The following is a 142731-nucleotide window of genomic DNA, read 5'->3' on the forward strand; positions in this document are numbered from 1 at the left end:
GTCACTAAATGAATAATCAAGAAAACAACAACAAACAAACCGTGGAGAGGGGGCGGGAAAATCAGTATCCACAGTTGCTACAATATATTACTTAAAAAGTCCAGTTCTCAACAAAAAATTATGAGACATACAAAGAAATAGAAAAAGAATGACCCATAAGCAGGGGTAAAAAAAGAAGCATACAACAGAAATTGTCTCTGAAAGGGCACAGATATCAGACTTAACAAACCAAGATTTCAAAACAGTTATAAGTATTTTCAAAGAACTAAAGGAAACCATACTAAAAAGAAAAGAAAGTATGACAGTGTCTCATCAAATAAGGAATATCAATAAAGAGAAATTATGTTTTTAAAAAAAGAGCCAAATGAAAATTCTGAAATTGAAAAATACAATAGCTGAAATGAAAAGTTTACTAGGAATTCTCAAGAGTAGATTTGAACTTGCAGAAAAAAGAATCAGCAAACTTGAAGATAAGTGGATAGAGATTATGCAATTCAAAGAACAGAGATAAAAAGAGTGAAGAAAAATGAACAGATCCTCAAAAAAAAAAAGAAAAATACATATGGGACATCATTAGGCACACCAACATACACATAATGGGAGTACCAGGATGAGAAGTGAGAGAAAGGAGCAGAAAAAATACTTGAAGAAGTAATGGTTGAAAAAGATTAATCTACACATTTAAGAAGCTCAACAAACTTAAAGTACAAAAACACGAAGCGATTCACACCTGGGCAATCATACTAAAAATGCTGAAGGCAAGGAGAAAATTTTGAAAACAACAAGAGAAAAGTGATTCACCACATACAAGGGGATCCAAAAAAGATAAGCAATTGACTTCCCATCAGAAATAATGTCATAAGGCAGTGAGATGACATATGCAAATGCTGAAAGAGAAAAACTGTCAACCAAGAATCTTATATCCAGCAAAACTATCTTTAAAAAAATGAGGATGAAATAAAAACTTTGCCTACACCCCCCAAAAACAGAAAACAAAAACTGAAAATATTTTGCTAGCAGTCCCGCCTCACAAGAATTACTAATTGAGATTCCTCAGGCTACTAGCAAGTGACCCCATGCCATAATTTGCATCCTTGTAAAACAAAAACAAAACAAACAAAAAACCCAAAGAGCACTGGTAAAGGTAGTTATGTACTTATAAAAAACAATATAAATATGTATTTCTTCTTTTTCTCTTAACTGATTTTAAAAGAAATTGTATAAAACAATATACATATAATTGTATTGTTGGGCCTATAACATATAGAAACATATTTCACAATAACAACTACATCTACAAAGGAGGTAGATGGGAGCAAAGCTGTATGGAGTAAGAAAATAAGTAAGTAAGATTTTAAATATTTATTTTTGGCTGCGCCAGGTCTTTGTTGCGGCATGTGGGATCTTTTTTAGTTGTGGCATGCAGACTTCTTAGTTGCGGCATGCAAACTCTTAGTTGCGCATGCATGCGGGATCTAGTTCCCCGACAAGGGATCAAACATGGGCCTGCTGCATTGGGAGTGCGAAGTCTTACCCACTGGACCACCAGGGAAGTCCCAGAAAGTACAATTTTAACTTGAATCCACAGGAACAAATGAAGAGAACCAGAAATTGTAAATTAGAAAATCAGTATAACAAAATCTATAAATATATACTGTTCTCAGCTTCTTTAAAGGCTGTAAAATTACATAAAGCAATGGTAACAATGCATATGTAATATATACAGGTTGTAATATGTATAATAATATTACAAAAAAGTGGAAGAGAAAATAGAGATATACAGGACATATAGGATATTCAGTATCTCCTTGGAATTAAGTTAATGTAAGTCTAAAATATATTCTGCTAAGGTGAGATTGTATATGGTAAGCCCTAGAGGAAACACTAAGAAAATAAATAAAAAACAAGAGTTTAACTCATCATTAACAGAATTAAAATGTTAAACTACAAAAGATTCACTTAATGTAAAAGAAAGCATTAAAGGAAGAATAGGGGAACCATAACAACAAAAAAGACACATATAGAAAATGAAAAGTAAAATGGCAGATGTACATCCTACCATATCAGAAATAATAGTCAATATGAATGGATTTAACAATCCAATCAAAAGACAGAAGTGGGCAACCTGAATAAAAATCAAGATCCGACTATATGCCTTCTACAGGAAATATACTTTGGGTTCAAAGACACAAATAGGTTGAAAGTAAAAGGATAAAAGGAAAGAAAAAGTTATATTTTGCAAACAGCAACCATAAGAAAGCTGGAGCAGTTATACTAGTATCAGACAAAAAAGACCTTAACACAAAAAACTGTTACTAGAGCTAAAGAGGGACAATTCATAATGATAACAGGGTTAATCCATCAGAAAGATATAGCAATTATACAGATACGCAGTTAACAACACAGCCCCCAAAATATGAAGCAACTGACAGAATTGAAAGAAGAAATATACAACTTAACAATAATAGTTGGAAACTTCAACACCCCACTTTCAACAATGGATAGAACAAGGAGACAGAGTACAACAAGGAAATAGAAGACTTGACAAAACTATAAATAAATGACTTAACAGACATCTATAGCACTCTTCACCCAAAAATAGCAGTATACGCATTCTTCTCAAGTGTACATGGAACATTCTGCAAAATAGACAACATATTAGACAATTAAAAAGCCTCAATAAACTTAAATAAATGTAAATCGTACAATTGTGTGTTCTCTGACCACACTGGAATGAAATTAGAACTCAATAACAGAAAGAAACTTGGGAAATTCACAAATCTATGAAAATTAAGAAACACACTTCCAAATAACAAATGAGTCAAAGAAAAAATCAAAAGGGAAATTACTTTGAGATGAATAAAAACAAAAGCACAGCATACCAAAACTTATTGGGTGCAGCTAAAGCAGTGCTAAGCAGACTTTATAGCTGTCAATGCCTATGTTAAAAAAGAAGAAAGATCGCAAATGAATAATCTAAAATTCCACCTCAACAATGTAAAAAGAAGAGCAAAGTAAAGCAAAGCAAGTAGAAGGAAAGAAAGATTAGAGTAGAAATTAATGAAATACAGAATAGAAAACAGTAGATAAAATCAACAAAACTAAAAGATGATTCTTTGAAACAATCAAGAAGACTGGCAAATCTTTAGCTAGACTGACTAAGAGAAAAAGAAGAATTAAATTACTAAAACAGGAATTAAAGAGGGGACATTACTACAGACCTAACAGAAACAAAAAGGACTACAAGGGAATACTATGATCAATCATTTCCCAACAATTTATATAGCTTAGATGAAATGGACAAATTCTTCTTTAACAAAAAAAATTTTTTTAATTAAAAAAAATATTTTTGGCCGCACTGTGCAGCTTGTGGGATCTTAGTTCCCCGACCAGGGATTGAATCCAGGCCTTGGCAGTGAGAACATGGAGTCCTCACCACTGGACCCCCAGGGAATTCCCTGAAGTGGACAAATTCTTAGGACAAAAAGTATCAAAATGGACTCAGGACGAAATACAAAATATGAATAGAACTATAACAAGTAAAGAGGTTGTTAGTAATAATAAACTTTAAAAAAGCCTACCCACAAAGAACATCCCAGGTTTAGACATTTGATGAATCTACCAAATATTTAAAGAAGAATTATTACCAATTACTTACAAACTCTTCCAAAAGTAAAAACTAAAAGATCAAACAATTTCAACTCATTCTGTAAGGCTAGTATTATCCTTATACCAAAATCAGACCAAACGTCACAAGAAAAAAACAAAATATCCTACAGGCCAATAGCTCTTGTGAATAAAAATGCAAAAATTCTCAACAAAACACTACCAAACAGAATCTAGTAACATATAAAAAAGATTGTACACCATGACAAAGTGGAATTTATCCCAGGAATTTATCCCAGCCAATACAATATTGGCTTAACATCTGAAAATCAATTAATGTAATATTACATTATTATTACATTATTACAATTAATGTAATATTCAATAGAATAAAAGACAAAACCCATGATCATCTCAACAGACACAGAAAGAGTGTTTAACAAAATTCCACACCTATTCTAGATAAAGCACTCAACAAACTTGGAACAGAAAGAAATTCCTCAACTTGATAAAGAGTATCTGTGTAAAATCCACAGCTAACATCATAATAGTGAAAGATTGATTTCTCTTTAAGATCAGGAACAAGACAATAATGTCCACTCTTGCCACTTCTATTCAACATTGTATTGAAGGTTATAGCCAGGGAAATAGGGCAAGGAAATGAAATAAAAGGCATCCACATTCAAAAGAAAGAAGTGAGAAGTAAAACTATCTCTACAGATGATATGATCTTGTATATTGAAAATCTTAAGGAACCTGGTATGGGCAAAAGGATAGACATACAGATCCATGGGATAGATCTGGAATCCAGGGGAAAAAAACCCTCACATTAATGGTCAATCAAGTTTTGGTCTTTGTTGCTGCGCGCGGGCTTTTCTCTGCGAAAGGGGGCTACTCTTCGTTGCCATGTGCGGGCTTCTCATTGAGGTGGCTTCTCTTGTTGCAGAGCATGGGCTCTAGGCGCGTGGGCTTCAGTAGTTGTGGCACGCGGGCTTAGTAGTTGTGGCTTGCGTGCTCTAGAGCGCAGGCTCAGTAGTTGTGGCGCACGGGCTTAGTTGCTCTGGGGCATGTGGCATCTTCCCGGACCAGGGATCAAACCCATGTCCCCTGCCACCAGGGAAGCCCCTGGTCAATTGAGATTTTATGAAAGTGCCAAGATAATTCAGTGGGGGCAAGAATAGTCTTTTCAACAAATGGTGCTGGGACAACTGAATATCCACACGCAAAAGAGTGAAGCTGGACCTCACTTCGTATCATAACAAAAATTAACTCAAAATGAAGGAAGATCTAAATTTAAGAGCTAAAATCATAGAACTCTTAGAAAAAAAATCGTAAGTGTAAAGCTTTGTGACCTTGGATTAGGCAATGTGTTCTTAGATATGACATCGAAAGAAACAAACAAACTAGACATTATTGAAATTAAAATCCTTTGTGCTTCAAAAGATACCATCAAAAAAGTGAAAGGACAACCTACAGAATGAGAGAAAATATTTACAAATTACTGATTAAGGACTTGTGTCTAGAAAATATAAAAAACTCTTACATTCAACAATAAAAAAGACAATCTAATTTTAAAATGGGCAAGGGATCTGAACAGACATTTCTCCAAAGAAAATATACAAATGGCCAATAAGCACATGAAAAGATAATATGCTCAATATCATTTGTCATCAGGGAAATGCAAATCAAAACCAAAAATGAGATATCATTTCACACCCCCTAGATAGCTATTAATCAAAAAGACACAATAGGGCTTCCCTGGTGGCGCAGTGGTTGAGAGTCCGCCTGCCGATGCAGGGGACACGGGTTCGTGCCCCGGTCCAGGAAGCTCCCACATGCCGCGGAGCGGCTAGGCCCGTGAGCCATGGCCGCTGAGCCTGCGCGTCCGGAGCCTGTGCTCCGCGATGGGAGAGGCCACAACAGTGAGAGGCCCGTGTACCGCAAAAAAAAAAAAAAAAAAGACACAATAACTGTACAGCTACATGCAAGAGAATCAAACTGGACTCACACCATATAAAAAAATAAACTCAAAATGGGTTAAAGCCTTAAATGTAAGACCTGAAACCATGAAACTCCTAGAGAAAACAGGCAGTATGCTCTCTGCTGTCGGCTTTAGCAATATTCTACTCAGGCAAGGGACACAAAAGCAAAAATAAACAAATTGGGTCTACATCAAACTAAAAAGACTAACACAATGAAGGAAACTATTAACAAAATGAAAAGACTGCCTTGAATGGAAGAAGATATTTGCAAATGATAAATCTGATAAGGAGTTAATATCCAAAATACACAAAGAGGGACTTCCCTGGTGGTCCAGTGGTTAAGAATCCGCCTTCCAATGCAGGAGACGCGGGTTCGATCCCTGGTTGGAGAACTAAGATCCCACATGCCACAACTAGAGGGCCTGCGCGGCGCAGTGAAGACCCAGTGCAGCCAAAAAAAACCCCCGAAAACCAAAACCAAAAATAAAATACACAAAGAACTCATTCAACTCAACATCAGAAAAACAAACAACCCAATTGAAAAATGGGCTGAATAGCTGAATAGACATTTTCCCCTGATTAAAAAATGGTAGAGGACCTGAACAGATATTTTTCCAAAGAGTACAGATGGCCAAGAGACACATCACTAATTATCAGGGAAATGGAAATCAAAACCACAATGAGATATCACCTCACACCTGTCAGAATGGCTAATTTCAAAAAGACAACAAATAACAAGTATTGGCAAGGAGATGGAGAAAAAGGAACCCTCGTGTGCTGTCGGTGGCAATGTAAATTGGTGCAGTCATTATGGAAAACAGTACAGAGATTCCTCAGGACATTAAAAATAGAACTACCAGGGCTTCCCTGGTGGCACAGTGGTTGAGAATCTGCCTGCTAATGCAGGGGACACGGGTTCGAGCTCTGGTCTGGGAGGATCCCACATGCCACGGAGCAACTAGGCCCGTGAGCCACAACTACTGAGCCTGTGCGTCTGGAGCCTGTGCTCCGCAACAAGAGAGGCCGCGATAGTGAGAGGCCCGCGCACCGCGATGAAGAGTGGCCCCCGCTTGCCACAACTAGAGAAAGCCCTCGCACAGAAACGAAGAACCAACACAGCAAAAATAAATAAATTAATTAATAAACTCCTACCCCCAACATCTTCTTTAAAAAAAAAAAATAGAACTACCATACGATCCAACAATTCTGCATCTGGGTATTTCTCTGAAGAAAACAATAACCCTAATTCAAAAAGATACATGCACCCTTATGTCCACTGCAGCATTATTTACAGTTGCCAAGACATGGAAGCAAACTAAGTGTCCATTGATGGATGAATGGATCAAGATGATGTGGTATATACATATATACACACAATGGAATATTACTCAGCTATAAAAAGAAAGAAACCTTGCCATTTGCAACAACATGGATGGATCTAGAAGGTATTATGCTAAGTGAAATGTCAGACAGAGAAAGACAAACACTGTATGATTTCACTTACATATGAAATCTAAAACAACCCCCACAAGAAAACAGAAACAGACTCATAGATACAGAAAACAAACTGGTGGTTGCTGGAGGGGAGTAGGGGAAGATGAGTGAAATAGGTGAGGGAGATTAAAAGGTACAAACTTCCAGATAAAATAAATAAGTCACGGGAATGTAATGTACAGCATAGGAAATTAGTCAATAATATTGTAACAACTTTGCATGGTGACAGACAGTAATCAGACTTTTGTGATGATCATTTTGTAATGTATAAAAATATCGAGTCACTGGGTTGTACGCTTGAAACTAATATTGGAAGTTAATCATACTTCAATTTAAAAAAGGGGGAAAAAGATAAGTGTGCTTGAGGATGTAGAGAAATTGGAACCCTCTTGCATTGTTGGGGAAGGTAACATGGTGCAGCCACTTTGGGAAGTAGCTTTGCAGTCTGGCAGTTCCACAAATGGTTAAACAGGGAGTCACCATCTGACACCCAGTTATTTCACTCCTAGGTATGTACGCAATAGAAATAAAAACATACATCCACACAAAAACTTGTACATGATTGTTCATAGCAGCATTATTTATGACAGTGAAAAGTTGCTTCAACCACATGTCCATATACTGATGAAGAGATAAAAGGTGTATCCATACTGTGTAATATTATTTAGCAATAAAAAGGAAAGAAGTACTGACACAGGCTACAACATGGATGAACCTTTAAAATATTACACTAAGTGAAAGAAGCCAGACACAAAAGACCACATGTTGTATGATTCCATTTATATGAGTTGACCAGCGTAGGCAAAGCTACAGAGATAGAAAGATTAACGATTGTCTCGGGCTGGGGAGGGGGCAGAAGTGTGGTTTGAGAAGTGATAACTTGGGGTACAGGGTTTCTTTTTAAGGTAATGAAAATGTTCTAAAATTGATTGTGGTGATGATTGCACAACTCTGTGAATATACTAAAAGTTGTTGAATTGTACAATTATAAATAGGTGAACTGTATGGTACGTGAATCACATCTCAATAAAGCTGTTATTAAGTCAAAACAACCCTATGTCCTGTGGACACCCAAAAGCTTTCCCTAAAATGGCTGTAAATTGTCTTGGGGATGGGAATTTTATTCTCAAGTCCTCCTTTGGTGTCAGCTCTTGATCCAAGAATTCTGGCCTGGTTCCATAACACATTGACCCAGAAACGGAACTCAGCCTTTTGCTGAAGTTCTATCTTCCCAACCTGCCCTACCTCTTAGGAAGCATCCATGACTTCATCGTAGGTGGGGCAGAGGAGACAGGAAGGGATGGCATTACAGAAGAGCAGGCAGCTTTCAAAGGAACATCAGGTATCTTGGTTTTTAGGAAGCTCTTCGCCCATTTCTTAACTGGGGGGCCTTTCCTCAGCCTTTGCACACTGCCCCCACTGTTCCTCAGGCCATCTTCCCAGCAACTCCCCTCCCTATCTGGAGCAAACCAAATTCCTTCCTAGCATCTCTTAGGCAGAGCTGTTTAGAACCAGACACATCTTTTGTGGCCTTGAGATTGTCCTTTCTATGGCCCGTGAGCTCACATTGCACCCAAGAAATTTATCAAGATATTTTTTAACAAAGATAAATATCTCCCTAAGAAGAATTCTGTTGTCACCTGTTAAGACACTAATGTAGCCTTTTTTTTTTTTAAGGTGGAGAGAATAGTTTAGTGAACTTCATGTACCCCCGCAGCTCCAACAATTATCAGTGTTTTGCCAATCTTGTATTTACATGAGATAAACTCTTGGAAGAGGGCAGTGGTACTTTTAAAATACAAATGCTCCTATCAGAACAAGACAGAGAATATAGGCTTAACCACCTTCTGTTTCCCATGTCGGGGAATCCAGGGAGAGGACTGGAGCGTAGGAGCCCCCCATAACCTGTAGGGGACTGAGGGTGGGCATGGAACGATGGGTTAAGGTGTGCGGACCAAGACGATAGGGCGGGGTGTGTAGATCGGGCGGCGAGAGCGGTGCCAGGACCTGGCTCCGGGGCCAGGCTTCCCGCGCGGCTAAAGCGCCGTGTCGGGCTCGGGGTCCGGCGGCGCCCCCTCGCGGGAGTAGAATTCATCGATAATGTTCTGCGGGATGCGCTTCAGCATCTCCTTGGGGAAGATGCGCAACAGCTTCCACCCCAGGTCCAAAGACTCGAACACCGAGCGTTTCTCGTAGGGACCTAGGGACAGAGCAGGAGTGTTAAGGGTGTGTGCGCGTGTGGGTGTCGGACCAAGGGGGTTGCTGCCTGAACGCCCCCAACGCGCCTCACCCTGGTTGATGAAGTTCTTCTCAAATTTCTGCAGGAATTCCAGGTAGAGCAGGTCCTCGGAAAGGAGCGCCTCCTCCCCCACCACTGCCTTCATGGCCTGCACGTCCTTCCCGACGGCGTAGCAGGCATACTGGTGAAGCGGGGAGGGGGTCAGCGGTCACGGCAGGCTTACCGCAGGAGCCCCGTGCGTGTTCCCCCATGTGACTGTGCGGGGACCCCCAAAAGGGGAGGAATTTTTTTCTTCCAGGAGAAAAGTTCGTGGTCCAGCTAGGGCTCCAATCTCCAGCTTCTGAAACTTCCCCACCGGCCCTTGGGCTCTCTCCTTACCAGCTGGTTGGAGACATCTCCATGGTCCTTTCTCGTCATGCCCTCCCCAATGGCGGACTTCATCAGCCGCGAGAGGGAAGGGAGGACGTTGATGGGGGGGTAGATCTGGGCGGGGGATGGGGGGGCGGGGCGAAGAAGGCGTGTCAGAAGGCAGGGTCCAAACTTTCCCTTCTTTCCCACCTCTACTTGTCTTCCCTCCCCTTGTGGTTCCCAGCAGACTGGTCGTTATTCATCCCACAGAGAAGTCAGCTGGTCACACCCCGCCCTCTATCGCCCACAAATTCTAGGGCTTGGGTATAAAGGTGTCTACATGTGCGCACCTAGACAGGAGAGTGGAGGGGGAAGATGCCATGGCATTAATTCATGAAAGTCTCGCTATTTCAAAACTTCTGATTATTTGGACAAAAGCCAGGTAGAACCTTAATAGTTCATAGTTGCAAAGAAAAACCGCCAAACAAAGAGGAAAGAGTAAGGGGGTGGCCTAAGATGGGACAGACACATTTTCTAACCCTTTGGTACATTATTCACCACCTACTTGTGTCAGTTACCTATTGTTTTTGCTCACCAAAGCAAATTACTAGAAAGGAAAGAGAAGTGATATTTATTTTGTATCTACGATCTGCTAGATGCTTTCTGTGGGCCAACTTATTTTATTTTATTCTCCACAATGCAACTGTGTGACATATATTATCATTCCCATTTTATAGATGAGGAAACCTAGGATCAGAGAGATGAAATGATTTTCTCAAGGTCCCACATCCAGGTAGGCTGGATTCCACCCAGACTTGTCTTCTGTCTGGGAACCAAACAGTCTTCATGGGGATTATCTCCTGTTAGGGGTTAGCCTTGTCTGGCCCCTCCTCATTCACAGGGAGATGAAGTACAGGGGGTGGTGGGACATTGGTTATTAGTCAGCGTACTTGGAGATGGTGGAGAGAGCAGGAAGTGGGTAAGGAGGGGACAGTACCTGTCTGTTATGAAGCTGTCTGTCCACGTAGATCTGTCCCTCTGTGATGAAGCCCGTCAGGTCTGGAATCGGGTGGGTGATGTCTGCAAGGAAAGGCACTGGTGTCAGTGTAGATCCAGGTCTCCACCCACTCAGGGCCATGTAGGTTCTATTCCCTCATGGGAGTGGGTGATCGGGGGACGCAAGGAAGGGACAGTGTCTACCCTGATGGAGGAACAGGGCTACTGCACACCTATATAACGAAGCATGGGTCCTTTAGGTGTCTGGGTAGGATGGGAGGGCAGGAGGGTTGCAGAGGGTAGTAGGCAGGGAGGCGGCTCACCGTCATTGGGCATGGTGAGGATGGGGACCTGAGTGATGGACCCGCCCCGGCCCTCCACACGGCCTGCCCGCTCGTAGATGGTGGCCAGGTCTGTGTACATGTACCCGGGGAAGCCTCGGCGCCCGGGCACCTCCTCTCTGGCAGCTGAGACCTGCAATGTTCGTGGGCCTTGGGGTAAGAAAGGGAGCAAGAGGCTGACACAAAGGAAGGGGAGTGGGGTCTCAGTGACCATGAGGAAAGGGGTGGGGACAGGCCTGCGTGGGCCAGCTCTGGGCACAGTGACTACAGCCACCTCACCTCCCGCAAGGCCTCTGCGTAGGAACTCATGTCCGTCAGTATGACCAGCACGTGCTTCTCACACTGGTAGGCAAGGAATTCAGCCGTGGTCAGTGCCAGGCGCGGGGTGATGATCCGCTCGATCCTGCAGGTACGGCCAATGTTTAGAGAGCCACGAGGCCCAGGCCTGTGCTCCATTTAGCCCCAGTGCTGAGTGGGTGGTGAACTGGGAAGCTGGTACAGTGCACAGCAGCAGAGGACTGGGTAAGATGAGCCCCAGGCCCCAGCCCCCAGATCCAGGCCATGGTTCCTGGGAGTGGGCCCTCAATCACGTCCTGCTATTCAAGGTAGGAATGAGGACAGAGGCGGGGACAGGCAGGGAGCTGGGTGAGAGAGGGACAGGCAGGGCCAGGAGTGACTGATGACGATGACAGTGTCCCTCGTCCCCCAGGGCACCCGAGCTTGGGTCATCTGGAGCACTCACACACTCTGTGTCCTCGGGGTCCTTTCCTTACTGTTCCTCTCACTATTCCTTGCTGGGCGTGGGTCAGAGGCTGGCCTGCCCTGGCAGCCCCTTCCACTGGGGGCAGTCCAGGCACTCTCAGTCCCCGGGCTCTGTGCCTGTGGTGCTTTTCTCTGGTGACGTCATCTGGGCCTCCTGAACTCTGCTACCTGGTTTGAGTTCCTTCTGAGTACCTTCAGTTCCCAGGACAGTTTATTAGATTTTTTTTTCATCACCTAACCTACAAATTTAAACTCACATTTTCTCAACTTTTAAAATAGCAGTTTTTCTAAGCGAATGGTTTAGGAAAATATCTCTTTAGTGGTGACTTTGTGGAAGTGAGTCTCGGATGAGGGGTCCTGACTTGGGATGGTGGCTGGATGCAGGTTGTGGGCAGGGCGGAGGGGCGACAGGTGGCAGGCGGGCTGTGGCCCAGCTCCCTGTCTCTCCGTGTGCTGCCCCTACCTCTTCCCCAGCCTTGGTGTCCCCATCTCCACAATGAGGGGTTGTTCTCCCAGCTCTGGCCCATGGCTGTAGTTCTGGGATGCCTGAGACTTGGTACTCTGGGTCTTGGAAGGGGACAGGGCCTGCTGCCTAAGGGCGGTATGGGTGCCAGGGGACGGCTCACGTGGGGTCGTTGGCCAAGTTCAGGAAGAGGCAGACATTGCCCATGGTACCGTTCTGCTCGAAGTCGGACTTGAAGAACCTGGCTGTCTCCATGTTCACCTGGACACACAGCAGGGAGGGCTGGAGGCGGGGACCAGGCCTCTTCCCTCTCTTCTCAGTAATGCCTATTGACTGACCTGCTAACGGTCACTGGGGTGAACCTGGGGCTTGAGAGGGCAGGGGCTGGGTTTGCTGCCCAGTCCGGGATAGGGTCTCATCAGAGCCCCAGAGAGAGGTTCAGACTTCAGGCTCAGCTCTGCTCAGTGCCACCCCTGCCCCTTACCCTACCCGCTGCTTCCCTGCCAAACTCCCTGTCCCTGCCTTGGGCCCTCTAAGGGCCCCCGGGATCCCAGCTGTCCTGGGCTCATCTTATAGCTGCTGTGGCCTCTGGGCTTCTGTGGGGCACACACTGCCCGCTCCTCCAGTCATGCTCTTGCCTCTCTCACCAGACAGACTCCGACTTTGACGGCTTCTCAAGAAGAAGGATAATGCTTCCCCCATAAGACTGGGTGTGCCAGGGGCCAAGCCTACCTGCCCATAGCTTCCAGAACTTGCCATTCGGCCCAGCCCCTCTTACCCCCATGGCTGCAAAGACGATGGCAAAGTTGTCATCATGGTAGTCCAGCACGGCCTTGGATTTCTTCACCAGCCCAGCCTGGCGGCAGATCTGGGCAGCGATCTAGGGATGGGAGGAAGGACAGCAGAACCAGAGCTCGAGTCAGCCCTCTGAGCACCACTGAGGAGCACGGACAGGGTAACTCCCAGCCCATCCTGCCGCCAAGGCCTTCGGCGGGAGGGACCCAAGGTCAGCAAGGAAGAAGGGCTGCCCTGGATCCTACAGCCGCTCTCAGGGGAGGGCTGCCTTATTCTGTGGCACCTGAGGACCCAGGGTGCCTGTCATGAGGAGCAGCATGGAAAAACAGTTCCAGAGAGCAGCTGCCTACCACGGGTTAGGGGCAACTTGGTCCTTCAGAGTCCCCTCTGCCCCGTAGCCTGCTAGGGGTATCTCTGGGGTTTGCCCCAGGCCTGCAGCGTGTGGAGTTTCCAGTCGTCATGTCCAGATCCAGGATGAGCGTGTGTGTAGGGGGAAGGCAGGGACACTTCTGCCGTCTAATCCCTCTGAGCATTTTGAGGGTGAGCTGGGGCGCATCCAGGAGTAGAGGAGTGGGGGTGGTCGGGGGGGGATCATCTAGAAACCTTGTCACACCAGCTGCTCTGGGAAGAAATGGGCTGTCCACTCTGGGTAGAGGGGGTAGGGCAGGAAACCTGCACAGGGAGGCTTCAGACGGCCGTGGGGCTGGCCTGAGGTGGGGTTCGCTCAGTGCAGGCAAGTAAAGACCGTTGCAAGGACCAGTGGTAGAGCCGTGGGCTCAGCTGTGCAGGACAGTCAACACTGAGGCTACCCGTGGGCTCTCTCATGAGGCAGTGCGAGCCCCACTCACTCAGGATGCAGGCTTGGAGATCTGTCTGGGGGCCCTGAGTCCCTGAGCTGCCAGGACACAGCTGCCGGAGACCCCAGCCTGCTCGGCACAGGAGGCCCCCCTCGCTGGCCCACCAGCCCCGGCCTCTGCTCCATCCCTTCCCCTTGGTCGTGCCCACAGGCCCCTCGAAGTCCTCACCTCATTGTGGGGGAGCCCAGCTGCTGAGAAGATGGGGATCTTCTGGCCACGGGCAATGCTGTTCATGACGTCAATGGGCGAGATGCCCGTCTGAATCATCTCCTCCGGGTAGATGCGGTTGTGGGGGTTGATGGGCTGGCCTGGGAGACGGTGACCATGGACCCTGCTCAAGCGTTCAGGCCTTGCCCGCCCTCCCCCACCCCTGTCCCAGACTCCGGGGCAGCACTGTTTAAAAGAATTTTCTTCCATGATGGAAATGTGCTGTAACTGCGCTGCCCAAAACATAGCCCTGGCCACGTGTGGCTATTGAGCATGCAAAATGAGGGGTTTTTTAAAAAATTAATTTATTTTATTTTTGGCTGTGTTGGGTCTTCCTTGCTGTGAGCGGGCTTCTCCTTGCGGTGGCTTCTCTTGTCGCGGAGCACGGGCTCTAGGCACGCGGGCTTCAGTAGTTGTGGCTCATGGGCTCTAGAGCGCAGGCTCAGCAGTTGTGGCACATGGGCTTAGTTGCTCCGCGGCACGTGGGATCTTTCCGGACCAGGGCTCGAACCCGTGTCCCCTGCATTGGCAGGCGGGTTCTTAACTACTGTGCCACCAGGGAAGCCCCGCCATGTGGCTTTGAAATGAACTTTTATTTCATTTGAATTAGTCTGTATTTCAATAGCCACAGTCCAGTGTTCCCTTGGACGGTGCCACCCAGGCACATTAGGAGTGGCAGGCAGGTGGATGCCAGAAGGCAGGAGAGTGAGGGTCTTGGGCACCTGGGGAACTTTGCACAACGATGATAGCATTTTATAGGAACGGGACATGAAATGCAGCTGGCCCCAGACAGGGTGGCCTTTGCTGCTCTCGTATCTCACCTGACCTGCCTGTTAGTATGACCAGTCCTGGGGGTGAGCCCTGGGCAATGGCCCTGGCCTTTATCTGGGGCAGAATTTCCAAGGGCGAGGTGACAGAGGCAGTGACTGGGGTGGGGAAGGTAGTTGGGGGCTGGGTCCCGAGCCTCCGGCCACTTACCATTGATATCCAGGAAGTCCTCTGCCATGACCACTGGCCCCTTGTCAATGGGTTTGCCAGAGCCATTGAAAACCCGACCTGGGAGTGGGTGAGAGGGGTTGAGTGGTGCTCAGGAACAGCCCTGGGTCTCTCACTACCACTCACCCTCCACACCACCAGCTCTCACCCAGCCCTCGCGTCCCAATTGCCCCATGTCCCCCTCCCCTCAGCCCTTGGTTACCCCCAGGGAGCTGGCTACAGTGACTGCCTCCTTGGGGGTCTTTCCTCCTCTCCTGGAAACCTTTACAGGCAAGGCCTTGGTCCAGAACAATGACTCTAATGGGGAGTTTTAGGGCTGGAAAGAGGAGAGGGCCAGGTATGGCAGATCTTGGGAGAAAATTAGGGGATGTGCAGTTCGTTCCAGCTTGACCCCAAATAGACAGCTACCTCCTCTGCCTCTAATTTACTGAAGCTGCCTTCCTCATGTATTGAGCACCTGCTGTATGTCAGGCCCTGAGCTGGGGTTGGGGGTCAAAGACAAGGCACAACCTCTGACCTTAAAGGGCTCCCAGGGGTGGCAGACTAGGTAAAGAGGCAACGACAGTGCGGTCTGCTAGGTAAGCACTTGGTCAGGGAAGCTGGACTGGTGGGACAGAGGGACGCCCTCACCCTGCCCATCCCTACCCCTCACCCAGCATGTCCTCCGACACTGGAGTCCGTAGGATGTCCCCTGTGAATTCGCAGGTGGTCTTCTGGGCATCGATCCCAGAGGTCCCTTCAAACACCTACAGGGTAAGAGGTTAGTTAGTCTAATAAGTGGTTTGCTGGGGAGAAGGGGGCCTCCCATTCTAGGCTCCCTTTGTGTCCAGCTCCGGGCAAAGCTCTCTCAGGGGAAATAGAACATTTTCTGCCTTTGGAGTTTATAAGATAGTGTGGAAACTTTGTGGATTCATTCATTTATTCAACCACCAACATCTTATTGACACCACTTACCTGAACAATTGCCTTGGTCCCAGCCACCTCAAGCACTTGCCCGTTCCTCTGAGTCCCATTGGGGAGGGTGAAGTTGACGATCTCAGCATACTGGGCAAACTGGCAGGAGGGGAGAGCACCCCAGAGTGTCAGTGAGACCAGAGGTGAAGTCCCTGTCTCCTCCCCAGACTTCCTTGACCCATTCTCAAGCTCCTTTCTCCCATCTTGTGCCCAGATACTCCTGGAAATGAACTTCAGAGACTGGTAAGTGGAAAGCTTAAATTCTGTTTGGGAGGCAGTATACCTGGGTGGGTAGGAGTACCGTCTTCAGAGTTGGAAGACCAGGGTTAGAATTGAAGCTCTGACACTTAGAAGCTGTGTGACCTTGTGGAAGTTACTTAATGTCTCTGAGCCTTACTTTCCTCATCTTTAAAATGGGAATAATACTAACACCTATTTCGTAAGGCTGCTGTGGGGAGGAAATATACGGAAAGTCATTAGCTGGTGCCGGGACCTTATAACAGCTCAATAAAATGTAGTAGCTGTTATGGCTGTTTAGGTCTCCTGACAGCACCATTGTTTCTGCCCCTGTGGACTAATGGTGAACACACTGGCAAAGTTCTCTCCTCAGCTCCCAGATGTCCCCATCTACCAGTGGCAATCTTTCCCTAGCCATGGGGCTGGGATCAATTCACATGTAGTCCTCACAGGCTTCAGGAAAAAAACGAATCAGGCAATCACTTTGCTTTTGGCTAAGATCAAGTGAAGTATTCATTCTTATCAATGTAGAAAGCATCTGGCCAACATCTGGAATATATAAAGAAATTTTACAACTCAACAATAAAAAGACAAACACCTTATTTTAAAAATGGCAAAGGATCTAAATAAACATTTCTCCAAAGAAGATATACATGCGCCCAATAAGCACATAAATGATCAACTAATTAGTCACTAAAGAAATGCAAAACCACACAATGAGACAGCACTTCACACTCATTAATATGGTCGTACTGAAAAAGATAATAACACGTGTTAAGGTTGTGGAGAAACTGGAATGTTCAGACACTGATGGTGTGAATGTAAAATTGTGTGGTCACTTTGGAAAATAGTCTGGTGGTTTCTCAAAAGGTTAAATATAGAGTTACAATATGACCCAGCAATTCCACTCCCAGGTGTACACCCAAGAGAAAGAGAAACACATGTCCACATAAAAACTTGCATATGAAGGCTCATAGCAGCATTATTCATAATAGGCAAAAAGTGAAAATAACCCAAATGTCCACAAACTGACAAATGGATAGACAAAAGGTGGGATATCCAGGCAGTGGAATACGTCAGCTTTAAAAAGGGATGAAGGGGACTTCCCTGGTGGCGCAGTGGTTAAGAATTCGCCTGCCAATGCAGGGGACACAGCTTTGAGCCCTGGTCCGGGAAGATTCCAGATGCCATGGAGCAACTAAACCCGTGCGCCACAACTACTGAGCCCGCGTGCCACAACTACTGAGCCCGCTTACCACAACTACTGAAGCCTGTGCGCCTAGAGCCCATGCTCCGCAACAAGAGAAGCCACCGCAGTGAGAAATGAGAAGCCCCCGCACCGCAAGGAAGAGTAGCCCCCACTTGCCGTGACTAGAGAAAGCCCGCGTGCAACACAGCCAAAAATAAATAAATTTAAAAAAAAAAGGGATGAAGTACTGATCCATACTACAACATGGATGAACCTTGAAAACATCATGCTAAGTGAGAGAAGCCAGAAACAACAGGCCACACAGTATATAATTCCATTGATATGAAATGTCCAGACTGGTCAAATCCATAAAACAAAAAGGTTAGTGGTTGCTGGGGACTGGAGGAGGGAGGATTGGTGGTGACAACGAACAGGTTCAGGGTTTCTTTCTGAGGTGATGAAAATGTTCTGGAATCAAGCAGTGGTGATGGTTCCACAACTCTGTGTATAGACTAAAACCCACTGAACTATACACTTGAAAAGAGTGAAGTTTATAGTATACACATTATAACTCAATTTTAAAAACCAATCAGGCTGTCCCTCCAGGACCCCAGGCAGCAAGTGGGTAGGTGGGTGTCTGCCCCAAGGGAATCCCCGAGCTCCGCTGTCAGTGTGTGCTTCAGGAACCAAGTTCTAGATGAGGCTATGAGCCAAGCCAAAGAAGCTGGGCTGGGAGAGCAGACGTTCCCAGCTGACACTGGTCCTCAGCTCTGGTCAGCACCAGGAGAGCTAGGCCTTCCACCTGCACCTTCTTCCCAGGGGAGGTCCTGGAGAGAATGCATGGCATCGCCCAGGCTCCCTCACCTTGCTGCCCATCCACCTGGCTTCCTTGATTCACTTCAGGGGTAAGTCATAATCTTAATCCAATAAGAATAAATGTAAAAAAGACTGCATCTCTCCCTGCAATGTTTCTAATATTCTGGGAAATTAAAGTACTCCTCTAAGTTACTCCTTGGACATTAGAAGAAATCAAAACTAAAGTCACAGAAGAAACAGAAAATAATGAAAAGGATATCACTTCGAACACATCAGTGTTTTCTGATCATAATCAAAGTAAGTTAGAAATCAATAACAAAAGGATAGTTAGAAAAACTTCATACATTTGGAAATTTTGAAATGTTCTAAATATAGAAAAAGTGGGACTTCCCTAGTGGTGCAGTGGTTAAGAATCTGCCTGCCAATGCAGGGGATATGGGTTCGAGCCCTGGTCCGGGAAGATCCCACATGCCGTGGAGCAACTAAGACCATGTGCCACAACTACTGAGCCCGCATGCCACAACTACTGAAGCCCGCGTGCCTAGAGCTTGTGCTCCGCAACAAGAGAAGCCACTGCAGTGAGAAGCCCACGTGCCACAAAGAAGAGTAGCTCCCGCTTGCCGCGACTAGAGAAAGCCCGCGCACAGCAACGAAGACCCAATGAAGCCAAAAATAAATATAGAAAAACTTATAATCAGATTAGAAAACATTTAGCACTAAACAATAATGAGAAACTATTTTTCAACACACATGTGATGCATTTAAAGCTTTAAATGCTTATATTAGAAAAGAAAAAATGTAGAGGTAGTTTAAATGTATGCAACATGTAAAGTTAGAAAATAGAACAGCATTAAGATTCCAAATAAAATAAAAGAAATAATAAAAGGGCAGAGATCGTTAAAATAGAAACAAATATATAATAGAGATGATCAACAAAGCCAAACTGGTTCTTTGAAAAGACTAATAAAATAGACAAATCTCTGGCATCACTGACTAAAAGACATGAGTCAATAATTGTTGGAATAAAAAAAGTCAAAGCTAGCTATACTAATAATATTTAAAATAATTTTAAAATTATGAATAACTTTATGCAATATATTTCAGAACTTAGATGAATAAATTTCTTGAAAAATACAAATCAAACCAAATCCAATTAAAAACAAAATAGAAAGCCAGGATAGTCCTATAATCTTCAAGATATTGGATAAATAACTTAAAATCTTTCCAGGAAGAAAACACCAGTCCCAGATAATTAGTGAGTTCTAACAATCAAGGAACAAATAATTTGAAACCTACTTAAGCTCTTCAAAAGACTGGAAGAAAAACTCCAGTCTTAATTAATGTTATGAGGCGAGGATAATCTTGATACAAAATAAGATAATAATGGGAAATTTATAGGCAATCTCAATCATGAACATAGATGCAAAAACACTAAGCAAATATTAGCAAACTAAATCCAGCAATGTACCGAAAAAGACCACAAGTTACAAACCAAGTAATAAAAGAAAAAATTTAAAAAACAAAAAATGAAGATAAACACATACACACAAAAGACCAAGTTGGGATTATTCCAGGGATTCAAGGTTAGTCTAACATTAGAAAATCTACTAATAAATTTATCTTATTAATGAATTAAAGGATTAAAAAACATGTTATCTCAACAAGTTTTACAAAAAGTTAAAAAAAAAACTATGATTGAAAACAAAGAACAAAACTATTCTTTGAAAACAGAATAAAAGGGAAATTCTTTAACCCCAAAAAGTAGCCTCAGAAAACCTACAGAAAATATACTCAATGGTATAAAGTATAAAACAGTCTCTTTAAATTTAGGAGCAAAACAACACTGCCTGCTATCAGCATTCCATTCAGCATTGTACTGGAGGAACTAACCAAAGTAATAAGATGAAGAGAAAACAGAGATTAGAAGAAAACAAAACTATAAAATGGAAAACTCCCAAACCCCAAATCTAATATAGTACCCCCAAAAAACTATAGACTAATTTCTCTTATAAATATAGATGCAGAAATTATAAATAAACTACTGGCCAGTCAAATCAAACAATGTATTAAATAAATAAACATGTATGACCGAATAGGGTTTATTCCAAGCATACAAGCTTAGATCAATCAACCTCTGGGAAATTCTGAAACGGAGTCAACATTTCACAACATCATTTATAATAATAGGGAGTTTGTGAACCTAAAAGAAAAACCCCACAGGATTATGCAAATAGAAATCAAAAGGCTTTTGATATAATTCGGCAGCTGTTTGTAATGCAATTCTATGTGAAACAGGAATGGAAGGTAACTCCTTGAATACTAGACTATTTACCAAAACCAACATCAACATCCTTCTAAATGGTAAAATGCTAAGCCTATTTTCATTTCCAATAAAATCAGTAATGCACAGAGAGAGATGCCTGTATCACCGTTGTTACATAATGTTGTTTTGGAATTTTTGGTTTATACAATAAGACCAAAAAAAGAAATTGAGAAGTATACCAATAAACATAAATAGAGAATGTTCTATTTTTAAAAAAGATAGTGAGGGAAGACCGTATTCTTCAGAAATGTTAAAGAAAGGCTGTAGAGGGCTTCCCCGGTGGTGCAGTGGTTGAGAATCCGCCTGCCAATGCAGGGGACTCGGGTTCGAGCCCTGGTCCGGGAAGATCCCACTTGCTGAGGAGAAACTAAGCCCGTGCTCCACAACTACTGAGCCTGTGCTCTAGAGCCGATGCGCCACAACTACTGAGCCTGCGCTCTAGAGCCCGTGAACCACAGCTACTGAGGCTGTGCACCTAGAGCCTGTGCTCCACAACCAGAGGAGCCACCGCAATGAGAAGCCCGTGCACTGCAACAAAGAGTAGCCCCCACTCACCACAACGAAGACCCAATGAAGACCCATTTTATAAAATAAATAAAGTTATCAAAAAAAAAAAAAAAGAAAGGCTGTGGAAATATTCCAGGTTATAGGAGGCTAAACAGACATGATGATTAAATGTGATACCAGGCCCTAGACTGGATCCTATACTGGAGGGAGAAAAATGCTATAAAAGACTTTATTAGGTCAGCTTATAAATTGGAATATAGATTGTAGATTAAAGTATCAATGTGAATTTCTAAAGTTGATAACTACTGTGGTTGTGTAAGAGAATATCCTTATTCTTCGGAAATACACACTAGAGTTTTGGGCATAACTTACTCTCAAAATATCTAAAAAAAAAAAAAAATTAAGCACACACACACACACACACACGCACACGCATATACACTCAGAGCAGTGATAGAACAAATGGGTAGATGGATATTCCTTGTACTATTTTTTTTTTTTTTGCGGTACGCGGGCCTCTCACTGTTGTGGCCTCTCCCGTTGCGGAGCACAGGCTCCGGACGCACAGGCTCAGTGTCCATGGCTCACGGGCCCAGCCACTCCGCGGCATGTGGGATCTTCCCGGACCGGGGCACGAACCCGAGTCCCCCGCATCGGCGGGCGGACTCTCAACCGCTGTGCCACCAGGGAAGCCCCCTTGTACTATTTTTATTTTTGCAACTTTTTATAAATTTGAAATTGTTTCAGTAAAAAGTCAAATTAAAGTATAAATGCCAGCGGGAAAAAGACACGACTCCCTATATCTGCAGATGATATTGTATATCTAAAACCCCTAAGAGGATCTAGTTAAAAACAAAAACAAACGAAAACAACCCCATCCAGGACTAATAAGAGAATTTGGCTGTATACAAGATAAATATATAAAAATCAATCTCAGATTATTTTCCATTGTGTTATTATAAGATAACGAGTATAGTTCCCTGTGTTATAGAGTACATCTTTGTTGCTTATCTATTTTATTTAAGTCGTTTGTACCTGTGAATCCCACACTCCTAATTGATCTCATAATCTGAAAAAATATATATATAGAGCTTCCCTGGTGGCGCAGCGGTTAAGAATCCACCTGCCAGTGCAGGGGACACTGATTCGAGCCTTGGTCCAGGAAGATCCCACATGCCGCGGAGCAACTAAGCCTGTGCGCCACAACTACTGAGCCTGCGCTCTAGAGCCCATGAGCCACAACTACTGAGCCCACGTGCCACAGCTACTGAGGCCCGTGCGCCTAGAGCCTGTGCTCCGCAACAAGAGAAGCCACCGCAATGAGAAGACCGCGCACCACAACAAAGAGTAGCCCCCGCTTACCGCAACTAGAGAAAGCCTGCGTGCAGCAACGAAGACCCAATGCAGCCAAAAATAAATTTATTAAAAGAAAAAAAAGCTTCTCAGTTAAAAAATATATATATATAAAACTGATTCACTTCGCTGTACACCTGAAACTAACATATTGTAAATCAACTATACTTCAATTAAGAAAAGTGTTCCCCCCAAAAGAATCACAGAATATTAAAACGTATCATTAAACAAAGTTTATGCAAAAAGTGAAAGAAAAACAATCGCTATTTTTTTCTATTCCAGCAATCAACGGAAGAGGAAATGGAGAAAAATATTTCATCCACAAGAGGGCCAAAACCCATAAAATATCTGGAAATAAATTTAACAAGAAAGGTACAAGAAAATAATAAACTCTTACTGAAGGACAGAAAACAAGCCCTGAACAAATGGAGAGCACTAGTGCTTTCCAAGACAGAATGACTTACTATCACAAAGATATAAATCCTTTTCAAAAATATATAAATTCAATGCTTTCCCAATGGATTGCTTCTCCTGAAACTTGATAAAATGATCTTAAAATTCATGTAAATGTCTGAGAATATCCAAAAACAGTTATGGAAAAGATCAGGGGTGGAGGACTTGCCTTGTCAGATATTGAAACATGCTCTAAAGCTACTGAGGTCAAGTGGTCAGTGTTGGCATGAGGCAGATGAACGGAGATGTTGGAAGGCTAGAGTCCAGAAACAGATCCCAGATGTTAGGAGACTATTAGAGAACAAATGTGGCATATAAGTTCATAGGGAAAAAGAATTTATTGTACAAATGGTGCTAATACACTGGGTATCTATCCCTATCATAAACACAAATGCATTCCAGGCATATAAAAATTTAAATATAAAACTAAAACAAAATACCAGAAGCTTTTCTTCTTTCCTTTTTTTATGGAATAATCCAGTTAAAAGCTGGATAAGAGAGACATCTTTAAGCAAGATAAGAAATCCAGAAGCCATTAAAAAAAAATAGAAATCTTTGATAATATAAATATTTGAAATTTCTGTATGGCAAAGATACCATAAACAAAGGTGAACAATAAACAAAGCAAAACGTACAACTCAATGTGTAGGAAACGGTCACAGAGGAGGAAGTGCGATCTCAAATGATAAAAAGATACTCAGCTCCGCTAGTCATCAGGGAAATGCAAATAAAAGCAAGATAGGACTAGTCTTAACCATTAGGCAAAATTACTGGAGAGCACATATTCAGTGCTGGCAAGGATGCTGGGAAGTGGGTCCTCTCATGCATGGCTGGTTGGAATATGAATTACCACAACCTTGCTGGGCAAGCAATTTTGCTCCAAATTGTCAATATCTATTTAAAAATAAATATAAACTTTGAACCAGCAATTCCATTTTGGGGGAATCTATCCTGTAGCAATAAGGGCACCAGTATAAAAAGGATATATATTGCTATACTATTTGTAATAGCAAAACCTGGAAACATGCTGATTGTCTATCAAAAATGGAATACATCATGGTACATCCATACCACAGTATGTCCAAACCATAGTCGCTATCAAAAAGAATGAGTAAAATGTGTATCTACTGACATGGAGGAAATACTCGATACATTTTAAGAGACTAACACCAACGTAAACATCTAACTTGCTTATTTGCCCGTATACAGCAGGATCTTTACATTGGTTATCACACGAGGGTGGGAATAAAGAGGTTAGGGGCAAATAGTTAACTTTGTGTATTTTATTTCACTAGTTACAAAAAGCATGTTTTGTGTGTGCGTGGAATTAAAATGTAAAAAAAAAAAATGGGGGGGGAATTCCCTGGCGGTCCAGGGGTTAAGACCCCGCGCTCTCTCTGCAGGGGGCCGGGGTTCCATGCCTGGCGGGGAACTAAGATCCGGCAAGCAGCGCAGTGCGGCCAAAAAAAAAAAAGGGCGGGGGGGAGTAGGGGAACATGTTCAAGTACAGTGACGTCGTTGTCACCATCACGACTATCATTATATCCCCTGCTGTCCACACACCAGTGACCTTCAGGGCCAGGGAAGAGGGGTGGATGGCTCAATTCCCCTAAGCGGTGTGAGTAGGGTGAGGTCCTCCCCCCAGGGCTCCCTGCGACCGGAAGTTGAACCTGAGACAGGAGGATTCCCAGCTCTGACAGTCACTGAGAGAAGCTCTGGCTTGGGGATGCCAGGAAGGCGATCTTCTTTCCTCCCAAACCACCGTCAGGCCCCGCGGAATGGGGTCACTGGGGAAGGGGGCTCGCCCCAAGAGGAGCGCTGAGGTCCGCGGAGGGGCTGATGCCGGACAGCTTTTGGCTTCATAACCACAAGAGGGAGCCCAAGAGCAAGGACTGCGAGGCCCCGGGAAACAAGTTAAATACAAGTCCTGGCTCCAACCTCTCTTCCGGTCTCTGTGGGCCTGTGCCTCTCTCTTTAATGGCCACTGGCCTCATTGTCTGGGGCGCAGATGGTGGGCTGCTAACCTCAGGAGGAAAAATGCTCGACAGAACACCAGCCTGAGCGGGCCGCAAAGCAATTAGGCAGTGGGCCCAATGAAAAACAGGCAGCAGGCTGATAAAAATCGATCCTTTGGGAACTTCCCTGGTGGTCCAGTGGGTAAGACTCCACGCTCTGGGAACTAGATCCCACATGCGTGCCGCAACTAAAGATCCCGCATGCCGCAACTAAGATCCGGCACATTCAAAATAAATATTTTTTTTAAAATTCTCTATTACCTTAAAAAAAAAAAAAGCGATCGTTGGTATGTGGGTTTGTGCGGGTGATGGAGAGGGGAGAAGAGGTGGCACACTGTGTGTCCCTGAAAGATGAAACATCACAGAAAGTGAACTTTAAGCAGCAGAGAGGTTACAGCCAGATAGGAGGAAGAACCCTCAGAACCATGGAGCCCAAGCATGGAGGGTGTTATCTGGAATCCTTAGGAAGAGAATGCCAGTTATTTGTTTGGGGGGAAGGGCGGGTGTGCAGCGGGAGAATTCCAATGTGCAGCAGTGAGCTTTTATTTATGCCCCGTTTCCCAGCCGCAGACCTGATTCTCTCAGCTCTCATTGTTGGTTACTAAGAGAATTGCAGGGAGTGTGGATGATTCAGTGCAGCCCACCTCCTCTGCTGGAGATTCAACCGAGTTCCCAACCAGCCAGGGGTCAGGCACAGGGGTGCTGTCGCATCCACTCAGGAGCCTGGGAAGTTCTTAGCAAGCCTGGCAGGACTTGGACAGGGCGTGCTGCCTCCAAGGCTTCTCCCCATGACAGCGCCCAGGGCAGTTTGGGAACTCCTCTTTGGAAATTGTTTTTGGAGCTGATGCACACACTTTTTTTTTTTTTGGTTCGCGGGCCTCTCACTGTTGTGGCCTCTCCCGTTGCGGAGCACAGGCTCTGGACGCGCAGGCTCAGCGGCCATGGCTCACGGGCCTAGCCGCTCCGTGGCATGTGGGATCTTCCCGGACCGGGGCACGAACCCGCGTCCCCTGCATCGGCAGGCGGACTCTCAACCACTGCGCCACCAGGGAAGCCCTGCACACACTTTTGAAAGCTTTTTCCCTGATGAGTTTGGGAGCAGCCACAGACATTTGGAACCTAGTCTGGTGGGTAATGTGAATCTCAAACAAGGGCCAGTTTGAATCACAGAATATAGCAGGCAGAGATCGTCTAGAACAGCGGTTCCGAGGGTGACCCGGCCCTCCGGCAGCATTAGCCACCGGGAGCTTGTCAGGAATGCACATTATTGGGCCTCAACCCAGGCTGCTACCTTAAGAGGTTTTCATACAATTTCAAGGCCCTGATTACCTGTCTAAGAACTTTGGATCTACGCAAAATTCTTCCCCCCAATATTTTTCCATTTGAGAAGGATGGAAGCAGAAAGCGTTATTGCCTGTGATTCAATTCACACAGAAGGTGGCGCTACAGAGACAGAATTGTGGCATTTTTGCCCAAGCAACTCTAGAACAAGGCGTGTGGGACAGTGGAGAGGGGTGCATAAAGGTGCCTTCTCCATCTCCTGCACTTATGAGACTGTCAACTTCTGATTCCTTTCCTTCCCTCTGCAAGCCCAGGATTTTCTGGGTGTCTCCCTCACCCAGTTACTCTGTTCTACACGAGTTACCGATGTGTCCAGTAATCACAGAACCATAGCCTGGGAATCTATCTCCAGTTTCCTAGTCCAGCCCCACCTTACAGCTGGAAAATGGATGTCTGCATAGGTACTGACTCTCCATACAGAGTCCTATATAGACTGACAGGGAGTGTGGCAGAGGTGGGCAAAGTGGCAGGAGATTCACCAACTGTTTATTTAATCAAGCATATTAGCATTTCCGCATTCCAGGCAGGGATCTCGCTAGCTGTTCTCAAGGAGGAATAATAACAATACATTTATCTGATTTGATCCTCACAACAATCCTATTGTCTTTTTTTTTTTTTTTTTTTTGCCTTGCTGCAGGGCATACGGGATCTTAGTTCCCCAACCAGGGATCAAACCCATGCCCCCTGCAGTGGAAATGCAGAGTCTTAACCACTGGATGACCAAGGAAGTCCCCTATTGTCTTTTAATGGCTGAGGAAACCAGGATTTACAATCCTAGATGGATGGTTCTCAGATTTCAGGCAGCATCAGATCACCTGGAGGGCTGTGAAAACAAACTTGTGGGCCCTCAGAGTTTTTGATTCTGTCAGCCTGGGGTACAGCCCGAGAATCCGTAGTTCTAACAAGTTCCCAGGTGGTGCTGATGCTGCTGATCTAGAATTGACGGGTAGTTAATAGAAAGGGTGGGATGCATCTGGGATTAAAGTTCAAGAAGTCTGAATCACACGGTCTGGTTCCAGTGCGCACGTGCAGACCAACTCCGCCACACTTCTTCCCAGGGCGTCCCTGACACTAATGGGCCCAACTGTGATGTCTCCATGAGCTTGGAATCTGTTTTCCAGAAATGAGTGAGTCTGATCTCTTTAATATAGTTGGCTCAGATTTTGACAGGCCCATACTTATTCATGCTCTTATTCATTCATTCATTCACTCACCCTTCCTTTGAACAAACTGAGCCCCCATGATGGGCTAGGTGTTCAGTAAAAGTACACCGTGGGGCTCTGGGAGCTTGGGATTTACAAACACCATCCAAGTCCAATAGGAGGGCACATTGTGGTGGGCGGAGAGGGGCAGGGAGAAGACATGTGGCCAGGTGGTGACCAAATGCCTCGATGGATGCTGCCAGCAAGACAATACACAAAGCTGAGAGCAGGGACAGGCTCACTGCTTCCAGGAGAAGGTGAGTCAGAAGAAGGGACCAGGGGGACAGGCAGTGGAGAAGGCAGAGTATGCACAAAGGCCCAGAGACATCAAATGGCAGCTTCACAGAGACAGTGTGGGTTTCTAAGTGGGGAAGGGAGAGTGATGAGATGTGGAGAGGTATGCAGGACCCTTAAAGGACAGAGGGCCTGTAAGGTGAAGCCATGGGGAGACCTAGTGAGGTTGGAGCAGCAGAGGGAAGGGGTCAGGGCTCCTATGGCTGCAGGGTAGAGGATGGGAGGGCGCTAGGCTGGGGCCCCTGAGGCCATGGCCATGATAAGGGTGTGGTGGGTGGGAGATTGCCGACGGAACATGGGTCAGGAAGGGAGGAATCAATGTGGCACCCAGATTTCCAGTTTGGGGTTGGGTGGCGTGGGGTGGGAGACAGGGGCGGAACTGGTTGGGGGGGAAGCAGAGTGATTGGGTAGCTTTGCAGAGCTCTTTACGCCTCGAGAATCCCCAACCCCGGGACTCAGAATACTGCCAGTGTCTGCCATGGTCCTACAGTTCCCTGAGGACACCAAGTCGCCCGCACCCCACCTCCTCCGTGAGGCCCGCCTCACTTCCCTCAAACTCAAGCTGCTGGCTCCCAGGCTGAGACAGTCCAAAGACCTTTGAAAGCCTCAAGCTCTGGAGAGTCAGCTGGTATCCATCTGCCTGCCGCCTCCTCCTCTTCCTTTTAAAAGAAGACCCGTGAGGGCTTCCCTGGTGGCGCAGTGGTTGAGAGTCCGCCTGCCGATGCAGGGGACACGGGTTCGTGACCCGGTCCAGGAAGATCCCTCATGCCGTGGAGCAGCTGGGCCCGTGAGCCATGGCCGCTGAGCCTGCGCTCCGCAACGGGAGAGGCCACAACAGTGAGAGGCCCGCGTACCGCAAAAAAAAAAAAAAAAAAAAAAGAAGGCCCATGAAAGACAGCCATTCTACTGATGAAGAAAGAGGCACGATAGCTGCAATGCCCCTGTTCATTGCTGGTAGGAGCAGGTCTCTTAAGGCCCACAGCGGAGCCCACAGAAAAGGCAGGAAGAGAAAACCTCGGGTGGCCAGGGAGGGAGAATGTGGAGGTGGGTGTCTGGGGATCTGGAGCATGGGGGCCACCAAGGGGCAGGGCAATTTAGAAGAGATCAGTACAGGGGCCGGGAGTACTGGGATTTGGCCGTGGTGCCTGGGAAGAGACAGAAGTCTTACCTTGACCTGGTCCAGCACCACCAGGGGCCCGTTGACGCTGCACACGGTCCTGTAGGCTGGGGGAGGGGTGGGGGGGGTGAGGGTCTCACACCGACACCCGACACCCGGAGAGACAGACACACACACATAAGCATCCTCCACCTTCCCTTCCTCTAAGCACCACCCCCTCCCCTCTCTGGAGCCTGGGCCGTCAAGGTCATTAGCTGTGACAGGGCCAGCCACCATTGCTGTAAGGGTCATGCCCCTGCCCGCAGGGCCCCCGCTGCCTCGGACACCTGCAGGAGGCTGGGGGAGGGCCAGGGCAAGGGCAGAGGCCCCTCGAGTCCTTCCCTCCCACACCCCCAGCCATCAGAGGCCTTTCTCATCTCTGAGGCTACTTCCCGTCTGGCCTCGGCCCCCACTTACCCACTACTCCCTCCTCTCTGACCCACAGCATTTTCAAAAAGCTAGAGATGTGATGAGAGCTGCCCTCCCTGCACCTCAGCAGGGCCACACTTCTCTCCATCACCCCACACTGACTGGGCACTCGTGTGTGTGTGTGTGTGTGTGTATGTGTGTGTGTGTATGTGTGTGTGTGTGTGTGTTGGGGGTGCAGGCATCAGTGAGAAAAGTCAGCCAGGGCCCTGCGCTGCCACGAGGCCGGGCTCACTGGGCGCCTGTGGGAGCGGGGAGAGAGCAGAGCCACAAAGGAGGATGAAGCAGATTGCCCCCGTCCTGATGGCTGGAGAGAGCCACAGATGGGGATGTGAGCTCGGCTTACAGGGAGGGATTGGGTTAGACATCAGGAAATACTTCCCAGCTCCAGTGCTGGGGACCCCAGTAGGAGAAGCACAGACTGGCAGACAGGAAGCTTACTTTGGTTCTGTGAGGCGCTAGCTGAGGGGCCCTGGGTCCTTCCATCACCCATGACCCCGGGACATGGTAGCCCTTCTCCAGGGTCCTTTTGAAGTGCCAGTGGGACAACTGGGGTGAAGGGACCTGGCAGGGCAGGATGGTCAGGGGTGACTGTGAGGTCGCTGGGTCACTCCCAGGCTGGAAGGGCCTCCGACAGGAGAGCGGTGCAGCCCTCCTCTCAACAGGCCAGGAGAATGGGGCTCAGAGGAGTGGAAAGTCCACCCAGGGACACAGACCCCTGTGGCAGAGCAGGGGCAGGGCCCCCCTCGTGCTTCCTATCACACCACATGGGGTCCCGCCTGCCTTCATGGTTTTAGCAGGCCTGCCGCCCAGCTGCTCCCGCCAGGCGAAGTTAAGCGGGGCTCAGTGGTCAACCCCTTATTTTTGTCAGATCGAAGTTCCTTTCCTGGGGACTTAGTCTAGGAAGACTGACTGGGCAAGGTGATCCTTGCACAGATGTTTTCTATGTTCTCCTGAACTTAAGGACTATTAGGAAAACTCAAGAAAGCTAAGTTCTTCTCAGACTTGGGCCCAGAGCTGGGGCACTCCCCTCTCCTTCCTGCCCTCAAGCTACCAGCCCCCACGTGCACCTGAGCCACTCTCTTGTCCTTTTCCCATGGAGGTGGTGTCCCATCTTCCATTTAAGCCAGCCCCTCCCCGGCACTGGGAACCAGGCCCTAGAGAAGGCTGAGCACTAGGGTGACCCGCCAGCGTTCCTTCTCTCTGTGGCCTTCTCATCAAGCAAGTTCTGGTATTTTCCATCTTAAAATCACACCCTCCACCCCAATCCTTGTCCAGCGACGATCACAGCCCGGCTCCACTGCCCTCTCCACCTGCCACCTGCCCTCTGGCTTTGCCCCTGGAAGGGACCAGGGCCTGGATGTACTCTCTCCTGCAGGTCCCTGGAGGCCCCGCCCCGCCCCTCCCCTCCCCCCCTCTGGCTACTCCTCAGCCTATTTCCTTACCTTTGGATGCTGAGACCTCAAGGCTGGGACCTGGTTCTTGACATCTCACTCCTGCCCTCCAAGCTCTGCTTCCCCCCTCCCTCCTCCCGTCCTATTTTCAAGCCTGCCTCTCGGATGCCTTCACAATACTGGGCTAGGCAAATAAAGGAGGCAGATGAAAGATGGAGCCTACAGTTTAAAAGGGGATAAAGATAAAACAATTGCCAACTGGTCTGAAGGGAAAGAGCAGGGTGGGCGGGAACGGGCTTGAACACCAGGCTTGGAGCTCATGGAGGAGGTGCCTTGCAGGAAGGGCCATTTGAGCTGAGGCTCCAAGGTCAAGTGGAGTCATCCAGGCAGCACCCAGACAGCTGGGCAAAGGGCACATCTGGCAGAGATAAGGAGGCCCAGGGGCCCAGAGAAAGAACTTGGGGCCTTTGGGGAACAGTGTTCACTGCTGGATTCCACCTCTTAGAAGAGTGTGGGCCTATGATGGACACTCAGTAAATATTTGTTGGGTGAATTATGGAAGGTGTCACCTTGTCCCACCAGCCCATTCCCGTATATCCCACATCAGGACCTATGTGTTCCCCCTACATATACACACACACCTTCCCATCCCCAGACCAAATGAGGATCCCGTCGCCTACTCTGGCTCCTGCCACCCCTGTGAAGGTAGAATGGAAGGGGTGATAAAATGAATACACAGGCTAAAGGGGTTGTAGGCACAGGAAGACCTCAGCCTCTGGAGGGTTAGGGCAGAGGCCAGGGCATCCACCTGCCCACCAAGAAAATCACCAAACAGCCCTTCCTGCCCAGGGGGCATTTTGATCAAACCCTCTGGGTTACTAGGACTGTGTGAAGTAGAGAGGAGCCAGGGAGCCCAGCAGAGGGAGGGTGGAGGACTGTGAGAACAGGGGAAGGAGCACGGGGCAGGGAGACCCACGTTTTCAATAGCCCTGGGGAAGAGCTGGCATCTTACTGGCCCTGTGGAGAAAATACCAAGACAACTCTAAAGTACCAACAACTCTACCTGCCAAGGGGAGGCGCGGTGAAGGTCACAGGCACAAAGAGGGGAGCGATCTGGAGGTGGGGGGGCCACTCCAGCTCCCAAGGAGGGGCTGGTCTGCGGGGAGCCCAGGCAAAGTGCTTGCCTGCAGCAGAGCTGGGTGCTCGGCACTTCTCAATTCTATGCAGCATGAGGTCTCTAAGTCCCCATCTCATCACACCAGCCTCATCCATAAGCTGCCTTCCCAGGATTCCCAAGGACTCGGTGGTTCTGGGCTCTAGTTGCTGGATGAATACATCGCTCCATAGCCTGGACCTTTCATCGCAGATAATCCACTTACGTGGCCATTTCGGTTCAGTGTCTGGCTATTGCCTTCCTTTGTCCGAGGCCTCGCCCTTGACTGACTACGGCAGCTCACTGGGCCCTTTCCCCTCTGAAGTCCCACAGCTGCCACCCAAGTGGGTGCCCTGCCCTCCAGCTTGTCCGGTACTGGAGACAGATCGTGTCGTCCCTTCAGACCAGGGTGTCTCCTCTGTAGGACTAGACAGTATCTTTTCTTAGAGGCTGTCTGGTTTGGACACAGCCAAGGTGGTGGCTGAGCAACAAAGGTGTCCTTGACCGGAAGCCAGGTCTTTTGTCTGCACCCACCAACTCTGATGGTGTCCGTCGCATGGAGTGGCAAACTGAGGCCCAGGAAGTCTGCGGATTTCTCCTAGGGCCCACCACAAGTCAGGACAGTAGCCTGTGGCACTCGAGGCCTAGGGCCCTACCCCAGCCCAGGGCACGTCCCTGACCCTGGAGGTGGTGCTGGAGGCAAGGGCTTGACGAGAAGACCCCTGAAGGGCACGGACACGTTGCAGACACTCCCTCCAGCTGCTCTGCCCACCCCCTCTCCATTGTCCTAGCTGACACTTCGGGTTGCTCTTCGGGCTGCGGGCCCCTTCTGCTCCCACCTCCCCACCGCCTTCCCCGGCAAAGGCTCAGCGGGGCTCCGCTAATTAGGGCCGGCTCAGCCACACCTGCAGCGTCCTGGGAGCCAGCAGAGGCGGGCGTCCATGCGTGAGGCCGGGGGGTGGGGCGGAGCGGATCAGGCCCTGCACCTCCTCCCAGATCCCCGCTGGAGGGATTAGGGGAGGGAGGGCAGGGGCGGAGGGTTCTTAGAATCGGCCCAAGACCCTGACGGTGGAACTCTCTCCGTGTAACCTCCCTTGCCTTTCTGTTGAGGAAACCAAGGCAGCCAGTGGTTTGGCACTCAGGGCCCTGGGCCATCGTACCGGGCTCCAGCCCTCCAGCCAGACTGCCAGCCCGTCCGTCCTAACCTCTGCTCCTGCGGGGCGCCCCGACCCCTCACCCCACCCCTTCTGCCCCACACAACCAGCTAGAGCTCCTGCCGCCTCCTCTCCATGGAGCACAACTCCAGCTCTGAGGAAGGCAGAGGGGTCCCTTCCTTCCCAGGGTGGATACTGCTGGGGTCCCTCCCCATCCTGATTCTACCCACCCCCCTTTCTGCCCTATTCCCTCCCTCAGCCACTGCAGAGAAATCACCTTTAATGCCTCTGGCCTGTTTAGTCCTCCTCCTCCTCCAGGAAGTCTTCCCCTGGACCCATGCCCATGGCCAAGCGAGCTCTGGGGCTGGGAGTCAGCTGCCCCGTCCCCTGGCCCTCTGGTCCCCCAGCTCTCCTCCTAGGCTCCTTCTGCCTCTACACAAAGTTGTGCCTGGAAGTGCTGAGTCCCCTGGTGGGGCAGGAGGGCACAGAGGGGCGCAGAGGGGAGTCCACCTGCCCAGGCCCCCGAGGAGGAAGGGAGGTGTTGGAGAAAGCTGCAGGTGCAGACGCACGCTGGAGTCCAGCCTCCCTCGGGCGGGGGCTGCCGGCCGGCCCCAGCGTGGACCTGTGAGGACAGGACGCCGGTGTGCAGCGAAAGCACAGGAGCGGCCTCTGTCTTCACAGCAACACCTTTAACGCGGCACTGGGCGAGGGGCTCACCTCGCGCTCACCCGTGACTCTGGGTGGGCTGTTGGGTGTGAACACAGTTGCCTGGCTGGGGGCCGCATGGTGCCAACGGGGGCGGGGGGGACACTGCTGTTCCTGCTTCCAGCCGGGGTCAAACGTCCTGGGCCTTGGCCCTAGTGCCAGGGCTTGTGGACTATAAATAAGAGGCCGGCTGGGAGGGGATCCCGGGTAAGGTTGCACCCTGGGAGGGCACATTCCAAGGAAGAGGAAAGCCAAGCTGTAGGTCCAGACCTCAGACCCCACCCCCCACTCAGCACCCAGGCGGCTCTCCCGTTCTCACAGGGGGAGGGGAAGACGGGGGAGGAGCCTGCGGGGGTGGCCTAGACAAAGGTCAGCCGACTCTACTCAGGTCTCCAGGCCCGGGCTCTGGACCCCGGGGGGGCACAGTCACTGCATATTTCTGGGCCTTGGTGACCCCGGCTTTGCAGTCGGGGAGGATCTGGACCTTGGTCCTCCCCGGGCCCGCGGGGCCTTCTTGATAAATCCGACCCCACTCGCTGTCAGTTTTTCCTTAGCTGGAGTGTTCCGCACCCCGCGGTGCCTGCCTCGGGCCTCAGGTGGTGGCCCACCCAGCCGAGGCGCTGCTCCCCCCGAGCCCTGGGCCTGGCCGTTCTGCTTCTGCTTTGCTCTCCGTGGTGTGGCCCCGCCGCACACGCAGCTCTCAGCTGCCTCTCCAGACACTCCCCCTGCCCCGGTGGGGCTGGCTGGCTGCAGAGGGAGGGGTGGCCGTGCTACGCCAGCTTCTCCCCATACGCACCCTCTTGGGAGCCTCTGGCTCTGCTTAGCTGGTGCCGGCCAGGCCGGTTTACTCCAGTGAACGGGGCTGTCTGAGAATTCAACAATTCACCACACCAGGGAATGTGACCTTGGACAAGGAAATATGGCCGGAGCAGGGGTCCTCACTTTGGTCCTGGGGACTTCCAGGGTTTTCTGCCCCAGACACCCGGACTCGGCCCACCCCTGCAGGACGGGCACTCGAGCCACACCCACAGACGCCCCCGATGCCCCCTCGGAAGCTCGCAAGGGTCCACTCCAGTGCCCGTGGTCCCCACACCCCTACCCCCGGATGCCAGGCATGTGGCATCCTAGCTGCTCACACAGACATGTGACGTCATCTGACCACACACTCATCCATGTTCTCCCCGTGAACACGCATGCTTGCACACACACCCCCACCCTGAGTGTACAAGCACGCACACACAGTCTCACACATTTCCTTTCTGATCACACACACGCTGTCACATACATATTCACACACGTATGTCATCACTCAAGTGAAGGTGGGGGCACAGGCCCACCCAGGCACATGCCTGCCCCTGGTTCCACACCCAGGCACCCTCCCCCAGAATGCACACATGACATGACACACACGGTGTCAGGTGTTCCCCATCCTGAGAACGCACACGTACTCTGCGTTGCCCCAGGGACACTTGATTATACAACTCCTCACACTGAGTATTCTGGTGTACACATGCACACACCCCAAACACACATATGCACACAAGAGTGCACACACACACACACACTCTTGGGGGCAGCTGGGAGCTCTCTGTGGACTTGGGGTCTCAGTGCAAGATCACTGATGACAGGAAGTTTCCTGCAGCTACTCCCCTGCCCTTTCTTCCGGGGTACCCTGGGCTGGGGACCCCCATCCCCCTACCCGCATCACTCCGCAGGACCGAAAGCCCCTTAGGTCTCCCCAGGTCTCGGGTCCTCCGCTTTCCCTGAGGCTAAGAAGGAGGACCTGCAGACCCAGCAGCCCGCCCGACCTCACCCACTGGGGGTCATACTCACTGACACGGGGGTGGGTGATGTAGTTTCGGGTGACCGCCTGCGTGTGCTCTCGGGTGGCACCCAGGTTGGAGCCACTGCTGGGGACCCCCCTGGGGCTACTGTCTACCTTTGCGGCCATGGTGAGGTGGAGGGCTGGGAGCTGAGTGCCTGAGCCTCCAATACTTCTGGCCCAGCTGGAGCTGGAGAGAGCCGGCCGGCCTCCCCCTGCGGCCACCCCTCCCTTCCACCCTCCTCTCCTCCCCCGGGGTTGACTGTAAACACGGAAACCTGGCGCTTTGGCTCTGAGCTCTTCCAGATCTGGGAGGTGCCCTAGGCCACCTGGGAGTGGGAGGCTGGGGGAGGGGCAGAGGGGTAGGGCAGGCTTCTCCCATCTCTGTCTGTTCCTCCATTCCCGCCCCCCCCCCCAGCCCTGCAGCCGGTGTGAAGTCAGCCCTTCCCCCGGAACCTCAGGTGCTCTGACAGCCCCATGCCCCTCACATCTCCTGCTGGGCTCCCTCCCACACCCTGCTTCCGGCAGGCTGCCATCTCCTCAGGTCTTCTCACTGTCCTCCCAACCTGCTCTCACCCTGCCCTCCTTGCCCTGACCACATCTGGGTACCTCTTCCCCCGCAAAATTCCATCATCATCTTTTTTCACACATCTATAGAGGATCATTCTTGGGCCAGCTTCAGTGCCACCTCCTACAGGAAGCCTTCCCTGGATCCTCCAGCACCCTGGATTCACCACACATCTGATCTCTTTCCTATGTCCTGCCTTTTGGGGAGTTCTCTCATTGCCACCACTTGGCTGTGAGCCCCCACAAGCTCAGCCTGTGTTGTTCCATCAGACTTGGGTCTCCTTAAGCCTTTCTGTCTCATAATATTGAGGGCTCCCTGAGAACCAGGGCATGTCTCTCTCCATTGATCACAGGACCCTGTCTCACCTTATATTTCACCTCCAGGGTCCCGGACAGCAGGTCTGCCCTGACATTTTCAACCCAAGGTAGAAAGTACAAATAGAGGATCCCTCTTCATGCCTGGTGGCTAAAGAAGTTGTCCCCTGGGCCGTGGAGCATGCACAGGTCTGTTGGGCAAGGCATCGTGGGCACCGGTGTTTGGCTGCTCCGGTGACCTACGTGTCTCCTTGCAGACTCAGGATCTCCCAGCATCTCTAAGGACCTCCCCAAACTACACTGCCCCACAGCACAGCTGTCTGGGGCTCCCTGTCTCCCAGCACCCCCTTCTGGGTAACTCAGGGCAGCCAACTTGAAACCAAATATGCTTCCCAGAGCAGACTGGAGCTGAAGGTGCTTGCCTTTTCTTCCTTCAGAGTCAAAATCTCACCCTGCATCCTCCGACCTGAGAACCCATTTCAGGGTTCTCCATCTCCCACTTCAGGTTCAACCCCCTCACGATTCCTAGTCTTTCAAAGAATTCTCTTGGGCTGGGGTGGGGGATGGGTGTGACTTTGAAGGGCAGCACAGGGGAGATCTTTGTGGTGATCAACAGTTCTGTATCTTGTTTGTGGTGGTGGTTCTACGAATCTTACACAGGTGATAAAGTGACATGGAACTACACACACACACACACAGCACCAATGCCAATTTCCCAGTTTTGATGCTGTACTGTAATTATGGAAGATGCAACCATTGGGGGGAACTGGGTGAAGGATACTCAGATTTCTCTGGACTATCTTTGCAACTCCCTATAAGTCTACAGTTATTGCAAAATAAAAAGTTAAATAAAAGTGTCTTCTTTAAGCAAGAAAACATTTTAAAAAGTGCTTCAAATTGGGGTGTTTGTAATGCGTGGGTCCTCTAAAGCATTGTGCGGTCATGCCTGGGTTTACCTGTGATGTCCTCTCTCCAGCTCTCTGGATCCTGGTGTCACCCTTCATTAGTCACCCTCTCCAAGGCCTTGACATCCCCCCTCTGGAGTACACGTTTGAAAGAGAAGCTTGCAGAGGGCAATGCTTACCAACGAAAGCATCGTTGGTGGTACCATGGGACTTGTAACGCCCGGTGGGAGCTCTAACAGGCAGCGGGAGTCAGGTGGGTACCCCTATCCCCCGCAGTTGCGAACGTGGCCCCAGCTTCCGCCTCTCCCATCAGAGGTCCCCCTGACTGTAGCCCATTTTCCTTCCCAGTGAGGAGCGGGAGAGGGGATTGAGGAGCAGTGGCAGTGCTGTGGGGACTCCGTTTCCCTTCTTGTCATTGTTTTCCTTTTATTTCAGTTAGAGGCACACGCACACACACTGCACTCACACACAAGCTGCGGTACCAACGTCATCCACTGGAGAGTCTCTGAGCTGCAGGGTGGGCGGGGCAGGGTGTGTGGCTGCCCCTTCTCGTCTCTGGGTCCAGGAGGCCAGGGTGGTGCTGTGCTTGGGGACCCAGTGTCACACGGGGGGCGGAGACTTAAGCGCTGGCCTTCTTGCCGCCGCCGGGGCTGCCTACCCTCCCGTCCAGCCGGCTGTAGGGCTCGAAGGCCGAGGAGCCCAGTTCGTAGCCAGCAGGCAGGTCCAGGAGCGGGACGGTGCAGAAGCAGAGGGCTGGCGGATGGGGCGGCAGCGGGGGCGACGCTGAGGCTGAGGTCAGCGGGGTGAGGTGCGGGGACGAGTTCCTGGGGTCACCCAAGGAGGCGCCCCTGTGGCTGGCAGGCAGGCGCGGCGGGCCGGGGGTCAGCGTCAGAAGGCTAGGGGCGCTGGGCGGGGACAGCAGCCGGCCCCGCTCCAGCAGCCGCAGGATGTCGGGGGTGGCGAAGGCCTTGGAGGCCGAGGAGGACGCCCGCTTCTCCAGGTCTCTGCTCTGGTCTTTCTTCTGCTTGGTGCGGCGGTTCTGGAACCAGACCTTCACCTTGGGGTGGAGCAAGGGGAGGGGTGTCAGCGAGGGAGAGGGGACAGGCAGAGCAAAGTGGCGGCGGGGGGTGGGGGTGGGGGCGAGCAAAGGAAGGGGCAGGGGAGGGGGGAGCAGGGGTGCAGTGAGAGAGGAAGGAAGAGTAATCAGACTGTCATTAAGATCTTCCCACAATCAGGCTGACTGGGGGAACTGATGAGAGACACTGGCCCCCCAAATCATGGGCACCCCTCCACTGCTACGCTGACCCTAGGATGGAGGGGTGGATTGGCAGCTGGAGGCTGGAGGTGGGAGGGCACAGATGAGTTCCCCTCTTGGCCCACACTCCTTCCACTCTTAGCCACCCCCCTCCTCCTGTCTCAGCCCCCATGCTGCCTCTGAAGGGAGCCCCTAGCCCATCTGGCCATCCCCCTGTTTGAAACTCTCAGCAGTTCCCTCCCACCCCATCACCTATAAGGGCTTCTCAACATGATACCAAGTGTTAAGAAGATGTGTCAGGATGGTGAGGGACACTTCCAACGGCCACACACCCAAAGCTGGGGACATCCTAAATGGAGCCACCAACCAAAGGGCAGAGACCTTTTTCAAGGCCTTTGAGAGGAGGAGAACTTGCCCTCTGCCAGCACCCGGCACCCGGCACCCAGCACCCAGCACCCAGCACTCCAACCCCATCCTAGTCTGTAGAAGGAAAGGAAGGCTGGGGGTTGGGGAGGAGCTCAGTGGTCAGTTCTGCGGGCCCCCTGACAGTGATGGGATTTTCTCCCTTCTCTGGGAAGGACAGGGTGCTCCCCCCAGGAAGCAGGTTTTGGGTCCTGAATCACTTGCAGGGCCTGGAAATGCCTGAGAGAAGGAGAGACTGACAGTTGCTCCTCAGCTGGAAAACATGTCAATCACTGCAGCACCCAGACCCGTGTCCCCAGGAGCACAGAGGCTGGTCCTGCCTCTGGCCCACAGGCTGGCAGCTGGCTGGGTAGTCTGTGCCAGCAGGACCAGGAGGGACCACGGAGTGGAGGGCCCAGAAAGAAAAGCATGGGGAGACCCGCTGTTTCCCTCCAACCTCGGAGGACATAAGGGAAGCTGCAACTCATGTAGTCCCGGGTGAAGGAGAGGTGGAGAGGAGGAGGCTGGCCTGGGCAGGGTGAGCGCAGAGCTAAGGCTGCCTGGGGCCATGCCTAACATGCCACCTGTGGGAGCAACTGCCCCTCTAGCAAAGACCTCCAGCCATGAGGCTCCTCAGGCCAGAAGGTGCCACTCTCCTTGCCCTCCTACCCTGGGGGAGGTTGCTGGTGGGCGAGGGTGACAGGTGGCTCAGACAGAGCACACTCCCTTCTAGCGGCTGTGATGGGAGGGGCTCTTCCCCTGCAGGTCCCTCCAGCAGTGAGTCAGGCCTGTTCTGAGTGGGCGAAGGGGGAGGGAAGAAAAGATTTGAAACAGATGTGAGTTGGGTGTTTTAAACGGGATTGGATTGAGTTTCAATAACTGAAAGTGACCAGGGAGTTACGGGATCTACTTGAGGTCGGCTGCTGCATTCACTCGCTCACTCATCATTCAGCAGATAGGTACTGAGTGCCCACTCTGTGCCAGGCGCTGTTCTAGGCGGGCGGAATCAGCAGTGCACGAAGCAGAGCAAATCCTTGCCGTGTGGAGTGGACACACGGGAGAGGGAGATAGAAGATAAACAACCAATAAAAACAAACAGGCGTGGCTGTCGGGTGGCAATAAGTGCTTTGAGCGGTGTCTCTCAAATTGTTCGTGGTGAGGAACCACTTTTTATTTAAGTTTCCAATCTGTCGTGGACCAATACTTTTGTAAAATACAATTAAAATGAGTTACTAGAAAAATTGCTATGTGTATCTCTAGACACTTATTCTCCATTTCTGTACTTAACTTGGCATGCACAGATAACAGTTTGTGGGCTGGCCCTTTGGAGGCACAATAAGGAGGGGAGAGGCGGGGAGGTGACTATCTTATCAGTGGGGTGGCAAACACAGCACCTCTGAAGAGGTGACATTTGAAGGTGTTATGGGTAAGGGATGGCCGAGGAAGATTCAACTAAGTCTGGCTGAAGGAAGCGACTATTAGTCACTCTGGAATTTGATTGCTCCAGGAAGTGGCCCCACCAGATCCGTGGAGACCGTGGCTCTGCGTGTCACTGCAATCCTTTCCCCTGCTGGGAAGCCTCCTGGGCTCTCGGCCAGGCTAGCGCCTACCTCAGGCCAGGCACCACCCCCAAGAACCCCTGAGTCTCAGTTTCTCATCTCTATAATGAGGATAAAAATACCTGGGCTGGACTTCCCTGGTGGCACAGTGGTTAAGAATCCGCCTGCCAATGCAGGGGACACAGGTTCGAGCCCTGGACTGGGAAGATCCCACATGCCGCGGAGCAACTAAGCCCGTGCGCCACAACTACTGAGCCTGCGCTCTAGAGCCTGCGAGCCACAAATACTGAGCCCGTGAGCCACAACCTACTGAAGCCTGTGCGCTTAGAGCCCGTGTTCTACAACAAGAGAAGCCACCACAATGAGAAGTCCGCGCACCGCAAAGAAGAGCTGTGCAGCAATGAAGACCCAATGCAGCCAAAAACAAAACAAAACAAAAAACCTGCGCTGTGGCAGGGATCAAATAGGAAATCCCTGTAGAGTGCTTGGCCTGGCCCACACTCAGTGTGAGGTATTGTTTATTGCTCACTTTCTCTGTTCCTACTTCTGAACTAGAGGGAGAGGACAGACTCGAAGTCATGGCTCCTTGCCTCAGGAAACTGAGGATGTAGTGGAGAGTGGCACTGACCACTCCCAGCAAACGGAGGGCAAGTAGGTACAAAGGGAGTGGCAGTAACAGGGGTGCCACCAATGATGAGGGAAGATTTCACCAGTGATCTCCTACCCGTCCAGTCCTGCTGCAGCTCTGGGTGTAACAGAGAGGGGAGGGCATGCCTAGAACAGCACCTGGTATATAGCAGGCATTCAATAATATATTCACCCCAAAGTATGGGTGAATATACTGAGAATTCCACAAAATTCTAGCCATATAAACTTGGGCAAGTTAATTAGCCTCTCTGAGGCTCAGCTTTCTGAAATGGGGATAATATTACCCATAAAGTCATCTTTTTTTTAAAAAATTTTTTGGCCATGCCACATGGCATGTGGGATCTTAGTTCCCTGCACCCCCTGCATTGGAAGTGCAGAGTCTTTTTTTTTTTTTTTTTTTTTTTTTCTGCGGTACGCGGGCCTCTCACTGCTGTGGCCTCTCCCGTTGTGGAGCACAGGCTCTAGATACGCAGGCTCAGCGGCCATGGCTCACGGGCCCAGCCGCTCCGCGGCATGTGGGATCTTCCCGGACCGGGGCACGAACCCGCGTCACCTGCATCGGCAGGCGGACCCTCAACCGCTGCGCCACCAGGGAAGCCCGGAAGTGCGGGGTCTTAATCACTGGACCACCAGGGAAGCCCTGAAAGTCATCTTTTTATAAAGATTAGAAGAGCTAATGAATGTGCCTGCTTTACATTTTGAGCATGCGATTTAATTTCTGTGTGCCTCAGTTTCCTTCTCTTTAATGTAAAAATAATAAAGAGCCATTCTGGTGTACTGAAAAAATACACCTGGTCTTTGTATCTGGTTCTTGGCCCAGAGCTTTTTGTCATCCATAACCAGTTCCTTCTGAGCACACCTGAGTTTATGCTAATGAGGTGACTCAGGGTGGACCCCTAGTTTCAGAATGGGGGTTGGTCGCAGAAAGACCAGACCTGTGACTAGAGGGTTGGAACTTCCAGCCCCACCCCTCCAGGGAGCGGAGGGGGCTGGAGACTGGGTTATAAAGTCTCTTGAACAATGAGGATCGCTCCATGAACTCTCCCCACTCTACCTGGCTCTATGCATCTCTTCCATCTGCCTATTTCTGAGTTGTATTCTTTATAATCAATCCGTAAAGGTAAATAGAGTGAAAAGTGTTTTCCTGAGTTCTGTGAGTCATTCTAGGAAATTATCAAGCCTAAGGAGGGGGATGTGGGAACCCCCCTATTTGTAGCTAGTCAGAAGTATGGGTGGCTCTGGGACTTGCTACTGGCATCTGATGTGGGGCTGTCCCATGAGGCTGAGCCCTTAACCTGTAGTGTCTGTGTTAACTCCAGGAGTTAGGGTCAGAACTGAATGGAGTTGCACTGCTGAAAACCCAGCTGGTATTGGAGAATTGGCTGCTCTTGGTGTGGGAGAACACCATATATTTAATGTGGGAAGCGGCGTCAGAAGAAAAACTGCACACCTATCCCACGAGGCTGTGGTGAAGACTAAACCAGTTAGAACACATCTAGCACTTAGCGCAGTGCTTGGTGCACGGAAGCTCTCAGTAAGTGTTAGGTGCCCAGCTGTGTGCTGGGCTGCCCAGGGAGGCCTGAAGAGCAGATGTGGCTTTCAAATACATTCTTGCTTTTGGGAAGTGCATACTGGTTGGTGCCCACCGCATCACACACACACACACCCCACACTTTTACAGGTCAAGCCATGTGGAATAGGTCTTGCAGCAAAGTCAAGAAGCCTTAGGGAAGGCTTCCTGGGGGAGAAAGGGCTTGGCCTTGACCTTCAAGGGCAGATAAATGTAGCCTGTACTGCAGGCAGGGCAGGGGAAGGATGAGCACTGAGAAGGAGCTTCTGGCCTGGGCATCTGAGGTGCCCTTGGAAAGAAAGTTTCAGGGGAGGGTTTGGGGGTAAAGCTAGGCAACGCAGAGGGAAATTAGGGCAAAGAGGAGGGGTGACTCTGTGCCTAGACCTCAGGGTCTGAGGGGGTCTCCCTGACTCCCCACCCGGAGCTCTGGCCCCGCCTGGCCACTGCAGGCCCCCTGAACACAGCCTGGTTTCCAGCCCCAGTGACTCAGCTGGACGGAGGGCCCAGCTGCCCCAGGTCATTTGCCGGGTTGTTTGGGGCTCTACAGGGGCAGGTGGAGGAAAACAGTCCAGGCGGAGATGCCCCGGCCTGCAGGACAGCAGCTGCTCCCAGCTGCCCATGATCCTGACCTCACTGCCGCGGGACGGCGGTACCAAGGCCAGGGCCAGGGCGGCAGCGGGCGGTGCTCGGAGAGCCTCACAGATCCTCTGGCAGCTTTCCCCAGACTGTCTGCTTCCTTCTCCTCTCCTTCTTCTCACCTTCCCTTCATGTGTCCTGGTTTGGCCCTTTCCATACATTTATTGACTGACCTCCCTCGCTGTTTACCTGTAGCTGGACTTAGAGTGTCTAAGTCTGTTTTGACAAGCTCCAGGGTGGTTACCCAGTTTACAGGCAGCATAAAGAGGCCGGGCTGCTTGTCTAAATCTTACTTCTGGAACTTAGTGGTTGTATGACCTTGGGCAGAACCTCTCCTGATCTGTAAAATGGGATAATATTGGTAGCTACATCATAGGGTTGTTGGGAGGGATTAGTAAACTAACAACTAACTTAGAACAGTGCCTTAGCACAGTAAGTGCTGGGGAAGTATTTTTGGGTTGGCCGAAACTTTCGTTCAGGTTTTTCCCTAAGATGGTATGGAAAAACCGAACGAACTTATTGGCCAACCCAATACTATTAGTAGTACCATTACTATTATTATTATTTAGCTCTATTACCAGCTTGAAATACCTCCATTCACACAGAGTAGGTGCTCAGTGCTATGTGATAAGCCCTTCCTGGGTGAAGGGGGCATTCAGACCCCTTCTCTCCAACAGGAGGTTTAGAGGCACACTGGGATGAAGGGAGGATGGGAAAAGGCCCAGAATGGGGAAATGAGAGGTCCCCAGACCAATTTTGTAATGCCTCATCTCGCTGATGAATCTTTGCTCCCAGCAAGCCCACCCCTCACCATGCCTTCCTGCAGGCTCCCTCCTGCACCAACAGACACCCCCCTGTAACTTGAATGACCCTTCCTCCTATTCCCATACTCCACTGGAAGTAGCCCCTGATACATTCAGAAGCCCCCCCCCACCCCGACTCCCTCACCCACACCCTGTTGGCATATACCAACTTTCTCTTGTCAGCACTATATTTATTTTCTCTGGTTTATCTATAACTTTAAGCCCTTCCCTAGTACATGTCTGAACTCCAAAGCTGGGTCTCCGAGCAGCAGCCCACAGGCCTCACACCCCAAGGACTTCCCCGGGCTGCCAGGGCAGGGATGGAGTGGCCTGGCCCTGCCCTTTTACCTGGGTCTCCGAGAGGTTCAGCTGACGGGCCAGCTCAGTGCGCTCACGGCCCACCACATACTGGCAGCGCTGGAACTCCATCTCCAGGCGGTACAGCTGCTCAGCTGTGAAGGATGTGCGGCTCCGCTTGGGCCGGTCCAGGTCCAGGCCCTTGGGCAGGACAATTTCCCGGATGGTTCCTTTGGCGTCTGCAGGGGTCATGAAAAGAGGCAAGTTAGTTCACTAGTTAAGGATTTAAGCCACCAATGAGCAACTTAATGAGAGGCAGCATGATCTGATGGGGAGCTCCTCATGTCTGGGTCTGGCTGTGTGACCTCTGACAAGTTGTTTACCCTCTCTGGGCCTTACCTCCTTAATCACCCAATGCAGTATGTTGTATCTAATGTATGTATGCAAATGGGCCTCAGCACAAATGTCAGGTCTATCATCATAGCCTGGTCAGAAAGGACTCAGTCTGACCCAGTCAGGATTGTCTTCCCTTAGCAGAATAAGAAACAAGTGGAAAGAGAAATACCAAGTCCTCAAGTGCAGAGGAAAAGATGGGCTAGAATTGGATACGATCAATCAGGTAAGGCTTACCAGAGGAAATGTCTAGAGCCAGGTCTTAAGCCCTGTGTGTGTGTGTGTGTGTGTGTGTGTGTGTGTCTAGTGTGTATGGGTGCAGTCTCTGTCCACAGACCCTCCTGGGGTCCATGAAGAGGCTTGCTGGTGTGGGGTAGAGCTGGGATCCCCAAGAGGAGCCCGAGGACCATTGCCACTGTATCAAGCTTCTGGGGTGCCTTTGAGAGGGGGAACTTCTGCCATTCCTCGTGTGCCTAGTTCTGTTCAGCAGGGCCACCCTCCTGGGCCCTGGTCCGATGCCCTCCATGCATGGAGTTTCTAATATTTTTTATTTATTTATTTATTTATTTTTGCGGTACGCGGGCCTCTCACTGTTGTGGTCTCTCCCGTTGCGAAGCACAGGCTCCGGACGCGCAGGCCCAGCAGCTATGGCTCACGGGCCCAGCTGCTCCGCGGCACGTGAGATCTTCCCGGACCGGGGCATGAACCCGTGTCCCCTGCATCGGCAGGCGGACTCTCAACCACTGCGCCACCAGGGAAGCCCGGGTTTCTAATATTTTGGAGCCTACTTAGGAAAGGTTGAAAAATCTGTAGCCCACATTCACCATACAGTCCCACTGAAAGAACTCAGCAAAGGCAAAATTTCTTGGGGTGGGGGGTTTTATATATATATATACATATATATATACACATCAGCTTTCAGTATAGGGGCAAAGACGATCCACGTTTGAACCACATACACTGATGGCTTGAAATCTAGTTATTAGAAAAGTTTTATGTCAAAAATTAAAGTGTGGAAATATGCAGCAACATATTCTGTAGGATTTACCAAACCTCTCCCAGCACGTGCTGTTAATAACGATAAAGCTAAACTAAGAGTAATTTGCTGTTACATAGGAAGGTGAGTGTCACTGGGAAACTTACCAACTCAAGGCAGCACTTGCTACCAAGCACAGGTAACAAAGCCAACCTCCAAGCTTGCAGGAACTCTGCCCATCTCCAGGGGGCATGCACAGTGGAAGTTTGCAATGCGGTCAGAAGCGTTAGTGGCTGTGGCCGCTCATAATAATAGCTGACATCTCTGCAATGCTTGCTCTGGGCCAGGCAACGTTTTAAGCACTTAAACTTTGCCCATGTCTCAGTGAAGTTGGAACTGTTATTATCCCCACTTTACAGACGGGGAAATGGAGGAACAAATTTTAAGTCACTTACCCAAGTTCATACCGACAGTGTTTAATAAGGTCTAGAAACACCCTCATTTTACTTGATGAATACCCTCTTTTAGTAATCCTTAGTGATTCAATTGATAGGTTATAGTGAAGAAAACTTTGGTCATGGGTAGAAAATGGAATCTTCTGAACACGTTCATCATTGCCCTGGAAGATGTAGGAAAGGAATTGCATTTGGGACGTGCTGCTTGTTAAGAGGCTTCTTCTAAGCCACAGGACTGTAAAGCCTACTTTTAGAATCCCTACTCTAGAGGGTGAACCTAGAGACTGTGAACTGTGAACCTAGAGGGTGAACTGAGACCTCTCCCTCCAAGTCCCTCTGTGTATTTTATGAGGCCGGTTCTTCCTGCCTCCTGCTAGGGCCAGTTAATGTTCACTCCTCCAGGGTGCACTTCAGCTCTTCATGGGCTCCTAGCTCGAAGGTCCTGCCCCCGATCTCAGAGGTTCGAGCACTTTCGTGTTCTCAGTCAACCTTCGGGGAGAAGGTGAGCCTGGGTCGGGGACAGAGTCATGGCCCAGAGGCTGCCCTCCCCCACCACTGGGCTAGTCTTGCCAGGGCGCTGGGCAGAGAGCAGCACACGGAAGGGCGCCCTGCTCTTGGAGGCTTGGTAGAACCATAGGCCTTTGGGGACAACTCAAGCTTCCCCTCACCCTGATACTTTCCACATTTTAAAATAGTGGCATAATATTTGTGATCCCATTGTGACTGGGTCCCCTTTGCATAGGTTATACTGTCTACAACTGTGAAACAGTCTCAGAACTTTCCTCACAACACTCAAGTGAGCCCAGCTCCACAGGCACTGATTTTATTAAAAGTGTCTTGGGGGGTGGTGTGAACAGGAGACAGGGTGAGGGGTGTCATACGTGGTGCTGGAAGCTTCATATCCTCTTCCAGGTAAGCCTCCTGGAGCCCACCTGAAGCTTTGAGCCTGTGCTCCTGACCACTGAGGTCAAACCATATAGCGCCCCCTCTTTTCCTCTTTGTAGAGGAGCTAAGAGGAGCATTCCTGCCTCTGGGAGCAGACAAGGGCAGCCCTCCTCCTCAGGGCCAGGAGAGGCAGGAACATGGAACAAAGCCACCTCAGACTGGTCCCAAGATATCCAAACAGGCCCTACAAATCAGCACATGAAAGAATGTTCAACATCACTAGCCATTAGGGGAAAACAAATGAAAACCAGGAGAAATACGTATCAGAGTAGCAAAAATTAAAAGACTGAGGGGCTTCCCTGGTGGCGCAGTGGTTGAGAATCTGCCTGCCAGTGCAGGAGACAGGGGTTCGAGCCCTGGTCTGGGAAGATCCCACATGCCACGGAGCAACTAAGCCCGTGCACCACAACCACTGAAGCCCGTGCACCACAACCACTGAAGCCCGTGCGCCACAACTACTGAAGCCCGCGTGCCTAGAGCCCGTGCTCTGCAACAAGAGAAGCCACTGCAATGAGAAGTCCACACACCGCAGCGAAGAGTAGCCCCCGCTCGCCGCAACGGGAGAAAGCCTGCATGCAGCAACGAAGACCCAACACAGCCAAAAAAAAGTCAAGTTTTATGTTACGTGAAATGCATCTCAATTTAAAAAAAAAAAAGGGTGCCAAAAGGCTGGTGAGGATGCCAAGAAACTAGATCTCTCATTCCTTGCTGGTGGGAATGTAAAATGGTGCAGCCACTCTGGAAACTGACCTGGTAGTTTAACCTATATTAACCACCCCGTGACCTCATTCCTGGGCATTTATCCCAGAGAAACGAAATCTTAGGTTCACATCAAAATCTACACGGAGATGTTCATAGTAGCGTTATTTGTGGTAGCTCCCAAATGGAAACAATCCAGATGTCCCTCAACAGGTGAATGGATAAACAAACCGTGGTACCACAATCACTATTGATAGACACAACAAATTGGATACATCTCCAGGGAAATTATACTGAGTGAAAAAAGCCAAGGCAGTCCTTCAGATTATGTACTGTATGATTCCATTTATATTACATTATCAAAATGACAAAGTTCCAGAAGTGGAGGACAGATCTGTGCTTGCCAGGGGTTAGGGAAGGGAGGCTGTGACTGTATAGGGGTTTCTTGGTGGTGACAGAACAGTTCTGTATCTTTACTGGGGTGGTGGTTATATGGATCTATAACTGTGATAAAGTATCATAGTACTATATACAAAGAAAAAAGTGCATGCAAAACATGGGTGAAATCTGAAGAAGGTCAGTGGTCTAGTTAATTACATTGTACTAATGTCAATTTCCAGATTTTGAGCATTATTATAGTTATATAGGATGTGACCATCGTGAGAAGCTAGGTTGTAGATACATGGGATTTCCCTACCATTTTTGCAACTTCTTGTGATTCTCCAGCTATTTCAAAATAAAACATTAACAACAACAACAACAAAACATGCCATGAAGATAGAATGATGTTTTGTCATAGAAACTGACAAATCCGTTAGTGGAAAGAATACAACAGTGTTTCCCCAAATGCCTTTGTATTTCACTTGTGGTTTGTAAGATGATTTAAAATGGTACATAAATAAACCTTTGTCATTTCAAAAGATATGCACTTATTTTAGGGTTTACTAGAAAAAATTTAAATCTATGATTTTATATGCTTAGCATGAAGCTAAAGTAGGTATTTCGTTTTAAAATATATTATGCTAAAATATTAAGTAAATAAATGAAACATGGACATAATAGAAATGGTAAAGTTGGTATTCAAATAACTGAATATTGGGAAACAAAATGGAATAAGGAATACACAATAGAGCCATGTACATATAGTGACAGAGTTTATGATAAAGGGAACATTCTATATGGGGACAGGTTGGTCTAGTCTATCAGTGGGGTTAAGTAGATTGGTGACCATAAATTATCCATTTGGAATAAAATCAAGTTAACTTCACATCTCACGCCATAAAGAACAATGTTTCAAATGGATTAGAGAGCAAATCATAGACTATAATATGATAAAGGGATTAAAAGAAAATATAGGAGGCTATTTTTAGAATCCTAAGCTTGGGAAGAGCTTTCCAAGCAAAATGCAAACCTGGACTGTAACGGAAAAATAAAGGCTGTATTTGACTACATTAAAGCTAAAAACTTTTGTATGACAAAGGCACCAAAACCAAGATAAAATATGAAAGACAGAATTGAAGAAAATCTTTTTTTAAAAGGCAAAGAAATAACATCCAGATATATAAAATGCAATTATGAATACACAATTTTTTTAAAAAGGGCAATAGTCTAACAGAAAAAATGGTCAAGTAATTTATGTGAGCCATTCACAGAAAAGATATCCAAATGGCCAATAAATATATGAAAAAATGAGCACAGCTTCACAGTAATCAGGATAATGCAAGTTCAAGCAACAATGGATAACCATTTATCTCCCTTAAGATTGGAAAGCAATGATGCGCTGTTGGGGAATCCACACTCCCATTCACTGCTGGTAGAACCATAAATTGTCACAACGTTTAAGGCTGCATTTGTCAAGTTTAAAGATGCACACAGCTACTGCCCCAGCAATTTTATTTTAGTAGGTATTTATCCAGAAAAGCACAGGCTCACGTGCTCCAAGGTATATATAAGAATGTTTGCTGAAGCATTGTTCAAAATGTTGAAAGGTCGAAAGCATCCTGAGTGTTCCCTGTAAGGGAAATGGCTGAACAAACTGTGGTACATTTATACCATTCATATTTTATAAAATGCCATGTAGCAATTTAAAAGAATGAGGCAATATCTATATGAACTGACATTAAGTGAAAGAAAGTAAGTAGTACTACCCCATTTATGTAAATAAAACAACTGTGTCTATTCAACCATTCAACATAAATTTAATAAGTGCCTACTATGTGCCAAATAGTATTCTCAGGTCTGAGTATATAGAAATGAGCAAAATTGACAAGGTCCCTGTTCCCATAGACCTTGTGTAAGGGAGAAAGACAGATAATAAATTTAAAAACGAATATGAAAGGTACTGATAAATGCTGTGAAGAAAATAAAACAAGATAAGGGGATATTACTGACCCTCTCCAAATAGCTAACATACAAGAGTCATAGTGTGTGGGACTTCCCTGGTGGCGCAGTGGTTAAGAATCCACCTGCCAATGCAGGGGATGTGGGTTTGATCCCTGGTCGGGAAAGATCCCAAATGTCGCGGAGCAAATAAGCCGGTGCGCCACAACTACTGAGCCTGTGCTCTAGAGCTTGCGAGCCACAACTACTGAGCCTGTGTGCTGCAACTACCGAAGCACGTGCGCCTAGAGCCTGAGCACTGCAATGAAGAGTAGCCCCCGCTCACCACAACTAGAGAAAACACGAGTGCAGCAACGAAGACCCGAGGCAGACAAAAAAAAAAAAAGAGTCATAGTGTGTGTTTTTGTATTTGCTATTTCAGCCAGGAGTGGCAGAGAAGGCCACTCATCAAAGTCAAGTTAATGTATAAGCCATGAATGCTGTTCACCAGTGTTTTCAACTCCTTCCAGGCACATGGTAGGGTTGCACTGATTTTCTGCCCTTTGCAATCAGATGTGGCCATATAATTTGTTTTAGTCAAGAGGAAAGGATGCAGGCACTTCCAGGAGAACACGTCAAAAGCTGGCTCGTGATTTGCCACACCGCCTTCGCCCTACTGTGGTAGTCATAGAGGCAGGAGCCAAGCTGAAGCTTGGGTTTCTGAGTACCAAGACCAGCCCCTGCCCACTTGTGATGGACTTATCAAGTGAGTTAAAAATATACTTGTGTTTTGCTAAACCTCTGAAGTTTTGGGTTGTCTCTGCAGCAAAATCTAGTCCATCCTACTGACAGAGCCCCCTTTCCGGAATTGTTCCTTTTCTAGGTGGGGTTGCGGGGGAAGCACCGGGAAGGAGGGGCAGCTTAACTGCAGAGCCTCTTTGTGGGTAGGGTCTTGTTAGGGTGAATTGCGTAAGTCTAACTGGAATGAAGGCTGAGTTTTGCTGTCTTTCAGATCTCCTCAAAGAGAGGTGAGCCCTAGGGGTAGAGGGGAGCGTGAGTTCCATCCAAAGAGCCTTTGCCATGGGAGAGGTGATGACCCCTGCTTGATAACAGATAGCTAATGCTCTTGACCTCCAGGACCAAAAATTACCCTCTCCACCTACCTCTCCCAATAGACCCCCTCAAAGTCCTACCCGACTTCATCCAGGTAGCACCCAGGTAGTTCCTTTGCATGATAAGCTGTTAACATGCTGATTTTTTTTTTTTTGGCTGCATTGGGTCTTCGTTGATGTGCACGAGCTTTCTCTCTTTGCAAGGAGCGGGGCTACTCTTTGAGAAGCGCGGGCTTCTCATTGCAGTGGCTTCTCTTGTTGCGGAGCACAGGCTCTAGGTGCATGGGTTCCAGTAGTTGTGGCACATGGGCTCACTAGTTGTGGCTCACGGGCTCTAGAGCACAGGCTCAGTAGTTGTGGCACATGGGCTTAGTTGCTCTGTGGCATGTGGGGCCTTCCCAGACCAGGGATCGAACCCATGTCCCCAGCAGGGGGATTCTTAACCACTCTGCCACCAGGGAAGTCCTGTGCTGATTTTTAAGTGTGACAAGGTCCTTCCTGCCTTAACAAACATAATGTGATCCCTATAAAAATTCCTTATAAAAAATTCATTCTCAAGTTTATTGGGAAAACTAAAAATGGAAGAATAGTTGAGAAAAAATGTAAAGAATGAGGAGAGAATACTTGTATTACCATTACAGCAAAATATATTACATACCTACAGCAACTAAAATGGCATGATGATGATACAAGAGTTATGAAGTAAATGCGTGCCTGTATGAGGAATTGGTATATTATAAAGATATTTCAAGTTAGTTGGAGGAAAGACGAGATTATTAAAGACCTGGCTTTTGGACGATTAGCTCCTTATCTGGAATAAAGTAATTTATCTCACACTGCATGCAAAAATATACACAAGATGGATTAAAACTTTAGATGTAAAAAACAAAGCTCTAAAAATGGAATAAAAACTCTGAAGAATTTTAAAAAATAAATGGCAGATTTGAGTACCTAGGAATAAAAGCTTCTGCAGGATGAGAGACAGTTAAAAGACAAGTGACGGATTGGGAGAAAATGTTAATGATACATGCATGACAGTCTTAATGTCTAGTACACACACAGCCTCTATAGTCTAATAAATAAAGTCAAGCAGTCCAGTGGGAAACTTAACAAGTTAAACGAAAGGGTTATTCAGAGGAGAAGAAATACTAATGGCTAAAATATATGAAAACATACTCAAGCTCAGGGGGACTTAGAGAAAATGAAACTTAGAACAGCAATGAGATAATTTTTTTTTCAGATGCCACATTTTATTTATCAGGCTGGGAAAGTTGTGCTGGCAAAGGTGAGGGAAAATAGGTTTTTTCAAGCTCTATTGGTGAGAATACAAATTAATACAAAATAAGCTTTTCTTGGAGGGTCATCTCACAATGCCTAGCTAAATTAAAAAATGCATAGTTCCTTTGTTTCAGAAATTTTATAGAGGTTTCTACCCCTGAGAAATATTGGTATGCTTTCATGAAGATGGACTCACTGTTTGTAGCAGTTTGTAAGAGGACAAAAAAAAAAAAAAAAAAAAAGGAAAAAGCTGAATGTTTCTCAACAGGAATACTGTTGATAAAGTCACAGTATAGTCATGCCTTTGGCTGTTATGTAGACATTAACAAGAATGAGGTACATCTTCATACACTGACCTGAACGGATGTCCATTAACTCCTGCTACGTGAAAACAACAAGCACATGTGTACAAACCCAGTTTTATAAAGAACAAAAGGTAAAACTAAACTGTGTGTGTGTGCGTGCTTGTACCTACATAGAATTAAGTCTGGCAGGTTGAACACCTCTCTTTTCTGTTGGCTCTGTGGAGTGGGAGCTGGTCTGGGAGAGAAGATTTCTCCCATCTTACTTTTTTTTTTTTTTTGGTACGCGGGCCTCTCACTGCTGTGGCCTCTCCCGTTGCGGAGCACAGGCTCCGGACGCGCAGGCTCAGCGGCCGTGGCTCACAGGCCCAGCCGCTCCGCGGCATGTGGGATCTTCCCGGACCGGGGCACGAACCCGTGTCCCCTCATCGGCAGGCGGACTCTCAACCACTGCGCCACCAGGGAAGCCCCTCTCCCATCTTACTTTATGCACTTCTTTATTATTTGGTTTGTTGCCAAGACTATCACAGTCTGTGAAGAGACTATTTTAGCAGTGTGCAAAAATATCCCACTTTTGTAATATATAACTTACATATTTATGTTTTTCAATTACTAGGGAAAGTTTGGGAGGTTACGTCTTGGGAGTGGAAGGAAGTGTATCGTGTGAGGCAAATGAAAATTTTTCAACTTTCACATGATTTCAGCATGGATTGGGTTTGTAATTAAAAGGATCTTTTACACAATACTGAGCAGAGTTCCCTGTGCTATACAGTAGGTCCTTGTTGGTTCTCCATTTTAAATATAGCATTGTGTACATGTCAATCCCAAACTCCCTAATATCTGCTCAATATTATGTAACAACCTAAAGGGGAAAATAATTTGAAGAAGAATAGATACGTGTATGTGTATAACTGAATCACTTTGCTGAACACCTGAAACTAACACATTGTTAATCAACTATACTCCAATATAAAATCAAAAATTAAAAAACTGGATATCTTATACTTCAAAAATGAAGAGACATTAGAAAGAAAAATAAAAGATAAATTATAAACTCAAAAAATTGTAATGTATACTGAATTTTTTGTAACAAAATTTAAGAGTATTGTATTATAAATATATATAACATATACATTATATATAATATATATAATATTGTTGCCTTTTGTTGGAGAAGAATTTTCTAGTTGAGAACTAAAATGTAGAAGCCCGAAAGGAAATGACCATTAGATGTGATTAAAGTTTAAATTTGAGTTCAGAAAACCCCCCAACTCACAGCAAAGTCAAAAAAAAAAGAAAAAGAAAAAGAAAAAGATCTGGGGATGTTTGCAACACGTCACAGAAAAAGGGATCATTTCCCTTTTATAAAATATTTTAAAATATGTATATGTTTGTATGTTTACATATGCTACATATATGTTATATGTTTACATAAGTATATTTATATAACATATATTGATATATAAATGTGCATAATGTTTACTACTATAAGAAAACAATGAGCAAACCAATAGAGAAATGGCTAAGTATATGAATGAAAAAGTCACAGAAGAGGAAATAAAAATGAAAAATAAGTATATGAAAATATGTTTAACCTCACTAGTAATTAAAAACGCCAAATAAAATAAGATTTTTTTTCACTTGAAAAGAGTTTACTCTAAAAGATTGAGTATATCCTGGGTTGGGAGGATGTGGAGAAATGGCACATTTATATACAATTTCTGCGAGTATAAGTTCGTACATTTTTGGCATTTAGAAATAACAATCACAGTTTTAAGCATATATACTTGTATTTTAAAATTTCACTTCTAGGACTTTATCCTGTAATTATATGCATACCAGACATATGTGAAATGATGTTTATAATTTTAAAATTTTTATTATGAGAAATTTCAAACATACAAAATGAGAGAGAATAGTATAATGAATTCTGATATACCTATCCCTCAACTTCAACAATTATAAACTCAGGAATAGTCCCATTCCTTCTATATCCCTGTAATTTTAAGCAAGTCCCAGACATCATATCATTTCATCCAGAAACATTTTTATACATATCTCTAAAGACTCCTTTAAAAAAGCAATCACAACACTATTGTCACAATTAGAAACATTAACAACCATTTCTTAATATAATAAAATGTCTCACCTGTTTACATATTTTTCACATTGTCTCATGAGACTTAAAAAAAATCTGTTCAAATTAGGATACAAAGGTGTTCACTGAAGCATTGTTTGTAAGTGTGAAAAACTAGAACCAATGTAAATATCCATCAACAAGGGACTGGTTAAATAAAAGTTTATTATATCTGCATAATGTAGTACTATGCAGCTGTTAAAAATAATGAGGCAGTTCTAGACAGAAAGATATTTATTAAATGAATGTTTATTAAATGAAGAAAAGCAGTTTGCCAAAACTCTCACTTTTATAATATATAATTTACATATTTATGTTTTCCAATTACTAGGGAAAGTTTGGGAGATTGCATATTGGGAGTAGAAGTGTATTATGTGGAGGAAATGAAGAACTTTCCATTTTTACATGATACAGCAAAACAGCACAGATTGGTTTTGTAATTAGAAAGATATTTTGTATTTCAGCAACAAGGCATCAGAAACAAAATTAGAGAACAATTTATAAACTAAAAAAACAATTGCAACATATATTGAAAGCAATGAGCTACCATCCATAATACAGAATTTCTACAAACCAGTAAGGAAAGGAATATTTGAAAATTAAAATGGTCAAATGAAATGAATTAATAGATAGCAGAAGAAATACAACTGGCCAATAAAAATGAAAAAATGCTCAACTTCACTAATAATCAAAGAAATAAAAATTAAAACGTCGGTGAGGTACCTCTTAGCAAAGGTATGTAAGATATACAATGTCCAATATGGGGAAAGGGCAAAGGCGGGGGTATAAACTGCTAAACATTTTTTTCCCCTGGAAGAACAACTTAACATCTATCGAGATACAAAGTGTGAACTGTGATAGCAAGATTTGGGGATACAAGCACTTTCAGGCATTGCTGGGCAGTGAGTGGGTACCATCTTATGGAGGGCTCCTGGGCACTGTCTTTCAAATTACAAATACAGATACTCTTTGACCCAGTAACCTACTTTCAGGAACTTCTCTGACAGATATACTCACACATGTGGAAATGACCAAGGAACAAGCTGATTTATTGCAGCATTGTATATAATAACAGAAGATAAGAAAAAAGCTAAATGTCTGCCATTAGGGCACGGGTTATATAATATACATTATGGTCCATCCAGTCTCTATAAATGGAATACTATGCATCTGTAAAAAAACTAACAAGAGGTTCTTAACATTCCAAGATACACTGGTAAGTGAAAATAACAAGGTGCAATAAAATATATAGAGATGTCACCATATGAGTAAAAAACAAAAGGAAAAAAGGTAATATAGCTGCACTGACTTGCATAAGCATAGAAATTATTTCGAAGAACATAGTGGAAAGCAGTAAATAATGGCTGCCTTTGAGCCGGGTGGGAACTGAAGGATGGGGCACACGGATGGGAGAGAGATTATTCACTGTGTGCTTAAAACAACTTTTTGATATTTGAATCAAATGAAATAGTTACTATTTTAAAATTAAAGGAAACACATTAAAATTTTTTTTAGTGCGTGTAAACCTTTTGAAGCAGCAATTCCACTGCTAGGAATTTATCCTTTGGAAACACTCAAGGGCACAAAGACCCGGGCATCGAGACCTCATTTTGCAATCTCCCAAACCTTCCCTAGTAATTGAAAAATAATAAATATGTAAGTTGTATATTACAAAAGTAAGATTTTTTGTAAACTACTTTTTTATTTGATAAACTCTATTTAATAAATATCTTTGTATCTAGGGCTTCCCTGGTGGCGCAGTGGTTGAGAGTCCGCCTGCCGATGCAGGGGACACCGTGCCCCGGTCTGGGAGGATCCCACATGCCGCGGAGCGGCTGGGCCCGTGAGCTATGGCCGCTGAGCCTGCGCGTCCGGAGCCTGTGCTTCGCAACGGGAGAGGCCACAACAGTGGGGGGCCCGCGTACCGCAAACAAACAAACAAAAAATCTTTGTATCTGGAAGTGCTCTAACCACTGCATAGTACTGCATTAAGCAGATATAATACAATTTAATTTAACCAGTCCCTTGTTGATGGATATTTAGGTTGGTTCTACTTTTTCACAGTTACAAACAATGCTTCCCTGTACCAGGGAAAGATAACAGGAACATCCTCCCAGAGGATAGGAGAATCCCGCATTCCCCCACCAGAGGAGTACTGTACAGTCACGGAACTGTGTGAAACGGGCCAAAGAGATGATCCCTGCGGACTGAATTTTTTTTTTAAATGGTAAATCGCAAGACAGCTTATGTAATATGATTCCGCTTTCGCTACTGTCTGTATAGGAGAGCGAGGAAATCTCCTGAAACACACCTGAAACTGGGTATGCTGGCTTCTCCCACTTGGGTTTGTTTGTTTTTACCTTGAGCACGTATTACTTTTTGAATTTAATTTCTCTATCTTCCTGTCTACTTCGTGAGCGTGGCCTTTACATTCCTCGCGGGGGGTCCTCCACCCGCCGCGCCCTGGCTCCCCGCAGCTCCGCCGTGGGCGGCGGGACAAGCAAAACACAAGAACAAACCGTGACTTTAAATACCCGATTATTTCAAGCTCCAACAGAGAACTGGGGCCGTGTGAATTGCGCGGGGAGGAGGAGCGCGGATTTATCTAGTTATTTACCTGGTTGGCTTTGCGGGTGGAACCTCACCCTAAGCAACTGCAGAGAGCCGGGAGACTCACTACCGCCCTTTCGGCCCTGTGCGTCCCTCGGCCTCCTGCTCCTCTAGGGGGCCTCGCCGGCCCTGGGGATCCAAGGAACCAGTAAAACAAACCATATTTGAACTTTTTCAGGTTTTGTATTTCAGTGGTTCCCAAGTTGAGGATTGCACGAAATTACAGAAATATGGCGTCGTCAACTTTATATTTTAACAGTTATTCTGTGCTCTGGCATCATCACCATTTCATGTAAGGAACGACTTTGTAACGTCAAAAAATAAGGAGGTCATTTCACAACAGATGTTCTTCCCAGGGAGGGGCGTTGCGGCCTCCTACCTCGTGAAACACGAGATGTGGATGGGTTCGCCTCCTCTCATTCGTTCGGCAAATATTTACTGAGTGCCCACTGTATGTGTACGGAACGCGTCTGGGGAGATCACGTGGGTTTGGCGAGTGCGGTGACTACCTCCTACGTGGTCCCCGCGGGGCATCAAGGGAACCGGGCTCCGGCGCCCGCTTCCCTTGAGTTTAGCGCCGACATCGCTCCCTCGCCACCCGGGCCCCGCCGCCGGGGCGGGTCAGGACCCCGGCAAGTCCCCGCTTTTGAGGCAGTCTCTCGGTTGGTAAGCTGAGCACCAGCAGCCCCACCGGGTCGGTCTGGCACGTAGTAGGTACTCATTAATGTTTGTGGAATGAATCAACTAGCAAGCAAAGGGCAAGATCATGGGAGAACGTGGGAGAGTTGGTTCGGGGGATTTTACTAGGCCTTGGGGGGAGGGGTGGCAAGCAGCATCCCACGGTCGCCCCCATCCCCCGGCCGCGCTCGAAGCCCTGGCTTTTCCGGGTCCGCCCACTCCCCGGCTTTGTAGGCCAGATTCGGTCCTGGCACTGCCACCTCTTTCCGTAGTGTCCACTGCCACCCCGGCACCCCTAGCCGAGACCCTCCAACCTCCCTCCTGGATGGGCGCGGGGTGGGGGGCAAACCAAGCGCACTGACCACCCCTGGTCCCGGGGATCCCTGGGCAGGCCTACTCTGCCTCGGCGTCCTCTGTCAGAGATGTTCAAACTGGGGTACGCAACTCCGCGGATGCACGGAGAGCAATCCGCTACCCGCTTTCCGAGGAGAGTCAAGCCGATCTTTAGTTTATATTAAGCAAACAGGAAATAAAAGGCAAAATTCACATGCTTTTCTCTATACCGCCCCCGCCGGCCCCACGCCCACTTAAAGTACAAATCAAAGAAACTGCGAACTGAGAGGGAGCTTGGGTTGTTTACTACGGCCCCAGACTTGAGTCCGGCATAATTGAGGAAAGAGCGTAGGGCCAACAGGAGCCTTAGAAGCCCTCTGTCGCCACGGGGGGTGCACAGTGTGCGGAGACCCAATCAGTTTGGTGTCACCGTACAAAGGCCCAGGGACACACGCTGCCGCAGTCCGTTCCCTCCCCTCCAGTTCCGAGTACCCACATGCAGTCCCAGCCTCCCTGCCCGGCTGGGTCACTTGTGGGCCACCTGGGAGCTCAGACCTTTCAGGTGTGCGTGTGTGTGCGAGCGCGCGCGCGCGCGCGCGCGGGATGCAGCAGCGGGTCCACCGGCACCCGAGTTCGAGACCACCCAGGGCGGCAGCAAGAGCTGAGAACAGAAGGAGCCGCCAAACGCCCTGCACAGTTCCCTGAAAATGAAACGGTGCACGCAAGACACACCAACAAGACGATGCATTTGGCTGCAGGTCTGCTTCTGCTTGTGTGTGTTGGGGGTGGGGTGGGGGCATGGATATAAAGGAGAAAAATAAAGAGCAAAAATGAAAGGGCCCAGCACAGACCCGCCCGAGAATGTGGGTCCTTCAGCCAAAAACAAGGCATAAACATAAAACAAAAACAATCCCAGGAAAATATAAAAGAAAACTAATACCTGCCACAAGCCCCCAAACTAAAACTAAAACCAAAAACCCCAAAATGCAATCCCCTGCATGAATCATTTAAACCTTTTAACCACTGCCTGGCGGGCTGGTCCTGGGTTATCTCCTCTCTTAGCAGACTTATACTGAGGCTATAGTCCCGAGGTCCGGTGTCTGGAGGGCCCAGGCGCTGGGACTCGCAATCCAGTGCTCCTTCCAATACAACACCCTGCCTCACCGACTCCACTGCCAAAACACCCCATCAGGAGGATGGCAGGTGTGCCCTTGTGGAGCTGCCACAACCTGCCAGGGGAGGACTGATAGGTCTGGGCGGAGTCCTCCTAGGTCCAGGGGCTGCTGTAAATTCAAGTAGAAAGGGAGGCGACGCTGGTCAACGCTGAGCCCAGACTTGGCTGCAGAAGGGGGTTGTCTGTTCCCGTGGGTCGATGCTAGCTCAAGCCCCGGAAGGCTTGGCCCCTTAACCAGCGTCCTCAGACATGTCTGCAGCATCCATCCAGTGCCCTGCCTGGTGTACACCATTGTGCTGTGTTTCGACCCATGCATTTCTGCAGCGCGGGTCCATCACTGCACTCAGATTCTCAGGGGGCTAAATTCAATGACCCCCCTGCCCCAAACCCACATCCACAGAGGGAATTGTTCAGCCACAGCCAGAGGCCCTGGACTTCCTGTGTCCTCCCACATCCCCAGCCACTGGTCACATACATCAGGCTCCCAGATGAAAGCATTTCCGCTAGTGGGTGTTGGTGCTATGGGGTGAGGGGGTAGCCATTCACTCAGTCAAAGGATTCCACAGTTTTCCTGTCTCCCTGCTCCCAGACAGAGGGGTACTGAGCCGGGCCCGGAGTGCCGCAGGCCTCAAGGTGCGGGAGTGCCCGGCCGGCAGCCTCTAAATCCTGCTCCATTCAGGCCAAGGTGGCAGCACGGAGTTGGTGAGGCCCGACTGGGGTTTTGAGACTGGCAGGTCAGAGGGACGCTTTGGGTGAGCTGGGACCAGCGCTAGGCATTGTTCCTAACATCTGCTGGGTGGGGTGACGCTGGCAGGCAGCCATTTCCGGCTCTATCCAGAGGGGTTGTTGAATTCGACTCTCGATTAACTTGCGAATCACGTAGGTGCATCTGAGTGTGCGTAGACTGTGGGGTTTGGGAGTTTTGGGGGGAGAGTTGTCCCACCTCTTCTGATTGCAGGGATCCCGGCTCAACCGAAAGAGCCATAGCACCCAAGGCTGCAGCTAACTTAGAGCCATGGCTCTCCTTCCATCTGCTTCCTGGCCGCGCCTTGTCCTTTCCAAACATAAAACAAAAGGATCTCCCACCCCTTCCCCTCATCAGTCAACGGGCTGTGCAAGCAGAGGTGTGGGGCAGCCTAGGCAGCTCTAAAGTCCCTGTGGAAGCCTAGCTGTGTCCCCGGTGGGGTGCGTGGGGTGCCTGTTGTGTGTATGTCCGTCATCCCAGTGGCCTTGTTTGTGCCCACGTGTGGCACGAAGCAGCCTCCATTTTGAGGCAGGGGATGCAGCAAGGTCAGCCTCCCTGGCTCCCTGACCCACACTTTGCAGAGGCAGGGAGACGTGAGTGATTGGTGGAGCGAGGGCTCCTCAAAGGGGATGCGGGGGGCCGCACTGCGTGGTCTGCAAGGTGGCACTGGGCCTCCTTTCATTAGCCGGTCCTTGACCCCTTGGCCGTTCACCTCCCAACACTTAACACAGCCTCTGGGCCCAGGGGGTGCAGTTGGGGAGGCCTCTGAGGAAGTAGGCCCACCGCCTGAAGCAGTTTGAGTCTCCTGAGTTCTCTCCCCTTTCATTCAATGGAATATTTATGGAGATCCTGTCGGTTGGCTGCAGTTTTATAGACACCATCTCTGACCCTTAGCATAGCCCTTGTAGGGAAGCACTATGCTTTCTTTGTACAGATGAGGAAACTGGGGCACGGAGAGGCAAAGACACAGGTTCAAGTTCAAAGGGCTGTAGTAAGGCCTGTATTGCAAACCAACTTCGCTTAATTCCAGCACCAGGCTTTCCTCTTCTTCCCCTGCACCTTGGGACTCCCCCAGCAGATCTGCTACCCTGGGGTAGAGCCCTCAAGGGAGCAAGTGCTGAGTGGAAAAGAGACAGAAAGAAAGACCCAGAGAGAGTGGGGCTCTTTCCCAGAATCTTCACCCCACCAGCAACCTGACAGCTGAGATGCTAACCGCCTACCTCCCCCCTTTTTATGGTTTCCTCCAAGGGTACTTTGGGAGGATGTGTCCTTGGAAGTCAAGGGTAAAAGGTACTCTTCGCTTAGAGCATACTGGAGGGACATTCAGCCAGGGGCCAAGACGCTGCAGACTTCCCTTCACCAGTGCAGGGCCTTTCATCTGTCAGAGCCTCTGCCCTGGGCCCAGTGGGGCTGGAGTGACACAGGTGACCCTGGCTAGGAGGGATTAGCGGTAAATGATGTCCCTGGTATCTCAGGCCTGTAATAACCTCCTTGTCATTAAATGGAAAGGACAGAAGGATTTAGGAGGGCCCTGTTTACCTTTTATTTCTTTTAGGTGCATAAATACCTCCTCTGTGCTCTATTTCCATTATACTGTATAAGTGTAATGGCACTGCTGTATTGCCTACACGCATTTGTAAAAGTACACCTGCCAATGCACACAAGCTGCCCCACATACAGTAGGGGGTCCATCTCTTCCTGGCTGTGGATTGCTCCTAGAGTGGGTGGTCTCTTGCAGGGTAATTTTTTACTCCTACCTTTTGTGAGTCTACACCTAGGAGTTATTATTTTTTTTTTTTTACCTAGGATTTATTTGACTGACATCTATACACAAAATCTATTCGATCTACATGTGGAGTTAGTAGAGCAGAAGGGATGGTAGGTGGACACAGAACTCACAATTGTCCAGGCAGAAGGAAATGACTACCCATAGATGGAGTGTGAGGTGGTGAGTGTCCTGCAGGGACTTGAGGTCCTAAATTTGGGAGTGTGGGCTTAAGGGGCTGATTTCTCTGTTTCTGGAAGCCCTGCAGATTTCCTTAATGGAACTCCAAGCTGGCTGCTAACACCTTGTACCCAGGACATCCCACAGTCTATGGAGTGAGATCTAATTTAATCCCAGGTGCCCAACAGGTCCACATACCTGTTGGAATCCCTGTTGGGTGGGGACCACCTCCCCATACCCTGTCCTTTGACCACCTCCCCATACCGTCCTTTGACCCAAGCCTGACCCAGAACAGTGCTGGGTGACCACACCTGGCCTGGAGTTTCCTGTGTTTTCTGAAGACCAGGGTCCCTGAGTCTGTGTCCAAGATGGTCATCAGTCAACTTCACATTGGGCCGCCTCCATGCTCTACCTTAGCCCCTTTGCCCAGAGCCACCCAAACCCAGCGGCTGTGCCCGACCAGGCCAAGGTGTCCCAGTCTGCGTGTGGGTAGCTCCCACACAGCCCAGCCCAGATCAGACAAACTCGGGGTCCTAGCGCTGGAGCGAGCTCGAGCCAGTGTCAGTCAGGCTGGTTTCCCTTCCCTAGGCGGTGGCCGAGGAAATCAGCTCTGGCTGATTTCTTTCTAGGCCCTTAGGCTTGCAGGAGAGGTGCTCAAAAAAAAGGGGCAAGAAAAAAGCAGCGGGAGGAAGCCGGGAGCGAGTTGGAGGAGGAGGCCGGGGCAGCCGTTACTCTCGAGTGGCCTCTTCTAGGCGCTGGGTCTCCCGGTCCTGGGACTCCGGGATGATGGGGGGAACAGACCTCAGGCTCCGACCACGGCCTAGGGACGGGCTGAAGGCAAGACTCCGGGATTCCCTTTCTTCTCCCATCTCGCTAGGCCAGGCCCGGGTCCGGCTAAAGGCGAGCCTAGAGCTTCGCGTGAGGCTGTCTTTGGGGGCCGGGGTAGCCTCAGCCTCGCGGCGAGGAAGCCAGGCAGAGCTGGGCACTCGGACGCTTGCAGGAAGGGAATGCGAGCTCGGCGGAGAGAAATGGCCAGGAAAGAAGAGAGGAGGGCGAAGGGTGAGGGAGAACGGGAGAAACGCAAAAGGCCCGGCCGGGAGAAGGCCGCGCCGAGAGCCGGCTGCACCCAGGCGCCGCGAGGAAGTGGGAACCGAGAAAGCGAAGCCCAGGCGGGCGAGCGGGGCGCACGCCGCCCTCCGCGTCCCGGCACCCTCTCCCGGGAGCAGCCCGGTGCGTCTGCGTGGCTGGGAACGGGAAACAGGGCTGGGCAGGGGTCGGGGAGCGCCCCAGCTTTTGAGCGGAGCCTGGCCTCTTCCTCCCGCGGTTCCGGACGCTGGTGCCTCCTTGTCCTGACCCCGCGGCGCGCTCGTGACGCTTTTCTCCGCACCCGCCGCGAGGGCCGCGGGGCGGGGACTCGGCTCTCTGCATCCCGCACTCGCAACTCCGCCCCCGCCACAGTAACCCGCCCGGATGGGCCTGGGAAGCTGAGAATCGTTAAGGCAGTGAAATGGGGATTTCTTCGGTAACGGGCGCCGCTTTGTCCCCTGCACTCAGCTCGCTGTCCAGCACACAATAGACGCTCAAAACAATGTTTGCTGAATGAATGACTGAATGATGACTGTCTGAATGAATATATGAATTGGGAGGTGGAGGATGCAGGAAGGTCGGAGGCGCCAGTAGGGGATGGGAGGGGCGTCCGGTGGGCCAGGGCTTCGAGCTGTCCTCTTACCTCGCACCAGGATGCGGCGGCAGTGGTCTGCCTCTCCGAGCCCCGGCTGCCCGTCGCTGTCGGCGCCGCTCTCCCTGGAGCCCGCGGGGCTGGAGGCGGAGGTCCCGGCAGTCTCCTTTGGGCTGCGGCCGCAGGCATCAGCACTCGAGTCCTCCGCTCCGCCGCGGTCCCCGCCGCGCCTGCTCCGCGACTCCCGGCGTGAGGTGCCGCGGTCGCACTCGGCGCCCCCATCGCCCATGCCGGCCGCCACCTTCGCCTTAGCCACCGCCTGGCCAGCCTGGGCCGGCCAAGCCTGCTCCTCCCCGCCCCTCGCGCCCCCCGCCCCCCCGCCCCCTCGCCCCCCTCGCCCCCCTCGCCCCCCCGCGCCCCCGGCCCGCCTCCTCTTCCTCCGGCCCCGCCCCCGCCCGGCCGCTCCACCCCTCCCTGCTGATTGGTCTCGAGTCGGGGTTCTCCGACTCCCAGCGGTGCGCGAGGGAGCTGCGCCAAGGGGTGGGGGTTCGTTGGCCCTGATCCCCACCCTTGTCTAGCCCCACACTTAGCCCGGCAGAGGGAGGCCAGGGAGGCCCTACATCCTCTCCTAAATTTTATCAATTCCCTCCCCCAACCACCAGCCTACTCCCCTCCGCACTCCCTTCATCCCCAGGGAAGCGCTGTCTCCGCACGCCGGCTCTTTCAGCGGGATCAATAACCCAAGTGTTCCAGGAAGGCGACACCTACGAGACCGAGCAGAAAACAGGAAGTTGGCCTTGCTCGGGCGCTTGGCGGGGTGGGGGGCTGGGGCTCAGGCCTGGGGTTCAGTGGCCGCCCTTGCCTCCAGACTCATACCTCTGCCCACACTCAGGAGGACAGATCGCAGGCCCTTCCCGGCGCTCCTTGCAGGGCAAGGCCAAGACTGTGGTAAAAAGAGCCCGAGACAGTGAAGCAAGGGTACTGAGGGAATGACCCGCACTCGCCGGGGTGAGAAGACAGATTTGCAGACGGATAGCCGGGTCCGGGAGCCGAGAGGGTCGAGTGAGGCCGAGACTGTGGTAGGCTGCAAACGCCCAGGTCCCCTGCGGCTCTGAGGCCTTCACACGGGGTATCTCAGACTGAGATAGAAGGTGAAAATCTCCCTGTCTCCCCGACCCCACTCCCGGCCCCGAAGAGGTTTTCCCGGGTTCCAGTTCCGCTTCGCCGGGCTGGGGAGAGGGGAAGGGCGGAGGTGAGCGCGGCTGGAAGCCGAGCTGGGTTTTGAAGGCGAGCAGTGGGGTCCCTGGGCCCTCCGAGTCCCAAGCACTTTATGAGGATCCTAGTGTTCTTCTGAGTCGAGCTTCTCCTCGGACAGCGCCTGGAGAGGCCAGGCCCCGATTTCCCTTCCTTTGACTCAGAAAGGGGCTTGGAAGAAAGATTGAGAGGCCTCAGCGAAGACGTGTGTGCAAACCTGTGTGTGCGCGCGGGAGGGCCCGTGACCCCCTTGCCTAAAACGCTATAACTTCAGACTTGTCTTCCTTTTTCTGTGCCGCATGCTAGCGAGCGGGGGTGCTTCGGTGTGTCCGATCGAGAGTGTCTGGGGGCAGGGCCCATGGCTGTGCCAGGTGCCAGTGGCAGTGGGGTGGCAAAGTACGTTGCTGGTGCAGCCTCCATGACTCCCTGAGCCGGAGGAGTGGTAAATGAGTGAGCGTGTGAGTCAGTGCCTTAGTGGGTGTCCAGTGTGCTTGTGCGCGGTTGAGTGTGTGCATGTGTCCAATCTCAAATGTCCCCAACTGAAGGCGAAGTGGGAGGGGAGCGCCAATTATTTAATTGGTGACTAATGGCGCCTCCCCACAGGGTTGGGGACGGGAAAAAGGGAGGGTAAAGGGGGCAGGGGAGGAGGCCTGCTGGTCCGTACTAATGGAAAGGAGGGAAGGAAGGAAGGAAGGAAGGAAGGAAGGAAGGAAGGAAGAAAGAAAGGGAGGGAGGGAGGAGGGAGGGAGGGAGGGAGGGAGAGAGGGAGGGAGGGAGGAGAGAGGGAGGGAGGGAGAGAGGGAGAAAGGAAGGAAACTGTCGCAAGGTAGTTTGGGTGGGGGAGGGGAGTTCGGGATCGCGCCCAGGGTGTAGGGCAGGGTGTGCAGAGCGAGAGCAGCGCGGACCAGCTGCGGGGCCTGAGAATTTGTGGCGCCCTAACTCTCAGAGGGAAAAAAGGAGGGTTATAGTTACAGAAGGGCCCTAGGGAGTGTAACCCAGAGGGACCCAGCTCGGCTGCAAGGACCCATGCCGCGTGGCACCGTAAGCCCTGCACTTGCATTTGGTCCCTCGGAGCCTGGTGCCTGGAGGGGATGCCGAACTCCTCTGTGAACCTCCCCACCCCGCCTCAATGGGCCAGGGCGCCTGCCCTCCACCCCAGACCCGTAGGGCGCTGGTCGCTTGATCCAGCCCCCGTCATCTTCGCTCTGCACTTCAGTCTTTCCTCTCTGGCTCTCTCAAGTTTATTTTTATTATTCAAGTAAGACGTGTCTGGTGTAGAAAAATTCTAAGCAGAAAGCAAACATTCGGCTGGAATCTCCCCGGCCCCCAAGTCCTCGCTGTTCCGTCGACCACATGGGAGGCCCGGGTTTCTGTTCAAAGAAAAATAGAACAGCACCTGCTGAACCCTACCAGGTTTTGTTTGTTTTCACCCTTCTAAATTTTCATTTGATGAATGGTGGTTTACGCGCCAGGAACTCAGGTCTACGTCCCGGCGTCCTCTTCCAAAGTCAGTCGATGGGCTCCGGGCATGCGCACACTTCCGGGGGAGCCGGGCCGTTCTCCGAGAGAGGCTGGTGGCCTGCCGCAGGGTCCCGTGGAACCGTGACCTGGGAAGTTGGGGCCGCCTCCCCTTTCCTGTCTGCTGGGAGAGCCCGGCAGGGAGCATTGGAGGCGGCTACAGGCCAGCCCCAGGTTGACTCTTGGGAGTGCCCAGTCTTCCTCCCGCGCCCTTTCTTCTTTCCTCTCCTTCTCTCTTGGCAGTAAGGGATTTGGCGTCCCGCAGAAGTCCCGGCTCTCTCCACTCTGCAGGACTGGGAAATGGAATCACGGCCTCCGTGATTGTGCGAGCGGGGATCCAGTGAGGAATGCAGGGCTTCTGCTCCCTGAGGCGGAGTTTGTGGTGTGCGTGTGTGTATGGCTGGGGATGGTGGTGGGCTGGAGGTCCTCTTCAATCCCCCGCTCTGGCCCAGCAGAGACCTTGACCAAGCCGATCCGGGAGCCTGGGCGACCCTTAAACCCAGGCTCTTGAATCCTCCTGGGGCACACTGCCTAGGCTGCCCAGTTCCCCGCCCAGGAAGCGTGTCCACTGGGCTCCCACCCGTGCCCTGCCGGACTATATCCTCTGAGCCCCGGCTGAGGAAGGCTGGGAACGCCAGTGCTCTGTATGGCCACGTGGCAGGGATGTGTAGGATCGGCCTTGTTGAGTGTGCGTGTGTGTGTGGACGTGCGTGCGCGCCTGCGGACAGGTTGGAAAGCTGTTTGGCTCTGCCGGGACTCTCCGGCCCAGGAGGGTAAGTGGGACACAGAGCTCCAGATGTCCTGAGTCCGCCTGGCTCGAATTTTCGAGGATCTGGGTGGATCCGGGATTCCTCACCGGGCAGCGGGGACCAGAGGGCCCGTGGCCTATGCCTGCTGCCGTCACCGTCACCGCCAGTCTCCAACCGCCGTCTGACACATCTCGACCCTGCCAAGACGCAAGGAACCCCTAGAATTTCCTCTGCTTCTCTGCCCCCACCCACACACTTACCCTTTTTGTAAAGCGATTGAAGAACCTTAGCTTGGGAGATGTGGGGCGATCTCAGCCGATAGGGGGCGGGGCGTTAACCTAAACTGCTTTTTCAGTGGCTCTGGTCCCGAGGCAGCTGAGCGTAGACAAATCCCAGGTACTGATCCGTCCCTTCCGGGGTTCCGGAGGGCCCTGGCAGCTCGAGGCCCAGCTCGATCTGCGCTATCAATCTCCCTTCCGGCCTCAGCAGGTCCCCGGGAATTAGTGGCCTTGGGCATTAGGGGATGAGTGGGTCTGGGCACAGAGAGCTGGTGAGTCCCGGGCTGGAGTCGGGTGACACTTTGCCACTAGGAGTTCCTCGGACACGTGGTGGTCCAGGTTCTCCACTCAGCAGATGAAGTGGGGAGAGGGTCATCAGGAAGGGGCCACCAACCCCAGCTCCCCTCAGATGCCCCTTAGGACTAGGTTTCCAGAGAGTTTCTTCAAGGAACCCCCTGAGTTGGGGCAAGAACCCCCTTGCCTGGCTCAGTACCATAAGTCTCCAATTCCTTCCAACTCCTGCCACTTTGCCAGGGAGTAAGCCTATTCCACTCTTTCTCCAAGAACGTTTCAGTCCCTCCTCACCCACCATCTCCATGCCTTTTGGCGCCTCAGTGGGTGAGACTGACTTCCCGAGCTGCTGGGCTGCTGAGAGTGGGGTCCCAGCTGCCTGCGGGTAAATAGCAGCCCCCTCCCACACCCAGCATCAGGGCTTTCTAGGATCAGAAGTGGGATTCTAGGGGAGCCAAGGTGTGTATGTGGGTGGATGGGAGTCAGATCCTGGGTTCCCCCAGGAGCTACCTATACCTGCCTGCCCCGCCCTCCAGTCCCCCACTGCCAGTTGGCCTGCAGCTCTGGCCTCTGGCAGGAGCCTTCAGCGTCGTCTTCTGGTGCTCAGAACCTGGAACCTCAAAGGTCTGGTCCTGTGTCTGGTTATTCTTCCATCTTTCATATCCCTTGGGTGCTTTGGCAGGTGTACCCAACCAGGTCTCCAGACCTGGACCTCTGGTCTCAGCTCAACCCACTCCTTACGCCTCTTGTCCTTGCTGAGGCTGGGGCCAGCCCACTCCCCCACGACTGCTGGTGAGCCTGGGTTGAGCTTACAGCCAATTCAGATGCCTTCCCCAGATGGCTTCCTTTTCTTTCCTGTCCTCCCTCTTGGCCTCTACTGTGCCACTTCCCTCTCTCAGCCTGTGCATCTCTCCAGCCCATTCCCGGTGCCTACAGGCTCAGGGGGTCTGTCTTCCTCTGTCCTGATTCACCTCCTGTCTGGATCTCCTGTCCACCTTTCTTCCCGCTGGTTTTGGGGCCCTACCCAAATGTCCGTGGGAGATCCTGGGCAGCATTTGCTCTGCCCCCAGGGAATCTAGTTCCCCCAGGTGATTGAATCTGCTCAGCCATCACTGATGGGATGGGGGTTTCCCTGTAACTGAAGGGCACTGGAATTTGGGGTGAACAGGGAAGGACACTCCTCACACACTCAGCTGGGGGGCACAAGACCCAGCTTGTAGAAATAGCCCATTCATCACTTCCTTCCCTCAACCCACCTGTGCCCCACCCCACATGCCTGGGAGCTGGATCCCTGCACTGGCACATTAGGGAGGGAGCCACTGTCCCAGCCCCAGGTAGGGAGGGATTGGCATGTTGAAAGGAGGTAGGATGTTGTTCTTGTTGTTTATAATGAGCATTATTATTTTCGTAAAACACAATCAAATGTATCTGTTTCTGAGAACGTCAGCAGTGCTGAAACCCAAGGAGGGCAGTTCTAATGATGGGATGTTGGGAGAGGTGCTCGGGCCAGAGTGAGGCTCTTCAAATTCCAGTGCTTAGGCCACTCCTAGATCGGTAGCTGCCCACAGGCTCGGTCACTGCAGTGTCGTTGTCTTATTTCAGGCAACACAAGACGACTGAGGCTTGTCTGTGCTGGATGCCAGTGTTACACTCTGAGAATTCTGCAGGGAGCAGGATGCTTGGGGGGCTAGAGGTGCCCACCATGGGGGTGGAGGTCACCCCTGTCGGGAGAGCAGGGAACCCAGTGGGCTGGGCCAGGACCGTGGTACAGGTGAGATGGGGGACCACCTCCTGTTGCACCACCTGCTGCTACACCACCTCCTGGGGCTGCCTGTCCAGCTGCCTGACATTTCCTCTCCGGCACCTGGTTGCTTCCCATTCTAGGTAGCCTGGGTGGTTGCTGAATCCTTTTCCCCACCCCACCTTGTCCAGTTCTGAGTCCTGGGGTATGGTCTGGACTCCCAAAGCCACCTCCTAGGCACAGCCTGGACCCTCCCCAAGGCAGTGCTCTCCTGCTTGGCTCTGTCCCCTCCTCTGCTTGGGCAAGGATCCCAGCTGGGCTCTCTTGAGCTCCAGGGCCATCAAGTTGCGCCACCCAGCCCAGCCCTGGTAGAACTTGCTGATGCCTTTCCTGAGCCTGTGAGTCCAGGGTTCTATCTGGGAGGGCTGCTCAGGGGAAGCTGTGGGTTTGGCCAGAATGTAAGGAGGAGCCCCTTGGAGTGACCCTCATCTGGTCTGATGAGATTCTCCAGATACCTACCACACAGGGGTGGCTTGTGCCTTGACTCTGGCCTTGGCCCAGGGCCAAGAAGGCCTAAGGGAGGACACAAAGGAGTTCTCAACACCTGCCATGTATTAAATTACCTGGAGAATTCAGAGAATAAAATTTCTGCTTGGCCACAGACCAAGTGGCTTAAAATCTGGTTGTGAGAGGGCTCGCCATATTTGAAAGGCTTCCAGGTGAAGCTTGGTTGGAAGCCACTGAACTGGGCCAAGAGTGGGGGAAGCAGGCATTGCTGGCTGAGAGAAAGACGGGTGTAAAGGCCTGGAGTTGGCAGGTCAGGGAATGAGAAATTGTTGTTTCAGCCAAGACCTTGGGTGGAGTGGGGGAGGGGAAGCCAGCATGCTTGGGGCTGGAGGGTGGGGGCAGTTTCATGGAGGGGCATCAGAGAGGGTGAATAGGCCTGGGCAGGACACAGCTGGACCCAACTCGAAGTGTCCAACTTGATCTGAAAACTCCCCCCCGATAGGACTCAGGATTCTCTTGGGTAGAGGCCACCCAAGGGTGAGGGAAAAGGCCGCGTAGGGCTAGGTGGGTGTCCCTAGGTTCTAGGACAGGAGCTTGGTGACTCAGGATTTGGCGATCTTCTCTTCCCATTTGCTTTCCTCCAGGCAGATTCCATGAGAAAACTTTCTTGGCTTCCTGCTTCTCTTCCCCACATAGTTGTCTGTGAATATTCCTTGCTCCCCCTCCTCTGATGATTTTGCCACCTCTTCCTTCTCCATTTGCTTCTTTTCTCCTTCAGGTTGTCCAGCTTTCCTCCCTTCTCTGGGCCATCAGTTCCCTGCACTGTTGTCCTCCCCGCCAGGCCAACCTCTGGACCATGGCAGTCTCCCTCCATCCTCCTTCCCCATCCTCTCTCCCACCCCCTCTGCCTCTCACAAGCCCTTATTTTCCCTCTTCTCTTCAGCCCTCTCCCTGCTGCAGCAGGAGTGCCCTCTTCTACTTGTCCGTCTTTGGAAATTATGATCCTGACATGCACACGGAGTTAAAATCAATGAAAAGATACCAGTGACTTGAGAGAATCTTCTAAAACATTTTCCTTCTTTCTTAACAAAACCCCTTCACTCCAGCACATTCTGATTTTATTTGGATCATCCCCTAAAACAATTGCACCTTCATTTTTTTTTCTACCAAGGGATATGTGGTTAATTGTCCAAAGCTATTCTAGGCTCATAATTTCATGAAATCGTCACAAGTCTTAGGGTGGTGACTCAGTTGCTGCATTTTGCAGAGAAGGAAACCGAGACCAAGGTCAAGCGGTGGGTTCAAACCTGGGTGCCAGATCTTGGGGCTCAGCCAAGGCAAAAATCTCTTGCCCTCACTTTTCCTTCACTCTGAGAACCCGGCTCCCTCCCAAACACAGGAAAGTACTCCTGGGCCAGAGCTTCGGGGAGGGGCTTTTGGACTGAGGGGAAAAGCACCCACCCTCGCAGGGAGCTGTAGCCTCTATGGTGACTGAAGGAAATCTGGACTTGGAGGATGCAGACTCTGGCAGAGCAGAGCCTGGGTTGATGTGGACAGTGAACTGACTTCCTAGAACTGTGTGTGTGTGTGAGTGTGTGTTTTTAATTTCTTTATTATTTTTGGCTGCGTCGGGTCTTCGTTGCTGCGCGCGGGCTTTCTCTAGTTGCAGCGAGCGGGGGCTATTCTTCACTGCGGTGCACGGGCTTATTGCGATGGCTTCTCTTGTTGCGGAGCAGGGGCCCTAGGCCCACAGGCTTCAGTAGTTGTGGCACGTGGGCTCAGTACTGTGTCTCGCGGGCTCTAGAGTGCAGGCTCAGTAGTTGTGGCTCACGGGCTTCGTTGCTCCGTGGCATGTGGGATCTTCGCGGACCAGGGCTCGAACCCGTTTTCCCTGCATTGGCAGGAGGATTCTTAACCACTGTGCCACCAGGGAAGTCCTGTGTATGTGTTTTGTTTTTGCTCTTTTGGTGATAGCTTCATCGAGATATAATTAATATATCATGCAATTCACACCTTTACGGTGTACAATTCAATAGTTTTTGTATATTCACAGGTATACTAAAATATATAGTATAGGCAGAGATATACAGTGCAGACATCACCACAGTCAATTTTAGAACACTTTTACCACCTCCACAAGAAAGTTGTTGGTGACTATAGTTAATGATACTGTATTGTATATTTGAAAGTTGCTAAGAGAGTCAACCTTAAAAGTTTTCATCGCAAGAAAAAAAGTTGTAGTCATGTGTGATGATGGATGTTAACTACACTTATTGTGGTGATCATTTTGCAATATATACAAATATGGAATCATATCTTGAACACCTGAAACAAATATGTTATATGTCAATTATATCTCAACTTAAAAATGGAAAAAAAAGGAACTTGTACCTTTATCTATCACCCATAACTTCCCATCCCCCCTGAGCCCTAAGCAACCACAAGTCTACTTTTTGTTTCTATGGAATTGCCTAGTATGGAAATTTCATATAAATGGAATCATAATATAGTATGTGACCTTTGTGTCTGGCTTCTTTCACTTAATGTTTTGAGTTTCATTCATGTTGTAGCATGTATCAGTACTTCATTTTTTTAGGTCAAATAACATTCCATTGTATGTTTATACCACATTTGTTTATGCATTCATTACTGATAGACATCTGGATTGGTTCCATTTTACCTGGGTGAGAATGTGGGTGCTCCCCTGGCCTAGGGTGCCCTGCTTGGCCAGAAGAGGGAGGAAGTTTTCTGGGAGCAGATGGAGGAGACTGGTGAGGCTCAGGGTAGAGCCATCCACTGGCTGTGTGTCCCCAGCTAATCGATCACCTTCCAGAAGCATTCTTCCACTTCTGTCTAAAGAAGAGGGCCAGGCAGGACTGGGAGGCTTGTAGGAATTATATAGACCCTGGAGTAAAGATTCAGAGCCTTGGCTCTCTGCTAGGCAGGGTTGGAATCCTGGCTCTACTGAGAACTCATTCTTAATGGGTTGTTTAACCTCTCTCTGCCTCAGTGTTCTCATCCCTTAAATGGGGATAATATTAGTACCAACCACCTGAAGCTGTTATGAGGAGTAAGTTAGTCTGTGTAGAGCACTTTATTCAGGATCCGGCGCTCTGTGGGTGCCCTAGGAAAGAATATTGACGCTTTCTTTTATCGTTTAAGGCTTAAAGCCGAGAGCCCACTCTCAGCACTAGTTGGTAGTTGTCCTTCTCCTCGCGCTGCCCAGGGGGACAGGGGGAGGTTGTCTGCTCTGTGGGTTGTGAGCCCAGATTCCAGGCCCTCAACCCCAGCTTCCACGGTTGGAGTCGGCGTCGGGGTGCGGAGAAACCAGACTCGCTGCCAGAGCCGCGGGACAGAACTCTTTCTGCTGTAGCCCAACCTTCCTTCAAAAGCGGCCACTGAGAGAAGACAGTGAACGGTGAAACCCGGACTCAGCCCTGCCTTCAGTCCTCCAGCTCAGAGCCCTGGCACCAACGCTGCCGAGCTTTGCGTATTTATAGTGCCACTCGTGCCATTTGTGGCTCCCAAGCCAGATTCTCCCGATCGCCAGCCTCCCGGCGGCCTTTCCCGACGCCCCGGGAAGAACGACTCAGGGATGCGGCGAGGAACAGCATCACGAGCCCGGGAGGTTCCCAGTCCTGCCCAGAGGCAGGGGGCTTCGCGGTGGGCAGGGTCCAGGGCTTTCACCCTTTCCCGGGCACTTCCCACGAGGCACGCCCAGGAGAGAGCACCAGCGGCCCAGGGACTGCCTTTTATACCGTTTGATTTCTTTTGAATTTGTAGGATGACACAATTCAAACAAACCTAGAAAAACAACTTCTTAAATGCTGTTAGAAGAGGTTTGAAGAAGCGTTTCGTTTCCGTGCTTCCATCAAGGGCAGCTAGCTGCTCATCTTCCCTCCCCGACTTTGTGCCTCGGGTAGCTGGCCGGCAGCGACTTATCGTGTAGACAGGTGCCTTTTTGTCTTGGCCATGCCCTCCGGAACGCTGCACATTCAAGGTCAACAGCTACCCCGATCCCCAGTTCCCAGCGCAGGGGAACCCGCGAGACTTGGGCCCTGTTGTCCCAAAAAGTGATCATTTGCGATCAGCGTCACCTGTAGGTGGGATTCCAGACTGAGCTTGGCAGGGAAGCGAGGAAGAGCGGTGTCGCTGGCACCCCTTCCGTGGCCACCTTGGCTCTGGAGTCTCCCCTAGCTGGTGGACCCGAGGCTTCCTTGCTCTCTGGGTGGGTTGGGTCCAGTTAGGGGTGCGGTGAAAGACGGGATTACCTAGGGACAGGGGTAGGGTGAGGCTGGAGGAATTCTCCATCACCTGACCCAGGGAAAGGACTTCCGAAGGGAAGGGGAGGAGCCACCTGGCAGTGGGCGTTGGGTGGCTAACTGTTGGCCTCTGTGGGAATGCTGAGAATGCCCTGACCAGTAGCCGAGAACCCCTCATGATCCCGTGATCGTCCCTCAGGGAGCCTGGCCCCTTACTCCGGAGATGTTGCCAGTAATATATATCTACTGGGAGCAATTCTCCAGGAGTTGCTGCCACACTCTTTGGAATATTTTTCATTCAACAAATATTTATTGAGCTACTACTATATGCCGGGCACTGTGCAAGGCACTGGGAGACAGTTGTGAAACGAACAGACACAAATCTCCATGGTCAGGACAGGGGACCTTGGAGTTTGATCTTGCGAGGCCACTCCACCTGGTCGTTCACAGATATACGCGTGCCAGCTGATTTGTTTTCCTGGCTAGAGAACTGCCTCTGAAGATAACTCTCCTTAAAGAGACACCCTAGAGCAGCCTCAGCCGCCCTATATTAAACGAAGGGCCAAGAAAGGGAACACATGGTCTCGTGTCCGGTTCACTTGGCTGACAAAACAAACGGAACAAAACAAAACAAACAAGCATACAAACAACCCCCCCAAACAAACATGTGGACCCAGCATGTGGACTTGTGTTTGTAAGTGCATACGGTGTGCACTAATTTCATTAACTCTTTAAACAATCAGTTTGATCTTCAGAAAGGAAAACATGCATCTGAGGGAAAAAATTCTAAACAGCACAAAGGATTATAAAGTGACAAGTGAGTGTCTTCCAGACCCTCAGCCCCATCGCTGGAAGTCCCAAGCTGTTGCCCCGTATCGGACAAATATCTACCCACCCCAGCCTTAAAAAAGGAATTAAGTCACACTGTCCTCTGTACTTGGTCCTGCCTTTTCCGCCTTTGCCCGAGGCCCAGCGCTTGCTCCTGGAAGCCCGCCTCCGCCTTACCCTTTCTGCGCCCTCACTGCTTGCCAGACTCTTGTGGCTTCCCCACAGCGTCGCCAGTTTAGGGTGTTACCTAACATTTTGATCTTTGTGGGTCTGATAGATTTCTAAAAGAAACGATTTAATCTAAGGGGAAACAAGGGAAAGCAAGAGAAGGAAAGAATGCAACACCCGGCTGTTGCGTTCGGAGGTCGCGTAAGCGTGGGTCAGGGCGAGGCCGGGCGGTGGTAACCAGCGCATCAAAGCCCCCGGCCTTTGGAGACCCGCAACCCTCGGCGCGCTTCAAAGCCGGGAGAGCGGAGAGTGGCGGCGGGGCGGCGGGGTCAGCGGGAATTAGAACGCCGGGGCCGGGGCGAGGGATCGCCACGGGGCGAGAGTTCGGGACAGGATTAGCGGGTTCAAAAGCAGGTCAGGGAGAGCTAAACGAGGCGACGAGGTCCGTGCGAGGTCAAGGTCCTCGGTAGAGGCGGGCCCCGGGCCGGGCGCGGGAACGGCAGCGGGGGGACTGCGATCGCAGGGAGGCTAGACCGGGAAGCCCGAGGTCCGAGGGCGCGGAGGGGCTGGACGGGTTCCCCGGGGCAGGCCTCGCCTTCGGGCGGCCGCGGGACTAGCACCCCGCCGAGCTTGCGTCTCGGCCTTCGGGGAATGAGCCGGCAGGGAGGTGAGCCCGGAGACACGCCCGAGAAAATTTCAATGAATAAAGAGCAAACGTATCTGATCTCTCGATGCGCGCACATGTATCTGCGGAACAGGGTTAGCCTACTTTTATTTAGATGTTTTATTTTCTTTTAGATTTAAACCCCATTTTTAATAAACTTTTCTTTTTCTTTCTGGCAAGGTAAGAACATCTCTTACGCAAATAGTTCAACAAACTCCTCGGAGCTGTGCTAAGGAATTTCTTGCGGGGCTCTCTCTCTTCCCGCGCCAGATTTCTGCGGCGTCTGCTAAGGAACAATTGCGGAGTGTCACACCTATGTGTAAAGATAAACACCACCCACAGCCCACACTTCCGTGAATCCTGAAAGTGTATGAAGGGAGAGCTGGAGGAACAGCGGAGCGAGACAGCTCTTCCCCGAAAGAAGTGAGTGTTGGAGGTGTGTGTGTCATTCAGGGAGCCTCTGACTTGAACATTTTTTTTTTTTTAAGAAGAATGAGAATGTATTCACATATTACTTGAGTTCCCTCTCCTGAAAGATCTCTTGGATGCTGGTGAAGAATAAACTTGGGGATATTGCGTGATGCGAAGTGGGTGATCCACTCAAATTCTGGTGTTGATAGATAAACAGACGACGGATGGCTCTGAGTCACTTGGTGGAAGTGGCCCCGCCCCGGTCGCCATCTCCAGTGTCCCCACGTTCGGTCACTCCTTCCCCGGGGACCTGCTTCTCCCTTCCCCATCCTCGGCCTTTCGCCTTCCCTTCCTCAAGGGCGAGGCCGGCGCCGTCGGGAGAGAGGGAGCCGGGATGCTCGGGCATATGTCCTGATCTCCACGAAAGCCGGCCTCTCTGGATTGGGTTCTGCTGATTTTCCGCGGAGAACTCTCGAGAAGAGCCCACTCCTCGGGGGCAAAATTTGACAGTCCTGGGGCAACGGTGATGGTGAAGGCGGTGCTGGACTTCGTGGAGATGGAGGGCGGAGGGTGGGTGTGTGAAGATGGCAGAAAGGGAAAGAGAGCGGGGACGAAGCCGGCAGGTAGGGGAGAGAAGCCAAGAAAACTGGGTCCCAGGAGCCCGAGAGCCAGAGCCGGGGTCGCGGAGAGGGGGAAGGGGCGGGGCCGGAAAGCCTGAGGCCGCGCGCGACCCAAACAAAGCGCCGCCGGGTCTCCGCCGACGGTGATCCGCCTTTTCCCCAATTTCTCTTGAATCTTTCGATTTGGTCGGCAGATCGGCTGGTCTAGGGTGGGGACAAGCAGGCTGGGAGCCGGTCTAAAGGGACCGATCGCTGGAGAAATCCCACTCACTCAACCAACCGACATTCAGCTCCGCCCAACCCGACTCTGGTCGCGGGTGTGGGGTCGGTGGGTAGTGGTCAAGGGGTCCCTTTCCTACCGCTGCGTCCAGATGCACTCGGTGGCTCTGGCTCTGTTCTGAAAGGCCCTGGGAATCTCATTCCTGCTCCCTGGCCCCCACTGGCCGGTCAAGGTGCAAAATGCGTTCCTCCAAGTGAAAATACCTCCTTCGGTTTTTAAATCATATAAACAATGTTGAGACTCTTCTTAATGCCGCTTCCAACCTCTGCACACTGTTCAAAAGGTTACAGTAACGGTAATATAATTTAAAGAAGAAAAAAAAATCCCTATGCCCAAACCTAAAATCCTCCTCCTCATTCCTTAAAAAAGGAGGGAAAAGAGGCAGTGTTTTTTCACTGCACATTTAATTTACATCATTTTAGTCATGGTGAACATGTAGTTTTGTATTCAGCCTTTAATACTTCAGGTCTCGCCTACATATTTGTCAGGTGCTATGGTCCCTATAAGTATACTTTTCAATGGCCGCGTAATAATATGTTACTGTGTAAAAGAGCCATTCAATTGTTAGATATCCCAGTGTGTCCGGTTTTTCAGCATTAAAATAATGGTCAAACCAAAATGATCAAGTATATAGCTTTCTCTTTCGGGAAGGTTTATTTCCTCAGGATCCTTACTGGGACAACAGGATAGGGACATTTTCACTGCTCTTATGTATTGCCAAACCACTTGCCAAAGCAATTTGTACAGCATTTATTTTCGGGTCATTATGGGCTGGGTGTGGTGCTGGTGGTCAGGCCTTAAAGCCTTTTCCCTGTGCCCCAAGGCTCTGCTGAGACAGGCTCCCGCAGCAGGAATTGCTGCGCAAAGTGGTAAGCTCTCCAGGAGAGGGAAGACGAGGCTTGGGAGCTCTGGGGTAGGGAGAAGGCCGGGGTTCCTACCCTGCCTGAAAAAAGCCTGGTCAGGCTTCAAAGTGGAGGTGACGGCAGACAGTCTCAGGCAGGGCTTGTCAGGTAGAAACTGAGGGAAGGACAAAGTGACCTTCGCGTGCACCGGCTGGGCGCTGGGAGAGCTTTGTGGGTTTGGAGAGGGCGTAGTGGCTTATATTTTGCGGGAGTGTAGAACGTGGGTGGGAGAGTCCGGAAAGGTGAGACTCACCACCCCCTCCAATGGAATTGGAAACCTTCCTCATCATTGAGCATTTGCACTATTTTAAACGAATGCTATGTTAAGAGAGGCATACTTAGTCATTCTTTGTAAAAACTGCGTTTTGTTGAAAGGAGCTCACATTTCCTTATTTAAATATACCAATTGTCCGTTAAGAAATAATTCCTTCCCTTAGCTACAGTAATATGTATCTTAAAAGCAACACATATAATACTTGATTTTTTGCCACAATAAGAATATATTCATGTATTATGTGGTTAATTAAAAATCGTAAGTTAAAACAAAATTATCGTAAAATAATCAGACTGAAGTGTATACAAAGTTCCGCGCCTTAATCCTCCCTCCAGAAGTAGCATGGCTGATAGTTTCAATGTTGCTTATGCCAACTATTTATATGTTTTTTGTAACAATGATTCGTATTATCCCTGCTACTCTACAAACTGCCCTTAAAAAAAGAAAACCAGCAAAAGGCCATGGCATTCTTTTTTTTTTTTTTTTTTTCCGGTACGCGGGCCTCTCACTGTTGTGGCCTCTCCCGTTGCGGAGCACAGGTTCCGGATGCGCAGGCTCCGGATGCGCAGGCTCAGCGGCCATGGCTCGCGGGCCCAGCCGCCCCGCGGCATGTGGGATCTTCCCGGACCGGGGCACGAACCCGCGTCCCCCGCATCGGCAGGCGGACTCTCAACCACTGCGCCACCAGGGAAGCCCGGCCATGGCATTCTTACATGTCAATGGATGGAACTCTGTCTCATTTTTAACAGCTGTCTAGATATCATTATATGGAAGTTTCACCATTGTTTCCTCTGTTGAAAATTTTACATAAATAATACATGAATGTCCTTTATATCATAAAACAATTTAAACAATTCCAGAATATAAAGAAAAAACATGAAACAGTGTGGCTTTTTCCTGATGTTTCCCCTCTACATGCTCGCCTCCACTCCTATCCCACCCCATTCCTCAAAAGTGTGAGGTGAGAAATTTGACAGTTGTTCCTTTAGCCCTCCTTCCAATCTTAAAAAAAAAGGAAATTGTTGGGACTTTCCTGGTGGCGCAGTGGTTAAGAATCCGCCTGCCAATGCAGGGAACACCGGTTGGAGCCCTGCTTTGGGAAGATCCCACATGCCGCGGAGCAACTAAGCCTGTGAGCCACAACTACTGAGCCTGCGCTCTAGAGCCCGCGAGCCACAACTACTGAGCCTGCATGCCACAACTACTGAAGCCCACGTGCCTAGAACCCGTGCTCTGCAACAAGAGAAGCCACTGCAATGAGAAACCCGGGCGCAGCAACGAAGAGTAGCCCCCGCTCCCCGCAACTAGAGAAAGCCCGCGTGCAGCAACGAAGACCCAACAGATCCAAAAATAAATAAATAAAATAAATTTTAAAAGATTGTTTTATTTATTTTCTCTAGCCTGCAAACTTTCATTCTCCTCCCTGGCCCAGTAAGGAACCATTGGGTTCTGTTTACTGTGTATATCTTTGTCACTATATGTTCTCACAAAATATGCATTGTGTCTTTTTCTTGTGTGTGTTTCACCTGTGTACATTGGGTTTTATATTTCATTTTTTACATTATTTTTAAAAGTTTATTTTAAAATAATTTCAAATTTATGGAAAAGTTGCAAGAATAGTACAAAGAACTCCAGTATACTCGTTTCTTAGCTGCATTTGCTTTATCTTTCTCTTTCCCTATGTATTTATAAAATTATTTTTGTTGAAGCATTTGAGAATAAGTGACACTATGCCTCCTTATTCCTAAATACTTCAGTATTTCCTAAGAAAGGAGACCTTCACCTATATGACCTCAGTGCAATGATCAAAATCAAGAAATTTAACATTGCTACAATGCTATTATATAATCTTCAGATCTTATTCAAAATTTGCCAGTTATTCCAATAATGTTCTTTATATTATTATTATTTTTGCGGTACGCGGGCCTCTCACTGTTGCGGCCTCTCCCGTTGTGGAGCACAGGCTCCGGACGCGCAGGCTCAGCGGCCATGGCTCACGGGCCCAGCCGCTCCGCGGCATGTGGGATCTTCCCGGACCGGGGCACAAACCCGTGTCCCCTGCATCGGCAGGCGGACTCTCAACCACTGCGCCACCAGGGAAGCCCTATTATTATTTTTTTTATGGTCCGGGATCTAATCCTGTATCACTCATTGCATTTTGTTTTCAAATTCTTGCTAGTCTTCTTTAGCTGGAAACAATTTATCAACTTTTCTTTGCCTTTTGTAACATAGACCTTTTTGAAGAATAGGGACCAGTTGTTTTATACACATTATGGTTTCTTGTTTTATTTTAAACAGTGTGAAACTTACACAGAAGTTGTCAAGCATAAAGATCTTACCGCACCCCAGACCCACTTGAGCATGAATTGCTGACACATGCTTTATTTTGTATTTACAACAAACAAGGGCATTCTCCCCAATAATCACGATACAATCATCAAAAGCGTAAACTCAACATTATTGCCATCAACTGTTCAGACCTATTGAGCTTTACCAATCGTCCTGACAATATCTCCATGGCAAAAGGATCCAGGGGAGATTGTGTGTTGCACTGAGTTGTCATTGGCCCTTCAGTCTCCTTCAGTCTGTAACAGTCCAGTCTTGTCTTGACTTCCATGGCCAGTTATCATGTTGTAGAATGGCTGTCAGTGTGGGTTTGTCTGATGTTTCCTCACGATTCAATTCAGATTATCCATTTTGGGCAGGAATATCAGTGAAGTGATGTTGAATGCTTCTCATTGTATCTTAACCAGGTGGGGTATAATTTTGATTAATCCCTTTACTGGTGATGTTAACTTTGATTGTATAAGGTGATGTCTGCTACGTTTCTCCCTGTAAAATTATTTTTTCCATTGTAATTAATGCGTATTGTTCAGGGAAGAACTTTGAGACTATGTATATATCCTGCTACTTATCAAATTCTCTATTCATTGTTTATATCAAAAAATCCAGTGGATTCCTATTGTATTCAGTAGGGTCATAACTTGTTACTATCATTATTTACTTCATTATTTACTTTCAAGGTGTCCCAAGTGTAGTCAGTGGGAGTCCCTTCAAGCTGGCCTCTGCGTCTTTTTACAGCACAGCTTTATGAAGATATAATTCAGGCACCACACAAATCACCTACTTAAACTGTACAATTCAATGGTTTTTAGTATAGTCACAGAGCTGTGCAACCATCCCTACAATCAATTTTAGAACATTTTTGTCACTCCCTAAAGAAACCTCATACCCTTTAGCCATCTACTCCTAAGCCTCTCATGTCGCCAGGGCTCAGGCAGCTGCATATTAATCTACTTTCTATCTCTATAGCTTTGCCTATTCTGGAAATTTCATATAAACGGAATGGTACAATATGTACAGTCTTTTGTGACTGGCTTCTTTCATTTAGCATAGTGTTTCCACAGTTTATCCACGTTGTAGCACGTAGCACTACTTCACTCATTTAAAAATTTTTTTAAATTTAAATTTAAATTTAGGAAGCCTCTCCCGGTTGGGAGTCCCATAGCTTTTATTTTATTTTATTTTGAAGTATAGTTGACTTACAATATTGTGTTCGTTTCAGGTATACAGCATAGTGATTCTTTTTTCTGTTTTTCAGATTATATTCCATTATAGGTTATTACAAGATATTGGGTAAAAATTTCATCCATTTTAAATTCCATTGTGTGGACATACCACAATTTGTTTATTCATTCATCAGTTGATGGACATTTGGATTGTTTCCACTTTTTGGCTATTATGAATAATGCTGTTGTGAATATTTTTGTAAAAGTTTTTTATATTCAATATCTTGTAATAAACTATAATGGAAAAGAATCTGAAAAAGTATATATATATACACACGACTGAATCACTTTGCTGTACACCAGAAACTAACACAACATTGTAAATCAACTATACTTCAATTAAAAAAAAAGTTTTTGTGTGAGTATATGCTTTCATTTTTCTCGCGTATATACTTAGAGGTGGAATTGCTGTGTCAAACAGTTAACTCTGTGTTTAACTTTCTGAGGAAGTGCCACACTGTTTTTCCAGCGTGGCTGCACCATTTTACATTCCCACCAGCAGTGTATGAGGGTCCCAGTTTTTCCACATCCCGGCTAATACTGGTAATTACCTGTCTTTTTTATTATAGCCATCCTAGTGGGTGTGTAATGGTATCTCATTGAGGTTTTGATTTTCATTTCCCTAATAACTAATGATGCTATCTTTTCATATGCTTATTGGCCATTCATATATCTTTGGGGAAATGTCCATTCAGATCTTTTGCTCATTTTTAAATTGGGTTACTTATCTTTGTATTATTGAATTGTAAATGTTGTTTGTATAGTCTAGATATAAGTCCCTTATCAGATATATGATGTGCAAATATTTTCTCCAGCTCTGTGGGTTGTCTTTCACTTTTCTGATAGTGTTCTTGTGAAGCACAAAAGTGTTTACTTTCGTTGAAGTCCAATTTATCTATTTTTTCTTTTGTTGCTTATACTTTTGGTATTATATCTAAGAAACCCTTGTCAAATCAAAAGTCAAAGATTTAGGCCTATGTGTTCTTCTGAGGTTTATAATTTTAGGCCTTACATTTAGATCTCTGATTCATTTTGAGTTAATTCTTGTATATGGTGTGAGAGAAGAGTCCAACTTCATTATTTTGCTTGTGGATATCCAGTTGCTCCAGCACTATTTTTGGAAAAGACTATTCTTTCTCCATTGAATTCTCTTGGCACCCTTGTCAAAAAGTTCCTGTTTCTTTCTGACATGTGCTTATCATTCTTTGAGCACTTCCTTACTTTCTGGCACAAGATGCTTCAGTTTCACTTCATACCTTTCCATGCTCTAGCTTGAATCAGCCATTTTCCCCAAGGAGTTCTGGTTCTCTTAGTGGAAAATGTTATTTTAGAAGCAAAGATCTGGGTCCTAGCCATGACCATTGCTGTTGGGGGTTGTAGCTACAAGACCCTCTCAGTGAACAGAGCCAGGGAATATGTGAATGCACCTATAACACATCTACACTTACATTTATTGAGACCCGTAAGTTCACACCAATAGCTCCAGTTCCAATCCAACATCACAGGGCTCTTCTTCTTTTCTGTATTTGTAGCTCCCTTCTCTGAAGTGAGAAACCTGGCTCCTAGTAACCTCAATCTGTTTACTTGATCATTTCTCTGGCATGTAACCAGTTTCTTATTGCTGCCTTGCCTCCCCCCACCCCCTGGTCCAAATGCAGGGGCCCTTCTCACCCTCTTGGGGCTCACTCAGGACTGAACCACTGGGGTCTCCCTACTTGGATCCCAACCCCCGTGCTGGATCACTGTGGCACACACGCTCCCTTGTGTGGACATTTGCCTTTCTGGGCCCCACATAACGGCTTTTGGGAAGAATTTTCAGGAAGGAAGAGCAACATTACGGTTTTATAGATCCATCCCTGTTTTTCTGTGCACACCTAATCTGTTGCTTTGCCCTGCTGTATAACACTCCATAGTGTGTGACCATCTCATTTTACTTATCTGCTCTTCTGGGGAAAGATACCCAGGTGGCTCCAACTCCCCTGCCACCTCAAATAATGCCACAATGAACATCCTTGTACAGGTTTCCTTAAGCACCTACAGGAAATACCTTTGGGTTATATACCCATGAATAGAATTTCTGGGTCACACGATATGAAAATGTCTAGCTTGCCTAAACACTGGCAGCTTGCTGTCCAGATAGCTGCTCCAGTCCACACTCACCAGCAGGGCACACAGGTTTCTGTATCTGCGTATCCCCTCCGCCCCCAACCTGGCATGTCTGACTCTCTAGTTGCTGGTCTATGAGGCATAAGTGGATATTTTGTTTTAATCTTCATATCTCTGATTATTAATAGTCTTGAGCACTTCTCCAAGTGCTTGGTGGTCTTTTGGCTTTCCCAGGTCTGTTCGTAAGCATTTAGCTATGTTGGTCCTCTCCTTCCTTAAGACCTAAATAGATCTGACTTTTCACATTATTCTCCAACTTTCCTCCCTCACTTAAAATGTCTTGAAAATCTTTACATCAGCTACATAGAAGTCCACAGCTTGAGTGACCCATAAAGTAGTAAGCCATTTCCCTATTAATGGGCATCTGGGCTCTTTCAGGGGTTTTCGCAAACAAATGCTCCCATAACCATCCTTGAACACACATCTCTGCACGTCTCTTTAGATGAATTTCTAGAAGTGTTGTCTTTCATTTAGAATGTACATTTGAAGACATTGTATGTAGTCACATGTAACAGTGTCCTCAAGTCTGTAGTGGAGAGTTGGGACTCAGTCAGACAAGAGTTTGGGAAGAAAGTAGGCATCACTGAGAAGTGCTCCTGGTTTTGGAAATGTGAAGAGGCGTAGAAGGTGGTGCCCAGGAGATAGAGCTGAGCACAGAGGAGTGGTCAACCATCTTGGCCACGATATGCCAGGCAGTTGGGGAGGAGGCCCCCTGACAAGCTTCCTGAAACTGCCCTGTAGACTCCATCAGGTCCAGAGTCAGAGGCTCTGGAGGGAGCCATGTGGAGTTGTGGGTCCTCTGATGGGAGTAAGAAGTGTTATATTTTCATAGGAACAAGGACTGTCTTCCCCTCCTCCCTCCCCCCCTCCATGGCCCTGGAGTGTGGAGGTGGAAAAGTCACCATCTGGCTGATCACAGACATATTCACAGTCTGAATTTCTCCTCTCCATGTGGATTGGCACGATGCAGTTTTCTGCCATGTAGCTGGGCAGTTTGTTCAGCGTACAAGGTCGCCTGGCCCAGAAGGTAAATGGGAACTGAAAACCAGCCTAAGCTCACTTTCAGAGAGGTGTTGCATGGGTTAGAGGTGGACCTGCCTGTGAGCCAAGAGAGCCAGTGCCCAGGGCTCCTGGCCTCAGGCCAGCCTCATGAAATTGTCCAGGGGAGGGTCCCCAGGACCTCTCTCTCCACAGCCATCTCTTCCAGAAGAGGACATGTTTCCTTTCCCAGCAGTCCCCCAGGGAGGTTAGCCCAGGCTCTCTGGGGGAGATCCTACCCATCGGGGCCTCAGTGGGATTGTGCAGTGAAGAGTAGAATCTTCACAGGCTGCAGACTGAAGCAGCTGGGTTGAGCTTTCAACTTGCTTTCTTTGGCAGAGAGCTGAGGAGGGCTAATTATATATACCAACTTCTGGCAGTTGAGTTAGAAATTAGAGATGGTGCTCCCTCTTCCTCCTTTTGGAATCCACAGCCTGTGACAGGCACAAGCACAGGTAGAGTTAGCTGGAGCCAGAGACGGAAATGTATGGAGACCCAGGTGCAGGCAAAGCTCTCTCAGGTGGACTAAACAGCCAGTGTGGTCTAGATGGACCACTGGGGACGGGGAGGCAGTGCTTCCTTTCGCACAGTAGGGAGGCCAGGCTGCCTAGACAGAGCAGAGCTCTGTGGGGCTGGAGTCTGAGGGTCTGAGGGTCTGATTTGGACTGAGGTCTGGGCAGTATTCTGTAGGGCCCTATGTGGAACCCCCATAACCTCACCCCAACTCAGCTGCTTGGCTTCTCACTCACTTCCTGAGCAGTTATTTTTTTTATAAGGGCTGGTGCTGGGCCAGGTAATACCAAGATGACTGACTCGTGTTATCTCCCCAGGGGAGCTCACAGTGTGAGCTCCTGTGGTGGGTCTAGTGGTGGGGGCGGGGAGGGCGGAGGAGACAGATGCGCAGAGAGGCAGTTACGATGCACTAAGAAAGGTGCTGATAAGGGCTAACATTTATTAAGCCCTTGTCGTGAGTTTCTGAGATCCATAATGACCCAAAGAGATGGGCTCTACTACCCTCATTTACTACACGGGGAAGCCAAGGCTCAGGCAGGTTCGGTAACTTGCCCAAAGTTACACAGTGAACAGTGAGACTGAAATTCGCTCAGTTTCAGGGCAAAGCCCGTTTCCTTCACCTCTGCACCACAGGACCCCACCCATGTCATACGTTAGTGACAGCGGGGCGAGCTTGTAACTACTCCGTCCCGGGGGTCAGGGACGCGGGACGTGCGCCAGGCATGCGCACTACTACCCCTTCCCTGTCGTTCCGCTAATTTTACCGCGAGGCGAGGCGGGGGGGCCTTTCTCTCCTTCTCCCGCCGCCGCAGTCGGGTGTCAGCCGGTCCTCCAGCCGGACGCCGCTAACTTGTCTCCACCTTCAGGGAAGCGGCCTCGTGCCGCTCCCTTTTAGTCAAGGACTTACAGCGAAGAGGGGGTTTCGCCCAGCTGCCATTTCCCTGCGCATGTGCTCTTGGTGGTGGGCGCCGGCCCTCTGGGTTCCCCGTGACTCCCGTCCACGCCCAGGGTCCCGGGTAGCGGTGGGGGCCGAGGGAAATGTCTCGGACAGAGGCCGAGCAGCTGGTCACGCGTGTCATTTCTCTGGTTTACCTGAGTGCACTCGCCCAACCCCGGTCCTTCCTGAGGGGTAGGAAGGGGGCGGGACCGAGGGCCGTTAGGACCGGGAGCCCAGAGAACTGTGGCCGGGGCAAGGGGCGTCTTATGTTCATTCTTGAGGTACGTCCCGAGGACTGAGGGTCCAAGGATGATGAAAGCACCCGCTTTAATGTAGTGAACAATGGCAGCCCCTACCCCACGCCTCCCTGTGGCCTGACGTCACCGCCCTCCTCCTCTTAGTGACTAGAGGCCATTTTGGGTGTCTAGGAGGGGAGACAGACATAGGAGCAAATGATGAAGGATGACGTATAGGAGAATAATTCTGGGTATAAGGTACAAGCTTGGTGCTTGGAGGGTTAGGGGTCACCAAGAGGTTGCACCTGAGCAAAGCTTGGTAGCATCTATTGGAGCCCACCCGGTGGACTTTTCCTACGCAGGAGGGCTCTGGGAAGAGAGATGGTGGGTAGCAGTTTTGATGTATGCATCTGGGTCTGCTCTGTTCCAAGCAGCACCTGTCTCTTTCCTGAGCTTCTTGGCACAATGTGGGAGATTAGGTCCTTCAAGACCACGGGGTGACAGTTCTTTACTGTGTTTGCCAACTTAAGAGGACAATAATTATCTTTAACTGAACAAATAAAGCATGACAACAGGAATATGAAATATGTCAGGGGAAGGTTGGTCCCCCTAAGGATCAGGAGGACAGGCCTTTCCCAGACCCCTCTTCTGTCTTGTGGGAAGGACTTCCCTAGCTAAGGACTGTTGTCCAGAAGATCAGCCACAGAGGGGAGTCAGAGGCTGCTGCTCTCATCCATAAATCTGGCCACCTTGGACTATTGGTTTCTGTGGTTCAGTTTTGTTGTATGTCCAAAATTGGAGGAAATGGCCCATGGCCATTAATTCATTGGTTTATCTGAATGTGGAATCCTGGTGGTCCTTAGGTCACTGGCCTAGGATGTGGTAGACCCTGACCAGGACAGGGGCTACCAGGGGACATTGATATGGGGAAATGTGTGGCTTGTGTGAGTGAGAATCATCTAAACCGGGCCTGGAGGATGCCACTAGGAATTTGTGGTGTTTTGTCCCTACCCCAGTCTTTAGTCACTCAGGCACTTTCCTCAGAGGCATTCAGTAGTGTTAGTTTCTTGTGTAACCTTCCAGGGGTGTCCTGTACATATACGGGTAAATGCACACACACCCACACATCCACTCTCTTTACACAAACGGCATCATACCGTACTGTTTTGTACCCTGCTTGTTCACTTATCATATTTTGAAGATGGTTCTGTATCAGTACGTGTAGAGCTTTCATGAGCTTACTGGAGGAACACTGAAAGCATTCCCCCTGTAGCCAAGGACAGGACTGTGATTTTTGAAGTAAACCTGGAACTGCTCCTTCAAACCCTGCCATTAAAAAGCTTCAAAGAGGGACTTCCCTGGTATTCCAGTGGGTAAGACTCCATGCTCCCAATGCAGAGGGACTGGGTTCGATCCCTGATCAGGGAACTAGATCCCACATGCATGCCTCAACTATGAGCCCGCATACCACAACTAAAAGATCCTGCATGCCGCAACAAATGAGCATGCATGCCACAACGAAGATCCCTCGTGCCGCAACTAAGACCCGGCACAACCAAAAAAATAATAAATAAATAAAATACATTTTAAAAAAAAGCTTCAAAGAGGTGGAGGTGTCAGTTTAACTTTGGGCAGACTGTTTATTTTTGGCTGCGTTCGGTCTTCATTGCTGCGAGCAGGCTCTAGAGCGCAGGCTCAGTAGTTGTGGTGCATGGGCTTAGTTGCCCTGCGGCATGTGGGATCTTCCAGACCAGGGATGGAACCCGTGTCCCCTGCATTGGCAGGTGGATTCTTAAGCACTGTGCCACCGGGAAAGTCCTGGGCAGACTATTATTTTAATTTCCATTTGCTCTGCCCCCACCCTGTTGCTTTGGGACACCATTGTTTGCTCCCTTGGTCTGTGAAAACGGCCCATAAGTCTTGGGCAGGTGTCCATGGGGGTACAATTAGGGCAGAACACAGCCCTTGCTGGGGTAATTGGGAAAATCATTGGCCACTGACTGGACTCCTGCATTTATCCTCTATTTCTCCTCCTTCATACCCCCGGGTCTCCAGGGAGACCACCTCTGCCCGATGCTGCTTCTCCATGGGGTCTGAAGTTCAAGGCTTGACTTGAGAAGTTGCCTGGTGGGGTGATAGAAAACAGGTGTGATTACCTGTGGTTCTGGTGCTCAGGACTCAGGGCTCGCCCCACTCCTTCTTTTTGTGCTCACAGGGCTGACAAGGTCTAGGGTCTGAGCAACAGTCCTTCCCTCACACTCCCTATCAGATGGAGTAGTTGGAATTCTGTGGGGAAGATGAGCTCACAGGCCAAAACAACCTGAGGAGAACAACTATCTTAAAAGAAAATAACAAATGAGACAATACATCTTTTGAAGAATTATAATAGATGGACAACCAATATTTGGACAACCAATTATAATAGATGGACAATTATAATAGATGGACAACCAATATTTGGACAACCAATTATAATAGATGGACAACCAAAATAAGCTTGATAAATATACTTAAGGAGACAAGGGAAGATATTAGTAACATGAAGTAAGAATAAAGAATTGTAAAAAAGCAAGAGGAAATATTAAGTGTGAACAATATAATAATTGAAACAAAGAACACAAGAGATGGGATAAATAGTAGAACAGTCACAGTTGACAAACAATGAGTGAGTTGGAAGATCAAATTAAGAAAACCTCCTAGAAGGAAGCTGTGAAGGATAAATAGGAAATTTGGAATAAAAGAGGCATGGCAGTAGAAATACAAGTGCCGCGATCCAGATAACAAGGAGTCATAGACAGAGAGAAAACTAAATATGCAGAAGAGGAAATCTTTGAAAAAATAATAGAAATGTTTCTTAAAATGTTAAAAAGATGAACAACCTCAGTTTGAAAGGGTTTACAGAGTATCCCTGGAGTAACAGCGGAGTGTTAAGGAAGAACTCAGTCCTAGATACATTATAGTAAAATTTAGGAATATAAAGACAGAAAATTCTGAAAGCTTCCACAGAGTAAGAGTAGATGATCTCCAAACAAGTCAGGTTGACATTAGATTTCTCAGTAGTAACACCAGATACAAACAACAATCAAGCAGTATTTCTAAAATATTGAAGGGAAATAATTTTTTTAATTAATTAATTTGGCTGCACTGGGTCTTAGCTGCGGCATGTGGGCACTTCCTCGTGGCATGCACCTGGGATCTAGTTTCCTGACCAGGGATAGAACCTGGGCCCCCTGCATTGGGAGTGCAGAGCTGTAACTACTGGACCACCAGGAAAGTCCAAGGGAAAGAATTTTGAAATTAGAATTTTATATGTAGGCAGATTGTCATTCAAGTATCAGGGCATGGGCTTCCCTGGTAGCACAGTGGTTAAGAATCTGCCTGCCAATGCAGGGGACACGGGTTCAAGCCCTGGTCCGGGAAGATCCCACATGCCACGGAGCAACTAAACCTGTGTGCCACAACTACTGAGCCTGCGCTCTAGAGCCCATGTGCCACAACTACTGACCCCACGTGCTGCAACTACTGAAGCCCGCGCACGTAGAGCCCGTGCTCCGCAACAGGAGAAACCGTCACAATGAGAAGCCCGCGCACCTCAAGGAAGAGCAACCCCCGCTCGACACAACTAAAGAAAGCCCGGGCTCAGCAACGAAGACCCAATGCAGCCATAAATAAATAAATAAATTTGTTTATTAAAAAAAAAATATATATCAGGGCATAATAAATATTTTTCTCAGTATATGCTGTAGAATGACCTATACTGAAAACACTTTTGGAGAAAAAATTGAAAAAAGGAGAAACAAACCTAACTATATGTTTTTTAAAACAGATACACCTTATAGAGAACAAACTAGTGATTACCAGTCGGGAGAGGGAATGGGAGAGGGGCAAGATATAGGTAGGGGATTACGAGGTACAAACTATTATGTATAAAATATTTTTATTTTTTACTTTATTTTATTTTATTTTTGGCTATTCTGTGTGGCTTGTGGGATCTTAGTTCCCTGACTGGAATCAAACCCGTGCCCCCTGTAGTGGAAATGCAGAGTCCTAACCACTGGACCTCCAGGGAATTACCATATTATGTATAAAATAAATAAGCTACAAGGATTGTACCACACAGGGAATATAGCCAGTATTTTGTAGTAACTATTAATGGAATATAACACTTAAAAATTGTGAATCACTATGTTGTATACCTGTAACTTATGTAATATTGTACATCAACTAGACTTCAGCAAAAAAAAGAAAAAAACCCCAGACACACCTAAAGCATAAAGACACAGACAAACTGAAAGTAAAGAGATGGAAAATGATATATCAGGCAAACAACAAACAGCTGGTGTGGCCATATTAATATCCTACCAAAAGGACTTTAAGACAACAAACATCATTAGGGATAGAGAGGGACACTGAAAATGACAAAAACATTCACCAAGAAGATATAACAGTTCTAAACACGTATGCACTTAATAACATAGCTTCTGGTAATAAAGAAAAAACTGATGGAATTACAGGAAGAAAGGTACAAATTCATCATCCCTATTGGGGGTTTCAGCACACTTCTAAATTATTGATAGGCCAAAAATTAAAAATCATGTCTCTGTGGCAGTTCTAAAATTACAGTCAGATCCCAAGCTTCATGCAAATCTGGAAATATAGTTTCTAGCTTTCACTCCCAGCAACATAGGGGAGAACATAGCAGGAATAGAAATGGACATTGAAAACCAGTAAATAACATATGGCACATTAATTCAGTATTTATATTAATATGAATAAGTAAAAATTATTCACAGCTGAGTCACAATGTGTATTTTCCTTTCCTGTACTACTTAAAAATTAATAATTGTTTTCTCTTTCTTGTTTGTTTAGTTCTCTATGTACTTTAAAATATTCAACCTGTCAACTCTCCAAAACTCCTCTTAAAAACTTCAGAGAAATCTATCAGTTTCATCACCTTGAAGATATTGCTCCTGAGCTGGTCAGATTCCCCAGAGAGGGTTCTCCCAGTCTCCTGCTTTGAGGGAAAGCCCAGGTTTGCCAGCAGGCTGGGAGCTAGTAGGAGAAGACATCTGGACATGGAATTGGAGGTCTCAACATTTGGCAAACCAACTCAACTTTCCTTGGTTCCACTAATTACAGCTGAAAGAAGTTTGAATTTTCATAAAAGAAATCTACCAAAGGTTGAAGGAGAATAACAACAACAACAAAAAGACAAAAAAAAAAAAAAAAAAAAAGGAAAGAAAAGAAAAGAGAAGAAAAGAAAGACAGGAAGGAGAGACTTCCCTAGTGGTCCAGTGGGTAAGATTCTGCGCTCCCAGTGCCTGGGGCCTGGGTTTGATCCCTGGTCAGGGAACTAGATCCTGCATACATGTCACAACAGTGAGTTTGCATAATGCAACTAGGTCTGCATGCCGCAATTTAAAAAAAGAAAAAAAAGATCACTCATGCCCCAATGAAGATCCCTCGTGCCACAACTAAGACCTGGTGCAACAAAATAAATAAATAAATATTAAAAGAAAGAGAGAGAGAGAGGGAGGGAGGGAGGGAGGGAGGAAGGAAGGAAGAAAGAAAGAGGAAGAAAGAAAGAAAGAAGGAAGGAAGGAAGGAAAGAAAGAGAAAAGAAAGAAAGAAATGAAGAAAGAAAAAGGGGTGGAGGGGTAATTGGGAGATTGGGACTGACATATACATACTACCATATATAAAATAGATAACTAGTAAGAACCTACTGTATAGCACAGGGAACTCCACTCATTACTCTGTAATGGCCTATATGGGAATAGAATCTAGAAAGGAGTGGATATATGTATATGTATAACTGATTCACTTTGCTGTACACCTGAAACTAACACAACATTGTAAATCAACTATACTCCAATAAAAATTATTTAAAAAATAAAATAAAAAAGAAGAGATCCTTCCCTTATAAAAATAAAAAGTATATATATATATATATACCAAAAAAAAAAAGAAAAAGAAAAAAAAGAAAATGAAAGAAAGAAAAAAAGAAAGAAGGAAGGAAAAATGCATTCTATAAAAATAGCCAGGTTCTAAAGGTCAGGCTTTTGGCCCTAACCAGACCCCTGGGTTCTTTCCTGGTTCACAGCCTCCTTCCCAGGATTACCACACTCCCACCCAGAGAAGGCTGATTTATAATTTTAACTCTGACTGGTTGACTGTGGCTGCCTCGTGTACTGTGCTGGGCACTCTTTTATTTTAGCCTTTTTTTCTGCAGTTTTGAGCAAATACAAAAGTAGAGAAAATAGTATAATGTCCTCACCCATGCACCCATTACCCAGCGTCAACAATTGACCAATCTTATTTGATCTACACCTCTATGGTTTTTCCTCAAATTGTTTTAAAGAAAATCCCAGATATTATATAATTTCTACTGTAAATACTTCAGTATGTATCTCTAAGAAGTAAGAACTCTTTAGAAAAACCACAATAATTATAACTACAATTAGTACTAATTCTTAACATCATCAAGTATCTAGTCACTGTTCACATCTTTTGTGTTATCTCATATGTGTCTTTCTATAGGTAGCTTGCTTTAATCAGCTTGCAAATGAACTCCACACATTCTGTTCGTTTGATACATGTTTAGGGACCTTGGTGTCTCCATTTTACATTAACGAATTAACTAATGAAGTCACTAATTAATTATTTCCATAAATATTTGACTATAGCATAATGATTAAGAGTAGACTCTGGAGTGAGACTGCCTGTGTTGGAATACTGGATTTGTCACTTAATAGCTTTTTTTTTTAAAGATTTTTTGATGTGGACCTAAAAGAATAAATAAATAAATAAAAATATTAAATTTATTATTTATTTAATTTAAAAATATTTTATAATTTATTTATTTATATTTATAATTTATTATTAAAATAGTAAATGTATTATTTTATTATAAATAAAATTTATTTATTTTATTTACATTTATTTTTGGCTGCATTGGGTCTTCGTTGCTGCACTCAGGCTTTCTCTAGTTGCGGTGAGCGGGGGCTACTCTTCCTTGTGGTGCACGGGCTTCTCTTTGCGGTGGCTTCTCTTGTTGCGGAGCACAGGCTCTAAGCGCGCGGGCTTCAGTAGTTGTGGCTCACGGGCTATAGAGCGCAAGATCAGTCGTTGTGGTGCACGGGCTTAGTTGCTCCGCAGCATGTGGGATCTTTCCGGACCAGGGCTCGAACCCGTGTCCTGCATTGGCAGGCGGATTCATAACCACTGCCCTGGGAAACTCTGATGTGGACCATTTTTAAAGTCTTTATTGAATTTGTTACAATATCGCTTCTGTTTTATGTTTTGGTTTTTGGGCCCCGAGGCATGTGGGATTTAAGCTCACCGACCAGGGATAGAACTCACACCCCCTGCATTGGAAGGCGAAGTCTTAACCACTGGACCACCAGGGAAGTCCCTAGCCTTGTTACTTTGAATAAGTTACCCCCTATCTCTGCACCTGTTTCCGCATCTAAAAAATGGGACTAATACTAACGACTTCACAGGGCTGTTATGAAGAGTAAATGAGTTAAAGCGAGTAAAATGCTGAGGACAGCACCTGACATAGGCTGGGCACTCACAACGTGTTATTTGTTGTTGCATCCAGTTCTGAGCCAGGGGCAGAAGCTGCGTGGTGAACATGACCCAGCGCCTGAGGAAACACACGTGGTACAGTAGGACCAGGGCTGTGCTGAGGGTGGCCTGGGGAGCTGGGAGAGCCCCAAGGGGAATCTTCCGTGACTAGGATCAGGAACATCTAAGAGAGGAATTCGCATCCAAACTGAGACTTGGAGGAGTCAGTGAGGTGGTGAAGGCGGGCAGTGAGGTTAGTCTGGAAGGCTAATAGGCATTTCAGCCACAGGGAACATCATGTGCAGAGACCTGGGCACGGGCAGCGTGAGCGTTTTTGGTCCAGTTAAGCTTGGAGCCTGAGGAAGAGAAGTACAGAGCAGGTGGACAGTTAGTTGTCATAGGCTAAGGCAGAGAGGAAGGCAAAAGCAGTTTACAGAGGGAGTGGGGTCCTGGCTAAGGAGCTTGAGCTTTCTCCCAGGGACTCTGTGTGTGTGTGTGTGTGTGTGTGTGTGTGTGTGTGTGTGTATTGAAGGTTGTGAGGTAAGGAGCAGGATTTGACCTGTTCTGGCTGCTGTGTAGGGAGTGGATAGAAGGCAGGGCTGGAGGCCTGGAGACCTGGACCAGGTGCCATGATCCAGGAAGTGGTGGCCTGACCGTGTGGATGAAGAGAAGTGAGTGGATCCATTGTGTGAGGCAGGTAGAATTGTTAGATTGTCGAGGGAAGTGGAGGAGTTTTAGTGAGTTGAATAATGTCCCCACCAAATTCATGACCACCCAGAACCTCAGCATGTGACCTTCGTTGGAAACAGGGTCTTTGCAGATGTAATTAAGTCAAGGATCAAGACAAGATCATCCTGGATTTAGGTTGGGCCCTAAACCCAAGGAGAGTCTTTCTATAAGAGAAAACAACACACAGAGACTCAGAGAAGAAGGCCATGAGAAGAGAAAGGCAGAGATTGAAGTGATGTTGCCACGAGCTGAGGACCACATGGAACCACAAGAAGCTGGAATAGGTAAGGAAGGATCCTCCCCCATAGCCTTTGGAGGGAGTGGCCCTGCCAACACCTTGATTTCAGACTTCTGGGCTCCAGAGCTGTGAGGGAAAAAGATTCTGTTGTTTTAAGTTAAGCCCCCCAGTTTGTGGTACTTTTTCCCAGCAGCCCTAGGAAACTAGGAGCCCTAGGAGTCAAGGGTGATACTCAGGTTTCTGGTTTAGGTGACTTGGGGACATAAAGACAAGGGCAGACTTGGGGGCCAGGGAGGGGATAGGAACTGTGGTGGACAGATGAGGTCTGGTTCAGGTTTTACTGCCTTTGAAGGCTCTGTGTGATAAGCAAGTGAAGGGGAGTCTGGCTGACTGATTTAGGTTGAGAGAGAATTGGAGAGTGAGGAGGGAAGGAAGGTTACCCAGGGAGAATTTGTGTGGAGAGCAGGGAAGAGCATCAAGATTAGACCTACAAGGAAGACCGACAGTAGGGGGAAGGTAGAAGAAAAGGAGCTCAGGAAGATTTCTGAGTAGGAGCAGCCAGGGAAATAGGAAAAAACCAGGAGCATGTGAGACCACAAAATCCAAGGGCACTGGGAGTTTGAAGGGGGTGGGGTTTGGATGGAATGGTGCAAAGAGGTAAGAAAAGACAAAGAGAGGAAAGTGCCTATTAGATTTGGAAAGTGTCTTAGTTCAGGCATCTATAACAGAAAACCACAGACTGGGCAGCTTAAACAGCAAACATTTATTTCTCACAGTTTTGAAGTTTGGGAGGCTGAGACCAGGGTACCAGCACAGTCGGGTTCTGCAAAGGCCCTCTTCCTGGTTTACAGACATCTGTTGTTTCTTTGTACCCTCACATGGTGGAGAGGGAAGTCATCTCTCGTGTTTCTTCTAATAAGGGCACTAATCCCATTCATGAGGGCTCCACCCTCGTGATCCAATTACCTCCCAAAGCCCCCACCTGCTAATACCATAACACTGGGGTTAGGATTTCAACATATGAATTTGGGGGGACGTAAACATTCAGACTATAAGAAAAACAAAATGGTCATTTCACCGTGACCTTGGTAAGAACAACTTTGGTGGAGCAAGGATGTGTGCAGTCCCACTGCCGCCTGACTCCTGTTTTTGGGGGCTGCCTCACAACAGGGGACCCTGGTGTTTCTAGAGGTTCTAGACTCTCAGGACCTAACTTGTCAGGGCTTGGTGTATGCAACAGTTTGTGGGAAAGAGGCCACCTCCACTCTGTCCCAAAGACCACGACTGATCCTCTGTGTCTGCTCCGTGGGGATAAGGCCCGCAGCTGTCTGTCTTCCATGAAGCCAGCACCTGTCTCTCTGTTCAAAGAATCTGGCAACTTTATCCATTTACTGAAGTCTTTATCCATTTACTGGCCTAGAGAGGAAGGGGTAGGGATAGGATTACTAGTATTACTGGCCACATTTATTGAGGGGGTCTGGAAATCCCTGGAAAGCCAGGATTCCATCATATCTATCACTCCGTCCTACAGAATCGCAAGGAGGACCAGATTCACACCCATAGTAAAAATACTCTAAGCAGCACAGTCCTGCTGTGCCCAGCCAAAGGTAATAGTGCCATCTACGGGTCACTGGAGGCGAGAGCATCCATGTAATTGTAATAACACAAAGGGAATAGCAGTGGCAGGGCCCTCAGGAACAGGATTCCATGTTCTTCCCGTTGACTAATGAGAAGTGAACTCTACGGTGACATGATGCTTGTTTAATGACCAGACGTGTAAAAGAAACACAAGAGGTGGATGGACCAATATGTGAGCCTGAGTGTGAATTAAGGAGGGGGAAAGATAAAGCTTGTGGAAGTCTGTGTCCTACAAAAGCAGAGCTAAAGGCTTCCTTTCCAGAACATGACCGAAAACCAAAAACAAGAAAACCTGGTGGAAATGGGGTTTGTAGTTGTGTGAGCAGAGGCAGTGGATCACAGCTTAGGGACAAGTTTAGGGCTGGATGCAATCAAATACAGCCTGGGAAGTCAAGTCTGTGTGTCTCAGTTACTTAATAATACCCAACACTTGCTTACCGAGTGCCAGACTTCCTCGAAACGTGTATTAACTCATTAACTCTCAGAACAATCCTATGAGGTAGATGCTATCTTAGCTCCCATTTTATAGAAGGGAACTGAGGCACAGGGAGGTTAGGTAACTTGCCCAAAGACACACAGCATGAGGAAACCAAGATTGCAGCTCCAGCACTGTCCTGTGTTTCTGACATCTGCACCAACACCTGCTGTACATCCTTCTAAATGCACTACGTGTTCCCTGCCTTTCAAAATGCAGCATGAGGATCATAAAGTAAGCATTTATTCGTGGTTTTGATTAAAGTGTTCATCACCACAATAGCACTAATACAGCACCGGGTTCAGAGGCTGCTGAGAGGTGGTCCTCAGGTGCCAGGTCATTTGGGGTTCTTGAGTCTACTGTTTGAAGACTTTACCCAATGAGGGATGGAAAGTTATGGAAGAATTTTAAGCAGGGGAGTGCCATGGTCCGATTTAAGTTTTAGAAACGGATTTAGGTCTTCTCCAAGGGTGATGGACATGGAGACTTAGCAATGACTGTGAATCCGGAGCCCCTCCCTACAGGTGTGGTCTCCTGGCCTGGCTTCTGGGCACAGGTTTGAGGGGGTGGTCTGTGAGTGAGAAGCATGGAGAACCCAGGTGAGTTGTGGTCAGATATCTTCTCTCTCGTTCTCTGCTCTCTGCCCTCAATGCCTCCCAAGGTGACTGTGTCCTGTCAGAGTGCTCCAGAAGACAGCATCACCTGTCTGCCCTTGCCTCTGGACTTTGCCTTTGCTCCATCTTGTTTCACTGGAAGAAGGACTAGGTGCTCGGTGACTGGGGCCTGGGGACTCTGGTGACGTTCTGCTCAATGGAGATGCAACATTCGACATGTGCATAGCCCTGGTGCCGCTCACTGGGGGGGCAGGGGGCGGGGGCTGTGCCTGATGGATGGAGCAGACCCAGCTGGCAATGGCTGCTGGGTACCCTGGTGAGTGCCTTACCTCCTAGTCCTGCGGGCACCCCACGCAGCCCTTTCAGAGAGTGCAGAGCCCCAGGCAAATCATCCTGCTGGTTTTTCTAATCTTGGGATGGGAACTAGGTTGGGGGACCTTCAGAACAGGCCAGTCCAGGGCTCAGCAGACAAGGAGGGAACCACACTCTGGAGGGGAGGTCTGGTCAGGTCTCCCCACTCCTTCCTCAGAGCACTCCCAAGGCATGGTCCTCCCCTGGGGTGCCTTGGGACACAGCTTTTCTTTCTCTGCGCTTCTCTGCTTTGGCAGCTGTCTGCTCCCCTGCAGCTCTGGGGAAGGCCACTGGGGAAGATCTGGCCCTTGTGCTTAAGCATCTTAGCAGCTGCCATTCTCCTGCTGGCTTCATCTGGGGATGTGGAGGAAGAGGAAGGAAGGGGTGCTGAGAAAGGGGAAGATTGTGAGCAGGGAGATGCTGCTGAACTCAAGAAAGACCCGGCAGCAGCTGGGGCTGAATTTGGAGCAAAGGGTCTTTTGCAGGTTTCCTTGAGAGGTTGATTCTTCTCCCCATCCAGAGTGTAGAGCCCCAGTTGGGGGTGGGTGGGAACCGTCTGATCTGAGCTCTATAGTCAAGTGCTTGTGCTTTCCTGGGGGATATATACTCCCTACATCTGGGTCCGTACTGCCCCCAGCATAGCCACAGCAATACTCTGCTGGCCCCGGCCTGCAGGGGCCCCCACTGGCAGAGGGCTAGATGGGATGACCCATAGGTCCTCTCTGGAACGATCATCTTCTTTCTTCTTTCTCTTTCTCATTTTGTTTGCAGCATGAATCTGAAACAAATGAGGCCTCCAAGAAAGAGGAGGAGGTGTCCTGATTCAGCAGAAAAATTTGAGTCACAGATTGGTGAGAAGCTCATAGCAACCTTCAGAGAAATTTCATGCCCTTGAAGGTTTCTGCAAGAACCCTTTTACTCCTTTCTTGTCCTTAACCTCCACTCTGCTAGACCCGCCCCATGGCGAGCACGAAAATGCGCCTGTCAGATCCCCAACTCCAGGGAGTGTAATTGATGGAGGTCCTCAGCTGCTGCGCTCTGAAATCCATCACCCCCTGGGTGTTGAGGCCACACTTCTGACAGTGTTCTCACAGTCAAAGGCAGAGTGCAATGGGGACACTAAGGCAGGATACCAAGGGGATGCCCGGGGGATGTAAGACTCCTTTGATGGGTCACTGGCTCCAGTACTCCCCATTGGCCTTGCCAAAAACTCCTTGGATGACGAGCACACTGGGATGATTCCACCCAACCTCCTCTCTTCTCTACTTCACTGGGGTCTGACGGCTCCCCCGCCTCTTCTAGCCCTTCCAGATTTCCCCCACAGGCATTTCCCCTAATACATTTATTGCATGTTTCATTCTGTATTGACATTTACTTCTCAGAGGACTCAGACTAACACACTCCCTTTGGTTAAGAATGGGAACCCCCTTTTGGCCTCTTCCTTTCCGGGTGCCAATCCAGATCCCCACCTTCATTGAGCTGTTGGCAGTGAGGGGTGACAGGGATCAGGGGAGGCCTTTGAGGTGCTTGGTACCCCAGAGCAGAGGCCCGCCCTCTTTCACCTCCTTAACCAGGCAGCTGGTCTGTGGTGGCTGTGGCCCTGGATGGCCTCAGCAGTGTATGAAGGACGTGGATGTCTGTCTGCCCACACTGCCCGCCTCATTCCCTGCCCTTTAACCACCTTGGGTGGTAGGTAAATAAGACAGGCAGGTGCTGTCAACGGTGTCTGTATCCCTTCCCCAGGCCTTCCTTCTCCACTGTCAGCCTCCCTTTTGGTGGCCTCACAGGAGAGATGGGGCTCAAATAGCCTCTAAATTTAGGAAAGCAGAGAACTGCAAAGAATAAAACATCTGCCACAAGAATAAAAGCCAGGATAGGTAACGGGGAGCCTTCACTAGGTTCCTTTATTTACTTATTTTAATTTTTAACACATTTATTGAATGTCTACTGTGGTAGACACTGCTGGTCATTTTTATGAATCTCCACAGTGAAGCCTGACAGGTCGTGCAGGTAGGTACTATTGATTATTAACCCTGTCCGGCTGAGATGATTTGCTCTGAGGTCATAAAGGTGGGAAAGAGTGGAGCCAAGATCTGAACAAAAGTTGTCTGACTTCAGAGCTGGTTATTCATTTAACATATTTATTGGAATGGCTTATATTTTTCTAAGCACTTGACATGCAACAGAAAGCGAAACAGGTGAAGATCCTTGACCTCATGGGGCTTATAGTCGAAGCCGTATTATGCTTCCCCAACTGTCTTTGCCAGGAAAATCGTTGATTTCAGACACAGGCTGGGTTTGAACTCTTGCGCTGTCACATATTGTCTGTTATCCTGGGCAAAACACTGTGACTCTTTTCTCCAGTTTCCTTACCCATTTAAAGGGGGCTAAGCGGGTCCAGCTTAGAGAGGTTGTTTTGGATAGATGAGGCCATGTAATAATTTGTGGTAGGCTCTAGATGCAAAAGAGGACACCCCCTAAACAGTACATAGGACTGAAAGGTGACTTTCATGACAAAGTACACCTGGGGCACAGGGATGGAAGTGGGGGTAGGGCACATGTCAGACTGTTGTGTGGTGGCAGTAGTGGTGAGGGCCTTGGCCACGCCAGGGGCCGGGCTGGCCACACGGAATACTTCCTGCCACTGCTGCCTGGTGGTGGCGTAGCTGGTGTGTCTCCATGGATGCTATCATCTCTTTCACTTCTCCCCAAGGCTTCCTCTGCAGTCCTGACAGGCATCTTGGAAGGATCTTCACTTTCTAGCTTGGCTAAGATATATTTAAAACCCTTGATAATACTGACCATGTTAATTTGAGCAATTTGACTCTGATGTGCCTTTCTTCATGTAGATTTCTTCATGTTTCTTATGCTTGGGGTTTGTTGAACTTGGATTTGCAGGTTATAGTTTTCTTTAAGTTTGGAAAGGTCTCAGCTATTTTTCTTCAGGAAATTTTCTGTCCCTTCTCTCCTCAGGAAATCCAATTGGCTGCTTAAAGTCCGATAGCTACTGATGCCCTTTTCATTTCTTAAAGTCTTTTTTCTCTCTGTACTTCATTTGCGATTCCGTTGCTATGCCTTCAGGTTTACTAATCTTTTCTTCTGCAATGTCCAATCTTTTGTTAATCCCATCCCATGTCTTTTTTTTTTTTTTTTTTTAAATCTTAGACGTTAGCGTTTTCATCTCTAGAAGTTTGATCTGGGTCTTTTTTAAAAATTTCCATGCCTCTACTTCTTTTTTTCTTTTTTCTTTTGGCCATGCTATGTGGCTTGTGGGATCTTAGTTCCCTGACCAGGGATGTAACCTGGGTGTGCCCCCTGCAGTGGAAGCGCAGTGTCCTAACCACTGGACCACCAGGTAATTCCCTCTACTTCATTTTTTAAACATATGGAATACAGTTATATGTCTGTTTTAATGTTTTTCTCTGCTAATTCTAAAGGCTATATCAACTCTGGGTTGATTTCAGGGGGCTGATTATTCTCCTCATTATGGGTCTGGTTTTTCTTCCTCTCTGCACACCTGGTAATTTTTTTTTTTTTGGGGGGTACGCGGGCCTCTCGCCGTCGCGGCCTCTCCTGCCGCGGAGCACAGGTTCCGGCCGCGCAGGCTCAGCGGCCATGGTCCACGGGCCCAGCCGCTCTGCTGCATGTGGGATCCTCCCGTACTGGGGCACGAACCCACATCCCCTGCATCGGCAGGCGGACTCTCAACCGCTGCGTCACCAGAGAAGCCCCCTGGTAATTTTTGGTTAGATTCCGGACATTATGAATTTTTCCTTTTCGGACACTGGATAGTTTTGCATATTTGTGAATCTTCTTTACTTTATTCTGGGGGTGCAGTAAGGTTACTGGGTAACAGGTCCTTTCAGATTTAGCTCTTACGGATTGTGAGGCAGGTCCAGAGAAGTGCCCAGTCTAGGGCTAGGAATCCTCTACAGCTGAGACAAAGCCTTCCTGAGAACTCTACCGCGTGCCCTGTGAATTATAGTTTTTCCGTCTGGCTGATGGAAACAGGCACTATTCCAGGCTTTGTGTGAACGCCCACACTACTCCTTCTAATTCTCTTGCACGGTCCTCTCCCTGGCCTCGTGTGCTTCTCTCACACACATGCATGATTAGTCCTCTTCTGGAAGCTGCAAGGGGCCCTCTTCAGGTCTCAGGAGCTCTGTATCTGAGCAGCTCTCTTCTCTTGGGTGCTCTGTCCTATGTACTCTGGCTGCCTCAGTCTCCCCGGACTCTCAGCTCTGTCTCTTCAACCCAGGGAGTCTGCCTGGCTCTGCCTATTCTTCCTCCCTGTGCTGTGGAAACTCTCAAGAGAGTAAACTGGGGCGATCTTAGGGCTCACTTCACTTGTTTCCTTCATCTCACAGATCACATCCTTCATTGCCTGATGTACAATGTTTTAAAGACCATTGTTTCCTGAATGTTCTCCACCCCTCTCCCCACCTCCACCAGGCGGGAGAGTAAACATTATCTCTGTTACCCTGTCTTGGCCAGCAGTAGAAGACTTCGTTCAACCACTTTAGTTTTGAACTGGGCCAAGCCAAATTCCTGGATGGCTAAAGTCACCATTAGAAGATCCCGGTCCATCTCAGTGGATTTGGGCCCAGCCTCTGTTCCCAGGGTCACACAGTAAAGGCATTGTCCTCTGCAACCAGCTAGGTGTGGTTGGTATCACAGATATGTGATAGGTCTGGTTCATGGTCCCACTATGGAGACCTTAAGGATACAGCCAGGGCCAACACTGGCAGGAAACCATCTCTCTGCTTAATAATGAGGCATCTTCTTGGTCTTGGTGAGGGGTTCCCAGAACATGGGCTTCTGGATGGAGTTGCTTCCTAGTTTCTATGTCCTCCATCAAGACATGTTTGCCCCAGGGCTCAGGTATCACTGTCAGAAGACAATAAACACAATGTTGTGTTAGTTTCAGGTGTACAGCAAGGTGATTCAGTTATACATATATAGATATTTTTCAGGTTCTTTTCAATATAGGTTATTACAAGATACTGAATATAGTTCCCTGCACTATACAGTAGGTCCTTGTTGTTTATGCAGCCAAGTTTTGGATGAGCCTGAGAAGAAAGCCTGGGGGCGCAGGTGGATGAAAGAAGCTGTGATTCTTGCCCCATGTTGGGTCTGTGGTCTCTAGAGCTCTGGGGACTTCTAACGGTTAACTAGCCTTCAGTAAGTGGTTTACTGAATGAGCGGGACTAGTTAGACAGTAACTTTATGATTGCCCTTCAAACTTGCTTTCGTTTCTTGTTCTTTTTCACCCTGGATGGAACCTCAGGCAGGTGTTATAGCTTTTCTAGTCACATTAATATAATCAAAAAATCGAGTCAAAAAATCACAAAAGGGCAAATGCCCATCAGATTTGAGTTTCTCCCCTTCCCCAGTATGAGATGTTGGGGGGAGGGCTTGGCTTTTATCTTGTTCCCTTCCTTTCTCTCTTCTTCATTCTACCCACCCCACTCCTAAATTGTAGCTTGCTACAGGTGTCAGAAAGGTCTTCCTTGATGGGAACAGTTGAAATCTGGTATGCATGCTTCTGGACGCAGCATATTGTAAATGTCAATTCATTTTCCTTGGCATGTATTTGGGGGGTTTCAGGAGACCTGCATTGCCCAGGTCTCTCAATGGCCTTCCTCTTGCACAGGCTGTCTGCTTATGGCCTGACCTCAACGCCTGCTTTATGTGGTCCTGCCCCACACTCATCCAGGTGGTCCATATTGGCTCAGTCCCTCTCAGTCAAGAAGAATTTCCTACAGGGAGAGGGTGCAGGGCGGGGGGCGGGGGTGGAAGGGAATGGTGGCGGCAGGTCTGGTCCATTGACACACATTTTTTCCCCATCAAACTCTGGAAGAGATTTCATCTTTATATTTTGCTTTTCTTCCTCACTCTGCTGTCCCAGCGCAGTAGTTAGCTAAAGCTTCTTGCCTTAGATTTTCTCCACTTCTTCTTTTTTTAAAAAAATTTTATTTATTTTTGGTTGCATTGGGTCTTCGTTGCTGCACATAGGCTTTCTCTAGTTGCAGCAAGCGGGTGCTACTCCTCGTTGCAGTGTTTGGGCTTCTCATTGCTGGTTCTTCTCTTGTTGCAGCGCATGGGCTCTAGGCGCATGGGTTTCAGTAGTTGCAGCATGCGGGCTCAGTAGTTGTGGCACGTGGGCCCTAGAGTGCGTGGGGTTCAGTAGTTGCGGTGTGGGCTCTAGAGCACAGGCTCAGTAGTTATGGCCCACGGTCTTAGTTGCTCTGCGGCATTTGGTATCTTCATGCACCAGGGCTCGAACCCATGTCCCCTGCATTGGCAGATGGATTCTTAACCAGTGTGCCACCAGGGAAGTCCCTCCCCTTCTTTTAAAATAGATTATTTTTTAGAGCAGTTTTAGGTTTACAGCAAAATTGAGCAGAAAGTATGGAGCGTTCTCACATACTCCCTGCCTCTAGAGGGCGCCCCCAGCCTGTTCCACTCTCAACACACCCCACCGGAGTGGTGCATTTGTTACAATCGATGAGCCTGCTCGACACATCGTTATCACTCAAAGTCCATAGTTCACATTAGTGTGAGCTCCTGTCGTCGTACATTTTATGGGTTTTGACAAATGTGTAATGACATGTATCCGCTATTACTATATCATACAGAGTAGTTTCGCTGCCCTAAAAATCCTGTGCTTCACCTATTCATCCCTCCCTCCCCCATAACCCCTGGCAACCACTGATCTTTTTACTGTATCCATAGTTTTGTCTTTTCCAGAATACCATAGGATTGGAACCATACAGTATGTAGCCTTTTCAGATTGGCTTCTTTCACTTAATGATACACGTTTAAGTTTCCTCCCTGTCCTTTCATGGCTTGATGGCTCATTTCTTTTTATTTTTTGAATCCAAGGATAAATTGATTTTATTAAAAAATGTTTTTATTGAAGTACAGTTGATTTACAATGTGTATTAGTTTCAAGTATACAGCAAAGAGATATATATTCTTTTGCAGATTCTTTTCCATTATAGGTTATTACAAGATATTGAACATAATTCCTTGTACTATATACTAGGTCCTTGTTGTTTGTCTCTTTTATAGTAGTATGTGTCTGTTAATCCCAAGCTCCTAATTTATCCCTCCCCCACCTTTCCCCTTTGGTAACCGTAAATTTGTATTCTACGTCTGTGAAAATAACAGACAGAAATTTTTTTTTTTTTGCGGTACGCAGGCCTCTCACTGTTGTGGCCTCTCCCGTTGCGGAGCACAGGCTCCGGACGCGCAGGCTCAGCGGCCATGGCTCACGGGCCCAGCCGCTCCGCGGCATGTGGGATCTTCCCGGACCGGGGCACGAACCTGTGTCCCCTGAATCGGCAGGCGGACTCTCAACCACTGCGCCACCAGGGAAGCCCGAGACAGAAATTTTTGTTTTGTAAATAAGTTCATTTATATCATAATTTTAGATTCCACATGTAAACAATATATGATATTTGTCTTTGTCTGACTTCACTTAGTGTGATAATCTCTAGGTCCATCCATGTTGCTGCAAATGGCATTATTTCATTCTTTTTTATGGCTAGTATTCCAATGTGTATATATATGTGTGTGTGTATACATATATATATGTACATATAAATATACCACATCTTCTTTATCCATTCATCTGTCAATGTACATTTAGGTTACTTCCATGTCTTGGCTACTGTAAATAGGGTTTCTATGAATATTGAGGTGCATGTATCTTTTTGAATTAGAGTTTTCATCTTTTCCGGGTATATGCCCAGGAGTGGAATTGCTGGATCATATGGTAACTGTATTTTTAGTTTTTTAAGGAACCTCCATACTGTTCTCCAGAGTGGCTGTACCAATTTACATTCCCACCAGCAGGGTAGGATGGTCCCCTTTTCTCCACACCCTCTCCAGCATTTGTTATTTGTAGACTTTTTAATGATGGCCATTCTGACCGGTGTAAGGTGGTACCTCTTCGTAGTTTTGATTTGCATTTCTCTAATAATTAGTGATGTTGAACATCTTTTTATGTGCCTGTTGACCATCTTGTTATGTCTTCTCTGGAGAAATGTCTGTTTAGGTCTTCTGCCCATTTTTTGATTGGGTTGTCTGTTTTTTTGATATTGAGCTGTATGAGGCATTTTTGTGTTTTGGAAATTAATCCCTGTAGGTCACATCATTTGCAAATCTTTTCTCCCATTCCATAGGTTGTCTTTTCATTTTGTTTATCGTTTCCTTTGCTGTGCAAAAGCTTTTAAGTTTGATTAGGTTCCATTTGTCTATTTTTGCTTTTACTTCATTACTCTAGGAGACGGATCTAAAAAAAAATTGCTGCAATTTATGTCAAAGAGTATTTTGCCTGTGTTTTCCTCTAGGAGTTTTATAGTACCCGGCCTTACATTTAGGTCTTCAATCCATTTTGAGTTTATTTTTGTATATGGTGTTAGAGAATGTTCTAATTTCATTCTTTACATGTAGCCAGGACAAATTTATTTTTATTTTTTTGAAAAGATTTGAGAACTGTTTATTTTTTATTTTTATTTTTTGCAGTACGCGGGCCTCTCACTGTTGTGGCCTCTCCCGCTGCGGAGCACAGGCTCTGGACACTCAGGCTCAGCGGCCATGGCTCACGGGCCCAGCCGCTCTGCGGCATGTGGGATCTTCCTGGACTGGGGCACGAACCCGTGTGCCCTGCATCGGCAGGCGGACTCTCAACCACTGCGCCACCAGGGAAGCCCTCTACACATTTTTTTTAACCAAGTTGATTTTGTTATTGGTGTTGAGTTGTATAAGTTCTCTATATTTTTTGGATATTAACCCCTTATCAGATATAGCATTTGCAAATGGTTGGTTGTCTTTTCATTTTGTTGATGGTTTCCTTTGCTGTGCAGAAGATTTTTAGTTTGATGTAGTTCCATTTGCTTATTTTTGCTTTTGTTTCCCTTGCCTGAGGAGACATATCCAGAAAGATATTGTTAAGGCTGATGTCAAAAAGAGTGTACTGCCTATGTTTTCTTCTAGGAGTTTTATGGCTTACATTCAAGTCTTTAATCTACTTTGGGTTGAGTTTTATGTATAGTGTGAGATAGTGGTCTAGTTTCATTTTTTTTTTGCATGTGGCTGTCCAGTTTCCCCAACATCATTTATTGAAGAAACTATTCTTTCTCTTGTTTGTTCTTTGCTTGTCTGTATAAATTAATTGCCCATATATGTGTGGGTTTATTTCTGGGCTCTCAATTCTGTTTCACTGACCTATGTATCTGTTTTTCTTTCAGTACCATTATAGCTCATTTCTTTTTAGTGCTGAATAATATTCCATTGTTTAGAAGTAACACAGTTTGTTTATCATACTATTTATTTATTTTTTAATTTTATAAAAAAACTTTTGGCGGCATTGGGTCTTCGTTGCTGCTTGTAGGCCTTGTCTAGTTGCAGCGAGTGGGGGCCACTCTTCATTGCGGTGCATGGGCTTCTCATTGCGGTGGCCTCTCCTGTTGTAGAACATGGGCTCTAGGCGCGCGGGCCTCAGCTGTTGCAGCACACAGGCTCAGCGGCTGCGGCATGTGAACCCTAGAGCACGCCAGCTTCAGTAGTTGCAGCGTGTGGGCTCAGTAGTTGGGGCGTGCAGGCGTAGTTGTTCCGAGGCATGTAGGATCTTACCAGACCAGGGATTGAACCCATGTCCCCTGCATTGGCAGGCGGACTCTCAACCACTGTGCCACCAGGGAAGTCCCATCCTACTATTTATTTATTATCACCTACTGAAGACCTTAGACCTTTCATTCATGTGTCAAGTACCAGACTGTTTATCTCTCAAACTTCAGGGATATATACCAAAATTTCTACTAAGGCTACCCTAACTTAATATGGTGAGGAAGTGTGGTAGGTACAATAATGACCACAAAGATGTCCACATCGTAATCCCAGAGCCTGGAAGTACATTAAGTTACATGGCAAAGTGGAATTAAGGCTGCTAGTAAGCTGGCTTTAAGAATTCCCTGATGGTCCAGTGGTTAGAACTTGGTGCTTTCACTGCCGAGGGTGTGGGCTCAGTCCCAGGTCAGAGAACTGAGATCCCGCAAGGCTTGTGACACAGCTAAATAAATAAATAAGCTGGCTTTAAGATACAGAAACTATCCTGGATTATCTGGGTGGGCCCAATGTAAGAGGCCTTAAAAGTGGAAGCAGGAGGCAGAAGACTCAATGTCAGAGTAATGGGTTGTGTTAAAAACCCAACCTGTGGACACTGGCTCTGAGCCAAGCAAAGTGGGGGGTGAGAAGGGGGCGTAGTTTCCCAAAGGAGGAGGACTCTTCGTATCACAAATGGAGATGGGAATGATGCTGGGGAAAAGACACAGGAGTTGTCCCATTCAATACTTATATAAATATATACACAGTTATAGTTAGGTATAGCTATGGATATAGATGTAAATACATATATACATACATGTAGATAGGAAGAATGAACTGTGTGTACAGCTTTTTTTTTCTGTATGGTAGATAGTTTTTTTTTTTCTTTTCACTCACCTGGATTTTTTTCTGTAATGAATATCATTAATAAAGAAATAAAAGATACAAAAGGAAACTATGCATACTTTTCCCAAGAGCCCTGTGTTACTTTCCTGCCGTGAATTTGCCCTCTCACTAAGGACACAGGCAAGGGCTCTTTGACCCGGATAGTTCAGAGCAGCCTCCTCTACCTGGCACACAGTGATCCTTCCATGCAGCCAGGAGGCTCCCCCATATCCATACCACATTATTTATGATCGCACCTGACGTAACTGCCTGTTCACTGAGGTCTAGCCCATTGTCACTGTGCCAGAGAAACATTGCCCTCACACAATGTTCTAAAAAAGAGGAACTCATTCCCAGGGTCAAGGGAGAGCTGAGGAGGCCCCCTGTGGTCTTGGGAAAGTCTTCCCTTCTCCCTGGGATGATGGATGCCGTGTTTTCCCAAGAGAAGCACTGTTTCTGAGGGCAGGGTCCATGGTTTTCTTTCTCTTTGCAGCTGGTGCAGAGCAGGCATTCTAGAGGAAAGGATGGATGAAGGGCCCCACCAACCATTTCTTTCTTCTTGGTTTCTCTGCCCTATCCCCTGTTCCCAGGGCACACATCCAGAGGAGGGCATGGAATCCTTTGGTTATCTGGGATCTGCTGGTCAAATACCGCATCACGTTATATACAGGAGTCCCCTATGAATCAGCCTGACCAGCTGTCGTAACTGTCTCCTTTCTCATCTCATTCTCCCCTCCCCTCCATTCCTCCCAGCCTCCTCCAACCCCTCTCCCTGGTTTGTTGTCTACTTTAGTTTCCTCTGTGCCTTGGATGGAGGGACTCAGATCACCACTCCTTGGAGATGACCCCCAGCACTGCTGGGGCATTTCAAACAGCCCGGGTCTCTTTTCCACTCCCATTGATTATGCCTATGGTCTACCTCCAAGCATAAGGAGAGTCCCAACCAGAGAAGGGGAGAGTGGCCAAACTGTTTCCTTCCTCCATCCTTATCCAGAGGAGGCCTTAGAACCCCAGGAGCATGGCAGTGGGGCAACAGAAAAATGAGCACTGACTTCCCTCTCTCTCATCACAGCAGTGATTTTTGGTCACTCTAGATCTGGCCCAAAGTTCCTCCTCTGTTTGGAAGAGCGGGGATCTCCTAACTGTCTGGGAGAATTGCCCTCCTTCCTGGCTGGAAAGTGAGGCTGAGGCACCCACCTCCCACTTGGTCTTTTCTGGGAGACTGCTCAGGAAATACCTGCGGATAAGCATGGCCAGAGGAAAATAGCTCATGACCCACATCTTCCCTGCAAAGTGGGAAATGAAACTCCTCATGGTCAGGACTTTTACAGAAACCACCTCTGAAACCCCAGAGGGCCCGGAGGATTGCGGTTGCTTCTTGCCTATCTTCCTCATGCTGGATCAGCCTTTTGTCCAGCTATCAGCAGAACACCTACCTGAAGCCTCCATTTCCATCACTTGGAGTAAATGCCCCCCAAGCCCAGTCCCATCTTACGCAGTGAGTCCCGTCCCAGCTTGGCGAGGCTTCCAGATCCTTTCCTGGGACCACTGGGAGGGCACATGGGCATTCTACCAATCACTCGTGCTCCATAACGGAAGAGGTTGGGGAAAGTCAACTTTTCAACAGAGAGGGAAGGGGACAGACATTCCAAGTTGTTATGTGGCAGCTGCTCTCCCTCAGATGCCTCAGGAGGAGACCAGGACCCCAGTGGTACTTTCTACCAAGAATCCAAAGTAACTTGGATTCTTCTCCAACCCCAGGCCCTGGGACGTGGATGTGAGGCCAGGAACCAGGAGCAGAAGGGCTGACATGATCCTGGGATTAGGCTGGGTAACAAGCATGACAGCCCAGAAACAGAACATTCTGACTCCTTCTGAGCCCTGGTAGAACCAAGGCTCTTCAACTAGGTGAGTGGCTTTAAGAGAACAGGCGTGGTTATAAATGTTCAGAGACTGGCAGTGAATTAGGGGTGAGGCCTTCAGCTTGTGGGATTAGCTAACGTCAAAGCTTAGAGCAGACAGCAGGCCTGGACGTTATGTGGGTAGGGAGGAAATGAGACAGGATGAAAGGAACACCATCCTTGTGATCCACCTTCCTTCCCAACACTTGGAAAGGGTGGTGTGGAGTCCTCTCCGGTTTCCCTCAATCAGTCAGAGAAACAGCTCTAGTCTGAGGCCTATTCAGCCTGGAGAGGGGAGCAGCAATGGGTCTGTAATCACAATGAACTGGTCAGAGAGGCAGCTGGGATCCTCTCAAATATCAAAGACAGTAGAAGCCTCTTCAAGTAAAGGTAGCTATCTCCTTGGCCCTGATCATTTAGCCTCCAACCTTGGTCCCTGACACCAACCTGTCATCCAGCTCCACTGGCTCAGGGTCAGTGAAGCCCGGTCAGGTTTCTAGTCCTGTGGCCAGAGTTGTTATGCATTTTTGGGTAAGGTTTAAAACCACACTTGCCTCATGCCTTTACTATGGGAATGAATGAGAACTGCTGGAGGCCATAGAAAGATGCAGTAGCTTCCAGAAGACAGATTCCAGTCCACAGGCTGGAATCTCAGAGTTGAGTCATGATCAGCCATCAATTATTCTATTCATTTCTCTTTCATCTATTCATCCATCTTCCATCCATCCATCCACCCACCCATCCATCCATCCATCCATTTTCCATCCATCCATCTTCCATCTATCTATCCATTCATCCATCCATCCATCAATCCATCCAATTATCTGGACTGACTTCCTTCTTTTTCTCCTTTCCTCCCTCTCTTCCTCTCTTCCCTCCTCTCTTTCCTACCTTCCAAGAAATATTTGTTTAGAATCTGTTATATACCAGGTTTCTCAGATGTGGCAGGTTTCTTCAAAGTGTCAGAAGCTTCCCAGGAGAAAACTTAGTCCCTCATGGAGCCCCAAATCATCTCCTCTCTGCCCTGAGCATCTCCCATGAATGAAAGAGCAGCTCCTGGTCTGATATTGCTGGGCCTCCCACATTGTCTGAGACCCTCACAAATGCAGGAAGCAGAGAGGAGAAGCCAAATTGTACATTTACAGTTTGAATCTCCAAGCCCCATTTTATAGAGGGATATTCTATCATCTAAGATGCCCTAAACAGAAGTAGAATATTTTATTGCAGTGGTCTGCTTACTGGTCTCCCTGCTTCCAGACTCCCCACACCCTGATCTCTGCCCCTCACCACGATCAGACGGATTTTTCTTCAGTGTTCCTGTCCTTGTCTCTCTCCTGCCTAAAGTCCTTCACTGGCTCCACATCACCTATAAGCCAGAGTTCAAGCTCTTTAACATGACCCAAAAGGATCTTTATGATCTGACCCCAGGTGCCTCCTTAACCCAAGCCCTCCCTGCTCAGGTCATATATTGATACTCTGTACTCCAACAGTGCCAAACTACCTATAATTTGCCAGGCACTCCATACTTTCCAATATGCTAATCCCTCTACCCGGAACTTCTTAAAATTACTTCAGTCTCTGTACTTCCCTTGAACTGTGCATATTCTTCTATCGTTATGCTTATCACCCTGTATTGTAATTTATTTGCTCAGGTCTGTCTTTCTTACCAGATGGTGAGCCCTTTGAGTACAAGGACTGTGAGTTCTTCAGCTTTGTGTCTCAGTCCTAGCGCAGTGCCTGGTATCTAGAAGGCATTCAATATGTATTTGTGGGGTGAATGGATGGCAGGATGGAAGATGGATGAGAGCCGTCTTAGAAAAAGCTTAGCCTGAGGACAAGGTAGTTAAAGTGCCCATGTAATAGACCCCCCGGAGAAGATGACAAATGGCCTCTTCCTGAAAGCTCAGGCCCTTGAGGAGAGAACCGAGCTGTAGCCTAGGTGCTTAAGCCAGGAATGGGGAACTTTGGGATAACACAATGACTTCTGGGGGTCACTTCCCTTTTCCTCTAGATAAAAGGACTTTGGGGAGAGAGCTGGCCGGGAGCACCTGTGCCAGGAGGGTTATGGTGCAGAATCTGCTCAGGGCTCTGTGCCCAAACCCACAGTTTGCTGGTCCAACGAATGCTCTCCTCTTCTTCCTGCAGAGCCTCCTCCCAAGACGCGTCCATCTCTGGTTCTGGGAAGACTTCTCACAGTCCGTGCTGCAGTCATCTTCCTGATGCTGGTCCTGGTCGCCTCCGTCCTGCTGCAGGCCATTCTCTGTAAGTCCTCAGCTTCCACCTGGGCTCCATCCTTCCCCATGGCCAGTCGGCTCCCTCTCTCCCCCGCTCTCTGGTGGTCTCTCCTGCCTCTGGCTTTTTCATTTGTCTTGTTTCCCCTCTTTCCACGTGCAGTCAGAGAGTCCCCTCCCACCTCCACACCCCCACCGTCCCCCGGAAGATGAGTTGCTGCTCCTTCCTTTCCAATTCCGGGGAGGTTTTCCTGACAGGGATCAGCATGCTTGTGCTCTAGGACACGCTCTTTTGTCCCCAAGAAATGTTCGCCCATCTTCAACCTGTGTCATTTCCTCCTTCCTCTCTGAGTTTCGTGTCCCTTTGATCGAGAGCCTTGTGGGTAGCCCCCAACAGTGAGCATGATGTTTCCTGACCCGACAAGGGATGGTGTCCCAACTGTATCCTCAGCCCCAACTGACTAGATGGAGAACCTGGCCAACAGGTTAGGGCTAGGGTTACGGTTAGTGTTAGGGATCACTGCCCCCCCACCACAGGACCCCTTCTCTTCACTCTCCTGCTCCCACAAAGGTCATGTCAAGGGAGACTTCCTACTTCTTCATTGGATGTGTGATGTATCTTTCTCCCTCTTCTGGCTTTGCCAAGCCTCATGGCCTCTGCTTCTTCTTCCTCTCATTAGGTCTCCAGAAAGCAGGTGGAGGGAACATCTGCACTCTCCCTTCAAGGCCTTGGGACATATTTGGTCTTGGACTTGGAGGGTCTGAGCAGAGTCTCCTCTGCTTTGAGCCCACTTGGCTTATTTTTGGTTTCCTCTATGGCACGTCAGCCTGTGGCCTGAACAGAGTGTGACAGGGGGTGGGACAAGGGAAGAGAAGAAGTGGTTTCATAATTCTCCCTTTTTGTATTCTCTGGAGAAGAGATCACCTCCAGATTAGAAGTCTGCATAGGCTCTCCCTTCCATAGCCGCGAGGGGCTTATGGGTAGTCATAAGCCGTGAGGCCCAGAGGGACATGGGAAGTATGACAAAGGGGTGTTTGAAGGCATCCCTTTACCAAATGCGCCGTGAACATGCAAAGAAAATTTAGAACTGGATTCTAACCCCCTCTTCTGCTTACCCGTGAGAGCCTCTAACAGAGAGACCGTGTTTTGTCGATCTTTGCATGATCTGCCTCTCCCAGAGTTCCTGGTGCACGGAAGGTGCCCATCGCATGTTTGTTGAATGAATTCATTATGAATGAGGGAGGGTAGGCAACTGCTCCTTGGGTTGGGTCCTTGGGAAGCTTGAGCCCATCCCTTCCCTTCCCTTCCTTTTATTACCCTGGCAACAGCCCCACTCCAGTCCCTGGGGATCCCCTTGGCTGACCTCTTGACTGTCTCATATCCAGATCCTTGGTTTTGGGCACAGTATCGGATGTCAAGACCAATGCCCAGTTGCTGAAAGGTCGTGTGGACAACATCAGCACCCTGAGTTCTGAAATAAAGAGGAATAGAGGTGGCGTGGCGGCAGCTGGCATTCAGGTCCAGATGGTGAGTGCCAGCCTGGATCGTATGCGTTCTCAGATCCGGAGGTTGGAAACCAGCGTGAAGGAAGCCAATGCACGGCTGCAGGTGCTAACGAGTAGTTGGGAAGAAGTCGATAAGTTCAATGCCCAAATCCCGGAGCTAAAAAGAGATTTGGATAAAGCCAGTGCTTTAAATGCAAAGGTCCGGGGACTCCAGAGAGGTTTGGAGAATGTCAGCCAGTTGTTCCAACAGCAAAGTAAGTGACTCAGAAAAGAACGTTGCAAGTTGACCAGTAGCCCGTGGGACCTTGCCACTCTTAGGCATGACATCACTGGGCTGGTGTGTGTGAAGGGAAGGGAGAGAGGAGCAGGGCAGCCACGGCTGGAAAGTTAAGAAGAGAGGGCTCAGCACTGGGTTTGGGGAGGGCTTAGGGGCTGTTCAGGAGAGAAGGCACTAGGGACCAGCCAGGGTTCCCACACCAAGGCATAGAATATGAAGGCATTAGGGAGTCTCTTTGTCCTGATCCAAAGCCAGCCATTTTCCATTAGTCTCTACCTAGAGCCCAGGGGCTCAGACACTTGTGATGGCCAATGGAAAATTACTCCTCCTCACAAGAGAGACAGATTCTTGATTCAGCCTCTCTCGCTCTCCCCTCTCTGAGCCCAGAGACTCTACAAATCTCAGTCAGACTTTCAGGATCTGAGGGAATGTCCCCAAGCTCCTACACAAGGACCCAAAGACCCCCAGAGCCCAGCCCCATTCACTCTGTCTCTGGGATCCCACTCAAGTATCCCTACCTAGCCAGCACCAGAGAAAACAGGAACACCAGAGTACATATTTCACTCTTGTTCTCTAGATGACATCCTACAGATGGTTTCTCAAGGCTGGAAGTACTTCAGGGGGAACTTCTATTACTTTTCTCAAGTCACAAGGACCTGGTACAGTGCCCAGCAGTTCTGCTTGTCCAGGGATTCACACTTGACCTCAGTGACCTCAGAGAGTGAACAGGTGAGTGCTGTCCTGTGGGCTCTAGGAAGGGGGTGTATTGGTAGCTGTATCAGGCAGGATGGGCAAGATTACGCTGCAGTGACAAAAATCCCCAAATACCAGTAATTCTTCAGAATTACTTCTCACTTGTACACTGCATGTCCAATGAGGGTCAGCAAGGGGTTCTGCTCACTGTGGTTACTCAGGGCTTAGGTCAAAGGAGATTTCATCTCAACATATGTTTCCACAATTGCTGAGGTGAGAAAAGGGAACATGGCACATTGTGTGTTGGCTCTTAAAGTTTCTGCTGGAAGCAACGGACATCACTTCAGCTCACATTTCATTGGCCAAATAAATGATGCAGTATTTGTAGCTTCAAAGGGGGCGGGGTAGTACAATCTTTCCATGTGCCCAGAAAGTAGAAATATTTGTGAATAGCATTAATGACATTGTCTAACCCAAGAAGTCCCGTACCTGGTGAGGCAGAATATTGAACGAGCTCCTTTCATCTGGAGGTGGGCTAGCAGAGCAGGTGAGATCATGGGCTCTGGAGTCAGAGTCTAGAGTCCTAACCCTGTGTCTGTGGGTTCAGGGGCTGTCGCTGAGGATGGGTGAAGAGCACCCAGAGAGACAGATGCTCCAACTTGGAGTCGTGGCAGCACCTCTGCTCATTCTGTCTCTCTGCAGGAGCTTCTCTACAGGACTGCAGGCGGACTTCTCTATTGGATCGGCCTGAGCAAAGCAGGGAGTGAGGGGTACTGGTACTGGGTGGATGACTCGCTGTTCAACAAGGTCCAGAGTGTGAAGTAAGCCCCGAGAACCCTCCTTCCCAGACTGACTTTCTTGGGCCAGGGCATGAAGAGTGGAGTGATAGTTCCTACTGACCACAGGGTTTGTGATTCTTCCCCATCCTCGGGCGGCAGGAGCATTGAACAGAGATCTAGCTGACCTCTGCCACTAATTGGCTGTGAAACTGGGGACAAATTCATGGCCTCTCGGTGCCTTCTGGGGTTTGGCAGCATGGCCGTCCACCCAGACTTGGCAGGGACCTCGTTCTAAGTTTAGGTCTTTGCACTGTGGGTTCCTATAGGGCCTTGAGAGTTGTGGGCTGGTGTGGCCCTGACTTGGGGGGTGATTGCAGGCTTAGAGATTGACAGATCACTGGTCCCCTTCCTCTCAGGCATGGAAAAACTTGAGATGCTATCACTCGGCACCAAAGCTGGAGTTGAAATCTCTCAGTTATTCATTGGAAATATGTTTTTCTTTGTTTTTTTCCTTTCATAGGTTCTGGATTCCAGGTGAGCCCAACAACACTGGGAACAATGAACACTGTGCTGTTATAAAGATGTCCTCATTGCAGTCACGGAATGATGCCTCCTGTGACAATGAATTTCTTTTTATCTGTAAACGACCCTACATGCCATCAGAACCATGTCAGGACTGGCCCCCAAGCTCAAACTTTAAACTCCAATGCTTGTTGAATTCAAGGAAATGGGGCTCTCTCCTTCATACTCCAGGGCGATTTTGAACTTTAATTTTTCTTGTTTCGAAATTGTCTTGAAGGCATCCGGGAGTCTATCTGCCTTGGCTAGGAGTTCTCTGACCCCACAGAGTCAGCTGAAATGGAAAGGAGATCTTGGGTTGAAATGGGAGCTGAGGGTGGAGAGGATTAGAAGTTCACTAATTCACCCAGTGAGGTGAATCAGAACCTGCAATCTGGGGCAGCACCCTGGGGCGTCCCATCCCTTCAGAGGAGCCTCGTCTTCACTGCATGAAAGTTGCTTCGACCACCCAAGCAATTGTCTGGAGACTGAGACTCAGGGCTTTTCTGGTTGACTCCCCAGAATTCCCAGTTGCCTGCTGAGGTGGCTGTGTTCTCAGTGGGAAGAGCTCAGCTCTTGGTGACCCTGTTCATGCCATGTACCCATGGCCCCCTTCATCCACATCCTCTGAGATCTGAGACCCTTCCTCCCTGGGACGGGCTTGACTGGTTCAGATCTGGGGCTGACATGGGAATGTGTCTCCTTAGAGCTGGACCAGCATCCATGCGCTTCTCCCTCCCCCTCACTCGCTAAACTCTGGGACCAGTCTGTCTGCCGAGCCCTTCTGCCTCCCCTCCTCTTTCTTCTGCATCTCCTCTCTCCCCAGAGGGCAGGGGAAGGGGCCTTCAGTGAAGAGGGCACCTCTGAGCTTCATTAGAATAAAATGCTGCCTAGGAAAAGGTCAGTCTCTTTTGTTGTTTTCTTCCCGCGGGTGCAGGTGAATGTGCGGGGAAGAACATCTGCTCTCCCGGACATGAAGTTCTGGGGTGTCCTCAGGAAACAGTTGGGGGTTCAAAATAACAGAGAGTAGGAATGTTCCAGCCCCAGAAATGCCATGAAATATGAGTAGTACTGATCTCTGGCTTTTATTGAAGTGCAGCAGAGCTAGCACTGCAGTGTCTGCAGTGTCACGACCCTCCTGGTGGTCTTTCCTCCCAGATGTTCATGGACCATCTTTTGTTCTCTGCCTTTGCTCCCGATGGGGAGACACATCAAGTTTCCCACTCTTCACAGAGACCGTGATCACAGACATCGGGTCCAAATCCCCCATCCAGGGGCCGAGGCAGGAATCCAGGCCCGCACCAGACAGGAGAGGAGCAGAGAGGAAGCAGAAAGGGTGCGGTGTGAGTGTGGGATGGGCTCAGCAGAGCGGCCCTCCCCTCCTTGGGGTCCTAGTTAGGTGTCCTCTTTAGGGTCCGGGGAGGGGACGTTTTCCTTCAGTGACTGTGACCAGCAGCGTGGTGTTCTGGGTGCAAAGGGGCCGGGGCTAAGGTCAGGGGCATTAGGAGGAATCTTGAAGGAACATGGGGCAATTGGGGTTTTTAAAATATGGTGATGGACGGGGGATGGGCAGTCAGCGATGGCGTCCACGAGGGAGCATTTGTAGGCCAGCTCCAGGGACATCTGAGGTCTGAGGAGGCAAGGGCGTCAGGGAAGTGAAGACGGGCAAGTTCACAGGGGTGGATGTGCGGGCATGGAAGGCATCTATGTCTTCCCTGAGAAATACTTGGTTGTTCCCACTCTTCATAATTCGAAGTAGCAAGTTACAGGAGAATGTTATTTCTTCCCAGTGTCGGCTATGTGCTCATAGCACAAGCTGATGTAGAAATGAAATACAAGTTGTGGGCTCAGGGCTGCCTCTAGGGAGCTATCCCATTGTGTGTCCAAACATGACACTGCTCTCCATCTTCCTGTCACGCCTGGCGTGTTAGTCACCACGTCTGGGCCGCCACGCTGAGTAGCATGTGACCCTGCCCCACGCTCCAGCTTCTTCCCTGAGGTGGGCACTTGTCACCAGGGCAGTGGATTCAGAGGCTTGCATTGTAAGGCCTAAAATTTCACTTATTGCCATGATATTTTCTGAGGCTTACAGGGCCTCAAAAGCCTAACTAACTTTGAGTTCCCCAGCTCTCACCAGATATGTCCCCGCACCTGGCCAATTCCCCTTAACTGGGCCAGCTGCACTCCACCCAGTCTCCAACCTACTGGGTTCCGCTAACCCACCAGTCCAGAAACTGTTCAAACAAGCCCATCACATCCTCCTGCGGAACCAGGGACACACCATCCTCTTGTTGCTGCAAAGCCGGCCTCTCACGGCTCTTGCTGGTTCCCTCTGCTCCTGGGTGTAACCCCCGTGTGGCCCTGCATGGTATGCAGTGTCCTCCTCCGGACTGTGACAGCATGTGACTAGTAAACTGCCGTGAGTATTTTCTGCCCAGCGTCAGATGTCATGTGTTTGGCCATCTTGTATTATTTGGGGCAGGAGATGCCTCCCTCACTGACTGAATGCATCCCCTCACAATTCATATGTTAAAACCCTAATCCCCCCTGGGGTGGTATTAGGAGGTGGGGCCTGTAGGAGGTAATTAAGTCACCAGGGTGGAGCCCTCATGATGGGATTCGTGCTCTTATAAGAAGAGACATGAGGGACTTCCCTGGTGGTCCAGTGGGTAAGACTCCACGCTCCCAATGCAGGGGGCTTGGGTTCCATCCGTTGTCCGAGAACTAGATCCCGCATGCCACAACGAATATGCCACGGGCCACAAGTAAGACCTGGTGCAGCCAAAGTAAATAACTAAATTTTTTTTTTTTTTTTTTTAAAAAGAGACATGAGAGCTTGCCTCTCTCTGTCTGCTCTCCATCCTGTGAGTTTACAACGAGAAGACAGCCATCCACAAACCAGGAACAGAGCCCTCACCAGGGACTGAGTCTGCCAGTATCCTGATCTTGGATTTCCCAGCCTCCAGAACCGTGAGAAAGAAATTTCTCTTGTGTAAGCCTCTTAGACTGTGATGTTTTTGCTATAGCAGCCTGAATTGACTAAGACACTCACCACTGGTGTAAATAGGAAGCGATAAGAACAAGGCTGGCCAGGAATCTCTGGTTGGTTCTGATGTGAAGGGATGAATGGGACTCTCTGACCACTTCTCTGGAAAAGAATTTGAACTTGGAAATACCCAGGGATTGAGGCAGTTAACAGAGAGAAGTTGAGTTGGAAGGGCCCTGAGTTAAAGAAAGGCTGGAGGGGCCACCACGGGGCACCTGCAGAAACTAAGAATACGCAGAAGCTGTGAGGCAGAGAAGCAAAGCACATGAGGAATATATCTGGCAGAGAAAAGAGAATGGTGCAGAGGAGGGAATAGGCGAGACACAGAGGGGAGGGCAGCAGAGTGAAGGCCCAAGAGCCAGGCTGCTGAGGTTCCTGGAATCTCCTCAGAGGCAGTCCAGCCCTCCTGACATTCCTGGGTCCTGTGTACGTGTATCCTGCGATACGACCTGCCCCCATGACCCCGCCTATTGCTTTTTCTGTAAACTGAAGGAGCCTGGGTCAGTGAGGATGTATTTTTATTTGGAGTCTGTGCCCCACTCTGTAACCAACCAGCGTAGCATTGCCAGGCCCTCCTCCCTTCAGGAAACTGGGACGGCTGCTGCTTTGCCTTGCCGTGTGACCTTGGCTCACTTACCCCCGCAGGCAGGGCTTACTTCTCCAGTGAGGTCACTACACGGGTACCTGCCCTTCTGCTGGCAGCGGGTCCTTACCCAAGAAGTTCAGCATTGACAGAGCTTTAGCCCTTGTCTCAGGTCATGGACACGATAATATGTCTAATGAAATTCCAGGATTGTTTCCATTATAAGCTGGAAAGTTGGGAGCCAAGGATGGGTGAGAATTTTATCTCATCCAAGTTGTGTGTTTATTTTATTATAGTATTATATATTTTTTCTGATTCTGCAGGCTACCAATGATTGACATGCCTACTCTGAATGCTGCAATGAAATGCTATTGAAAAATCTATATTTTTGTATTTGAATACAAAGAAGAGGAGAAAAAATATTTGACCCACTCTTACTGATTGACTGATCCTAGCTCTTGTGAACAGGTAGGTACATGCTATAATATTTTATTTTTCTGTTTTATGCTTTATTTCTCTATGCATCTATGTATCTATCTATCTATCTTCCTTCTTTCCCCTCCATTCCTCTCTCCCTCTTCCTTCCTCCCTCCTTCCCTCCCTCTTTCTCCCTTTCTTCCACCCTTCCTTCCTTCCTCCCTTCCCTCCCCTCTCCTCCCCTCCCCTCTCTTCCCCTTCCCTCCCTCCCTCCTTCCCTCCCTTCCTTCCTTCCTTCCTTCCTTCTTTCCTTCCTTCCTTCTTTCCTTCCTTTCTTCCTTCCCCCTCCCTCCTTCCCTCCCTCCTTCCCTCCTTCCTTCTTTTTTTCTCTTTCTCACATCATGCCACAAAGCTATCTGTCTCCAGCCCTGCCCTTGGCTGCCTCTGCTTTGGCGCTGATGCCAGGCGGACTCTCCCCAGTGGTGATCTGGGTAGCTCCAAGCTTAGAACCTCACAGCTCTGTAACTTCAGAGGAGAGAATTTCCCCTTTCCAATAGTTTCAACAAAAGCCCAGCATTGGGTCACATGCTCAGCCCTGAAGCAGTAATGGAGGTCAGGAGATGGGTTATGTTGATTGAGCCATAGGCTTAATCCTGGGAATTGGGTACGGGCTCAGCCTCACCCCTGCCAGAAGACTGAGCACGAGGGCAGGATGGTTCTCAAGACTAATCCCAGGAGAGATGCCTGAAGGAGGGAGACTGTTAGTTCACAGCTGCTCAGGGCCCTGCTTGCAGCCGTGGGTCTCTTCCTTCCATCAAAACTGCGGGATCAGCCACTCCCAGCTGTTCACCCTGTGTTGTCAGGGGTTGATATGGCTGATCAAAAACTTCTGGGGTGTCTGAAGCTAAGGGTCTGCATCTCTAGGAGGACGGCCCTGTACCATTCAGCAGACACAGGGACAACCAACCTGTGAGAGGTCCTGACCAATGAGTGGTTCTAAGTGTTAACGTATAAGATGTCCATTTGATTTTTTTCTGGCCAGAGAACAGAGAAACCTCTCAGCAAGGATTAGAAACCTCCTGGTGCTTCTTTCCTGCTGGCAGATTACGTTCTTGTGGGAGAAATAAGAGCTGGGAGCCTGGAGTGGGGAGGGGATTGGGCACAGGGAAGGGGGCGAGAGGAGGAGTCCTGCTGATCAAGCCTGGAGGACGGTGCCCCTTCCTGGCCCAGACCTCGCCCTTCTAGCTGAGCAAGGGTTCTCCAAAGTTCTGCTTTCGAGGTTCTCTCAGCTTCTCAGGCCCAGGAGGAAACAGCTCCTGAGAGGGCTGACGTGGGCCCTTCCTGAATGTGGGGAAACAGAAACCAAGGCAGGCCCCTTCTTTTCTGCTGCTCCCCTGGGCCTCTTACAAGCCTCTTGGGGGGGTACCTCTGGCATCTCCCCTCCCACTTGGACACTCCTGGGGTCTCAGGCAGTGCTATTATGGACTTCACATTTTCCTGTGTCCTCTCCTCTCTGCTCAGCTTTCAACTGGCAGGAGGTAGCAGGCTTGTGGATGGTGACTCTGTATTCTCCACACACACACACACACACACACAAACATGCACATATACACATACCATGCACATATACACACATATATACACATATAAACACATACACATATCACACACACACACCACACCACACATAAACATACACACATATATGCACACCACACATCACACATAAGCCTACACACATATACACACACATACACATATAAACACATACACATACATATCATGCACACATATACTCATGCACACACACGTATACACACATACATATACGCATACACATATATATCACACACATATACACATACACATAATCACGCATACACATATCCATATACGCAATATATGGATACGCAATACACAAATATACACATATACACATACACGCATATATCACACAATACACATATACACACACACACACACACACTGCCATGGCATCACGAGCTGGGTGTAGGCAGGCACGCCCCTCCTCGCCCTGCCGACGAGCTGTGCTCCCGGCTGGCTGTGGCTGCGTTGACAGTGGCCGTCCATGGCACAGGCTCCTGCTGGACCTAAGCTGCTCTCCTGGCCTGGCCGCAGGAGGAGGCACGTTCAGTGTGGCTTCTCCACCACAGAAGCCGGATGGTGGGCTTCTCAGGTGGTGCTCGGGGCCCTATGGGAGGCTGACTCCAGCATTTGGGAAAACACTATGGGAATAAGATGCAGGGACTGAAGGTGAAAACGGGAAAAATCAACACAATTTGGATGGAACAAGCCACTTGCAAGGAAACTGACATCTCGTAAATGGGCCGCTGGTGAGACAGGGGACAAAGACATAATTAGATTTTCATGAGATAAAAAAAATGTGATCCATTTCGATAAGATTGTAACTCTGGACTGATGGGGAACCGACGAGCGAGAATCTACCGTCATCCTCAGAACTGACTTCAGGAGGGCTGCCTTGACCAGCCATTGGGGCTACTGATTCTGTCCAGCTGGTCACCCCCATGGGGGTGGGGACTTGGGGCTGCACAGCTGCACTGGGATGGCTCACTCCTAGGTCTTGGTCCAGAAGCAGCAGGAACCCCCTGACGCAGTGTTTGTTCCTCCTGGGAGTTACAGGTCTCATTGTAAAGCAGCACGTTGGCTTACCCCGCGGTTTCTTCTGAGTTAGTCCTGAACCTGATCAACTGAGGGGAGCACGGATGCAGTCAGCTTGAGGTGAGATCTTGGATTACGTTAGGTCCTCTTTGATGTCTTCTGACATCACTTCTGACACTAGATGTGTGCTGTTCTCTGACATCAGCTGAGTGTCCTACAATTCAATTCAGTTCTGACCCTCACCCCTGGAGTTAGCACAGACCCCACAGGTGAGGCGCTCAGTCCCACAAGGCCGCCCCAACTTCAGATGCCAGGGGCAAGCAGGCTCTCCAGGCAACCACACTTCTGCCCAGACGACGGCGAATCTGGGGAACCCCATGACCCCTCTCAGGTCGATAATTCACTAGAATGACTCACAGAACTCAGGAAAACACTGTAATTACTTTTTTTTTTTTTTTTTTTGCGGTGCGCGGGCCTCTCACTGTTGCGGCCCCTCCCGTTGCGGAGCACAGGCTCTGGACGCCCAGGTTCAGCGGCCATGGCTCACGGGCTCAGCCGCTCCGCGGCATGTGGGATCTTCCCGGACTGGGGCACGAACCTGTGTCCCCTGCATCGGCAGGCGGACTCTCAACCACTGCGTCACCAGGGAAGCCCTGTAATTACTATTAAAGTTTATGATGAAGGATACAAATGAAGAGCCCCATGCAGAGGTACAAAGGTACAGAAGGGGCCTGGCAGCATGGGAGCCTCTGTCCCCATGGAGGTGGGGTGCAACGCCCTTCTAGTATGTAGGCGTGTTCACCAGCCAGGAAACTTCTTGAAAACTCCTTGAATCTCTCTTGGTGTTTATGAGCTTTTATAACCCGATAAGAGAGGTGAGAGTTTAGTCTTTCTGAGACTATCTCCCATCTAGACGCTATCTAGGGGTGTATTCTCAGTCCCCTTGTTACCATAAACTCAAGCGTTGTTGAAAAGGGTTTGTTTTGAATAACAAAAGACACTCCTGTCGCTCAGAAAATTCCAAGCATTTTAGGAGCTCTATTCTAGGGACCGGGATTGAGACGAAATATGTTTTTTGTTCCACTCGAATCCCTTTCTTGCCATGCCAGGTGTGAGGCCCCAGTGGGCAGAGAGTCACCTCAGCCCTTCCTTTGACCTGCAAACACCTGTTTACACTGACCCAGCTTCCCCCTTACCTGATCTGTTATTTAAGAGCGTCTGGGGCTGGGATTAAGTCAGCCATGGGTCACAAGGATGTTTTTTCTGCAAAGCTGAGAAGGAACCCCTGACCCCCTCCTAAGTGGCCGGTGAAAAGTGTCTGTGACATTGGAGCAGAGGTTAGTGTTTGGGGCTACACTGGAGCACGGAGAGGGGGAGGATGGGCCTGAGGGGAGGGCAGAGGCTGGTGCTGAGGGAGCGGGAGAATGGGGGTGCAGACTGGCGCCTGGGAGACTTGAGGGGAAGAGCCCAGATGGGGCGCTTCTGCAAAGTCAGCAGCGGAGGGAGGCAGGCAGCGCTGGTTAGGAATGACTCAGGAGCATATAAATCCGGGTATCGCAGCTTCACTTCCCACCACTGCTGGCCCGCAGCGTGACCTTTAGGAGCCCGGGGCAGGGAGTAGTACTGGAGGATGAAGGAAGCAGAGACGAGGGGTGACGAGGTCCGCTTCTGCACAGGCAACCAGAGTGTCTCCCTGTGCTCTCGAGGTGAGAAAACTGGGGCCCCAGCCCGTCCTCACCAGGGACCGGCCTGCTGGGCCCCAGCCCTCCGCCAGTTTCCTCAGCCCCTGTCTGGCAGGCTCAGTGCTGGCTCAGCTTCCAGAATTAGCAGGCAGGGCAGAAGGTGCGGCAGGTGAGGACAGAGAGCCTGCGGCCCACACCCAGTCTCCGTGTGAAATCTCCCCGAACCCTTTTCCTTGGGGATGGCAACCTGGCAAGAGAAAGAGAGTGAACTTTGAATTTAGGGGGACTGGTTTTGACTCCCATCTCTGCACACTGGGCTGGTCCCATGAGGCCTTCGGGACTCCGGGTTGTCGTCTCTCCCCCTTCTAGTGGGTTTCCCTGTACACTCAGCCCCCAGACTCCCAGGCATGGCCCTTTTTAGGACACCCATGGGGGACTTTCTGACCAAGCCGGGGAGGCTCCAGGACTGACCCATGTCAGCCCCCAAGGGCTCTGCGTCTCACTCCGGTCAGGATCGATGGAGCAAGGCTGGCCCTGGGGCACTGAGGTCAGAGTTCCTGCTGGGTCTCCTGCCCTCCCTTCTTTCTGCTTTCATTCAAACGACACCTTGGTTGCGCCAGGTTCTGTGCCCTGTGCACGCCTTCCAGGCTCCAGGCTGTGGTCTTCTCTTAGCCTTTATGTTGCTACCACAGCCTCCACGAGCCCTGGTGCACGTCTGCGAGCACTCATTGCCCTTCCCCACGGTAAGTGTGGCAAGTTCTTAGCCCCAGCGGGCAGCCAGGAGAGGGAGCCCAAGAAGCGGAGCCTGTCTGCCCGCACAGCACAGTCTCCTCCCGGACCCTGGCTTCTCCCCTGCAGGGCTGGACCCCGGGGCAGTGGCTCCTGCAGCCCCCAAGGTGCCGAGGCGTTTGCAGGCCATCCTGGCCTTTGTGGCCGCGACCGTGGTCTCCTCTCTTGTGGCTCTCTTCGTTGTGGGTAAGCTCCTAGGTGACCCGAACTTGGCTGACTCTCTCTCCTTCCTGCATCAAGGTCCCAAAGAGCCCCAGATGTACGCCCTCTACTCCCAGGAGGGTCACTCCACCTCTAGTCCCAGGCCCAAACCAGAGCTTTCCTGGGACCTGACCAAGGCCTGTCCAAGGGGAGCCTCCCAAGAGATGAGGCCCATGAGGGGAGCTCTGAGGGGTCGTTGGTGCCATCTTCCCGCATCCCCTCTGGAACCCTGAGTGGAGGTAGGGCAGCCTGTTCCTCCAGGCTCAGTGCTGAGGGATTATGCCGACCTGGGAATGGGGTATCTCAGCTCTACAGCACCGAAGACCTGCACTGGAGACATACGCCTCCCTCCAAGAGTTTCCGGAAGACAACAGTACTGGGCAGTTCCTCAAGGCACACGACTGTAAGTAGCCACAGTAGGGGGTGGGTGGGAGGGAGCTGGAACCTTGGATGCCCAGACCCTTCGGACACGCTTCTTCCCTGATACCCTCAGGGCCACGCTCCTCACAGAAAGGCATTATCTTGCTTTTTTTTTTAATGGATTTTTTGAGGTATAATTGGCACATAATACAGTATACATATTTAAAGCCTACAAACTAAGTTTTGACATATGTATAAACACGTGAAACATCATCACCATCAAGATAATGAACATATTCAACGTCCTCCCCGCAAAGTTCACTTGTATCCTTTGTCATCCTCCCTCTCTTCTCCTCCTTTCGTTCCCAGGCAACCACTGACATGCTTGCTGTAATATAGATTACTCGGCTTTTTCTAGAGTTTTATATAAAAGGATCGATAGTACATACTCCTTTTTTGACCTTTATCAGTCACGTGATTTGCGAATATTTTCTTTTAGTCTGTGGCTTGTCTTTTTATTCTCTTAACAAGATTTAAATTTTGCTAAAGTCCAATTTATCCACTTTTTATTTCTTTTATGGATTGTCCTTTTGGTCTGTATCTAAGAAATCTGCCTATACCAAGGTCACAAAGACATTCTCCTATGTTTCCTTCTGGAAATTTTATAGTTTTTGGGTTTTACGTTTAGGTCTATGATTAATTTTGAGTTAATTTTTTGAATAATGATGCAAGGTTTGGTTTGAAGTTCATTTTTTCTTTTTGCATATGGGTATACAATTGTAGAAACAATTATCCTTTCTCCTTTGTATCTTTGTTGGAAATCAATTGTCCATACATGTGTGGATTCTCTATTCTGTTCCATTGATCTAAGGCCCTCCTGGTCTTACCTCAGCACAGTGGCTGAGGTCTCACACACTTACCTAGGCAGGGCTTTAGAAATAGGGCAGGAATCCTCCAGAAAGGGTCCTTGCCTACTTGGGTTCTTCTCCCTATTCCTGAAAGGAGGCTGGAATGGGAGCCTCACACCATGAATGTCTGAACTTACGTCCTAGCTCATGAGGTTCACAGAGGGTGCTAGAAGAACCAGAGACGGCTGCAGGTGGGTTTGGTGGGAAAAGCCATGCAGATGGAAGGGGCTACAGAGTTTCCTTGAATGACCCCAATGACCAAAGCCTTTCACTCAGGTCTCCCACATCCTCAAATTGTTCTATAGGGACCCTTGCCCTACATAACATTGGGGGTGCCAGCCCTTTAAAAGGCTGTTGCAGCTCAGGGTTCAGTGTCACCTGGAAGACTTCCACCATAGCCTTGTGCAATGAGCAGAATGCTTCCTCCACGGGTACCTATTTTATTTTGTTTCTGTTTTTTTCACTCCATGGATTTGTGATCAGAAACTTTCTAAAATTTCTATGTTTGTGGCCTACATGTTTTTGTTTTTGTTTTTGTTTTTGCGGTATGCGGGCCTCTCACTGTTGTGGCCTCTCCCGTTGCGGAGCACAGGCTCCGGACGCGCAGGCTCAGCGGCCAAGGCTCACGGGCCCAGCCGCTCCGCAGCACGTGGGATCCTCCCGGACTGGGGCACGAACCCACGTCCCCTGCATCGGCAGGCGGACTCTCAACCACTGCGCCACCAGGGAAGCCCTGGCCTACATGTTTTTTAGGTAGTAAAAATTGTGTATCAAGAGGCTTCACGCTTAGCGTACAAATACAGTGTAGGACTAAATATGGGCTTTATTCTTACCTATTTTCTTTACCGTAATGACCCATCTAGTGGTGAAATTTCAGTGGAATTAAACATCAACAGCTGTCAATGACATAATCAGTTATTTTCAAGTTCAATTACAATGGCAAAATAATCCAGTAGGCAAGTATTTCAATCCTTCTGCTCCCCAGTTCACATGGGATAGTTAAGCAGGCCTTTATTTCGTTTTTGGGTTTACATTCTCAGGTGGCCATTCCCAGGGTCTGGGTGGTTACAGGCTGCTTGAGGAGAACTCAGGGCTGTGCCATAGACATTTCCCTTGGAAATCTTAAGAACACTCTGGTTGGCCCATGTAATGAATGGCTTCCCTATGTAATGGGCCTCTTAGCTGCCTTCTCCATTTCCTCCCTCCAGATCCCTACCACTTTGGCAGGGAGGCAGAGCTGCAAGAGGCTATCCAGATGTTTAAAGGGCACGTGGAGAATTCCAGCACCTGGAGCGCGGAGATCCAGATGTTGACGTACAGGGTGGACAATGTCAGTTCTCAGATCCAGATGCTCGGTGGTCATCTGGAAAATGCCAGTGTTGACCTCCAGATGGTAAAAGGCATCTTAAAGGATGCCAGCACCTTGAGTTTCCAGACCCAGATGTTAAGAAGTTCCTTGGAGGGGACCACTTCTGAGATGCAGAAGCTAAAGGGAGATCTGGAAGACACACAAGCTTCACATTCCCAGATCCAGAGTTTCTTAAAAAGCGGTTTAGAAAACACTAGCACTGAGCTCCATATGTTAAGCAGAGGCTTAGAAAATGCCAACACGGAGATCCAGGTGTTGAAGGCAGGGTTAGAAACGGCAGATGCTCAGGTCCGATTGGCAAACAGTAATTTAAAGAATGTTAATGCCCAGATCTATGTTTTGAGAGGCAATCTGGATAGTATCAATGATTTAAGGGCCCAGCAGAAAGTTTTAAGAAGTAGTTTGGAAGGTGCTACTGCTGAGATGCAGAAGCTAAATAGAAGTCTGCAAAATACAAATGCTTTAAACTCCCAGACCCAGACCTTTATAAAAGGCAGTTTAGGCAACACCAGTGCTGAGATTCAGGTATTAAGAGGTCATTTGGAAAGGGCTGGCGATGAGACTCGCCTGTTAAAAAGAGATCTGGAAACTGTCACTGCCCAGACCCAAACAGTAAATGGTCGCCTGGAACAGACAGACGCTCAGATGCGAGTATTAAAAACAGAGCTAGAAAGCGCCATTGCCTTAAGATCCAAGATTCAGGTGTTAGATGGTCTTTTGAGAAACGCCAGCCGAGAGATACAGACCTTAAAACAAGGAATGAAGGATGCTGCGGCCTTAAATTCCAAGACCCGGATGTTAGAGAGAAATCTGCAGGAGGCCAGAGCTGAGGTCCACAGGTTGAAAGAGGATTTGGAGAACACCAAAGCAATGACTACGAAAATCCAGGAGGAGCAGGGTAGCCTGGAGACCCTCCGCGCAGCGTCTGCTTCGCAGGAGCAGCTCCAGAGGACCCAAAGTAAGTTGGAGCGGGGGCTGGGGAGGGTAGAGTCTCCTCTCCCTTCAGCCTTTTGATTACTTCTACATGTACCCCCCGGGAAGAAGTGTGGGTGCTGGAGGGGGTCTGGACCCCACCAAAGGCGGCATAATCCCTGCTTATCATCTGACCAGAGTGACAAAACAAACATCTGGGAAACAAATGAGATCTGGTGGAGGTGTGTAACAGGGACAGAGTGTGCTAGCAGGGCCAGACAGCCTTATTTCCGACTTCCTGCTAGCCCAGATGCTGTGATTTTCCTCAAGTTGTTCACCTTCTCTGAGCTTCACTTTTCTCACCTGCAAAGTGGAGACACTAATATCTGTTTCACAGTGAGGATCAAATGAATTAACACATATAAAGCATTTAACTAAGTACCCAGCATTCTTGCATTCATCTGACAAAAATGTTTTGAGACCCTAGGATGTGTCAGGAGCATAAAGATGAACAAGATGTGATGCCTACCCTTGAAGCTTGCAGGCGGGTAGAGCAGCCTTGCACAAAAGGCGTAAGAGGTGCTATGTTGGGAGCAGGTCTAAAAACTGGGGTTGGGGAGGAGCAAAAAAGAAGGAAAAGAAGGGATCTTCACCGGGCTGATGTCCTCTGGTGTAGACAAGGATCTTCCAAGCGGGGAGGAAATCTTCTGGGGGAGAAAGGATCAAAAGATGCTTTGATGGTAATTTGGCCCTTGAACTGAGTCCTGAAGGACCAGTAGGTGCTCGCCAAGCAGATAGGATAAGGGAACAGCAGGTCACAGGCATGGAGATGTGAACCATGAGGTTCCAGAAACTTCAGGCAGTTCTGTCTGACTGGACTGTGGCCAAGTGGGTGGTTGGTGAGGCACAGGCTGAAAAGACAGTAGCCAGGGGCCAGAGTGGTGGCTTTCAAACTGTTTTGAATGTAACTACAGCATGAAATCCATCTTACATTGTGACCCAGTATAATTGTGTGTCACACACACACACACTCACACACACACACACACACATTTCAGAAAGCAAAACTTTTACCACATGAATGGTAATATTTTATAATCTATTATTTATAATAGATTATAATCTACTTTAATATTTTTAAATCTATTCTCCAAAAAACCCTACAACCTCAGTACAACCCATTAGTGGGTTGATGACTGTGGCTGGAAAAACACTATGTGAAGAAGGGAGGCAGACCTGGAGAGACACCAGCTAGATGCGGAAGGCCTCTGAGCTTGGATTTCTTTTTTTTTTAATGTATTTTTAAATTTTTAAAAAAATGTTTACTTATTTGGCTTCATTGGATCTTAGTTGTGGCACGCGGGCTCTTTAGTTGTGGCATGGAAACTCTTCGTTGCGGCATGTGGGATTTAGTTCCTTGACCAGGGATTGAACCCAGCCCCTCTGCATTGGGAGTACAGAGTCTTAGCCACTGGACCACCAGGGAAGTCCCTGAGCTGGGGTTTTGTCCTTCAGGAAATGAGGATCTATCGAAGGGCTTCAAGGAGGCTGGCTAGATGGGTCTCCAGGCTGAGACAGGGAATAAAAGAGGAAGACAAGCAGCGAGATTTGGACATGCTGAGTCTGAGATGCTTTGGGGTTATTCAAGTGGCCATGACCTGCAGGCTGTCTGGAGTGTAGGAGAGGGGCCCTGCTGTGCACAGAGATGCAGGAGCCCTGGGTATGCTGGTTCTGGTTGTGGCAGTGGGAGTGGGGAGTTTGCAGGAGATAAAACGCTTCGTGAGAAGGAGGCTGAGGGTGGAAACAGGAAGTCAACCTTTAGGTGGCAAGAAGGGAAAGAGGTGTTTTTGAAGGATACTGGAGAAGGCAGTCTCAGAGGCAGGAGGAGAACTAGGAGATGTGCAGTTGGGGAAGCCAAGGAAGGAGAGCATTTCAAGAAGGGAGTGGCTAGTTCTGGCAAATATCTAAGAGAGGCCAGGTAAAAAATCAATAAGCAACTGCTAACTTCAGGCAATTAGTAAGTCATTGGAATAAAGTTTCAGTGGAGAGTTGTATGTGGCCTGGAGGCCAGACCATGGTCAGTGGGGCGTGAGTGAGAGATCAGATGCCCAAGTCATTCAGGGGCCTTAGCTGAGAAGAGGAGAGAGATGAGGCCAAGGTGAAGGGGATGGAAGGGTAGAAGGAGGGATTAAAAAACAACCTGTATCTTTCATACTAATATCACAAAACTTACATATTAATTATAGACAATGTGGCAAATATTGAAAAATAGAAAGGTGAGACTATGACAACTTGTATTTCTGTAAAAATGTCTATTTTTACAATAAGAGCCCACTGCTAATATTTTGGTGAACTTCCTTGAGAGGGTTTTTCTAAATTAGGATAGGCTTGATCTGCGGGTCAGAAAAAGGCACCAGCGAAGAGGGAGGAGATTGAAGGAGAGAGAGACCCGGGGGGTGGGGTGGGGTTGGGGAGACAGTGGTGGATGGGGGGAGACAGAAAGAGAGAGAGAGGAGAGAATGAAATGCACAGCTGAGTGACTGGCCTTGAAGGGTTGGGATAGTACTTGAACCTCTGAGGCTGGGAGGGGAGGAGGTGTGGAAGTAGATGTTCACCCAGGTTTGCAGATGTGGGTACACGACACTGAGGGAGCTTGACATTTAGTGGTGTCTCTGCAGAGCAGGAGATCCCTGGTGAGAGAAGAGGGAGGGAGTTTTGAGGGAGGGGGCCATTTGGAGCATCTGCTGAAAAGATGGGGCTGACAAATGAGGGGCTTGACAGACAACACTGAGGACCAACTCTACGGTTTTGCTCTGCTGCCCTCTGTCAGAAGCCTGGAAGTCTTCCCTTCTTAATGACTCTCCTATGCTGTCCTCTTAACTCCCTCCCATATCTTGCTACTGCTTTGGTACGGACCAATGCTTCTCCACCTTGGGGACACACTGGAATCACCCAATGAGCTTTTCAAAAATGATGCCTGGAACGAACCTCCAGAACTCTGACTTTTCTTTGGGGAGAGGGGTGGTTCTGGGATGCAGCCTGGGCATCAGAGTTTTTTAAAAAGCTCCCTAGGTGGTTCTAATGGGCAGTCGGGGCTAAGAACCATTAGTTTGACTTTTTCTTAAAGGGCCACACAGTCGATATTTTGGGCTTTTGGCTGAACAGTCTCTGTTGCAACATCTCTGCTGTTGTAATGATAAAGCAGCCAAAGACAGTCTGTAAACTAAAGGGCATGGCTGTGTTCCAATAAAACTTTATTTATAAAAAGAAGCTGCTGGTAGGCTGTAGTTTACCTAGTCCTTGGTTTAGACTGCTGTTTCTCAGACTTTGGAGTGTATCAGAATCACCAGGAGAGTTTGTTAAAACGCAGATTGTCAAAAAACAATTTTGGATTCAGCTGGTCTGGGGTGAGTCTGAGGATCAGCATTTCTACCAAGTTCCCAGGTGGTGATGCTGCCGGTCCTGGGACCACACTTTGAAAACCCCTGGTTTACACACTCACCATTTATTATTCAGACATTGCAGTTGTGTTGTAATCGGTGTCTCTGGCCCGATTAAGATTGCCTTCTTCCTGTTGAGTATCCACACAGTAACCAGGTTGACATTTTTACAGTGCAAATCTAAGCATATCATGATCCTTCTTTAAAACCCTTCAGGGCTTCCCACTGCTCACAGGAAAAATCTTCCAAACTCCTTTACATGGGATGTGCGATTTTGTGTTGGTGAACCTGTCCGTGTTCATTTCCCGTCCCTTGTGCACTGACCGTTCCAGTACTTGAACAGATCAGGCTATGCCATGCTGTTTCACACCTTCATGCTTTTGTGACTACTCTGTCCCCTGCCTGGAATGCTCTCCTTGGCACTGCCTATCTGGAACACTCTTCCTCAGTCTTTTAAGACTCAGCTCAAGTGACCTCTCACCTAGGGTGTCCTTCCTGAGCCCCGCTTCCAGCCCAGGTGAAATAGACCACACGCTCTTTTGTGCCTCTAACATGCAATGGTTTTCAATCAATGCATCTTCAACACCGTTTTGAGCATCTGTCTCATTTACTAGACAGTGATTTCCTTGAGGGCATGCATCATGTCTTATTGATTTCTCTATAACAGTCCCTGATTCATAGAAGTTGAGGAATGTTGAACAGAAGGATAGATGAATGAATAAGTGAGTCTATTTTGGCACCATTTCAAGCAGCTGTGATAAGAATGATGTTAAAGAAGAGAGAGTGTCAGGACAGGAGAGATGAAACAGCTGAACGAATCAGGGCATGTGCTCACGGGATGAGCTATTAGAGTCTGAAATTGTGAGGTCAGGCAGACCAGGGGATGAAAAGGTCCCAAGTGTGGTCCTGGGTGTGGGCAGCTGAAGTGGATGGAGATGGAGTCAAGGAAATGAGGGAAGCTACAGGTTGGCTGCGAACTCTCCCAGGGAAATGGCAGGAATCGAGATGCAGAGAACTGTCAGGTGATAGCAATGAGTTGGGAAAGAGGGTAGTATAGCTAGGAAGCAGGAGCCTCGAAAGAGCATTGCTGGGTGGCGGAGCTGTCTGAATATCCCCGGAGTGATGGAGCCAGATGTCCTGAGCTGCTGCTGGGCAGTGGGCTGGGGGTGAACCCTCCCAGACCGTGCCCCTGTAGCACTGGGCATCAAGAATTGCATGGGCTTGTGACCCTCAGTGGTCAGTCCCTGGACAGATCAGGATCCACAGCCAACTCCTGGTTCTCTCTCCTCCCCCACCTTTGCTCCAGATCAACTCCTCCAGCTGATCCTGCAAGGCTGGAAGTCCTACAGTGGGAGCTTGTATTACTTTTCTCTTGCCAAGAAGACTTGGCAGGAGGCTGAGCAGTTCTGTGTGTCCCAGGGAGCCCACCTGGCCTCAGTGACCTCTGAGGAGGAGCAGGTCAGAGCTGTGGGCTTGGGGTGGTGCTGCTGGGGTTGATGTGGTATCAGGGACTTTGGTGCTTTGGCCTTCCCCCTCTTGGAGTGGGCATGGCAGAGATCTTCATGCCTCCTCTGTCAGTCAGGGAGCAAATATTTATTGAATTGTGATGAGCATCTTGCTCTGGACGTACAAGCTCTGACAGCAAACCCCAATGTCCTCAGTGAATGAGGGAGACACCCAGAGGAGTCAGCAGAGAGGAAGGGCAGAGGGAGATGTCACCAAGTGACTGCCCTTAATGTGTCGGGTGCAACCTTCCCTCCCCATTCCCTCATTTTCCTCTCAGTCTTCCTCTCTAGTTGTCAATCTTGATTTTAATGTCAGTTCATCTGATGGCTATGGAAGGCCCATGAGCAGAAGATGCAGGCTTCTTGGGAAGACAAGACACACATATGAGTTTGAGGACCACCAAAGGCAATAGAGGCCCAGAGTGGCTCATATGCCGAAGGTTCTTATCAGAAGTTACTAGGGTTATTGACAAGGGCCCACTGTATGTTTGGTCAAATTTAACTTACAGACCTGTCCAACCCTTGTGATTCTCCTGAGACTCTTCTTGTCTGTCCGTCAAAGGACATGCTATTTTGTAAAACACATCTTAAAAAAACTGTGACCAGATCTGTCTTTGTCCCAGTAAGGCCACACTCCTCACCAGGTCAACATGGGAGAGCTGGACTTCCCTGAGGTGACCTGGCTGCTGCCCTAGATCTGGAAAACCATGGAACGCATAGGGAGGGGGCCCAGCTCCTGGAAAGTGGGCTTCATGTCCCTGGGACTAGGGAGGGCGTGGCTTGGATTCCTCTTCCATGCAGCCTGGTGAACAAGCTCCTCCCACAAGGTCACACGACCCTGCTTTTCCTCCACAGGCATTTCTGATACAGTTCACAAGTGCCTCTTACCACTGGATTGGCCTCACTGACAGCGATTTGCAGGGCTTCTGGCGCTGGGCGGATGGCACACCATTCAATAGTGCCAGGAGCAGTGCGTGAGTCCAGCCACTGTCTGGTGCTGTCCCAGGCACTGTCTTGGGAAGGTCTGGCTAGAGACTCTGTCCTGTGTGTCTATCCCTGCCCATGAAGTGTTAGTGTTCTGGGTGATATATGTGTACGATGTGTGTGTGTGATGTGTGTATGAAGTGTGTGTATATATTGATTGTGTGGGTGATGTGTGTGTGTGTGTATCATGTGTGTGGTGTGTGTATGATGTGTATGTACACCAGCATAGCTGTGATCCTCGCCTGGACTCCTAAACGGGGGCGTCAGAACAGGACAGGTCCTGGGGCTGGCAGGCAGAATATGAGTGGGTCTTTCTGTTTTGTTGTGTTTTGTTTGTTTTTGCCTATCCTATACCCTACTACTTAGGCCTGGTCCCAAGGAGCTTTGCCCCCATCTGAAGGTATCTGAATATGAATTCTGGGGTGGGGACTTGCATCTTTAGACACCCTTCCCATCCCTCCATTCTCAGTAACTAAGGACAACCTCAGCAGAGCCATCCTGAGGGCACCACTGGCCCCATCCTGGGGCTACCAGGGTATTAGGGACCTGTGTCACTTCAGCTCCTTATGCCACAGCAGGGCAAAGGGATACTTCTTTCATCTAGCAGAATAAAGCCCTCTTGTTTCCAGGTTTTGGGACAAGAATCAGCCGGACAACTGGCGACACGAGAATGGGCAAATGGAAGACTGTGTTCACATGCGGTGGAAGTGGAATGACATGTACTGTACTGCCCTCTACCAGTGGGTCTGCAAGAAGCCCGTGGGCTGGATGTAGCCTGAAGGCAGGTGGAGCTGAGGCCCTTCTCCAGGATGCCTTGGGAGCCTCTGAACTCAGCTTGCTCTCTGGGGCCTTCCATTTGGCCTTTGTTTCTCCTGCCCTGTCCTTTTGAAAAAAATCTTTCCAACATGTTTACCTCATGTGACCCAGCACAAGCAATATCTCCTCAAGGCAAGAGCCTTGTTTTGCCTCTGTATCTCCCTTGGCAACCAGCACAGGCCTGTCAGACAGCAGGTCCTCAATAAATACTCGGATGAACGAAAGTTTGGACTTGTCTCTGTGACAGCTGCCAGGCTTGCTGCTCCCTGCCTTGGTTCTCCTTCCCTTGGGGTACCTTCTGTCTTGAAACAGGCATATCTTGTTTAAGGGCTTTATAGCTAGGAACTTCCAGTTGGTTTGTTGAAAACAGCAGAGGTTTAACACAAACTACAGGGACTTGGTAGGGGTACAAATTCCCAGAAAGTCATAGACACCCCAGGTGTTCTCTGTACTTTCTTTGTAGAAGATGGGGCTGGAGCTGGATTTTTCCAGCCCTTTAAATAACTCCAAAAACTCATTTCTCTCGGGTTGCTGGCTTTATCTTGTCTTCGGACTTTTAACCCTCAGAGCCATTTCTCTGACTCTTCCTGTTCCCATTCACCCTTCCAGGGACTCAGCTTTCTGCCAGCTCAGCTTAGAATGAGAATTTCTAGACCAATTTTATTTTGCAGCAAATACTGGAATCCCATCGTAGGCCTGCCCAGGGAATGCTATGCAAAGTTCTGGAGCTCTTTCTCTTCATTACTCTCCTTTCCACTCTGCTCCCCAATTCTGGAATGCTCAGTCTCTCCAAACTCCCATCTTTCTCTCCTCAGCCTAGTGAGACTGCCACGCCCTGTGTGGCACCCTTTCCCCTGCACTGTGGTCTGGAAAAATCCACCAGGAAGAAATCCAGGGAGGGTCTTGGGCTCATCCAGTCAAATCCTGGTTTTGCTCTGCCTGTTATCCGATGTCTGAAAACAATAGTTGCATGTGTTTTGTCCAGTTTTCAGGTTGCTTACAGCAGAAGGGCTGGTCCAGTGACTCCATCATGACCAGAATTAGAAACCTGTTCTTTTATGACATATTTGGCTGAAGTGGACTTTAATCCGTTTTTATTCATTTTTTTCTCTTGGCTTTTCCTTTGGCTTTTTCTTTTATGGTTTCTTCACTTTTTTTTTTAACATCTTTATTGGAGTATAATTGCTTTACATTGTTGTGTTAGTTTCTGCTGTATAACAAAGTGAATCAGCTCTACGCATACATATATCCCCGTAAGGCCTCCCTCCTGCGTCTCCCTCCCACCCTCCTTATCCCACCCCTCTAGGTGGTCACAAAGCACTGAGCTGATCTCCCTGTGCTATGCGGCTGCTTCCCAGTAGCTATCTATTTTACATTTGGTAGTGTATATATGTCCATGCCGCTCTCTCACTTCGTCCCAGCTTACCCTTCCCCCTCCCCGTGTCCTCAAGTCCATTCTCTACGTCTGCATCTTTATTCCTGTCCTGCCCGTAGGTTCTTCAGAACCATTGTTTTTTTTTTTTTAGATTCCATATATATGTGTTAGCATATGGTATTTGTTTTTCTCTTTCCGACTTACTTCACTCTGTATGACAGGCTCTAGGTCTATCCACCTCACTACAAATAACTCAGTTTTGTTTCTTTTTATGGCTGAGTAATATTGCATTATATATATGTGCCACATCTTTATCCATTCATCTGTCGATGGACCCTTAATTTGCTTCCATGTCCTGGCTATTGTAAATAGAGCTGCAATGAACATTGTGGTACATGACTCTTTTTGAATTATGGTTTTCTCAGGGTATATGCCCAGGAATGGAATTGCTGGGTTGTATGGTAGTTCATTTTTAGTTTTTTAAGGAACCTCCATACTGTTCTCCATAGTGGCTGTATCAATTTACATTCCCACCAACAATGCAAGAGGCTTCCCTTTTCTCCACACCCTCTCCAGCATTTATTGTTTGTAGATTTTTTGATGGTGACCATTCTGACTGGTGTGCGGTGATATCTCATTGTAGTTTTGATTTGCATTTCTCTAATGATTAGTGATGTTGAGCATCCTTTCATGTGTTTGTTGGCAATCTGTATATCTTCTCTGGAGAAATGTCAGTTTAGGTCTTCTGCCCATTTTTGGATTGGGTTGTTTGTCTTTTTGATGTTGAGCTGCATGAGCTGCTTGTATATTTTGGAGATTAATCCTTTGTCCGTTGCTTCATTTGCAAATATTTTCTCCCATTCTGAGGGTTGTCTTTTCGTCTCGTTTATGGTTTCTTTTGCTGTGCAAAAGCTTTTAAGTTTCATTAGGTCCCATTTGTTTATTTTTGTTTTTATTTCCATTTCTCTAGGAGGTGGGTCAAAAAGGATCTTGCTGTGATTTATGTCATAGAGTGTTCTGCCTATGTTTTCCTCTAGCAGTTTTATAGTGTCTGGCCTTACATTTAGGTCTTTAATCCATTTTGAGTTTATTTTTGTATATGGTGTTAGGGAGTGTTCTAAATTCATTCTTTTACATGTAGCTGTCCAGTTTTCCCCACACCACTTATTGAAGAGGCTGTCTTTTCTCCACTGTATATTCTTGCCCCCTTTATCAAAGATAAGGTGACCATATGTACATGGGTTTATCTCTGGGCTTTCTATCCTGTTCTATTGATCTATATTTCTGTTTTTGTGCCAGTACCATACTGTCTTGATTACTGTAGCTTTGTAGTATAGTCTGAAGTCAGGGAGCCTGATTACTCCAGCTCCACTTTTCTTTCTCAAGATTGCTTTGGCTCTTCGGGGTCTTTTGTGTTTCCATACAAATTGTGAAATTTTTTGTTCTAGTTCTGTGAAAAATGCCAGTGGTAGTTTGATAGGGATCGCATTGAATCTGTAGATTGCTTTGGGTAGTATAGTCATTTTTACAATGTTGATTCTTCCAATCCAAGAACATGGTATATCTCTCCAACTGTTTGTATCATCTTTAATTTCTTTCATCGGGGTCTTATAGTTTTCTGCATGCAGGTCTTTTGTCTCCTTAGGTAGGTTTATTCCTGGATATTTTATTCTTTTTGTTGCAATGGTAAATGGGAGTTTTTCCTTAATTTCACTTTCAGATTTTTCATCATTAGTGTATAGGAAGGCAAGAGATTTCTGTGCATTAATTTTGTATCCTGCTACTTTACTGCATTCATTGATTAGCTCTAGTAGTTTTCTGGCAGCATCCTTAGGATTCTCCATGTATAGTATCATGTCATCTGCAAACAGTGACAGCTTTACTTCTTCTTTTCCGATTTGGATTCCTTTTATGTCTTTTTCTTCTCTGATTGCTGTGGCTAAAACTTCCAAAACTATGTTGAATAAGAGTGGTGAGAGTGGACAACCTTGTCTTCTTATTCCTCATCTTAGTGGAAATGGTTTCAGTTTTTCACCATTGAGAACGATGTTGGCTGTGTGTTTGTCATATATGGCCTTTATTATGTTGAGGTAAGTTCCCTCTGTGCTTATTTTCTGGAGAGGTTATATCATAAATGGGTGTTGAATTTTGTTGAAAGCTTTTTTCTGCACCTATTGAGATGATCATATGGTTTTTCTCCTTCAATTTGTTAATATGGTGTATCACATTGACTGATTTGTGTATATTGAAGAATCCTTGCATTCCTGGGATAAACTCCCCTTGATCATGGTGTATGATCCTTTTAATGTGCTGCTGGATTCTGTTTGCTAGTATTTTGTTGAGGATTTTTGCATCTATGTTCATCAGTTATCTTGGCCTGTAGTTTTCTTTTTTTATGACATCTTTGTCTGGTTTTGGTAACAGGGTGATGGTGGCCTCATATAATGAGTTTGAGAGTGTTCCTCCCTCTGCTATATTTTGGAAGACTTTGAGAAGAATAGGTGTTAGCTCTTCTCTAAATGTTTGATAGAATTTTCTTGTGAAGCCATTGGGTCCTGGACTTTTGTTTGTTGGAAGATTTCTAATCACAGTTTCAATTTCAGTGCTTGTGATTGGTCTGTTTGTATTTTCTATTTCTTCCTGGTTCAGTCTTGGAAGTTTGTGCTTTTCTAAGAATTTGTCCATTTCTTCCAGGTTGTCCATTTTATTGGCATAGAGTTGCTTGTAGTAATCTCTCATGATCCTTTGTATTTCTGCAGTGTCAGTTGTTACTTCTCCTTTTTCATTTCTAATTCTGTTGATTTGAGCCTTCTCCCTTTTTTTCTTGATGAGTCTGCCTAACGGTTTATCAATTTAGCTTATCTTCTCAAAGAACCAGCTTTTAGTTTTATTGATCTTTGCTATTGTTTCCTTCATTTCTTTTTCATTTATTTCTGATCTGATCTTTATGATTTCTTTCCTTCTGCTAACTTTGGGGTTTTTTTTTTTTTGTTCTTGTTTCTCTAATTGCTTTAGGTGTAAGGTTAGGTTTTTTATTTGAGATGTTTCTTGTTTCTTGAGGTAGGATTGTATTGCTATAAACTTCCCTCTTAGAACTGCTTTTGCTGGATCCATAGGTTTTGGGTCGTCGTGTTTTCATTGTCATTTGTTTCTGGGTATTTTTTGATTTCCTCTTTTATTTCTTTAGTGATCTCTTGGTTATTTAGTAGCGTATTGTTTAGCCTCCATGTGTTTGTATTTTTTACAGATTTTTTCCTGTAATTGATATCTAGTCTCATAGTGTTGTGTTCAGAAAAGATACTTGATATGATTTCAATTTCTTAAGTTTACCAAAGCTTGATTTATGACCCAAGATATGATCTACCCTGGAGAGTGTTCCATGAGCACTTGAGACAAAAGTGTATTCTGTTGTTTTTGGATGGAATGTCCTATAAATATCAATTAAGTTCATCTTGTTTAATGTATCTTTTTTTTTTTTTTTTTTTGCGGTACGTGGGCCTCTCACTGTTGTGGCCTCTCCCGTTGTGGAGCACAGGCTCCGGACGCGCAGGCTCAGCGGCCATGGCTCACGGGCCCAGCCACTCCGCGGCATGCGGGATCTTCCCGCACCGGGGCATGAACCCGTGTCCCCTGCATCGGCAGGCGGACTCTCAACCACTGCGCCACCAGGGAAGCCCCTAATGTATCTTTTAAAGCTTGTGTTTCCTTATTTATTTTCACTTTGGATGATCTGTCCATTGGTGAAAGTGGGGTGTTAAAGTCCCCTACTATGACTGTGTTACTGTCGATTTCCCCTTTTATGGCTGTTAGTATTTGCCTTACGTATTGAAGTGCTCCTCTGTTGGGTGCATAAATATTTACAATTGTTATATCTTCTTCTTGGATTGATCCCTTGATCATTATGTAGTGTCCTTCTTTGTCTCTTGTAATAGTCTTTATTTGAAAGTCTATATTGTCTGATATGAGAATTGCTACTCCAGCTTTCTTTTGATTTCCATTTGCATGGAATATCTTTTTCCATCCCCTCACTTTCAGTCTGTATGTGACCCTAGGTCTGAAGTGGGTGTCTTGTAGACTGCATATACACAGTATACCACATCTTCTTAAGCCAATTGTCTATTGATGA

General features: G+C 48.4%; 4 protein-coding genes across 4 annotated transcripts; 2 read left to right on the forward strand and 2 right to left on the reverse strand.

The window, feature by feature from the left end:
* Positions 1 to 9116: 9116 nt before the first annotated feature.
* ATP6V1B1 (ATPase H+ transporting V1 subunit B1) lies at positions 9117 to 36467 on the reverse strand. The gene is given in 14 exon segments (XM_089923032.1): positions 9117 to 9502; positions 9700 to 9804; positions 10667 to 10749; positions 10989 to 11139; positions 11286 to 11409; positions 12395 to 12492; positions 13010 to 13111; positions 14052 to 14191; positions 15069 to 15146; positions 15739 to 15832; positions 16041 to 16139; positions 16219 to 16323; positions 28939 to 28994; positions 35592 to 36467. Coding segments are annotated over 14 exon segments (1737 nt in total). The 5' UTR covers positions 35710 to 36467; the 3' UTR covers positions 9117 to 9118.
* Positions 36468 to 37530: 1063 nt separating this feature from the next.
* Positions 37531 to 64698, reverse strand: VAX2 (ventral anterior homeobox 2). Its single transcript, XM_022561275.2, has 3 exons — positions 64368 to 64698; positions 44589 to 44776; positions 37531 to 38424 (listed from the first exon to the last, which is right to left on the reverse strand). Exons 1-3 carry the CDS (start codon positions 64603 to 64605, stop codon positions 37987 to 37989), a joined length of 864 nt encoding a protein of 287 aa, XP_022416983.1. The 5' UTR covers positions 64606 to 64698; the 3' UTR covers positions 37531 to 37986.
* Positions 64604 to 117848, forward strand: CD207 (CD207 molecule). The gene is given in 10 exon segments (XM_089922489.1): positions 64604 to 64856; positions 65011 to 65106; positions 65209 to 65294; positions 113553 to 113796; positions 115152 to 115160; positions 115163 to 115525; positions 116126 to 116277; positions 116944 to 117062; positions 117541 to 117689; positions 117820 to 117848. Coding segments are annotated over 10 exon segments (1500 nt in total).
* Positions 117849 to 125056: 7208 nt separating this feature from the next.
* Positions 125057 to 137486, forward strand: CLEC4F (C-type lectin domain family 4 member F). Its single transcript, XM_022561295.3, has 7 exons — positions 125057 to 125970; positions 126805 to 126921; positions 127244 to 127339; positions 129413 to 130531; positions 135232 to 135383; positions 136286 to 136404; positions 137044 to 137486. Exons 1-7 carry the CDS (start codon positions 125895 to 125897, stop codon positions 137186 to 137188), a joined length of 1824 nt encoding a protein of 607 aa, XP_022417003.3. The 5' UTR covers positions 125057 to 125894; the 3' UTR covers positions 137189 to 137486.
* The last annotated feature ends 5245 nt before the right edge of the window (positions 137487 to 142731 follow it).

The sequence above is a fragment of the Delphinapterus leucas genome, chromosome 13 (assembly GCF_059928025.1).
Source record: "Delphinapterus leucas isolate spDelLeu-1000000601 "Yukka" chromosome 13, BTC_Dleu_Yukka2, whole genome shotgun sequence".
In the NCBI taxonomy this organism is placed as follows: Eukaryota; Metazoa; Chordata; class Mammalia; order Artiodactyla; family Monodontidae; genus Delphinapterus; species Delphinapterus leucas.

Excerpts from the sequence above, each read along its gene's own strand:
- VAX2 (XM_022561275.2), bottom strand. The coding sequence starts at position 64,605 with ATGGGCGATGGGGGCGCCGAGTGCGACCGCGGCACCTCACGCCGGGAG. Across the intron at positions 44,777-64,367 it reads CCGCCGCATCCTGGTGCGAG|ACGCCAAAGGAACCATCCGG; the intron begins GTAAGAGGACAG and ends TGACCCCTGCAG. Across the intron at positions 38,425-44,588 it reads TGAACCTCTCGGAGACCCAG|GTGAAGGTCTGGTTCCAGAA; the intron begins GTAAAAGGGCAG and ends CTCCACCCCAAG.
- CLEC4F (XM_022561295.3), top strand. The coding sequence starts at position 125,895 with ATGAAGGAAGCAGAGACGAGGGGTGACGAGGTCCGCTTCTGCACAGGC. Across the intron at positions 135,384-136,285 it reads TGACCTCTGAGGAGGAGCAG|GCATTTCTGATACAGTTCAC; the intron begins GTCAGAGCTGTG and ends TTTCCTCCACAG. Across the intron at positions 136,405-137,043 it reads AATAGTGCCAGGAGCAGTGC|GTTTTGGGACAAGAATCAGC; the intron begins GTGAGTCCAGCC and ends TCTTGTTTCCAG.